The sequence below is a fragment of the Suncus etruscus genome, chromosome 3 (genome assembly GCF_024139225.1).
Source record: "Suncus etruscus isolate mSunEtr1 chromosome 3, mSunEtr1.pri.cur, whole genome shotgun sequence".
Taxonomy (NCBI): Eukaryota; Metazoa; Chordata; class Mammalia; order Eulipotyphla; family Soricidae; genus Suncus; species Suncus etruscus.
In genome coordinates, this window is record NC_064850.1 from 148,175,967 (window position 1) to 148,320,145 (window position 144,179).

General features: G+C 44.6%; 1 protein-coding gene across 1 annotated transcript; it reads left to right on the forward strand.

Moving 5' to 3' along the window:
- The first annotated feature begins 3,092 nt into the window (after positions 1-3,092).
- On the forward strand, positions 3,093-107,882 carry ROR2 (receptor tyrosine kinase like orphan receptor 2). Its single transcript, XM_049770912.1, has 10 exons — positions 3,093-3,156; positions 3,546-3,617; positions 62,767-62,850; positions 81,613-81,900; positions 82,601-82,631; positions 94,369-94,496; positions 98,318-98,632; positions 99,681-99,926; positions 104,874-105,076; positions 106,150-107,882. The coding sequence occupies exons 1-10, from the start codon at positions 3,093-3,095 to the stop codon at positions 107,593-107,595; spliced, it is 2,877 nt and encodes a 958-aa protein (XP_049626869.1). The 3' UTR covers positions 107,596-107,882.
- Positions 107,883-144,179: the final 36,297 nt, after the last annotated feature.

Below are 144,179 nucleotides of genomic sequence, written 5' to 3' on the forward strand. Positions count from 1 at the left end.
AAATGGGAAATGAATTATTTATGAGGGACTGTGAGAGGAGCTGGCAGTCCTTTCTTTACATGATTGGCCATTCTGACAACTGTTTCATAGTTTAAACTCCAGATGTGAGGGCCAGAGAGATGGATCAATGAGTTGTGTCTCTGTTAGTCCATCCTTTGGGTGCTTCATGACTGCAGGGGTGGAGATGCTGTAATTCAATTTTTTTCTCCTTGCAAGCTGCTTGCTATGTCTCAGTTTATTATAATTGGTGACTTTTAATCTCCAATTTTTTGACTTCTTAAGTCATATTACATAACACTTGCTATGTTTTGTTTTAAACATTCCTTCACGGGGCCGGAGAGATAGCATGGAGGTAAGGCGTTTACCTTTCATGCAGAAGGTCATCAGTTCGAATCCCGGCATCCCATATGGTCCCCCGTGCATGCCAGGAGCAATTTCTGAGCACGGAGCCAGGAAAAACCCCTGAGCACTGCCGGGTGTGACCCAAAAACCAAAAAAAAAAAAAAAAAAAATGAAAAAAAAAAACAAACAAAAACATTCCTTCACAATAATTCTTTAGTTTGCTTTTTTATTTTTGGTTTTGGGATCATATACAGTGGTACTCGGGGCTTACTCCTAACTTTCAATTCAGTGATTACTCCTGGCTACCATGTATGGTACTGAGGATTGGACCTAGACCAACAACTTGCAAGGCAAACACCCTATGACTGTATTATATCTCAAGCTCTGTAAAGCTCAAATTTCCATAAAACAGTTCTTCAAAGATTTAATAACACAGTTACACAATTTTTAACTGAAGTGACATTTTAAAATTGTTTTTGTGGCTTTGCACAGTTTTTGGAGGAAAGGAATAATACAATTTTTTTCTCATGGCTCTCAAATCCAGTAATCTCAGAATGATTCCAGTGTTTCTCCTGGAATTATGTTCTATGCCAGAGATTTTCAGCCACTCAACATTGTAAAGTGGAAGCACACTGCAGGCCAGCAGTTGGATCTACTGCTTGAGCAGTAAACAGAAATCACGCAATATAGAGTTGGTGCTGTGCACAAGAACTGCCACAACAAGAAAGGAGGGGCTTAGTGGCTGGCCTTACCTTCGACCTGGATGGGTCCATGCCTACTGTCCTCTTTCCCTAAGCACTAAGACGGGGATGTGTGTGTGTGTGTGTGTGTGTGTGTGTGTGTGTGTGTGTGTGTGTGTCGGTTAGAGCTTCACCCTGCATGGTGCTCACATAGCTATCTAGATATCCCTTTGAACCATCCTAATAAATACTTAATCCTGTCCTAAATGTAGGGTGTGCCTTGGGAATATATATTTTTGAAGAATGTTCTTCAAAGTAGTAAAGAGATAGTATCACAGGAGTTAAGGTGCTTGCCTTGCATGCAGCCAACACCACTTTGAATTGTAGCACAACATAGAGTCCCCTGAGTTCTGCCAAAAGTGACCCTTGAGCAAAGAAACAGCCAGGAAAGCTCCTGAGAACTGCCAATGTTGCCCACAAGCCCAGACCAAGACAGAGTAGCAGTTCTCAAGGATGCCCACTCCTACTAACACATCAGATAGACTCCGCTGTAGGAGGAAGGAATCCAGCTTCAGGGCATATGTTTGCCTTCCTTAGTCAACACCAGACACCAGTCCACTCCTGTGCCCTTTTTAGAAGGTCTTGTGTGTGTGTGTGTGTGTGTGTGCGCGCGCGCGCGTGTGTACTCATTCAATGAATGTGTGTATCTGTGTGTGTGTGTGTGTGTGTGTGTGTCAGTGTGTGTATGTGTATACTCATTCAATGGATCTCAATGGATCTCCAGGTCTCCCTGGCACTTTATGTTTCTAATCTGGTGCCAGCCTTTGTCCTCTCTGCCAGGACTCTCTTGGAAGAACGTTGGAGAAGTTACTGCATTCCTGGGCTGGCCTGGAAAAGCTCTGCATCTTGGACTGAGGGCTGGAGCTGGCCATAAAGTGGCCTCCCTCCAGCAGAGTTCGAGCTCTCAAGTTTTATTGGAGCCATGTTTGCCATGAGCCCCGTGGGATTTGGGGCTGTGTCCCAAATGGAACATTTTGATAAAATTTTCGGCTGGTCTGCTGCACCCCAACGTTGTTCTCCACTATAAAATGGCAAGAGCTCTTATGTTCTTGGAAATAGTTTTAAAACTTGACCTCTTCAGCAATGTTTCTTTAGGGACTTTTAAACATTTTGTGAGAAGGGTCCGTTGCCCATAGTCCTATTTTTCTTTGGGCTGTAAGGTAACCTGGCATTTGCTTGCTGTGGCTCTAAATGGGCAACCTGGCTGTGTTGTAGGGACATTGGGGCCCATTACTCCATGAGTGACTTGTAGAGAGCAGGTCCTCTGCATCTGCTTGAGTTATATATGACAAACTCTCAGACAAAGCTAATGCCTGTTGAGTTCTCTGCATGCATTTGCTGTCTGGGTGCACTCAGGTATGCAGCAAACACTTCAGCAGGTCTTGGCTTTGATAGCCATGGAACTGAAATGGGGAAGGGGTCCTGGAGTAGATGAAGGCAGGGGATGTGGGGGTGCACAGGCACTGAAAGTAACCTCAGGACGTTCTGGAATGTTCCAGAAATAGCAGCGACTGTGACCATCCTTTCTGGGGAGCAGGACGAACCAGGTCCATCACGCTCATTTTGCAGCCAGGGAGAATCTGCACTTCCTACTTCCTCAGAGGAATCCACAGCACCGGCCAGAGCCCCATCCCCCTTTGCTGACCCTCCTCACCTTAGCAAGGCTTCGGCTTGGATCCTGCAGCGGTGCTTTTGGGCCATATCTGGCTATGCTCAGGGATCATTTATGGAAGACTAGGGAAACTGTATGTGATGCTGGAGATCAAACTGAGATCAGCCATGTTTCAGGCAAGCACCTTGCCTGCTGTACTATGGCTCTGGCCCACAATATAGCCTCTAAGGACATTGGTGGAGGAAAGCAGGCACCAGTGATGGGTTGGAATGTTGTATATTTGAAACCAAATTTTGAATAACTCTGTAATTCACAAGTCACCCACAGAAAGAACCAGTGGCAACCAGCAGCCCAGTGAGGCGCTGGCCTCAGAGAAGAAGGTGCTCTTGGCTGTCGTCATGTCGCCTGATTGCATCTCAGGCGATGGTCCCATGTTTTTCTTGGTGATGCAGACTGGTGTAGGTGCCTGGCACTGAGAGATGATGTCCATTCAGAGTGTGGGTGTTGCCCTCAGCGGGGTCTGTGGATTCTCATCTGGGCAGCACTGGGGGCTCCTTTTGGCCTCTGTGAGGGCCAGGAGAGGCAGCTGTGCATGTGGGGCCTCATAATCGACATCCCAGAGCCTCTGCACCCAATCCTGGGCCTTACTCTTCACTAGAGCAGGTGCAGGGCTACGTGTCTCCCCATGATGGAGTTTCCATGGCCATTCTATGGTGTGAGGGTGGGATCTAGGGTGTCTGTTGAACACCAGACAGAGCCCAGGGAGTGCCTTTCCTCAGGGAGGTGTTGTGGAGCTGCTGGAAGAATGGACATCACCTGGGAGGCTCTACCACAAGTCCCTGCTCCTATAGCTAGTGTGAGGCACCCGTTCCACCCACAAGGACCCCCAACTGCCACAGCAGTCACACAGGCCTTCATTGATGGTGAATAGCTCTGTGGTGCAACCTGTGGTGATCCTGGAACAATCGTTATGGCCACACCCAATATTGAATTGAGGATGAGCAGTTGTTCCTGTGGTACTGGGGGGTCGAAGCCAAGATTTTTCTTGTGAAAGGCAAGTGCTGAAGCGTGGAGCCACACTCTAACCCCATTTCTGGCTTCTTGGTGCTGCATCCAGCATTGCAATTGCTTCTTTGTTCTGTGGCTCATAACTATTTAAGGTTTTAAGTAAAAAAGTGAGCCTGTGCTATCCTAAGAAAGAGACCTGCTGGCCCCAGAGTCACAGAGACTCTCACTCATGGTATTCAGGGACCCATTTTGCAGGATCAGCCAGGAGTTGATGGTTTGATCTAAGCATGACAGAACACTGTGCCAGGCCAGACATGGTGTCTGTCTGGAGGCTGGTTTGGATGCCCCTTCTGGATCCAGTGTACTGTGCATTTGCCTTGATCTCCCAGAATATTTGCCATGAAGCCTGCTCTGGGTTTTGTGTGAAGACTCTTAAGTAAACACATCTCCTGAACAAAAACTAAGCAGGAAATGGGTGATGTATTATCTGTGACTTACGAAGAAATGAAAGGAAATGGAGAGGAGTAGATATTTGCTCAAAGTTAGGGCTTGGACTCTGTGGCAGCAGATTAATTAGCAAGGGCTCCCTGTGTGCTTTCGGGCCAAATATTTGCCTATTTGGGACGATGTGATTTTTCTAATCACCTCCCTACTTATGTGATGGACTTTCACTTATCAGCCATCCATAGAGCTGGGGCTTTGGTTTGAAGGTGAAGTTGTACTGTGGAAACTGTACAGTGCCTCTTGTCATCACTTCCTGCTCGAAATCTCCCTTTCTGAGGCTGACCAATTACTCCCCAGCTTTGTGTGTATGTGTGTGTGTGTGTGTGTGTGTGTGTGTGTGTGTGTGTGTGTGTCTGTGTGGTAGCCTCAGATTTGGGTGGACACCGACAAGGCTGATTCTTTCCCTGAATCCTGAATGCATTTTAGGGAAGTCACTACATGACCAAATGAATTTACTTAGAAGTGGGATGGACAGTGTGTCAGTGGCTAGCTGGTCGATATATGCTGCACCTTGAGAACATTGTCAGCTGGTGTCTGTGATGTCTATGGTCATTTAGTCACACATTAGCAATTGATATGCAAAAGGATTTTGAAGAGCATTGCTCATATATTTCCAATAGAAAAAAATAGGAAGCTAGAGACAGGACATTTCTTATATCAAGTTAATTAATAATTGTGCCAAATGAAAACAATAGTTTTGTAAACTAGACATTCTCATTAATAAACATGTAAAAATAAAATTAATAAATAATAAATAATAAAAATCAATAAATTAATAAAAGGTAAAAAAGCCATGTGGGATATTGTTTTTCCACTATTGCTGATAAGGCACAAATCAGAAACAAGGAAAGATTTCATAGATTTCATAACAAGTAGATGTTGTTTTTATGAGCTTATGAGTTCTAAGACCCTAAATGTAAATAGAATATTTTAATTAACTCAGTATGTTTGAGAAAAACTTCATATTATCAATCAGAAACTTGTATGGATGAACAAAGCAAATATGGGTATGTCATTGAAAAATGAGTTGTCCCTAGTGAAGTAATTGGAAAGTTTTACCAAAGGAAATGATAGTATTTTGGAATAGTGACATAATAAAAAAAAGATAGTAATTTATTTATGCTTTGTAGTGCCAAACTTCTTATATATGTTAGTTTTTCTCAGGGAAGCAATCTTTACAATTATGTCCATCCATATCCTAGCGGGATTCTGGGAGACACTTTTGGTGATGAGCACAATGTAATCTTAAAACAGGTAACCTAACTATGTGTTGAGTTGTCAGGACAAATCTATATCTGAAATGAGATATGTATTGAGTTGGAGAGACAAAACCCAGATTTTTAAAGAACAACTAATGATACAGCACACTCTTTGTATACATTGTATGTAATCATATGGGAATAACCATATAATTTAATAGATTATTTTTAATTTTTTTGCATGTACCAGGCAATGTGCCAGTGTGCCAAATGCCTGGCCTCTGTCTGAACTCCAGAAAAGGGACATTTTCCTCTTTATGGGCACATATGGTCCAGAAAGGACAAAAATATGGTATTGTTCATGACAGTGTAAATAAAAACTTAATCTCCAAACAACACTAATCTTGAGGTGAGAAGAAACATTTGTGTTTGTTTAGGGTGTCTGAAAGGATGCGACCAAAATGCAATCCTGGTCTTGTCTGACTCAGCATAGGGCAGAGGGCGAATGATTTTCCATCATAATGCTTTCTGCTCACTTCCCAGTTTCTACAAAAGTGGGCTTATAATTTGCTAATTAAAACAGTTAAAGAAGTACTTGGGTAGCATTTTCTCTGAATATTATATACTTAGTAATTGTTATTTTTTTTGTGAACACTCACATTATACTACTGTCTGGCACAATTGCAGAACTTTAATTTTAAAGACACTGGTTATGGGTCTGGAGAGATAGTATAGCAGGTAGGACACTTGTCTTGCATACAGCTGGCCAGAGTTTGATCCCTAGCACTCCCATGGTCGCCTGAGCTCCACCAGGACCAAGCCAGGTATGATCCTCAAAACAAAACAAACATAAAAATTAAAAGATGCTGATTATATATGAATACAGAAAATGGGAGTATGTCAGAATTTAGTCTGTGTGGGACAGACAGGCATCAAAACTGTGCATAGCCCACTTGGGCTATAATCTGCCCAGCCCTTCACTTAGGTCCCTTTCACCGACCTATTCAGAGCTGATTGAAAAGTGCAGGAAGTCACACAGAGGTAATATGTGATGGCATGGGACCCATGTTGGGGCTGGTATGTTTCTCCACCCACAAGTTTATGCTTCCCCACACACAGGCCCAGATGAATCTGTGTCAGGGAGTGACAGTGGCAGCCTCACCAGGCCAGTCCAGCATAGGGGCTCCAGATGGTTCCCTGCATCCCTGCTCATCCCACATCATGAGGCCAGTGCACGGGGAGCAGTAAAAGGCGAAGTCTGCATATGGGAGGTTCAGGGAGGGATCAGCCTGGACCTTCCTGTCCCCTGTCCTGATGTCTGGATGCTGTCATGTCTGGAAGTCCAGTCAACCCAGCCTGGTACTCTGATTTCCTGCCTCTTCCAGCTTCTCTGTGTGGGGCTCAGGGGTGTTAAGGCCAGGACTTGTGTGCTGCAGACTTGTTCACTGCAGTGAAAGCAGATGTGTATTTTTCTTTCTGCCCCTACATTACAAGGCACATGTCATTTGTCACAACTTCCAAAGGACACATGTTGGGTGATGACTTTGTGTGCAGCAGTGAAATCTTGTACCCTCTGTCTGTCTCATGGATGACACCCTGTGTCACAGTGCATCCTAATCACAAACTTGGGGCTCCTTCTGGGTACAGAGCACTAGGAGTGTCCTCATACCCAGAGCCCTGTGTCTCTGCTCTGGTGATCTTTCCTTTAAGAAATGGAGTAAAGAGGGCTGGGCTCAGAACACTCCGCATGCCAGGACTTCTGGGTATCTTCGACTGGTATGTTGGGGGCTCTGGGCAGGACAGCTAGCCACAGGTCCCCTGGGCTGACCACTTAGTCCAGGGGACCGAGATCCCCCCACACCAGGCGGGTCTTCAGGGTCACGCCTGGTTAATCGGGCCCTGGGGGAGGGCGGTGAGAAATTCCTCCCTAGGCATCCAAAAACTACAGAACCGCGCGGGGGCACGAGCCCCCATGCACATTTTATGTATTAAGAGTGTTCCTTATCCTTATGTTATGTTTTGTGTATCCAGAATGTTCATTTTGTATTCTGCCCTTTCCCACAACCCTACAAAGCTCTTTTTTACTCCTTAACTCTCTAACCCCCCCAAACGTCACTAACCTACATTACTCTTTTTATCTTCAGTACTGTACAATCCTAATCACAGAACAAAGCCGTGCATTGTGTGCAACAACCCCAAACTGTTTCAAGATACATATAATGGACATGTATTTCTTTAGAATATTTTGTGTTTTTTCTCTGACAGCTATAATTCTTACTAAATGTTGTCTTATACAGTGACGATTCTAACCACTTTTTATCTTCTCTTTATGAGCTGTTTAACAAGGAATTTTGGTGAAAGAGTCCCACATTTTAATGGTTATGATTGAACCATGTCATGGGAATCGTTGGATTTGTTCTTATGGCCCCCATATGTGCCAATAACTTCACGTGGCATTGCTCCTTTTTTGCATAGGCACATTAAAATGGGAAAATACTATACATACAAATAAGATCCTATCTTATAGAGATTGGAACACACAAATCTTGTAGTGCAAAGGGACCTTACACCCTGAACATTGACATAACGACCTGGCACAGACCTCAGAAGAAAGGACATTTTCCATTCACCCCTGAACCAGGGAAGCCATCCACGAAACGTCCAGGCTTATCTATAACATCACCTGGAAGCAATCCTCTACCTCGGAAGACCCTACACTGCTCAGACATCAACTTGCTCAAAAGAGACTTCCCTTCACAATGAGAAGACTTAAGAATAACAACGACCTGCTTACAGGACAGGGCTCCCTGCATTGCCCTTTGACTGTGAGGTGAAACGAGAGGATGCTCCACATCCTGACTTCAATGTAGGATATGCAGATTCCAGGATCTTTAATACAGAAACATGATACCAACAACAGAGACTAAGTGAAAAATAGAGGTGTGTTGGCACTACAGACAATGTCTTGCCTGGAGCCTAGAGTTGGTCTTGTGCCAGGAAACTTCAGGGGTCGGGTCTCTTTGTATTTAGGCCAAGGTTATTCCTTTCCATGTCCCTCATATTTTGGTGGGCCTATGCAAACAACAATTACCACTCTAACACCATTTTTACTGTGCTCCTTTGACTCTAATCCTTAAAAAGAACCCACTTAAAATTTGAGTTAACTTAAGCTAATATGCATGTACATGGAAATGTAAAAAAATACTATGCCTGTAATGTTTAAGGAGTTACGTAAGTTTTATGGCTTTAGATTGCCTTGTGTGCTGTTAAGAAATATAATAATGTGTTACAATCTGGGGACTCGAGGGACAAAGTAATTGTACATGGATTCTGTCTTATTTATCTTAATGTTCTTTGACTGAAATTTCAAAGTTAAGATATCAGCAAGGGGACTTCTGAGAATTATGTTATGGGTGATTGTACTTCCACTGTAACTTTACCTTGTTCTCTTTCTTTGCATCTTTGTTCTCATAATTAAAAATTAAAAATTAAAAAAATAAGCTGAAAAAAAAAAGAAATGGAGTAAAATATATCAGAGACAGCACAGCTGCCCCAGCTCAGACATTTGCACCTTTGTGCACACCAAATGTGCTTGCCTCACATATTTGGATCAAGTTGGTGAAAGTGGAGTTGGTTACATTTCAGATGTCCTAGGTCGTCTTCTTTCACTGTTTTCTCTCTTCTCTCAGGACTTACTCTTGGTTTTGCACTCAGGATTTACTTCTGGTAGTCTTGGGAAATCATATGGGTTGCTGGGAATTGAAGCCAAGTTAGCCAAGGCAAGGCAAGAGCCCTCCCTGCTGTACTATCCATCCTATCCCTGCCTTTTCTTTTGCTATCAACAGCTGACTGCCCCACTTTGTCCTGTTCAGCTGCCCCCCTCCCCATCTCATCTGGGCCCTCTAGACTCCCAGTTTTGAGGTTCCCCAATCATCCCATACTGACCTTCCCTTGGAGCTTTCTTCAGAAGGCCTCCTTGACCTTGGACTGTGTTGAGTTCAGGGCCTGCCCCTGCAGGCCTGAGCTGGGCATGGCTACTCTGGAGGCCCCTCCAGTGACCAGCAAGAATAGAACCTCCCCGTCACCTCTCGCCAGAGTGGCTTCTCCCTGAAGTCACTCACTTGGTGGACACAGTGGCATTGTGGCTTTGAGGATCAGTATGTCCAAGCAGTTAAGTTTGCAAGGTGTTTGCTTTGACGTGAGTTTGGGGAGAGGTGTGGCAGGAGGCTATTGTGTCCGACCCTGCAGATTAGTTCCCACTGCTTGGGATAATCCTGAAGAGTCTGGGGCCTAACTCAGGCCTGCTGCCCACGCAAATGAGGAAAGGTACCTGGGACAAAGCCTGCAGTTGCCTCGATATGCCACACGTGTGTGTGTGTGTGTGTGTGTGTGTGTGTATCTGTGTGTCTGTGTCTGTGTGTGCGTGTCTGTATCTGTGTCTGAACTTGGGCTATTCCCCTTCTTGGGTAGAAATGAGATCACAGGACTGGGGTCCCAACTGTGGATCCCAAAGCAGCTGTTTCTATGGGATGGCTTGTGTGCGTGCAAGTTAATGTGAGTATGCATGTCTCTATGTGGGTTATGTCTGTGTAGGTATTGTATATATATATATGTGGGTCTCTGTGCACATATGTATATGTCTGTATACATGTAAATCTTGTGTATGTGTCTACATGTCCATTTGTATATGGGGGTGTTTCTGTATATAAATCTTGGTGTTTTTCTGTGTATGGACATGCTATTGGCTTATCTCTGTAAGTCTTGTGTATGTATATGTATATTTCTGTTTATGTGTGTTTGTTATGTATGCCTGTGTGTAAATCTTATGGATGTGTTTCTGTATGTTTAGATATGTGTTACCAGTCTTGTGTATGCATGTGTGTATATGTACTTGTGTGCCTATATGTCCAACTTGCATGTGTGTGTGTGCTTTTGTATTTAAGTATTGAGATGCATGTGGAATATGTTTGGGGAGCTCCTTTTTTTTTTTTTATTTTGGCTCACCCCCGGTGATGCTTAGGGTTTACTCCTGGCTATGTGCACAGAAATCACTCCTGGCTTGGGGGACCATATGGGATGCCGGGGGATTAAACCACGGTTAGACACCCTACCTCTTGTGCCACCGCTCCGGCCCCTGGGGATTTCCTTCTGCAGCCTGAGGGCAGCCAGCAATGCTGCTTCACATCATCCCGATGCCACACTATGGGCTGTGTCTGGTGGGAGCAGTTCTATGAGGAAAGAGTGATGGACAGATTTGGGAAGGGTCTCGTGCTAGTAAGTTGCTACTATTCTTGGGGCAGAGGTATCCTGGTATCTGAGGGAATGTTGATGTCCCCACTCCTACACCCAGTGATGTTCACGAGTTGTCAGGCCCATAGCACGCATACCAGCTAGTTGGCAACCCTGTGCAAACTCATGGTTGTGATTTACAGTAAATGTGTCTGTATTGGAAACTCCAATGAGCCCCTGTTAGTAATGCAGGGCCTGGACCAGGGCATGGTGATAGTGATCATTTGCCTGTCTACTTATTCTGAAATTACTTCCTCTAGATAAAAAATGTCTCTAAAGTAGTATGTTTAGAGAGGACAGAGAAAAACACCAATATCCTCAAAGGAAAGAAGTATGGGGGCTGATCTTAGAAAGGGAGAGGACCTGGAAAACCTTCAGAACTTGAAACTAGAACTTGAGTCTGAAAGACCCAGGTGGGTAAAGTGACAGAACAGCAGAGAGAGCCCTGGCTTTGCACTTGGGTGACCAGGGTTCTATCCTAGGAATCCCTTAGCATCTCTAAGTACCGGCAGGAGTAATCCCTGAACACAGAGCCAGGAATAAGCCCTGAACACCATTGAGTCAGACCCCCCAAAAAGAAGAAAGAATTGAAATCTGTTTTCCCAAAGTTTTGTCAGATGGTTGGTGACTACGGGAGCCTGTCTCTACCCTTTCCCAGCTTCTTAGCATTTGTACCACACACCTGTTGCTGGGCCAGCTCACAGGAGGTGCTGAGTGATGATGCCCAGTGTGTTGGCTGGCAGATAGCGTGGCCTCTGAGTCCTTGCTCCAAGGTCAGCACTTGAAGGATCTAGCTAGCTTGATCATGGAGCTAGCTTACATGAGGAAGTGTGTTGGGGGGAGTTGGTGGTGAGAAACTGCTCTGTCTACAGTGCTGAGTAGACCTGTTGCATGCTCACATTGGTCATTTATTTGGGCAGTGGTTGAGTTTCCTCCATGGTTTCTGAGTTGTTTTCCCTCTGAGCACACAGAGAAGTAGATGTGCCCCCGGACACAAGCACACATGAACCATATGTGCACACATAGACATATTTTGTAGGCACATTTAGAAGTAGATACACATACAAGGAACGCACATGAGCCATATGTGTACATGTGTACTCATACACAAACATAGACACATGTGAGTATACACCCCTTGTGTGTGTCTGTGTCTGCTTCGAGACAGGTGGGGCTGAGACTGAGAAACTTGGGGCTCCTGTGTGGGGAGCTCTCTGTGAGGGCTGTTGGGTGGAGGAGGTAATATGGGCAGAGGGCTGTGAACAGTTGTTTTATGACCCTCACAACACTGGCTGAGAAGGAAGCCCTGAGCAGTGCAAGGACCTTCCCACCCTTTGCCGTGGATGGCATCTGTCCATGCTCTGTGATCAGAGATGGTAGACATGAAGGCTGGAAGTCTCAGTGCTGGGGACAGATTTGAGCAGCTCTTTGCCAGTGGAGTAAGGGGTTGGGGGGCTGCACCATCTCCTGTGCACCCCACTTGCTTATAACCTCAGCACCCCAGGCCCTGACACCTTCTATTGGTGTTTGGCTTCCACATTGAGTGTGGAGGGTCTCACTCTCAGATGCTGCTCAGTGCCCGATTCGTCTGAGTTCTGATTTCCCTACAGACCATGCATCTCAGAGATGTGCCAGCACCTTCTGCAGAGCCATGGGCATGTCCTTTCTGCCACTGACCACCCAGCCCCAAGGATGTTGGTGTCCTGCACAGTCCATGGTATCTAGACTCTGTAGGGGGTCTTGTGGAGAATTGGAGGTCGGTCACCTGAGGGCTTTGTGGCTGTGGTGTGTCTCCCAGAAGGCAATCTTGAGGACCTGTTGTTATTTGTTCTGGTCAAAGCTCTGAAAGGAGGGGGAGCCAGAGTCATAGCACAGTGGTTAGGGCACTTGCCTTGCACTCAACTGGCTTCAATCCCCAATATCCCGTATATCCAAACCCCCACCCCCAGCCCACCAGGAGTGATTCCTGAGCACAGAGCCAGAAGTAAGCCCTGAGAACTGCTGGGTGTGAAACAAAAAAGAAGGAAAAAAGACAAACAAATAACAGTTTATTAAGGATTCCCAGTGCTGGGTCGTTCTGTGGAGCCCAACTGTATGCTCTTCCTGGATTGGAATGGAAGGTGTTTAGCCAGGAGAGAAATCTGTCATCTCTGAGGTCACAGCATTTGCGTCATTAGCGGATCTATCAGCAGCATGGGAGACCCTCAAAAATGCTGGTCAGTGTTCTTGGAAAGAAGTCAAAGTGTGGGCCGTGTGAGAGCCTTGGAGCCTTTCAAGACCGCCAAACTGAATTAATTTAGTTTGGCAGAAACTACCAAAACAAACATAGAGTTTAGAAAAGCAAAGTTTCATATGATCCCCGCTCTGGCCTCTGAGGAAAGGAAACGCTTTATAAACAGCTCCCTCCCCCACTGATGATTTTAGGATTGTGTGGAACAGCTATAAACAAACCCCCAGACCCCAGACCAGCCCTTGGGGGCCTCCTATGAACTGACAGCTGGGGCAGTGGTTTCTTTAGGCCTTTGCTCCTCAAGTAAAACTGCATCCTGGTCCTTAAAGCCTGCACCCTCCCTCTGTTTCCCATGTTTCATGGTCCTGGGATACAGAGAACTAGAATGAGGCCTGCCCAGCTGTTTCTCCTTTCTCTGGCTTCTTGACGTACCCATCCATGGTCTCCAAGTCCCTGGCACAGCTATGGCCAGGGTGACACTGGTCCTGACTTGCCTTTGTCCTCCCAGGTGCTGGGCATTGCACATACTGCTGTCACCCTGTGAGTCTGCACACATCAGAGATGGGTCATCAGTCTGCCTGCCCCCACACTGAGTGGGCACCTTCCATTCCCATTGTCACCTCTAATGTGGAGTTGGCTAGGATGAACACAAGGAGTTTTCTGACATACTATGCCTGGGGGTCTGAGGCCAGCTGGGAGGCACCCTTAGAAGGCAGGCAGAGTAGTTACGGGGTCCTGACCCATCTTTAAGAAAAGCAGTTGGGTCTTGTGCGATAGCGCAGAGGTAGGGCGTTTGCCTGTCACATGGCTGATCCAGGAGGGACCTCGGTTCAGTCCCCGGTGTCCCATATGGTCCCCCAAGCCAGGAGCGATTTCTGAGCGCATAGCCAGGAGTACCCCTGAGTGTCACCAGGTGTGGCCCAAACATCCCCCCACCCGCCCCAAATAAAGAAAGAAAGGAAAAATAAAACATTTGGTTAAAACATGCAGTCAAGGGGTCTAGAATAATAGTATAGCAGGCAGGGTGCTTGCTTGCCTGTAACTGTCCCAGATTTAACCCTTAGCATTCCATATGGTTTCTTGAGACCTGCTAGGAGTGAACACTGAGTACTGAGCCAGGGATAACCACTGAGCATCATGGGATGTGACCCAAACACCAGGGGGGAAAAAACCAACAGTCACACTTTAGTTATTCTGATAATGTTGTCTTAAAATGGTGCCATTTGCTATGGTGAATGGGTAGATGTGTTTCCCAGAGCCTCCTTAAAAGCGTCTGCTGGTTTCCTGACTGAGAACAAACATGAGAGTCCTTTTGTCAGTCTGTGCCATTTGCTTCTAGATCCTGGGGGACTTAGGATCATATAGAATGCCAGGGATATTACCTGAATCAGCTGTGTGCAAGCCAAGTGCCCAATTTTCTGACCTATCTATTCCTCTTAAAGGCCACCACAGCTGCCAACTCTGGAAGAGAGAGGAACAGTATATTGTAAAATGGGCTGAGGGTTATTACATACTGGGAATGACTGTGAGGTCAGTATTGGGGAGAGGGCATGTCTTTGTGGGAGAAGGATTTGGTGGACTAAAACCAGGCTTCCACACTTTGTCATAAAAAGAGCCTTGGGGGTGCCCAAGACACTGAGTGATGTGGGTGGCAAGTCTTTGCAGGTATGTGAGGCACAGAAAAATGTGGAAGCACTTTATTTATTTATTTATTTATTTATTTATTTATTTATTGCCAAACAGCTGGGGTGTAGTGGTGAAATGTGGAAATGTGGGTGGAAATGACTTTGGTGGGCCAGCACTGGGCCGTGGCACCTGTAGCAGGGTGCAGGCAGGGACGAAAGAGAACTGCATTGGGAGTAGAAGCAACTTCTTACTAACAGCCCTGGAGGAAGTAGGGAGAACTGAGCAGAATGACGGTTGGAGTTGGACTTGTCTTGAGCAGGAGCAATGACACGCTACCCACCTGTGTTCAATCCGCAGTAGCCCATATGGTCCCTAAACACTGCCAGGAATAATTTCTGAGTACAAAGCCCAGGGTAATTCCCAAGTATCATTGGTATGGTTCCAAAACAAAACACCACCGTCCATCATTCCCTGTTTATTTGTTGAGAAACAATTTCAAAGGCAGGGGCTTCTAGAAGCTGCTGAACATTACTTGGGCCTTTGCAGGTCCACAGGGCCATGTGGGGCTGGGCTTGTTGCATGCTGGGGAGTGATTTAAGAGCTCCTCCCCTCTTTATTTTATTTTTCTTTTTATAATTTTGAGCACCACTGGCTGTGTTCAGGGATTACTCCTGACTCTATGCTTAGGGATCTCTCTTTAGTGCACTTGGGGAACCATATGGGATGCCTGAGATTGAACCTAAGTTGACTGTGTGCAAGGTAACTGCCCTAAACAGTGTACTATCTCACTAGCCCCTGCTTCCCTTCCTGATGGTTTTTACATTTTTGTGTTTGGAAAACATTTCCACATTCCCTTACTGCTGCCCATTGATGATGGTTTCATCAGTTTTCCTCAATTTTTATCATTATTTTCTTGATCAATGGAAAAGGTCCCCTGAGTTTCTTGGCTTGGCTACTGGCCCTCTGGGACCGCACTGGCATCTTTTCATTGTAGCATTTGGTTTTGCAGGAAATTTACACAAAGACCATCATCTTTCAAAGGTTGTCACTTTTTCATCAAGAATACCCCTCTATTGCCAGCGGGCAGTTTCTTAGCAAAGAACAGTATTTAGCCTGTTTATTTGAGGATTAGTGAAAATCCTGTAATTCTCTATAAGCCTGTCAAAAGCAAGAGGCGCTTGATTTAATGCCTCAGTCATGAGTAAAACACACTCATTTTACCTGTAAATATTTAATGTTCTCTTTCAAGCACCTTTTTTGACCCTTGTATTCTAATTGCCTGATGTTTATTTTTCAGACCATGTGATCGTTTTTATGATGAATGAAAAATGCGTGTGGTTTCTTGCTTCTGAGAAGCACCCAGAGTATTTTGCTCATCAGAGAAAAGGCCTTGGTGTTATGAGGCTGTCTGTAACACAGCATTGCTGGGAGTGACAGTGCTTCTGAAAACATAATGTACAGTGTTTTTTAATAGAAGAGGGTCATTGACATTATTGGATTTCCTTCTTGAAATGTAATCTGCATAGCCATGAACTTCTAAGTCCCTTACAGTAGACCTTTAGAATTCCCTAGATGACTTACATTGCTAGAATTCCCTGATCCCTAACTTAGACTCGTTACTGTTTTTTCTCTGCCCTGTATTTTGAGCTGCTGGTGACAGGGCATTTTGCTCGGTGGCAAGCCCTTGACAAGGTTCTTGGCAGAAAAATGCATTTCTCGCCTCTGCCTGTGCCTAAGGGAAGAGGATTGTCAGTGACTGTGTCAGTCCCTCAAACAGAATTTAACTAAGCCAGTGTAGGATCTAAACATAGTTTTCTTTGTTCACTCTTTCTTTGTTCACTCATGTTATTAATTAACATGTTTGTTTGAGGTCACGCCCCATGGCCTTTCTCAGGGACTATTTCTGGATCCATACTAGAGAGTCACTCCAGCAATGTTTAGGATACCGTACGGGGTGCCATGGATAGAGCCCAGGCCACCAGCTTGCAAACACATTTAAGCATCTCCTAGTCCATCACTCCACCTGTTTTTGGTTACATCCAGAGATGATCAGGGCTTTCTTCAGATTCTGCATTCAGAGACCACTCCTGGTGGGCTCAAGGAAACTTGCTAGGATCTAATCTTATCTATTGCACTATCCCTCCAGTTCCTTTCTGGCTCTTTGTTTTGCCTTTTTTGGGGGGATGGTGGCAAAAATCGGTGGTTCTCTGGGCTAACTCCTGGTGCTGAGGGATGAATGGGATGCTTGGATTGAACACAGGTAGGCCACCTTACTTTTTGTAGTATCACTCTAGCCTTGTTTTACTTTATTAAACTGCAGATAGCACAATCTTATTAAATAATCAGGCTGTGAGCATGAACCTCTGAGAAATACCTCTTCATCTCTTCTTTCCCGTCATCTCCCAGATCCTTCAGTGGCACTTTTGTCTTTTAGAGGTGGGACTAAGGAAATGTAGCCATAATAGTTTGAATTGTGCTTGGTTGTCCAGTACCTCAGTGTAGGTCTTGGTGTGGTTGACTCACAAAAACATACCAGCCCATTCATGGTCCAGAGCATGGGCAGAGCTGCTTGTGGCCAGGTTCCACTTGAGTTTCATAAAAGTCAATCTGTACGGGTGGGCCCTGCTCCCCAAGAAGGACCCTAGACAGTGACTAGACTCTAGAATGATGCTTGTTTTAGGACCCTCAGACTGTACATGTTTGTTATCCAGGGGACGTGGTGTCACCCACTCCATTGTATCAAGGCCAGCCCTAAAGATAAGGAGTATACATGAACACACACACCTAACAGACATGCATGCCTCAGAAACATACATGCACCTCTTATGCATACCTCAGTCACATGCATATCTCTGACATACAGGCACACTTCAAACACAGATACATGCACGCACAACTCAGAGATAACTCTATACATATGCACAACTCAGGCACACTAACTCAGGCACATGAACACTCCCTAACACTTATGTGCACAAATACACGTATAGACACACTCAGGCACATTTACAAAAGCGCACACTTCCCCCAGAATATCTTCGTTTCGTTTTGTTTTGTTTGTATTTGACATTCCCCTCCCCGACTATCTTTGTATTTATTTATTTTTTGACTTTTGGGTCACACTCGGCAGCGCTCAGGGGCTACTCCTGGCTCTATGCTCAGAAATCACTCCTGGCAGGCTCGGGGGAACATATGGGATGCTGGGATTCGATCCACCATCCTTCTGCATGAAAGGCAAACGCCTTACCTCCATGCTATCTCTTCGGCCCCTGTATTTATTTTTGGACCCGGCGTATTAGTATGTTATCCCTTTCCCTTTGGAGGAAGAATGTCCTGTAAATAAAGATACTCACCAAGTGTCCGGGTACTTCTTGTTCTGCCAGCTCATACTGTGGACAGTGGGGATCCCTTCTTGATAGTCGAAATTTTCTCCCGCCAAGACAGCTCCCTCAACTCTTCTAGAATGGCACAATTCTGACAACACCTTGGGGACCAGGGATGGGCTGGAGTGGAGATGGAGAGCCCCTAAATGATTGGGAGAGATGCGGGTAGTGTCAGGAGGGCCGAACCAGGCCTATGTGCTCGGATGTCCCTGACTTCTGTGGGCACGATGCTCAGGAGCCCGGGAGTAGCCCACAATGCAGGCCTATTTGCCTCTTACAAAAGGCTCTTTCTCACTGCCGCATTTCCCTGCTGCCGTTTACTTGGCTCTATTCACATGTGGCTTTTCAGTGGTGTTCCACAGACAGCAAACCCTCCTGAACCAGACACGCCGGCCCCAAACAATCTGGTTACTGTTTAAATAACCAGTGTAAATAATGAGCCCCTCCATGGTTCAGAGTATAAATACGCGGGGACAAGTAAGAGTTCTGTCGGCTGAGAGTTTGGTTCTGCGAAAACATGAGCAGCTGTAATTTGTAGGCTGATGTGGGGGTGAGTGAGGTGAGCTGCGGAAAGCTGAAGTGCCCTTGGTATGAGTTTTGTCCTTGTGTCTGGGGGCTGACTTGGGGATTAGTGGGTTTGCAGCACCTGCCAGAATTTATTTCGAAGCCTGTACTTTCACATCAGGCTGTGTTATGAGTTCCCTGGCATGGCTGGTCGGGCACCACCACTGATGTTGTGCAGGGGTGGCCAGGTTATTCTGCTTCTCTCCTGGACCTGATAGGCAGCTCCAGGCACCCAATGAAGCAGGTGGTGGAGGTGGAGTCACAGCACGGGACAGGGAGCTTGCCAGAAGGAGCCACCAATCTTGGCTGTTGGCTAGAGCGTGCCCAAGCTCAGTAATGTGGGCTCTAGAAGTCAGCATGTCTCTGGTCAAGTCTGTTGGACACACAAGTATTTGATTTCAAGGCACAGAAGGAGGTGGCTGGGCCATGTGGCTGTTGGTGGAAGTGAAGGTCCCAGTAAATGGAGCCAGGGCATGCCAGAGTCATGTCAGTGCTGGTGATTTGTAAGGGGCTACCCTGGCTGCTGTGCCTTCTGCTTGCCAGCTTGATTGCGGGCTTGAGGGCCATTCCTAGCATTACTTGGGGCCATACCTAGTAGTACTCTGGGACTTGCTCAGGGCTTGAGAGGTGCTCGAAAGGTTCTCCCCACCTTGCTTAGGGACTACAGAGTGCTGGGATCAAACCCAGGTTCCTGCTGCAAAGCTGTGCTCTGGGCCTTTGAGTGTTCTTCCCCAACAGGCCCAAGCTTGAAATGTGCTTACATTTCTTTGGATCAAACACACAGAACTGACACAAGACATTTTCATCTTCAAAGGTGCTTGTGGCAGGAACCATGCTCTGCAGGGTTGCTCAGGGAAGCCCAGGGCTGGGCAGAAGGGACAGTGCACAGGAATCTTCCTGGATTTTTTTTTTCCAGGAAGAAAGGAGAATTCAAGCAGATCAGGAATGTGTTGCTGTGTGGCAACAAGTGGGGCTTAGGGAGTGGGGATAGGGTGGGGATTGAGGGTGCTTCTGCAGGTGAGCAAGGCTCTAAACCAGCAAAGCAGATCCAAAACAGGGCTTGGGGCAAGGCAGTGGGCAGGACAGGGACAGAGAGGCTGAAAGCAGAGCTTGGGAGGGAGCCCTGTCATATTTTTTTGAGGGGGGGCACACCTGATGGTGCTCAGGGGTTACCCCTGGCTTTGCCCTCAGGAATTACTGAATTACTTCTGTGGTGCTCGGGGGACTGTATGGATGCCTGGGATCAAACCCAGGTTGACTGTGTGCAAGGCAAGTACCCTACCCGATGTGCTATTGCTCCAGCCCCAGGTGTCCCTGTCTTTAAGGACTGGACACAGGCCCTATCCACATAGGAGAAGGCCAGGCAACCTACCTGCCCCAGGCCCTGGGTTATGAGCTAAAATGCTGTACCCTATATATGGGTTCCTGTGGATGGAGGTGGGAAGTCAGAGAGCTCCTCCAGTGTCAATGCTAATTCCACCATACAAAGCTGCTGCTTGCCCCAGCTTCGAATGGGGAAATTCATTGTCCCTTGGGCCTCAATGGGGAACAGGGCCACTCCTCTTTGTACTAGAATGGGGAACTTTCCCCTTCTATTGCTTACCCACTGGAGCTCGGTGAGCGCAGGGCTCCAGGGACTGTGTGATGGATCCTGTATGTACCAGTATGTGCCCTGGTACTTGCTCTTGTGCTGCTGCTTTGGAGAAGAGCTGGGAGGACATTTACCTGCAGTGGTTACCAGATTTGCTCAACATGAACAGTGGTGAGAGAAGGTGGGGCTGTGCCAGGAGGGCGAGTCTCTGAGGACTTCTGTGTGTGTATATATGTGAGAGAGTATATGTATGTGTATGTAAATGTGTGTGCATAGACATATGCACACACTAGAAAATGTTCTGTACATTTCTGGGCCTTATTTATCTATGTACTTTTAATTTGGGGGCCACATCCAACAGTGCTTAGGGCTGACTCATGGTTCTGTACTCAGGGATCATTCCTGGTGGGCTCAGGGAACCACTTAAAGTGCCAGGGATGGAACTTGCATTAGTCACATGTAGGACAAGTGGTGCTTTTTCCACCATCTTGTCACTATAGCCCCCACTGGCTCTTTTTACAGTGATACTGTAATCAGGTCCAGAAATGAATCATGAGCTGAGTGTTAGCATTCACCTATAAATGCTTCATTACTAACATGATTAAGAAAACAACTAGAACTGGGCAGAGGACCATGCAAAGCAACCCCCCCTCCCCATGCTTAGTGATCACAGTTGCTGGGCTATCAGTGGGGCTCTCCTGTGCCCCTTTCTCAGAGAATGACATGACACTGGTTGCCTTGAATGCTATGCTGGCAGGGTTACCCCATAATCTCTCTTGCATGTGGTTTCCGGACTCAAGCTCCCCTTTTTCTTCACTAAGGTGCATCAATGCACATCTAGCCCCAGGCATAGCCAGCATGACCTGCCATGGAAGTCCCTTTGGGAGCAGCCACTGAACTGTGGGCACTGTCCACTTTTTTTCTGGCACCTGATAGAGAGCAGAAGTGGCACTGCACTTGTGCCCACTCAAAGCTGAATCCACCCAGCCCACAAGGGCAGCAAAATATCATATACCATATCTTCCAGGAAGCTGCCAGAAAGGTGTTGGCTTGCAGGGACACAGAGGAGGGATGGCCTGGGGGCCTTCGGGGTTCTCACCCACTTTTCTCCCTATAAGAGCTTGTAAGCAGGTGAATAATCCCTATGGAAACATCTGCAGAAGCACAGAGCAAAGCCACGCCTGTCCATCTGGCGGGCCCTGGGGCTGACCACACTCCATGAAGGCCTCCTTGTGAAAATGGAACTGGGTGTTCCCTGGAAAGTGAACTGTACAGCCCAGAAGGCTTTCCCAGAGGAGGAGGTGTGAATCTGATAGAAGACAAAGAAAGGGTGGATAAGAAGGTGCGCCTTGGGGCCTGCCACCCACCACAACCTCACTTGAGCCTACAAATCGACACAGGGGAGGGACTTGACTGAGGTGGTCAGCTTAGTACTTGGGGGCAGTGGCTGACCACCAGGGCCTGAGGTGGAGGTGTGGGGTGGAATTTAGCTGTGTAGTGGCCATACCTGATAACAGGAGTAGCAGTGTGGCAGCATGTGCCATAGCAGTCAAGAGATACAGCAGAGGGATCTGTGAAGCAATTCTGGAGGAGGCCCAGGACTTTTGAACACCAGGAGCCATTTAATCGTGGCAGGCATGAAATAAACAGAATTCAAGTATTAAAGTGAAGTGCTTTGGACAAGCAAGTGTTCTTTTGTGAGATGGTGGATTAAGGGGGCACAGAAGTTATCCCTGCAGAGCTCCTTGCTCTAAGCTTTTAACTCATAAAGAAAGAAAAAAGGAATTTTCCTGGGGCGGGATTTGGGGGGCGGGTTTGGGTACCAACAGAGAGGGCAGCCTAATGGAATGAAAAGTTTCTGGTGGTCCCTTTCATTAGAGTTACACAGCTTTTCACTCCATCCTTTAGCTGAGTTGAATAGCCCCATCTTAACTTCACAGTCTCCAGCATGTGCTTCCTGAACTCTCTCAGCCCACCTGTTGTTCCTACCCTGAAGATCTACGCTGGGGATAGGGGTGGGGGCCCAAGGTAGGGCCAACATCTCTCCTCACAGTGGCCTCTGAAGGAGAAACTATCTGCTTATACCTGGATGGCTGCCAGGGTGGAGTCTTTCAGTTGTGTTGCTGCATCCCAGTGGGAACACCTAGTCCAGCTGCTGAGGGCCAGAGGATGACAGCCAGATTATCCTAAACCTGGAATGAGGAAGGGAAATATTATTCATTATTCATTTTATTCATGTGTTCCCCAAGCACTTCTAGGAGTAATTATTGAGTGCAGATTAATTATTGAGCCAGAAAATAAGCCTTGTACATCTCTGGATGAGGCCTCAAACAAAAAATAATCAATTTAGGGCTCAGAGAGAGGGGATAGTGAGGAAGGTCTTGCATACAGTCAACCCGGATGTAATCCACAATATCTATATGGTCCCTGGAACCAGACGTGGTCTCTGAACACAGAGCCAGAAGTAACCCCTGAGTTTGGCTACTGAGACATAAAACACACACACACACACACACACACACACACACACACACACACACACACACACACACACACACACACAGATGATTCTGGAAAGAAAGTGAAATCCTGGCCTACCAACAGTGAGACAAGTGCACCCTAAATGCAGGTTTAATGCAGATCTTGCCTGCAGGACAGTTCTGGACAGGACAGAAGCCCCAGCATGCCGCAGATTCTGGCTGTCCCCATTTTTTCCCATGTAGCTGGGTCCTTCTCACAGAGCTTGTCTGCCACTTCTGTTCAGAGACCTCCCAACTTCAACCCACTGTGTCTTTCTATTGTTTGCATGGTTTTTTAAAAAGCATGACTAAGTAAAAAGAGAGAGAAGAAAATTGCCATAGAGGCAGATGAGGGTTTGTTTGTGGAGACTGGGGACATTGGTTTTGGGAAATGCACACTGGTGAAAGGAAGTGTTGGAACATTGTAAACCTGAAATACAATTATCAACGTTTTAATTTTACGATGATCAAAAATAATTTTAATGTCATGAGTAAGAAAATTCCCAATAATTTAAATTTTGTTGTCTGTGATATTTCTGAGCATATGGATTAGTTCTTTTATTGTGCAATTGATCTACAAAACTTTTACCAGACACATGCTTAGTAGCTTTTGAACAAATAGTTCCCTATTTTTAACCCATCCCCATCTTGCTCCTGGGAACCATCTTTATACTTGAGGCTTATGGGAATTTGACTATACAAGATCTTTTTTGGGGGTTGAGGTTACACTTGATGATGCTCAGGCATTACTTCTGGTTGTGCACTTAGGAACAACTTCTAGCAGAGCTTAGGGGACCATATTGGTGCCGGGGATCAAACTTGGTTCAGCCATGTGCAAGGCAAACTATGCTGTCACCCGATGTCTATGAAAGATATTGCATGTATATGTAAGTTTGTAAGTGGAATTATAAGCTTTGTGTGTATTTTTCTTTGTTTTGTTTTACTTGTCTTTTTGTGACTGGCTTATCCCACTTTGTTTGCCGTATCAAACAAATTTATCTCATGCTGTAAAGTGTCAGAATTTGTTTTTTGTCTGCTTTGCAGCCACATTTAGCATATGTAGACCATATTTAGGTCTTTTTCCTGACTTTGTGCTCAGGAGTCACTCCTAGAGGTGCTTGGGGAATCAAGGAACAGAGCTCAGTTGACCACATACAAAGCAAGCACCCTACACACTGTGCTATCTTTGGGCCCCAGAATTTACTTTTAAAGCTAAATATTACCTTGTTGTGCACCTACATTATGCTTTGTTCATCCATTCATTTTTTATCCCCTTTGGCTTATGTGTAATGTGATTATAAACAAGGACAGGCAGATATCATCATTTCAAGATCGTGTTTTCAGGGGCCGGAGTGATAGCCTGGAGGTAGGGTGTTTGCCTTGCATGCAGAAGGATGGTGGTTCAAATGCCAGCATCCCAATGGTCCCCTGAGCCTGTCAGGAGCAATTTCTGAGCATAAAGACCGGAATAACCCCTGAGCGCTGCTGGGTGTGAACCAAAAAAAAAAAAAAAAAAGATCCTGCTTTCTTTTTTTTTTTTTTTTTTTTTTTTCTGTTTTAGTGGGTTTTTATTTTTTATTTTTTATCTTTATTTAAACACCGTGATTACAAACATGATTATAGTTGTATGATTACAGTCATGTAAAGAGCACCCCCCCTTCACCGGTGTAACATTCCCACCACCAATTTCCCAGATCTCCCTCCTCCCCACCCCCCTACACCTGTACTCGAGACAGGCTTTCTACTTCCCTCATTCATTCACATTTTATGATAGTTTTCAGTGTAGTCATCTCTGCAACTGCACTCATCACTCTATGTGATGAGCTGCATGTCCTGAGCTGCACCTACCAGCCCTCATCTCTCTTGTCTCTGAGATATTGTTAAAAATGTCCTTCATTTTTCTTAAAGCCCATAGATGAGTGAAACCATTCTGCGTCTTTCTCTCTCCCTCTGACTTACTTCACTCAGCATAATAGATTCCATGTACATCCATGTATTGGAAAATTTCATGACTTCATCTCTCCTGATGGCTGCATAGTATTCCATTGTGTATATGTACCACAGTTTCTTCAGCCACTCATCTGTTGAAGGGCATCTTGGTTGTTTCCAGAGTCTGGCTATTGTAAATAGCGCTGCAATGAATATAGGAGTAAGGAAGGGTTTTTTGTATTGTATTTTTGTGTTTCTTGGGTATATTCCTAGGAGTGGTATAGCTGGATCGTATGGAAGCTCAATTTCCAGTTTGTGAAGGAATCTCCATATCGCTTTCCATAAAGGTTGTACTAGACGGCATTCCCACCAGCAGTGAAAAAGAGTTCCTTTCTCTCCACATCCCCGCCAGCACTGCTTGTTTTCCTTTCTTGTGATGTGTGCCAATCTCAGTGGCGTGAGGTGGTACCTCATAGTAGTTTTGATTTGCATCTCCCTGACGATTAGTGATGTTGAACATCTTTTCATGTGCCTTTTGGCCATTTGCCTTTCTTCTTTTTCAAAGTGTCTGTTCATTTCTTCTCCCCATTTTTTGATGGGGTTAGTTGTTTTTTTCTTGTATAGTTCTGTCAGTACCTTGTAAATTTTGGATATTAGCCCTTTATCTGATGTGTATTGGGTGAATAATTTCTCCCACTCAGTGGGTGGCCTTTGTATTCTGGGCGCTATTTCCTTTGAGATGCAGAAGCTTTTCAGCTTAATATAGTCCCATCTGTTTATCTCTGCTTCCACTTGCTTGGAAAGTGCTGTCTCCTCCTTAAAGATGCCTTTAGTCTCAATGTCCTGGAGTGTTTCACCTACATGTTGTTCTATATACCTTATAGTTTCAGTTCTGATATCAAGGTCTTTAATCCATTTGGATTTTACCTTTGTATATGGTGTTAGCTGGGGGTCTGAGTTCGCTTTTTTGCAAGTGGTTAACCAGTTGTGCCAACACCACTTGTTGAATAGGCTTTCCCTGCTCCATTTAGGATTTTTTGCTCCTTTATCAAAAACAAGGTGGTTATATGTCTGAGGAACCTTCTCTGAGTACTCAAGCCTATTCCACTGATCTGAGGGTCTGTTTTTATTCCAATACCATGCTGTTTTTATAACTGTTGCTTTGTAATACAACTTAAAATTGGGGAAAGTAATGCCTCCCATATTCCTTTTCCCAAGGAGTGCTTTAGCTATTCGAGGTTGTTTGTTGTTCCAGATGAATTTCAGAAGTATTTGATCCACTTCTTTGAAAAATGTCATGGGTATCTTTAGAGGAATCGCGTTAAATCTGTACAATGCTTTTGGAAGTATTGCCATTTTAATGATGTTGATCCTGCCAATCCATGAGCATGGTATGTGTTTCCATTTCCGCGTGTCCTCTCTTATTTCTTGGAGCAGTGTTTTGTAGTTTTCTTTGTATAGATCCTTCACATCTTTAGTCAGGTTGACTCCAAGATATTTGAGTTTGTGTGGAACTAATGTGAATGGGATTGTTCTCTTAATGTCCATTTCTTCCCTATCATTATTCGTGTATAAAAAGGCCATTGATTTTTGTGTGTTAATTTTGTATCCTGCCACTTTGCTATACAAATCTATTATTTCTAGAAGCTTTTTGGTAGAGTCTTTAGGGTTTTCTAAGTAGAGTATCATGTCATCTGCAAACAGTGAGAGCTTGACTTCTTCCTTTCCTATCTGAATTCCCTTGATATCTTTTTCTTGCCTAATCGCTATAGCAAGTACTTCCAGTGCTATGTTGAATAGGAGTGGTGAGAGAGGACAGCCTTGTCTTGTACCAGAATTTAGAGGAAAGGATTTTAGTTTTTCTCCATTGAGGATAATATTTGCCACTGGCTTCTGGTAGATGGCTTTGACTATATTGAGAAAGGTTCCTTTTATTCCTATCTTGCTGAGAGTTTTAATCAAGAATGGGTGTTGAACCTTATCAAATGCTTTTTCTGCATCTATTGATATGACCATGTGATTTTTATTTTTGTTGTTGTTTATGTTGTGTATTATATTAATAGATTTACGGATGTTAAACCATCCTTGCATTCCTGGGATGAAACCTACTTGATCAAAGTGAATGATCTTCTTGATGAGGCACTGGATCCTGTTCGCCAGGATTTTGTTGAGGATCTTTGCATCTGTGTTCATCAGGGATATTGGTCTGTAATTTTCTTTTTTGGCAGCATCTCTATCAGGTTTTGGTATTAAGGTGATGTTGGCTTCATAAAAGCTATTTGGAAGTATTCCTGTTTTTTCGATTTCATAAAAGAGCCTGGCCAGAATTGGTAGTAGTTCCTCTTGAAAGGTTTGAAAGAATTCATTCGTGAATCCATCAGGGCCTGGGCTTTTGTTTTTGGGTAAATTTTTGATTACAGTTTTAATTTCCTCAATAGTGATGGGGGTGTTTAGATATGCTACCTCTTCTTTATTCAACCGTGGAAGGTTATATGAGTTCAGAAATTTATCCATTTCTTCCAGGTTCTCATATTTAGTGGCATAGAGTTTCTCAAAGTATTCTCTGAATACCCTTTGAATCTCTGCAGTATCTGTAGTGATCTCCCCCTTCTCATTTCTAATACGCGTTATCAAGTTTCTCTCTTTCTTTTGCTTTGTGAGTTTTGCCAATGGTCTATCAATCTTGTTTATTTTTTCAAAGAACCAACTTCTGCTTTCGTTGATCTTTCGGATTGTTTTTTGGGTTTCCACTTCGTTGATTTCTGCTCTCAGCTTTGTTATTTCCTTCTGTCTCCCTATTTTTGGGTCCTTTTGTTGAGCACTTTCTAGTTCTATTAGCTGTGTCATTAAGCTACTCAGGTAAGCTCCTTCTTCCTTCCTGATGTGTGCTTGCAAAGCTATAAATTTTCCTCTCAGTACTGCTTTTGCTGTGTCCCATAAGTTCTGATAGTTTGTGTCTTTATTGTCATTTGTTTCCAGGAACCTTTTGATTTCCTCCTTGATTTCATCTCGGACCCACTGGTTATTGAGTATGAGGCTGTTTAACTTCCAGGTGTTAAATTTTTTCTTCTGTGTCCCTTTGCAGTTCACATCTAACTTCAGAGCCTTGTGGTCAGCAAAGGCAGCCTGCAAAATGTCTATCTTTTTTATTTTATGGAGGTATGTTTTATGTGCCAGCACATGATCTATCCTGGAGAATGATCCATGTACATTGGAAAAGAATGTGTATCCAGGTTTCTGAGGATAGAGTGCCCTATATATATCTACTAGGCCTCTTTCATCCATTTCTTTTTGCAGGTCTAGTATATTTTTGTTGGGTTTCCATTTGGTTGACCTATCAAGTGTTGACAAGCCTGTGTTGAGGTCTCCCACAATTATTGTGTTATTATTGATATCCTTCTTCAGATTTGTCAACAATTGTATTAAATACTTTGCTGGACCCTCATTCGGTGCGTATATGTTTAGGAGAGTGATTTCTTCTTGCTGTACAAATCCCTTGATTAGTACATAATATCCATCTTTGTCCCTTACAATTTTTCTGAGTATAAAGTTTGTGTCATCTGATATTAGTATGGCCACCCCCGCTTTTTTAAGGGTGTTGTTTGCTTGAATGATTTTCCTCCAGCCTTTGATTTTGAGTCTATGTTTATTCTGACTATTCAGGTGTGTTTCTTGTAGACAGCAGAAGGTTGGCTTCAGTTTTTTGATCCATTTCGCCACTCTGTGCCTCTTAACTGGTGCATTTAGTCCATTGACATTGAGAGAAATAATTGTCATGGGATTTATTGCCATCTTTGTGTAGAAGTTTGGTGTGTTTTTTGTTCTGTCTTGTTTTTAGAGTAGATCTTTCAGTTTTTCTTTTAAGGCTGGTTTTGAGTCTGCAAAGATTTTGAGCTGTTGTTTATCTGTGAAGCCGTGTATACATCCGTCAAACCTGAAACTTAGTTTTGCTGGGTGCAATATTCTTGGCGAAGCATTTATTTCATTGAGTTTTGCCACTACGTCCCACCACTGCCTTCTGGCCTTGAGTGTTTCTGGTGACAGGTCTGCTGTAAATTTCAAGGATGCTCCGTGGAATGTAATTTCCCTTTTCGATCTTGCTGCTTGCAGTATTCTATCTCTATCGGTGGGTTTCATCATGGTGACTAGGATGTGTCTTGGGGTGTTTCTACTGGGGTCTTTTTTAGCTGGTACTCTTCGGGCATGCAGGATTTGGTCACATGTTTTCTTTAGCTCTGGTAGTTTCTCAGTGATGATGTTCTTAACCATTGATTCTTCCTGAAGATTTTCTTCTTGGGTCTCTGGAACTCCAATGATTCTGAAGTTGTTTCTGTTGAGCTTATCAAAGACTTCTATTTTCATCTTCTCATATTCTTTGAGTAAATTTTCCATTGTCTGATCATTTGATTTGAGGTTTTTTTCTAATCTCTTCTGCTGTGTAAAGTTGTTATGCATCTCATCTTCTAAAGCACTAATTCTATCCTCAGCTGCTGTTAACCTGTTGGAAAACTCATCCATTATGTTCTTCAATTCGTCTATTGAGTTTTTCAGACCTGTTATCTGATCTGATATTTCAGTTTGGAGTTTTCTGATTTCTGTCTTCATATTCTCTTGATTTTTATTAGTGCTCTGATTTATACTTTCTTTGATATCTGATAGCAACCTCCATATTTCGTCTCTAAACTCCATTTCTGAAAGACTGCTTAGGTAGTTGGTCGTTGTTGGGTCATCAGAGTTTCCATCTTCATTCTCTATGGTTGAAGTTGGTCTGCGTAGTCTCCCCATTGTCTCGCTTACGCTGTGGGTTTTTCTACGTGTTGTGGTGGTACTCATTGGCGAGGTGGAGTGCGCGGCCGCGAAGCGCAGCGGAGCGGCCGCGCTCCGGCCCCCAAACACTCACCTCAGCCGAGGCAAGCCGTCAGGGGATGCCTGGGGAGGCCCCCAAGTGTCTGCCAAGCAAAGAAACCAGCCCAATCCACAACTCCAACAGAAAACTCACAGCCCCAGCGAGACACGCCTTGAAGAGATTAATGCTGAATCAGGTCAAAGTTCCCAGGTTGATGCAGGCTGGGGGAGGTCCCAAAATGTCTGCCGGGCCTAGGGGTCCAGCAGTCAGCCTGATCTGCAACTCCGGCCCCCAAACACTCACCTCAGCCGAGGCAAGCCGTCAGGGGATGCCTGGGGAGGCCCCCAAGTGTCTGCCAAGCAAAGAAACCAGCCCAATCCACAACTCCAACAGAAAACTCACAGCCCCAGCGAGACACGCCTTGAAGAGATTAATGCTGAATCAGGTCAAAGTTCCCAGGTTGATGCAGGCTGGGGGAGGTCCCAAAATGTCTGCCGGGCCTAGGGGTCCAGCAGTCAGCCTGATCTGCAACTCCGGCCCCCAAACACTCACCTCAGCCGAGGCAAGCCGTCAGGGGATGCCTGGGGAGGCCCCCAAGTGTCTGCCAAGCAAAGAAACCAGCCCAATCCACAACTCCAACAGAAAACTCACAGCCCCAGCGAGACACGCCTTGAAGAGATTAATGCTGAATCAGGTCAAAGTTCCCAGGTTGATGCAGGCTGGGGGAGGTCCCAAAATGTCTGCCGGGCCTAGGGGTCCAGCAGTCAGCCTGATCTGCAACTCCGGCCCCCAAACACTCACCTCAGCCGAGGCAAGCCGTCAGGGGATGCCTGGGGAGGCCCCCAAGTGTCTGCCAAGCAAAGAAACCAGCCCAATCCACAACTCCAACAGAAAACTCACAGCCCCAGCGAGACACGCCTTGAAGAGATTAATGCTGAATCAGGTCAAAGTTCCCAGGTTGATGCAGGCTGGGGGAGGTCCCAAAATGTCTGCCGGGCCTAGGGGTCCAGCAGTCAGCCTGATCTGCAACTCCGGCCCCCAAACACTCACCTCAGCCGAGGCAAGCCGTCAGGGGATGCCTGGGGAGGCCCCCAAGTGTCTGCCAAGCAAAGAAACCAGCCCAATCCACAACTCCAACAGAAAACTCACAGCCCCAGCGAGACACGCCTTGAAGAGATTAATGCTGAATCAGGTCAAAGTTCCCAGGTTGATGCAGGCTGGGGGAGGTCCCAAAATGTCTGCCGGGCCTAGGGGTCCAGCAGTCAGCCTGATCTGCAACTCCGGCCCCCAAACACTCACCTCAGCCGAGGCAAGCCGTCAGGGGATGCCTGGGGAGGCCCCCAAGTGTCTGCCAAGCAAAGAAACCAGCCCAATCCACAACTCCAACAGAAAACTCACAGCCCCAGCGAGACACGCCTTGAAGAGATTAATGCTGAATCAGGTCAAAGTTCCCAGGTTGATGCAGGCTGGGGGAGGTCCCAAAATGTCTGCCGGGCCTAGGGGTCCAGCAGTCAGCCTGATCTGCAACTCCGGCCCCCAAACACTCACCTCAGCCGAGGCAAGCCGTCAGGGGATGCCTGGGGAGGCCCCCAAGTGTCTGCCAAGCAAAGAAACCAGCACAATCCACAACTCCAACAGAAAACTCACAGCCCCAGCGAGACACGCCTTGAAGAGATTAATGCTGAATCAGGTCAAAGTTCCCAGGTTGATGCAGGCTGGGGGAGGTCCCAAAATGTCTGCCGGGCCTAGGGGTCCAGCAGTCAGCCTGATCTGCAACTCCGGCCCCCAAACACTCACCTCAGCCGAGGCAAGCCGTCAGGGGATGCCTGGGGAGGCCCCCAAGTGTCTGCCAAGCAAAGAAACCAGCCCAATCCACAACTCCAACAGAAAACTCACAGCCCCAGCGAGACACGCCTTGAAGAGATTAATGCTGAATCAGGTCAAAGTTCCCAGGTTGATGCAGGCTGGGGGAGGTCCCAAAATGTCTGCCGGGCCTAGGGGTCCAGCAGTCAGCCTGATCTGCAACTCCGGCCCCCAAACACTCACCTCAGCCGAGGCAAGCCGTCAGGGGATGCCTGGGGAGGCCCCCAAGTGTCTGCCAAGCAAAGAAACCAGCACAATCCACAACTCCAACAGAAAACTCACAGCCCCAGCGAGACACGCCTTGAAGAGATTAATGCTGAATCAGGTCAAAGTTCCCAGGTTGATGCAGGCTGGGGGAGGTCCCAAAATGTCTGCCGGGCCTAGGGGTCCAGCAGTCAGCCTGATCTGCAACTCCGGCCCCCAAACACTCACCTCAGCCGAGGCAAGCCGTCAGGGGATGCCTGGGGAGGCCCCCAAGTGTCTGCCAAGCAAAGAAACCACCCCAATCCACAACTCCAACAGAAAACTCACAGCCCCAGCGAGACACGCCTTGAAGAGATTAATGCTGAATCAGGTCAAAGTTCCCAGGTTGATGCAGGCTGGGGGAGGTCCCAAAATGTCTGCCGGGCCTAGGGGTCCAGCAGTCAGCCTGATCTGCAACTCCGGCCCCCAAACACTCACCTCAGCCGAGGCAAGCCGTCAGGGGATGCCTGGGGAGGCCCCCAAGGGGCTGCCAAGCAAAGAAACCAGCCCAATCCACAACTCCAACAGAAAACTCACAGCCCCAGCGAGACACGCCTTGAAGAGATTAATGCTGAATCAGGTCAAAGTTCCCAGGTTGATGCAGGCTGGGGGAGGTCCCAAAATGTCTGCCGGGCCTAGGGGTCCAGCAGTCAGCCTGATCTGCAACTCCGGCCCCCAAACACTCACCTCAGCCGAGGCAAGCCGTCAGGGGATGCCTGGGGAGGCCCCCAAGTGTCTGCCAAGCAAAGAAACCAGCACAATCCACAACTCCAACAGAAAACTCACAGCCCCAGCGAGACACGCCTCAGCCGAGGCAAGCCGTCAGGGGATGCCTGGGGAGGCCCCCAAGTGTCTGCCAAGCAAAGAAACCAGCACAATCCACAACTCCAACAGAAAACTCACAGCCCCAGCGAGACACGCCTCAGCCGAGGCAAGCCGTCAGGGGATGCCTGGGGAGGCCCCCAAGTGTCTGCCAAGCAAAGAAACCAGCACAATCCACAACTCCAACAGAAAACTCACAGCCCCAGCGAGACACGCCTCAGCCGAGGCAAGCCGTCAGGGGATGCCTGGGGAGGCCCCCAAGTGTCTGCCAAGCAAAGAAACCAGCACAATCCACAACTCCAACAGAAAACTCACAGCCCCAGCGAGACACGCCTCAGCCGAGGCAAGCCGTCAGGGGATGCCTGGGGAGGCCCCCAAGTGTCTGCCAAGCAAAGAAACCAGCACAATCCACAACTCCAACAGAAAACTCACAGCCCCAGCGAGACACGCCTCAGCCGAGGCAAGCCGTCAGGGGATGCCTGGGGAGGCCCCCAAGTGTCTGCCAAGCAAAGAAACCAGCCCAATCCACAACTCCAACAGAAAACTCACAGCCCCAGCGAGACACGCCTTGAAGAGATTAATGCTGAATCAGGTCAAAGTTCCCAGGTTGATGCAGGCTGGGGGAGGTCCCAAAATGTCTGCCGGGCCTAGGGGTCCAGCAGTCAGCCTGATCTGCAACTCCGGCCCCCAAACACTCACCTCAGCCGAGGCAAGCCGTCAGGGGATGCCTGGGGAGGCCCCCAAGTGTCTGCCAAGCAAAGAAACCAGCCCAATCCACAACTCCAACAGAAAACTCACAGCCCCAGCGAGACACGCCTTGAAGAGATTAATGCTGAATCAGGTCAAAGTTCCCAGGTTGATGCAGGCTGGGGGAGGTCCCAAAATGTCTGCCGGGCCTAGGGGTCCAGCAGTCAGCCTGATCTGCAACTCCGGCCCCCAAACACTCACCTCAGCCGAGGCAAGCCGTCAGGGGATGCCTGGGGAGGCCCCCAAGTGTCTGCCAAGCAAAGAAACCAGCACAATCCACAACTCCAACAGAAAACTCACAGCCCCAGCGAGACACGCCTTGAAGAGATTAATGCTGAATCAGGTCAAAGTTCCCAGGTTGATGCAGGCTGGGGGAGGTCCCAAAATGTCTGCCGGGCCTAGGGGTCCAGCAGTCAGCCTGATCTGCAACTCCGGCCCCCAAACACTCACCTCAGCCGAGGCAAGCCGTCAGGGGATGCCTGGGGAGGCCCCCAAGTGTCTGCCAAGCAAAGAAACCAGCACAATCCACAACTCCAACAGAAAACTCACAGCCCCAGCGAGACACGCCTTGAAGAGATTAATGCTGAATCAGGTCAAAGTTCCCAGGTTGATGCAGGCTGGGGGAGGTCCCAAAATGTCTGCCGGGCCTAGGGGTCCAGCAGTCAGCCTGATCTGCAACTCCGGCCCCCAAACACTCACCTCAGCCGAGGCAAGCCGTCAGGGGATGCCTGGGGAGGCCCCCAAGTGTCTGCCAAGCAAAGAAACCAGCCCAATCCACAACTCCAACAGAAAACTCACAGCCCCAGCGAGACACGCCTTGAAGAGATTAATGCTGAATCAGGTCAAAGTTCCCAGGTTGATGCAGGCTGGGGGAGGTCCCAAAATGTCTGCCGGGCCTAGGGGTCCAGCAGTCAGCCTGATCTGCAACTCCGGCCCCCAAACACTCACCTCAGCCGAGGCAAGCCGTCAGGGGATGCCTGGGGAGGCCCCCAAGTGTCTGCCAAGCAAAGAAACCAGCACAATCCACAACTCCAACAGAAAACTCACAGCCCCAGCGAGACACGCCTTGAAGAGATTAATGCTGAATCAGGTCAAAGTTCCCAGGTTGATGCAGGCTGGGGGAGGTCCCAAAATGTCTGCCGGGCCTAGGGGTCCAGCAGTCAGCCTGATCTGCAACTCCGGCCCCCAAACACTCACCTCAGCCGAGGCAAGCCGTCAGGGGATGCCTGGGGAGGCCCCCAAGTGTCTGCCAAGCAAAGAAACCAGCACAATCCACAACTCCAACAGAAAACTCACAGCCCCAGCGAGACACGCCTTGAAGAGATTAATGCTGAATCAGGTCAAAGTTCCCAGGTTGATGCAGGCTGGGGGAGGTCCCAAAATGTCTGCCGGGCCTAGGGGTCCAGCAGTCAGCCTGATCTGCAACTCCGGCCCCCAAACACTCACCTCAGCCGAGGCAAGCCGTCAGGGGATGCCTGGGGAGGCCCCCAAGTGTCTGCCAAGCAAAGAAACCAGCACAATCCACAACTCCAACAGAAAACTCACAGCCCCAGCGAGACACGCCTTGAAGAGATTAATGCTGAATCAGGTCAAAGTTCCCAGGTTGATGCAGGCTGGGGGAGGTCCCAAAATGTCTGCCGGGCCTAGGGGTCCAGCAGTCAGCCTGATCTGCAACTCCGGCCCCCAAACACTCACCTCAGCCGAGGCAAGCCGTCAGGGGATGCCTGGGGAGGCCCCCAAGTGTCTGCCAAGCAAAGAAACCAGCCCAATCCACAACTCCAACAGAAAACTCACAGCCCCAGCGAGACACGCCTTGAAGAGATTAATGCTGAATCAGGTCAAAGTTCCCAGGTTGATGCAGGCTGGGGGAGGTCCCAAAATGTCTGCCGGGCCTAGGGGTCCAGCAGTCAGCCTGATCTGCAACTCCGGCCCCCAAACACTCACCTCAGCCGAGGCAAGCCGTCAGGGGATGCCTGGGGAGGCCCCCAAGTGTCTGCCAAGCAAAGAAACCAGCCCAATCCACAACTCCAACAGAAAACTCACAGCCCCAGCGAGACACGCCTTGAAGAGATTAATGCTGAATCAGGTCAAAGTTCCCAGGTTGATGCAGGCTGGGGGAGGTCCCAAAATGTCTGCCGGGCCTAGGGGTCCAGCAGTCAGCCTGATCTGCAACTCCGGCCCCCAAACACTCACCTCAGCCGAGGCAAGCCGTCAGGGGATGCCTGGGGAGGCCCCCAAGTGTCTGCCAAGCAAAGAAACCAGCCCAATCCACAACTCCAACAGAAAACTCACAGCCCCAGCGAGACACGCCTTGAAGAGATTAATGCTGAATCAGGTCAAAGTTCCCAGGTTGATGCAGGCTGGGGGAGGTCCCAAAATGTCTGCCGGGCCTAGGGGTCCAGCAGTCAGCCTGATCTGCAACTCCGGCCCCCAAACACTCACCTCAGCCGAGGCAAGCCGTCAGGGGATGCCTGGGGAGGCCCCCAAGTGTCTGCCAAGCAAAGAAACCAGCCCAATCCACAACTCCAACAGAAAACTCACAGCCCCAGCGAGACACGCCTTGAAGAGATTAATGCTGAATCAGGTCAAAGTTCCCAGGTTGATGCAGGCTGGGGGAGGTCCCAAAATGTCTGCCGGGCCTAGGGGTCCAGCAGTCAGCCTGATCTGCAACTCCGGCCCCCAAACACTCACCTCAGCCGAGGCAAGCCGTCAGGGGATGCCTGGGGAGGCCCCCAAGTGTCTGCCAAGCAAAGAAACCAGCACAATCCACAACTCCAACAGAAAACTCACAGCCCCAGCGAGACACGCCTTGAAGAGATTAATGCTGAATCAGGTCAAAGTTCCCAGGTTGATGCAGGCTGGGGGAGGTCCCAAAATGTCTGCCGGGCCTAGGGGTCCAGCAGTCAGCCTGATCTGCAACTCCGGCCCCCAAACACTCACCTCAGCCGAGGCAAGCCGTCAGGGGATGCCTGGGGAGGCCCCCAAGTGTCTGCCAAGCAAAGAAACCAGCCCAATCCACAACTCCAACAGAAAACTCACAGCCCCAGCGAGACACGCCTTGAAGAGATTAATGCTGAATCAGGTCAAAGTTCCCAGGTTGATGCAGGCTGGGGGAGGTCCCAAAATGTCTGCCGGGCCTAGGGGTCCAGCAGTCAGCCTGATCTGCAACTCCGGCCCCCAAACACTCACCTCAGCCGAGGCAAGCCGTCAGGGGATGCCTGGGGAGGCCCCCAAGTGTCTGCCAAGCAAAGAAACCAGCACAATCCACAACTCCAACAGAAAACTCACAGCCCCAGCGAGACACGCCTTGAAGAGATTAATGCTGAATCAGGTCAAAGTTCCCTGGTTGATGCAGGCTGGGGGAGGTCCCAAAATGTCTGCCGGGCCTAGGGGTCCAGCAGTCAGCCTGATCTGCAACTCCGGCCCCCAAACACTCACCTCAGCCGAGGCAAGCCGTCAGGGGATGCCTGGGGAGGCCCCCAAGTGTCTGCCAAGCAAAGAAACCAGCCCAATCCACAACTCCAACAGAAAACTCACAGCCCCAGCGAGACACGCCTTGAAGAGATTAATGCTGAATCAGGTCAAAGTTCCCAGGTTGATGCAGGCTGGGGGAGGTCCCAAAATGTCTGCCGGGCCTAGGGGTCCAGCAGTCAGCCTGATCTGCAACTCCGGCCCCCAAACACTCACCTCAGCCGAGGCAAGCCGTCAGGGGATGCCTGGGGAGGCCCCCAAGTGTCTGCCAAGCAAAGAAACCAGCCCAATCCACAACTCCAACAGAAAACTCACAGCCCCAGCGAGACACGCCTTGAAGAGATTAATGCTGAATCAGGTCAAAGTTCCCAGGTTGATGCAGGCTGGGGGAGGTCCCAAAATGTCTGCCGGGCCTAGGGGTCCAGCAGTCAGCCTGATCTGCAACTCCGGCCCCCAAACACTCACCTCAGCCGAGGCAAGCCGTCAGGGGATGCCTGGGGAGGCCCCCAAGTGTCTGCCAAGCAAAGAAACCAGCACAATCCACAACTCCAACAGAAAACTCACAGCCCCAGCGAGACACGCCTCAGCCGAGGCAAGCCGTCAGGGGATGCCTGGGGAGGCCCCCAAGTGTCTGCCAAGCAAAGAAACCAGCACAATCCACAACTCCAACAGAAAACTCACAGCCCCAGCGAGACACGCCTCAGCCGAGGCAAGCCGTCAGGGGATGCCTGGGGAGGCCCCCAAGTGTCTGCCAAGCAAAGAAACCAGCACAATCCACAACTCCAACAGAAAACTCACAGCCCCAGCGAGACACGCCTCAGCCGAGGCAAGCCGTCAGGGGATGCCTGGGGAGGCCCCCAAGTGTCTGCCAAGCAAAGAAACCAGCACAATCCACAACTCCAACAGAAAACTCACAGCCCCAGCGAGACACGCCTCAGCCGAGGCAAGCCGTCAGGGGATGCCTGGGGAGGCCCCCAAGTGTCTGCCAAGCAAAGAAACCAGCACAATCCACAACTCCAACAGAAAACTCACAGCCCCAGCGAGACACGCCTCAGCCGAGGCAAGCCGTCAGGGGATGCCTGGGGAGGCCCCCAAGTGTCTGCCAAGCAAAGAAACCAGCCCAATCCACAACTCCAACAGAAAACTCACAGCCCCAGCGAGACACGCCTTGAAGAGATTAATGCTGAATCAGGTCAAAGTTCCCAGGTTGATGCAGGCTGGGGGAGGTCCCAAAATGTCTGCCGGGCCTAGGGGTCCAGCAGTCAGCCTGATCTGCAACTCCGGCCCCCAAACACTCACCTCAGCCGAGGCAAGCCGTCAGGGGATGCCTGGGGAGGCCCCCAAGTGTCTGCCAAGCAAAGAAACCAGCCCAATCCACAACTCCAACAGAAAACTCACAGCCCCAGCGAGACACGCCTTGAAGAGATTAATGCTGAATCAGGTCAAAGTTCCCAGGTTGATGCAGGCTGGGGGAGGTCCCAAAATGTCTGCCGGGCCTAGGGGTCCAGCAGTCAGCCTGATCTGCAACTCCGGCCCCCAAACACTCACCTCAGCCGAGGCAAGCCGTCAGGGGATGCCTGGGGAGGCCCCCAAGTGTCTGCCAAGCAAAGAAACCAGCACAATCCACAACTCCAACAGAAAACTCACAGCCCCAGCGAGACACGCCTTGAAGAGATTAATGCTGAATCAGGTCAAAGTTCCCAGGTTGATGCAGGCTGGGGGAGGTCCCAAAATGTCTGCCGGGCCTAGGGGTCCAGCAGTCAGCCTGATCTGCAACTCCGGCCCCCAAACACTCACCTCAGCCGAGGCAAGCCGTCAGGGGATGCCTGGGGAGGCCCCCAAGTGTCTGCCAAGCAAAGAAACCAGCACAATCCACAACTCCAACAGAAAACTCACAGCCCCAGCGAGACACGCCTTGAAGAGATTAATGCTGAATCAGGTCAAAGTTCCCAGGTTGATGCAGGCTGGGGGAGGTCCCAAAATGTCTGCCGGGCCTAGGGGTCCAGCAGTCAGCCTGATCTGCAACTCCGGCCCCCAAACACTCACCTCAGCCGAGGCAAGCCGTCAGGGGATGCCTGGGGAGGCCCCCAAGTGTCTGCCAAGCAAAGAAACCAGCCCAATCCACAACTCCAACAGAAAACTCACAGCCCCAGCGAGACACGCCTTGAAGAGATTAATGCTGAATCAGGTCAAAGTTCCCAGGTTGATGCAGGCTGGGGGAGGTCCCAAAATGTCTGCCGGGCCTAGGGGTCCAGCAGTCAGCCTGATCTGCAACTCCGGCCCCCAAACACTCACCTCAGCCGAGGCAAGCCGTCAGGGGATGCCTGGGGAGGCCCCCAAGTGTCTGCCAAGCAAAGAAACCAGCACAATCCACAACTCCAACAGAAAACTCACAGCCCCAGCGAGACACGCCTTGAAGAGATTAATGCTGAATCAGGTCAAAGTTCCCAGGTTGATGCAGGCTGGGGGAGGTCCCAAAATGTCTGCCGGGCCTAGGGGTCCAGCAGTCAGCCTGATCTGCAACTCCGGCCCCCAAACACTCACCTCAGCCGAGGCAAGCCGTCAGGGGATGCCTGGGGAGGCCCCCAAGTGTCTGCCAAGCAAAGAAACCAGCACAATCCACAACTCCAACAGAAAACTCACAGCCCCAGCGAGACACGCCTTGAAGAGATTAATGCTGAATCAGGTCAAAGTTCCCAGGTTGATGCAGGCTGGGGGAGGTCCCAAAATGTCTGCCGGGCCTAGGGGTCCAGCAGTCAGCCTGATCTGCAACTCCGGCCCCCAAACACTCACCTCAGCCGAGGCAAGCCGTCAGGGGATGCCTGGGGAGGCCCCCAAGTGTCTGCCAAGCAAAGAAACCAGCACAATCCACAACTCCAACAGAAAACTCACAGCCCCAGCGAGACACGCCTTGAAGAGATTAATGCTGAATCAGGTCAAAGTTCCCAGGTTGATGCAGGCTGGGGGAGGTCCCAAAATGTCTGCCGGGCCTAGGGGTCCAGCAGTCAGCCTGATCTGCAACTCCGGCCCCCAAACACTCACCTCAGCCGAGGCAAGCCGTCAGGGGATGCCTGGGGAGGCCCCCAAGTGTCTGCCAAGCAAAGAAACCAGCCCAATCCACAACTCCAACAGAAAACTCACAGCCCCAGCGAGACACGCCTTGAAGAGATTAATGCTGAATCAGGTCAAAGTTCCCAGGTTGATGCAGGCTGGGGGAGGTCCCAAAATGTCTGCCGGGCCTAGGGGTCCAGCAGTCAGCCTGATCTGCAACTCCGGCCCCCAAACACTCACCTCAGCCGAGGCAAGCCGTCAGGGGATGCCTGGGGAGGCCCCCAAGTGTCTGCCAAGCAAAGAAACCAGCACAATCCACAACTCCAACAGAAAACTCACAGCCCCAGCGAGACACGCCTCAGCCGAGGCAAGCCGTCAGGGGATGCCTGGGGAGGCCCCCAAGTGTCTGCCAAGCAAAGAAACCAGCACAATCCACAACTCCAACAGAAAACTCACAGCCCCAGCGAGACACGCCTCAGCCGAGGCAAGCCGTCAGGGGATGCCTGGGGAGGCCCCCAAGTGTCTGCCAAGCAAAGAAACCAGCACAATCCACAACTCCAACAGAAAACTCACAGCCCCAGCGAGACACGCCTCAGCCGAGGCAAGCCGTCAGGGGATGCCTGGGGAGGCCCCCAAGTGTCTGCCAAGCAAAGAAACCAGCACAATCCACAACTCCAACAGAAAACTCACAGCCCCAGCGAGACACGCCTCAGCCGAGGCAAGCCGTCAGGGGATGCCTGGGGAGGCCCCCAAGTGTCTGCCAAGCAAAGAAACCAGCACAATCCACAACTCCAACAGAAAACTCACAGCCCCAGCGAGACACGCCTCAGCCGAGGCAAGCCGTCAGGGGATGCCTGGGGAGGCCCCCAAGTGTCTGCCAAGCAAAGAAACCAGCCCAATCCACAACTCCAACAGAAAACTCACAGCCCCAGCGAGACACGCCTTGAAGAGATTAATGCTGAATCAGGTCAAAGTTCCCAGGTTGATGCAGGCTGGGGGAGGTCCCAAAATGTCTGCCGGGCCTAGGGGTCCAGCAGTCAGCCTGATCTGCAACTCCGGCCCCCAAACACTCACCTCAGCCGAGGCAAGCCGTCAGGGGATGCCTGGGGAGGCCCCCAAGTGTCTGCCAAGCAAAGAAACCAGCACAATCCACAACTCCAACAGAAAACTCACAGCCCCAGCGAGACACGCCTCAGCCGAGGCAAGCCGTCAGGGGATGCCTGGGGAGGCCCCCAAGTGTCTGCCAAGCAAAGAAACCAGCACAATCCACAACTCCAACAGAAAACTCACAGCCCCGATCCTGCTTTCAATTTTTCTGGTAGGTTCCCAGAAGAGGAATTGTTAGATTATATAAAGTTGTGGGTTATGCCTTTTCTAATGGTGCGGCTTTGCTCTGAGAAAGGGGTTGTTAGTGATTTGGTAATTGTGCAGATGTTACAGCATGTCATCCCATTATCTTGCATGGTTTAACCTACTACACACCAAGTCCTTTTAGGACCATCATTATACTTGTAGGTCCTTACTGATCACTGCATCTTTTTATTGGTTTCTGGACCACATGTGGTGATACTCAAAGGTTACTTCTGGTGGTTCTTGGAGACTGTATGAGGTGCTGGGGATTGAACAGTGGTCAGCAGCATGCCAGTCAAATGCTCTACCCACTGTACTATCTCTTCAGCCCTGCTGTATCTTTACTTGCAAGAGCCCATATAGTGCCTTTTCAGCAGTTGAACTATTCTGCTTCACCTGTGCAATCACAGGGATCCCCTTTCACACATTCTTGCCAGCACTTACTCTTTTTTGCTAGTGGGCTGCAGTAGAAGTGTGGGAGCATTAGTACTGTAGGTAGGATGCTTGCCTTGTACATATCTAACGAGGGTACTATATCGATCATTCCGTATGCTTTCTGGAGCACTGTCAGGAGTGATTCCTGAGTGTAGAGCCAGAAGTAATCCCTGAGCCTCCTGAATGTGACCACCCCCAATATAATAATGAGCTGCATTAGGATTTTATTTCTGTTCTATGTCTTTTGAGTAAGTTTCTCCTATGCTTATTGACTCCTTAAATCTTCTCTGCAGAGGAATGTTTGTCTTTGCCTTTCGCCCATCACTTTGCCAGTTCTCTCAACTCTCTTAGGAGGTGGCATCCCTGTGTGGTCTTGGAACAGTTCATCATGCCCAGAGCAATGACTTGCAGCTTCCTTTGCAGCCCCAGTGGCCAGGAAACAGCAAACCTCACATTCTTTCCACCTCTACTTTCTTGGCTCCAGTTACTTGCTCTGGGCTGCCCTGGCTTCATGCTCCCCGGGCAGAAGGGAGGCCCTTTTGGCACAAGGGGAGGTGATCCTCCTTGCCTTATTCTCTTCAGGATCTGATGTTGAAGCTGGTGTTTCTTTGGAGACCCTTGTGTACAGAGAGAGTGATCTCTGGGCTGTGGACAGTGGCACTTTCTGCAGAGGGTTCTATCTGTCCACTGGCGGGACTTGGTGAGGGCATGATCGCCAAGTGTCTAGTGCCTAGTGTCTGGTCACTAACCCCGGTGAATGGACTCAGCAGATGAAGTTTCTCCACCCACCCCTTCAGTTCACTACCTCACTGAGTCTAATGATGACTGCTGGCCTTAACTATGGAGGGTATGGCCTGTCTGCCCAAAGTCCCACTTTGTTTCACACTTCAGACTCTTCTGTGATAAAGTCAGGATCTTATGTGAAAAGCTTTTGGGGGTCTAGGAGAGAGAACGGGACATGGGCACTTAACTTGCACATGCCCTGCTGATTCTATACCTTGCAACCCTCTGCCCTCAAGGTCTGATGGGTTTGATCCTCAGGGTTTCTGACATTGTGGGATTCAAGCAGTGCCCTATCCTCAAGCCTCAACAAATTGATCCCATTAGCTATGCAACACCAGCAGAGACCCCCAGCTCTTCCATAGCTACATCCAGGATACCCACAAATTCAGTAGTGTTTCAGTCCATCAGTCAAGTTCTTTAGTGGCTTGTGTGTGTTGTGAGAAGGCTGGTCCCAAGTGACCCTCTGACTACATGCTCCTAACCCTGGCTTCTTTTCAGAGAAGGGAAATTTGTCCACGTGGGCCCTGCCAATTTTCCAAACAGACAAGTCCTTTAGTGATTGAGTGTGTGGACTCACTGTGGCCAGCCATAGCAGGCAGGGAATGTCACATGTAGCTGAATGAGCATCTCTAGAAGTGATCTCTGAGTGCAAAACAGGAGTAAGTCCTGAGCATCACCTAGTGTGGCTCCCCCCAAAAAAGTTTGGAGGCCTGGAGAGATAGCACAGCGGCGTTTGCCTTGCAAGCAGCCGATCCAGGAGCAAAGGTGGTTGGTTCGAGTCCTGGTGTCCCATATGGTCCCCCGTGCCTGCCAGGAGCTATTTCTGAGCAGACAGCCAGGAGTAACCCCGGAGCACTGCCGGGTTGGCCCAAAAACCAAAAAAAAAAAAAAATAAATAAATAAAAGTTTGGAAAGAAATTGAAAGGGATACATGAGAAGAGACTGTAGGGATGATTTGGGTTCTCACAGTCCATTTTGTGCTCAGCTTCTAGAACACTGGAGACTCTATCTTTCCTGACTCATTTTTCCTTCTCTATCTTTTCCACCAGCCAGCTCAGATTCCTGTGTGCAGCAGGCAAGCTGTGTGAAGCGTCTGATGTCAGGTCACATTTACCTCTTGAGTTCAACGGTTTAGGATAGCTAAGGACAGAAACTCAGGGTGCTGAGTCATGGGACTTTGTCTTTCTCTGTGTGTGTGCATATGCTGTGCATATGCACATGTTTCCTAGACCTCCTGTGCGTGCATGCATGATGACTGAGAGAGAGATTTCCAAGAGCCATTTGGCAGTCAAGGCAAAAGTGCTTTCAACTATCCAGCTGAGTGAACACCTGCAGCCTTCAGAGACAAAAAAGGCAAGTCTGCACCGAGGTAATTACCCATGACGTGGTTCCTTGATTGATCAGTTTAGGGCTTCTGGCTGTGAAAATAAGAAAGCCTCAAAGGAAAGCCTAAAACAACCATGATTTATGAGTTTAAGAGTCTCAATTAGGTAAAATAGTGTATTGAAAATGTCTGTTTTTATAGTGGCATGAGAAATCAGTGGTGTCTGGTGATAAGATTGTCTCCTTAAACCTTTCAGTGAATTCTTTAAAAGAAGCTTAAAAAGAGACAAAAACCATGAACCGGTAGGAAAAATTACAGTTGGTAATCATATGTGGTTTTAGGATAGAAGCTTATGGCAGTGGACATTACTTTATTAGGGACAATAACAATGCTATCATATTGTAACTAAAATCCAAAAGTTTTGTTGACATTGCAAAATCTTTGAGGGTTTTTTTTTTGTGTGTGTTTGTTGAAGAAACCACACATCTTTCATTCAAGTCTACTGTATAAAAATGGAAGGTGGACACTCTGAAATGCAATATAAATGAAATGAAATTTAGCTCTCCAAGTTTAAAACTCCAGGAGAGAGATACAGGGGGAAACAAAATGCAGCTACTCCTCAGCTGTAACATTAAAACTAGAAAAATCTCATTAATCGCAGAATTCTATGGAGAAAATTAACATCACTCCACCTCCTTTTATTCTAGCTTCTAGCTAAAGTTTGTCAATTTTGTTGATCTTTTGAAAACACTCAATTGAGTTTCAGATATTAAATACACATAGTATTTTTCCCCACTGCCTCCACACATAGTATTTTTTTTTTTTTTTTTTTTTTTTGGTTTTTGGGCCACACCCTGTGACGCTCAGGGGTTACTCCTGGCTATGTGCTCAGAAGTTGCTCCTGGCTTCTTGGGGGACCATATGGGACGCCGGGGGGTCCTAGGCTAGCGCAGGCAAGGCAGGCACCTTACCTCCAGCGCCACCGCCCGGCCCCTCACACATAGTATTTTATGTCTTTCCAGTCTACCATTTTTCATTCTTTATTCTGCTAGTTATAACTTTAGTCTTTTTCTAACATCTTCAGATGTAAAATTAAATCATTGTTTTGAAATTTTCTTTTTTAATGCAGACACTGAACTTTCCTGTAAGCAATGATTTAGCTGTGTGCCACAAGTTTTGTGGCATGCTCTGTAATCTAAAATATTTTTTAAATTTCCTTGATGGTTTCTTCTGTGACTCATTTAGTTTCCATATATTTGTGAAATATATGAAATTTCCATATGTTGTTGATTTCTAAAGTCATTCCATATTTTTGAATACTCTTATAAGTTTAAATGTATGGAACTTTATTTTATGTCTTAGCCCACCATCCATACTAGGATTCTTCTGAGATGTTTGAGAAGATCATATATTCTACTTTTGTCATAGAAAGTTTATTTATTTATTTATTTATTTATTTACTTTTTTGGTTTTTGGTCACTCCTGGCTCTATGCTCAGAAATTGCTCCAGGCAGGCTCAGGGGACCATATGGGATGCCAGGATTCGAACCACTGACCTTCTGCATACAAGGCAAATGCCTTATCTCTGACCCCACAGAAAGTTTATTAATGTCAGTTATAGTTGGTTTGCTTAGACATTTGATTTTCTTGCTGCTCTTACTCTTTTTTATTTTTATTTTTATTTTTTTTGGTTTTTTTGTTTTTGGGCCACACCCGGCAGTGCTCAGGGGTTACTCCTGGCTGTCTGCTCAGAAATAGCTCCTGGCAGGCATGGGAGACCATATGGGACACCGGGATTTGAACCAACCATCTTTGGTCCTGGATCGGCTGCTTGTAAGGCAAACTCTGTGCTATCTCTCTGGGCCCGCTGCTCTTACTCTTATATCCATTTTGAAAATAGGATATTTAAGTCCCAGTCACTGTGAAATTACCTAGTTTCTTCTTCATTTCTGCATGATTATGTTGTTTTAATATATATTAAAGAGTCCTAGTGTTGGTAGGGGGATGGTGAGGCCTTTCTCAGCTAGGACCCTCTCCTGCAGTCCCTACGGTCTGGCATGTCTGAATGTTGTGGGGTGACAGAGGAGAAATTCACAAAGCAGTCAGATGAAGTTCCAGGAGTCAACCAGCTTTATTTCATGGTCCTAACTGCCATGTTCATTTCCTCATATGGCTTCTAAGCTAAGCCTTTTCTTAGCAGCTACTTCTTTTCTGGCTCTCTCTGCCTCTGTCTCCCTTTCAGCTGCTCTTCAGGCTTCGTTGCTGACTGAATCCCCTTTGCTGGCTCTCCTTGTTGATTCTTTCTGTTGGTTCTCCTTGTTGATTTTCTATGCTGGTTCTCCTTGCTCTCTCTAACTCTCCTTCTTATCCCCTCTCTTCCTCTAAGCAGACTCCTCTTCCCACCATTCCAGGTGTGGCCGTTTCTGATCTTTCAGGTGGGATAAATACGAAGTTGGGGGAGGGGATACCCACATCTGTGCTTTGCTGTTAAGTGTATGTTCATTTATTGGTTGACAGGCAGACATTCATCTTTATGTAATACCCTTTGTTGTGTGGAGCACATGCAGGCATTAAGTCCATGCTCAGGCACTGTGTGCCTTTACCTGCCTGGTCTGATCCTGGATGCTCTGGGTGCTTTGAAGTGTGCCCCAGTTCCTTCGAACTGCTGGGCCACATAGCATCAGGTCAATAGGCAGAGCATGCAGTTGTCATGCTTGCTGGGTCAGCTAATGCCTGGAGGTGCCCAAGTATCTCAGCATTGCTGGGCAGCCAGTCCCCTAAAATAAAATAATAAAATCAAACCTCTTGTTCGTTTGGAATAATTTCTGTTTTGTACTTTATTTTGTAGATACTTCAATCTACTTATGATTCCAGACGGCATGATGTGTTTTGGGGTTATTTTTGTTTGTTTTGGGGTCACACATGTAAGGGATTACTCCTGGCTCTGCACTCAGGGATCACTCCTAGCAGATCAATATGGGATGCCGGGGATTGAACCTGGGTCAGCCATGTGTAAGGCATGTGCCTTACTTGCTGTACTATCTCTCCAGCCCAACACAGTATGTTTTGCAACTTAACTTGTACTTCTGAATATGCAACTTTCTCTGGTCAATAATTCATTTTGCTAATTTCTGTTTTCAGGGTTTTTTTGTTTGTTTGTTTGTTTGTTTTTCTACCATACCTGGCGATGCTCAGGGGTTACTCCTGGCTATGCACTCAGAAATTGCTCATATGGGGCACCATATGGAATGCGGGGATCGAACCACGGTCCGTCTTAGGCTAGCAAGAGCAAGGCAGACACCTTATCGCTTGTGCCACTAGTGGCTCCAGCCCCTATTTTCAGTTTTTCTTTTAACCTTTCTACACAAGTCAATGAAAATTAGTTTTAATTACTTATAAGGTGGATTTACCTCTGTCATTTACATGTATGTTCTGTGCTATGTCTTTTGTTTGTTTTAGAACCACACCCAACAGTGTTTAGAGCTTACTCCTGGCTCTGTGCTCAGGGATCACTCCTAGTGGGTTTGTGTGTGGGGGGGTACCATGTGGGATTGTAGGGATTGAACATAGGTCAGTTTTAAACAAGTCAAGTGCTTTACCTGTTGTACTGTCTCTTAGCCCCCAATGCCTGTCTTTAGTAATTCCTTGGTCAGTGTTTTGTGTTACATAAATAGTTTCTAATGTTATTTAAAGTTTCCTTTATTCTCAGTCTACTCTGCTGACCCAAAGATTATTAGATCCAGAAATCTGTTATATTAAGACAAACAATAATAAGGTAAACAAAATGTTCACTATATGTAGTGAATATTTTGCTCTATTATTTTTTCTCCTCCTCCTTTTCCTCCTCCTCTTCCTCTTCTTCCTCCTCCCCCTCCCCCCCACATATGTTAATTCACAGACCATTCACAGAACATTTACTTAACATGATAGTTTATATTCACCAATACAGTTTTTTTCATCAATACAGTTTTATAATTAATTTTAGACAATAATCCTTTAAAGCAGGAAAGGAATGACAAAAGCAAACATGTCTATATGATCTATCTTTATCAACATTGTGTTTATGTACTTGTTTGTGACCCCCGATGGGGGACCCCCGACCCGCGGGGGTGTGAGAATGAGGATCACGAAGTAATTCGTGGGTCACGAGCAGGATCCGACCTGAAATGGAGGAAAGAGGCTGAGAAAGAAATGAGCTCAAGTCAAGCTGGCTGATCAAGAGCTGAGGTTTATTGGAAGGGGGCTAGTTTTTATAGATAAGCAAAATACGGAAGTAACAGTCAGTACTTTTTCATGGCGTCTATAGAAAAGTAGGGGGGTCGTACAGGACGGACTTTTCAGTTTTACAGCATACCCTTAGATCATACAGACATTCTTTCACAATGGTAGCTTAACAGGATGTGATCTATGTCTTATCTACTTAGGAGGTTTATTGGAGCATCTTCTGACTATTGCTAACTGAACTATGTGGCTGTTCTTTCCTTTAGGCCCATGGGGGAAATGCCACAGTACAGCCTGTCAGGTATGCAGGCCTTTGGTTTCTCAGGCATCAGAGACTCCATTTTGCTCTCTAAGTCTTATGGCTTCCAACACTTGTTGGGGCTGTCAGTTCCTCCTGTGAATCAGAAATCCATTACCATATCCTACATTTCATCTTCCAGGACTTTCTTTACTATTTCTGAGACAGTTGGCTGGTGAATTTTCTAGTTGTTTATCTGGAAGTGACCTAATTGCTCCTTCATTTTTTTCAGAAACATTAAAGCATAATGGGGTAACTGGTTGACACTGTTTCTAACAATGGTATTGATCTATTGTTTTTAATATGTCATTGCACTGCTTGGCTGTGTGAAGTAGTTCTAATCTTACTGAGGATTCCTTTCATGTAGTAAATTATTTTTCTTGTTGTCAAAATTCTGTCTTTGTTTTCCAGTCTGTTTATATGTCTGGTTTTCTTTTTTTGGGGGGGGGGTTCACACCCGGCAGTGCTCAGGGGTCACTCCTGGCTCTATGCTCACAAATTGCTCCTGGCAGGCTCGGGGACCATATGGAATGCCGGGATTCGAGCCATCATTCTTCTGCATGCAAGGCAAATGCCCCACCTTCATGCTATCTCTCCAGCCCTGATATGTCTGTTTTTTGACATTCTCAGTGCCCTTATTCTTAGATATATTACTTTGAGCTTTTGATTTTCTTAAGTGTATTAAAACAGTACTTTGATAAGCTTTTCAAATATTTTTCCCTGCTTCTCCTGATACTCTGGATCATGTCTCATTGGTCTCAGATTATTATTGTTGTTGTTATTAATTTTTTTTGTCTTTTTAGATTACACCATCTCTCTGACCCGTTACTGAAGTTTTCTTCTGCTAGCCCTAATTTGTTGCTGAAGCCATTGATAAATATTCATTATTTTAGTAGAAATCCTGAATTACTTTTTTAATTTCTGACTACTGATACTTTGCATGCTATAATAGTGTAATATCCTTTAATTCTTTAGGGAGACCTTTCTTAAGCTCACTAACCATATTTATAATAATCTTGTCACCCTTCAGGGATTTATTTGGTTAGGGTTTTCCCTTCCTGTGTGTATGTCATTGTTCTCCTTTCCCTTGCAGCTCTTTGTAATAAAGTCACCTTAAAATAACATTTTAAAACTCAAGGGTGGCAATTCCACAGTTTGTAGGTGCTGTGTGTGTGTGTGTGTGTGTGTGTGTGTGTGTGTGTGTGTGTTTTACTTTGTGATTTCTGATGCTTTTCTGGTTACTGTTTGCCTACTATTTCTGTAGGTTCTGTATTTTCTGAAATGTGTGGCTGCTAAGTTAGTGTGTCTGTTTTAGAAGTTCTTTTAAATGTATTTTTAAGACCACTTTGATACTCAAAAAACTTTAAGCAGATAAAAAAGCCTTACTATTTCATATGTATAACTTCATGAGTTGAGAGTTAAGTGTTCATTGTGAAATTATCAGCAGAATTCACAATGCACACATACCTCTCACCTCTAAACCCATGACACATCACCTCCACACCTAAGGCACATATATTCATCATCTCTCATCTACCACACAAACATATCCATCAATTCCACATTCATTTTATATGTCCATCACCTCCAAGCCCATCACATATGCATGACAATGACCATCATCTCCACATCTTTGACACACATTCTCAGCACTTAATATCCATCACACATATACATCTATCACCTCTTATTCATGGCACATGCATGTCCATCACCTCCACATCTATCACACACATGTCCATCACCTTTACATCTCTGACACATACATGCTCATCATCTCCACAAGTTTCTTTTCATCCTTTCTAGGATAGTTGTTTGTATGACTAGTAAGACCACTTAGTCAAAGACTTTTGTGTTCTTTTATTTTGGAGAGGAGCATCATAAGCAATTCTTAGGGTTCCCAGAGCTCTTCCTCACTAAACTTTAGCTTTGAGTGCCCACAAGGCTGGGCAGTTTCATGCTTAGGCCCAGTAGCTGGGTGCTGGTTTGGTCCTAGGGTGTTGTGTCATGAAGCAGTACTCAGGGGAACCATACAATGGCAGGAATCAAACTTGGGTATGACCTCCATATGTAAGGCATGTGCTCCAGTCCTTCAAGCCATCTCCTCTGGTTTTCTTTCTGTTTTTAAGGCCTCATTTGGAGGCCAGTGTTAGCCGCTGTGCTGTGGTTGGGTAGACAATCACTAGTCAGATTTTCTTAGCTTCCATGCTGCCTTTCTGGCACCTTTTGCAAAGGCCTTTTTGGAATTCAGAGCCTCATACCTTTTTCTTGTCTGGTCTTTCTCAGTCTGTGCAGTTTTTTCTAGTATACACTCTTTGATCCTGGAAGCAGGTAGGTGCTCCTATAGTTCCCTGTGATCCTTTAGCCCTCTAGATTTCCTTTTAAATTCCAGCCTGGGTTTATATTCACTGCAATCACAGGAGCAGCATTAGGCAGCTAAGGTGTGGCAGCAGCTTATAGTTTTGGTGATACCCCAGGGCAGTCCCACCTCCCACCTTCCCATGGCTCCACCTCCAGCCAGCGCTGAGTCAAATCTGAGATTCCCAGGATGCTGCAAGCCCAAACAAAACACAGACTGTGTGAGGGCATATTTAATAGGACTACAAGAGTCAGAATGGTGAATTGTCTGCAGTACTGCTGGGGGAGGGGCACAGCCTCGAAGCAGCACAGACCTGCTGCCCACTGACATAACCTGTCCCCCAGGATAGGAAAGTGTTTGCTTGTATCTGTGCCTCTGGTTAGCTTACATGAGATGGTAAATGGCCTGCTTATTTCTGTGGCTCTGTTAGTCCTTCTCATTCTGAAATGGTTGATATTGGTGGTTTTGCCCATATCTGGGGATTTTTAGAGGGAAAGAAATTCATCATTTTGTAAGTTGGTACCTGGCACTTGGCTTCCTGAGTTGACATAGCAGAAGCAGAATCCATCCATTGCTACCTTCAGTGGAGGGGTGTGTCACACCAAGTTTTGTTATAGTTTCAGGTTGGGTATTCCTGCTTGGTGAGAGTTTTGCTGGGCAGCCACAGAAGCTGCTGAACATCCTGTGTCTCTGGCCTGTGGGCTGCATGTTGTTCTCTCTTGGCTGGACAGGTCCTTCGGGTGCAGAGTTGTGATGTGCTTGGATGAGGAAGGAGCAAGAAAGTATTGGCTGGTGCAGGCTCACCACACTCTGGGAAAACAGTGAGGTCACACTCAGGATTCTTCTATAGCACAGAAGTAGCTTTCCAGCACTCTCAGTGTCGTCTAGACCTGGGTGTGGGATACCTTGTGCACCCTGGGATTCAGAGTTCCTGGCATGCCTATTTTCTTAAAGCCTGCCCCCATGCAGATCAGAGATGTCATGTACTTGGGAGTGAAGTCTGACTTGGAGACTGAGAAGTGTGATGTGGAGCTGGCATGGCAGGGCCCTATGGGAATGAGGGCTGGGCTTCAGTGGAATATGGGTGTCCTTTTCAGGGGCCTATAGGGTGTTTCAGGATCCTAGAGGAAGATTATCCAGTTTAGAAGGTGACCCAGACTGGACAGTGAGTCTGCTTGGGGTGGGATAGGGAGTCTGCAACTGGCTGGGGTTCCAGTGCTTGAAGAAAACAGACCCACATCACACTCTGTCCCTGTGTTGAACCTTTCCATAAATAGGTAATGTCTTTTTCCCTGGTGCTGTGGGGCCTGGGACTACAAGTTGTCTCAGCCTGCAGATGGTTCCTTCTCAGGTGTGTCGAGTCCCCCCCCCCCCCCCCCCCCCCACCTCCCCAAAACTCTGCTGCGAAGGACTTCTACCACAGGACCCATCATTTCATGGAAGAATCTAATATGATTGTTCTGGAGCTGGAGCGATAGTACAGTGGATAGGGTGTTTTCCTTGTATGCATCCAACCCCAGTTTGATCTCTGGCAACCCATATGATCCCCTGAGCATCACACGAGTGATTCCTGAGTGCAGAACCAGGAGTAACCCCTGAGTGCTGCCAGGTATTTCCCCCCCTCCTCCAAAAACAAACAACCCACCCCCCCCTCCAAACATAATTCTTTTTCTTTGCTTGTGATTATTTTGCATTAGGGGCCACACCCAGCCAGTGCTCAGGGCTTACTCTGGCTCTGCTCAGGTCTTGGAGGACTCTTTAGGGTCTGTGACGGAATTGGGGTTAACTGCATAAAACGTAAGTGCTTTAACCTCTGTGTAATCTCTCTGGTGTGTTTGTGTGTGTGTGTGTGTGTGTGTGTGTGTGTGTGTAACTGCATAAATTGTAAGTGCTTTAACCAATGTATAATCTCTCTGGGGTGTGTATGTTTAAAGAAATCAACTCTCAGAATTCAAGGTGAAATGGATCCTTTCCCCCAGTGTGATACTTGAGTTCAGATCTTTGTGAACAGGTGGGACAGAGGCAGTTAGCTCAGACTTTACCCAGTATTCCTTGCTCTCTGCCTATTTTGCTATAAACCCTGGCTTTTTGTATGTATGTGCTTGTGGCTGGGTGTCTCCATTCAACCCTGTGTGCTTGGCTTCGTGTGGGTTAGTTGGCCTGTCACGAGCTTCTAGGGCTTGGCAGGATAGGAGAGAGATGTCGGATGAAAGATCCCAATTCAACCTCCTGAGCGGTCTCTCCCCATCAGTTTCAACAGTGGGGCCTATGTTGGGGGCCCAGGGTGTCTGTGGTAGGAGGGAAAAATTCGTCATGAAGAGGCTGCATTGGAAGGATCCTGTTCCCCAGGCACATTCCAGCATTTCAGGCAGGAATCTCAGCCAGGGACCTGTCCTGCTTGTCACATTTCACTTTGGGTCTCCTTAAGAAAGTGAGGGAGACCCACAGAACAAAGCTGAGTGCACTCAAAGTAAAGAAAATGAAAGTACAAAGTGAACAGACTGTTAAGACTCCTATCCAAAGGGCCCCTGGCAGCTCCCCTGAACTCTGTGGTTCTCTAGCTGACAATTAAGATGTGGGGTGATATGTTTTAATAAGCGTGCTCCCAGGAACATCCTAGACTCTCTGTTTTGTGACATACTTTCCCTGGCCCACGTCCCAGGCACATCTACCCGCTTTAAAGATCTCAGCTCTTTGCTGTCCCCATTTTCCACATCTCCCCTAACGTGCATTTCCAGCATAAGGTTTTGGGTTTGTTTTGATGTGCCGCTGAGCCAAGGGGTTGTTTTGAAAGCTCTGACTCAGATTTCTGCTTGGATAGCCAGGCTTCTTTGTAAAAACTCTTGTTGTTTTTCCAGAAGCTTCTGCCCCCCCCCCCCCCATACACACAGCCTCTGCTCTTCCCATGCTCTTTCTCATATTTTGGACGTTCTTTTCCTAAGCATGACCAGATCTAAGAAGGCCGAGTTTGGGTGATGCATATATTAATTTTTGCTAATTGAAAGGAGATGGGATGGTTTTGAAGTTGTCCAGGTTGACCTCAAACTACCTCTAATTAAATCATAAGTTAACTTATGCAGATCAGCAGGTAGAAAGAAAGAATAAACCAGAAGCAAAATAATGCCACAGACACTGTCCAGGTGTAGAAATCCAAGGCCTCACCCAGAAAAGGGTGGGCCCTTTAGAAAAAAGAATCTATGGGATTGTGGAGACTTATCAACTGTGTAAGGACACTGTTATGAGAACATCAACAATGCAAGACTGCTGTGACAACACCCAGTTTAACTTTTATGTATGCAAAACTCCAGAAAACTCATTCGGACAATTGTATAAAAACTTCTGCTGAAAGCCATTCAATCTGGGTTCTCCACTAAACCTGAGTTTCACTTACTTGTTTCTGTTTCTTGACTTGACTATTTCTACTCTGGAGACCTTGTTCTCTCTTGAACACGTTCCCCCTTTTATCTCCTCTCACATATTTTTCTAAGCAAGTTTCATCACTAAAAATAAATAACGCCATGAATTCAAAGTCTCAAGGTGTGGATTGAACTTTTATTAGTGAATCCTTGTTTAATAATGTCCCCAGGGTTAATGTGACAGCTAATATTTTAATTCTGGAGAGAGTCCAGAAATCAGGACAGACCCTTTCACTGCTTAGATGGCATATGCTTCACTGAACTTTCTGATTCTCTTAGAGTGAATGTGGATCTTCCTGCACTGTTTGGTCTTGAGAACAAATGAAAGAATCACATACAAAACTCGCCAGGTTAAAAGTTAAACTTTATTGTGCGATTAAAGTAGGTGAGCCTGGGGGCCAGAGAGATAGCATGGAGTTAAGGTGTTTGCCTTGCATGCAGCTGGACGGTGGTTCGAATCCCGGCTTCCCATATGGTCCCCCGAGCCTGCCAGGAGCGATTTCTGAGTGTAGAGCCAGGAGTAATTCCTGAGCACTGCCGGGACCCAAAAAACCCAAAAATCTCCGCCCCCCCCCAAAAAAAAAAAGTAGGTGAGCCTGGTCCCTACCCAGAAACAGGCCTCTCCTTTCCCATGTAGGATATCACTCATTCTGTTTGAAATGCCCTGTGCAGTGTATGATTTCCAAAATCTGTGGCTGGGCCTCTCTTGAACTGTATCCCAATGGTTCCCTGACATTTTAGCTTTCCTAGTCTCTGGCCATGGTCATGTGCTGTGGAGAGATCCTTAGGCTCTGTGCCTGTCCCTGGACCTCTTCCATCAGTACCTCAGCAATTCCTATTGTCCAACTTTTCTATTAGGAAAAGTAAATGCTGTGGCCACAGTGTTCATGGGTGAGACTCCTATACTCAGCACCATGCCCCTATCTGGGCATCAAGCCCTGCGTTAATTGGAACTTGCTAGCTATCTGAGCCCTGACTGAATTGGAACTTTCTGGGTCTGAGATTTGACTGGCATAAGCGTGCAAGTCCTACCCAATCTGGGCATAGTGAAGAGTGCAGAGACCATGAGTCTGGCTGGGGGCTTCTTTTGATCTGTTCTTATCTTTCACTCCCAGCTGTCCCTTATCTATTTTGATTGGAGGCCTTTTCAAAGGGTAAGATTTAAAAAATGATTTTTTATTTTTAAATCACAGTAATACACAGTTACAAGGTTGATCATAATTGAGTTTCAGTTGTACAATGAATGTTCAAGCATTTTCCCCTTCGCCAGTGTCAAGTTTTCTTTATCAATGTCCCCAGTATCCCTCCTGGCCTCCCACCCTTCCCAGCCTGCCTCAATGGCACTTTTCTTTTTCATTTTTTTAGGTACTATGGTTTGCAATATTGTTACTGAGAAACTATGGTGCATATTACTTTACCTTCTTTCAGCACCCAGTTCATGTCGTGAGTGATCATTTCTGTCCTAACCATACTCCCCCTCACCCCCACACTGTTTGCTACTAGGGACTAGTCCTCCTGGTAGGATTCATTTTAATGTCCACCATTCTCCAAAGTTACTTACTGTGCTGAGAACCCATCACCTGTGGTTGAATCATCAAACTGTGTACATTATAGCCAGTGAATTCGTGTCCACTTTGTATGTATGCTTAGTTAGTATCCATGCCCTGCTTTGATGTCTATCCAGTGACTGAGTCATTAGACTATAGGTGTTTAGAGAGACTTTTATTTTTTTTATTTATTTTTTTGGGGGGTCACACCCACTGTCACTCAGGGTTTATTCCTGGCTATGCGCTCAGAAATTGCTTCTGGCTCAGGGACCATATGGGAAACAGGGGATCGAACCATGGTCAGTCCTAGGTCAGCCATGTGAAGGCAAATACCCTACTGCTGCACCACCATTCCGGCCCCTAGAAAGACTTCATTACTTTTAAACTGTGGGGTAGAGCTTAAACAATGGGATGTAATATGTGATTTTTTCCCCAGTAAACTTCTTAATTTAGTTTAGAAATATCTAGGATTTATACATGAGTTGTGATGATACTTGAGAATTCTAAAATGCCTCACTATTTCCCTTAGTGTCAACACCATAGGTTTGTATGGGACACTTGTCACTGGATGGATCAATATCAGTTCTTAACTAAAACCTGCACTCTTTAGACTTTACCATATATATATATTTTTTTTTTTCCTATTCCAGCCGCCCAAGTTACATTACATTTAGCGTCTGTTTGGTGCTTCAGGGTATAATACTGACACAAATCAAACAATATTATTGTAACCAGCCACACTTAAATTATGTTTCCTTTAATAGGTTCTCTTTTTTTTTTTTATTCCTTTTCTTTTTTTTTTTTATTGTGGCCAAAGTGAATTACAAATCTTACACAGTGATATTTAAGGTACACAGTGACAATAAATGAGGGCCTTTCCACCACCAGTGTTGTCCTCCCTTCATCCCTGTTCCCAAGCATATATCCCTTATCTCCCTCCTTTATCCCTCAGAATGCTAGTGTAACTAAGAGCATAACACTAATGCAAACCTTTTTTTTTTTTTTTTGCAGTTCCAGATATTTTTACTAGTGGTTTCTTGAAGGTTTAGAGTCAAAGGAGCACTGCAAAAACAATGTCAGAGTGGCAATTATCGTTTGCATGGGCCCACCAAAGTATGGGGGTCCTGGAAAGGAAAAACGTTGGCCTAAGTACAAGGAGACCCTACCCCTGAAGTTTCCTGACATAAGACCATTTTTATTGAGTATTCAAGCCTATTCCACTGATCTGAGGGCCTGTCCTTATTCCAATACCATGCTGTTTTGATAACTATTGCTTTGTAGTACAGTTTAAAGTTGGGGAAAGTAATTCCTCCCATATTCTTTTTCCCAATGATTGCTTTAGCTTTAGGGTGTTTATTGTTCCAAATGAATTTCAAAAATGCCTGATCCACTTCTTTGAAGAATGTCATGGGTATCTTTAGAGGAATATCATTAAATCAGAAAATGTTCCCCAGACATACAATCACCTAATTTTTGATAAAGGAGCAGGAAACCCTAAATGGAGTAGGGAAAGCCTCTTCAACAAGTGGTGTTGGCACAATTGGATAGCCGCTTGCAAAAAATTGAACTTAGACCCCCAGCTAACATCATGTATGAAGGTAAAATCCAAATGGATTAAAGACCTCGATATCAGCCCCAAAACCATAAGATATATAGAACAGCACATAGGCAAGACACTCCAGGACATTACAGGCATCTTCAAGGAGGAAACTGCACTCTCCAAGCAAGTGAAAGCAGAGATTAACAGATGGGAATATATTAAGCTGAGAAGCTTCTGCACCTCAAAGGAAATAGTGCCCAGGATACAAGAGCCACCCACTGAGTGGAAGAAACTATTCACCCAATACCCATCAGATAAGGGGCTAATCTCCAAAATATACAAAGCACTGACAAAACTTTACAAGAAAAAAACATCTAATCCCATCAAAAAATGGGGAGAAGAAATGAACAGACACTTTGACAAAGAAGAAATACAAATGGCCAAAAGACACATGAAAAAGTGCTCCACATCACTAATCATCAGGGAGATGCAAATCAAAACAACAATGAGATACCACCTCACACCACAGAGAATGGCACACATCACAAAGAATGAGAATAAACAGTGTTGGCGGGGATGTGGAGAGAAAGGAACTCTTATTCACTGCTGGTGGGAATGCCGTCTAGTTCAATCTTTATGGAAAGCAATATGGAGATTCCTCCAAAAACTGGAAATCGAGCTACCATATGATCCAGCTATACCACTCCTAGGAATATACCCTAGGAACACAAAAATACAATACAAAAACCCCTTCCTTACACCTATATTCATTGCAGCACTATTTACCATAGCAAGACTCTGGAAACAACCAAGATGCCCTTCAACAGACGAATGGCTAAAGAAACTGTGGTACATATACACAATGGAATATTATGCAGCTGTCAGGAGAGATGAAGTCATGAAATTTTCCTATACATGGATGTACACGGAATCTATTATGCTGAATGAAATAAGTCAGAGAGAGAAAACCACAGAATGGTCTCACTCATCTATGGGTTTTAAGAAAAATGAAAGACATTCTTGCAATAATAATTTTCAGACACAAAAGAGAAAAGAGCTGGAAGTTCCAGCTCACCACAGGAAGCTCACCACAAAGAGTGATGAGTTTAGTTAGAGAAATAACTACATTTTGAACTTTCCTAATAATGAGAATGTACGAAATGGAGAGCCTGTTTAGAGTACAGGCGGGGGTCTGGTGGGGAGGAGGGAGACTTGGGACATTGGTGATGGGAATGTTGCACTGGTGATGGGTGGTGTTCTTTACATGACTGAAACCCAAACACAATCATGTATGTAATCAAGGTGTTTAAATAAAATAAATAAATAAATAAAAAGACCATTTTTAGGCTCCAGGCAAACTAGCTTGTCCAATCCAGGTCATTGTCTGTAGTGCCCACACAGTTATATTTTTCACAGTTTCTGTTGTTGGTATCATGTTTCTGTATTGAAGATCCTGGAATCTGTATATCCTTACATTGAAGTCAGGATGGTGCAGAGTGGCATCTAATTTCAACTCACAATTAAAGGGCAATGCAGAAAGCCCTGTCCAGTATGCAGGTCATCGTTGTTGTTGTTTAAATCTTCTCAGTGTTAAGGGAAGACTCTTTTGAGTAAATCGATGTCAGAGCAACAGTAGGGTCTTCCCTGGTAGAGAATTGCTTCCAGGTGATGTCATAGAGAACTTTGGATGTTTCATAGATGGCTTCCCTGATTCAGGGGTGACTGGAAAATGCCCAAACCTCTGAGGCCTGTGCCAGGTCATCATGTCAATGTTCAGGGTGTAAGGTTCCATTGCACCACAGGATTTGTGTGTTCCTATCTCTATTAGATAAGAGCTTATTTGTATGTATAGTATTTTCCATTTTAATGTGCCCATGCAAACAAGGAATAATGCCACCTGGCATTATCAGAGCATAAGGGGGCCGAAAGAAAGAACAAGTCCAACAATCCCCCCCCCCCCCCCGTGACCTTGTTCAAACATAAGCATTAAACTGAGGGACTCTTTCACCAAAATTCCTTATTGAACAGTTCACAAAGAGAAAAAAAGATAAAAAGAGAAAAAAAGATAAAAAGTGGGGAAAATAAATTTAACTTAAGACAGTGGACACAATTGTCACCGTTTAAGAAAATTTGTGTGTTCCTATCTCTATCAGATAAGAACGTGTTTGTATATAATTTCCCATTTTAATGTGCCTATGCAAAGGAAAAACAGTATTACATGGTGAGATTGGTGCTTATGGGAATGCTAGAACAAGTTCAACAATCCAGTTGACTTGGCTCTTATATAAACATTAAATGGAGAGACACTTCTACTGGAGAGTCCAGTTCGGGTGGGGGTACCATATATTTTCAAAATAAAAATGAGAGAATGGACTCTCAGGCTGGGAAGAGGCCAGTACTCTTTACCTACTTATTAATCTCAGTGGCCTCTGAGCCTCTTCCTTCTTTCATTGTGTAACTGTGGTTGCTACCATACTAGGTTTCTGATTAGTTCCCATAAACGGTGACAATTGAGTCCACTGTCTTAAGTTAGATGGTTTATTGTCCCCACTTTTTATCTTTTCTCCTCTTTGTGAACTGTTCAATAAGGTATTTTGGTGAAAGAGTCCCTCTCCATCTTTCCTTCCCTTTGTTATTTGTTAAATAAGGAATTTTGTAGAAGTGTCCCTCCATTTAATAGATTCTCTTTTTATAGGTTTGTTTTGTGTGTGTGTGTGTGTGTGGGGGGGGGTCACAGCGGCAGTGCTCAGGAATTACTCCTGGCTCTATACTCAGAAATCACTCCTGGTAGGCTTGGGGGACCACATGGGATGCCAGGATTCGAACCACCGTCATTCTGCATGCAAGGAAAACACTCTACCTCCATGCTATCTCTCCAAACCCAGGTTCTCTCTTTTTAGATATTAAAAAAAAGATATGACTCTAGTCAGTCACTACCTAGTTGATATTTGCTTCCATGTTGCTTTATCTTCCTTCTGAGTGTTCACCAAGTCTGTGAATACCATTGAGGGTGTTGGATACTCAACTGTCCCCATAAAGCATTAATCACACACCTGACAGTGTTTGCCTACACTGTGGAGCAGAGTATTTCCTTTCTTTACATCTCCTGCTTTTGTCCATTAGTAAAAAGAACCCCTTGTCAGCAGGGGGCTGGACAAAACTGGACTCAGTCCCGGTGAGGCCCAGATGGCTGTGTAGGAGACATTACAGACTCATACCACCAGAGACCAGCCTCATCTCTGACTATTGATGGTCACAGAGGAGATTGGGTACAGAGGGGCCAGAGGTAGTTTGGCTAGTACTGGTTCATACAGAACAGTCAAGTGTGGGAGAAAGCTTGGCTGAGGCCTGTGCCCATGTTTATGCCTACTCTGCTCACTCTGGTAGATTCCTGGCCTAACTCCACATGTCTCTCTCTGGGCACCATCTGTGTGGGAATGTGGATCTGTTTGGAGGTTTTCAGATCTGCTGTCCCAGGATTGAGATTTCAGCAATTGTGTCTTTCCATGCTTTAGTCCCTGAGTCTTGCCTTGGTCTCCACTGTTTCTTTGGGTTATGTTGTTGAATGTCTTAGGATCAGAAGGAACCTCACTGGAGTTGAGGGACACAAGAGAACATTCTCATTCCTTTTTGTGGTATCACATTGTTTTAGGACACACACTCACTTTCTTTATTGAGGACAACTATTAAGTGCAGTAGCTTTATGTATTTAAAGAATGACACACTTAAATTTGAAAATGGAAGTAGTGTCTTTATTTCTCAGTTAAAGCAGTGCTCTGCAACAACCAGACACAGTCATGGATTGACACACAGGACAGGGGCTGGCCATGAGTATGGAAAGGCCCTTATTACACATTTGTCCATATGGACATGTAGAGGAAGTACATACAGCCTGGACATGAGAATTCTACTTCCTCCAACCTGGAGGGTTCCTCCAGACCTGGGGATCTTGGAATATCAGCTGAATGGGCTTCTTGAAACTCACTTCCTTTTCTCAGTACATAAATAGCCATGTTTTTGCCCAAATCCCCAACTAAAATTTTCCTAGGGGATTGAAAGAAACCCAAACTCAACTTCTAACAATTGTACCAAAGATTATACAGCCGGTTCCTTTTCTCAGTACATAAATAGCCATGTTTTTGCCCAAATCCCCAACTAAAATTTTCCTAGGGGATTGAAAGAAACCCAAACTCAACTTCTAACAATTGTACCAAAGATTATACAGCCGGTTCCCAGAAAAATCTCAGCATTGTTAGCATCAACAGACTTTGCTTGTCCTTGTGGAGAGGCTACTTCCTTCCGAGTGAGCAGGCACATTCAGATCAGCCCCGACTCTTTTGCCAGGAGCGTGCCAGTGTCTGCACCCCAGCTCTGATACCTGTGAGAAGAACTGGCAAACTCACACAGTGGAAATGGATGATCGGTGCTTATTTTTCTTTAGGGTGTGTGTTTATTTGACTGTTTCACACCATTTGTCAATTGCTCAACAGTTAATAATTTTCCTGCCCCTTTCAGATGTATGTATATATTGCAAGTGTGTTTGATTTCCTGTGGTCCCCTACATTTAAACAGTGCTGAGTGATGCTATGTGGAACATGCCAGTGTTAGAATTTCAACCCAAATTGAAGTCTGAGTCTTGAACAAAAACAGCCCACTCATGCCTCCTGCTTTGGCTCTGCTCTGTTCTGCAGCAGTCTGGGACTTGTCTCTGTCTTAGTACTGGGACTGTGAACTCTTCCAAGAACTGTTTGATTCTGGGATAGTTTACATCCAAGGGAAAGGTTAGATACAGGCAACTATGATCTGGCTGCATTGGATTCTCCAGCTAAGGGCAGTGGTTCTGTGTTCCAAGGGAGTGTTTCTGTTATCGTAGGGCACCTGTCGATGCCTTTACTTTCTTAGCTGCATCAGTGTTTCTGTTGTCTCTATTGCTCTCCTTGATCAACTTTGATGCCATACACCAGAGATCCCAACCACCTCATGGCTTCTAAACTCCCACCAGTGCTCAGTCCAAAGTCCTATCTGGAAATTGGTGGACAAAAACCAAAGGAAAGGAATGAAGGGTCTGTGCCAAGGGTATGAGGTAGTCTGTGCAGCCCCCCTTCCCTGTAGTTCAGAGCCAAGCTCCATCTATGGTGCTGTGTTCACCCCGTGGGTCTCCCCGTGGGTTCTGAGGTAGGGTGAAATAGTCTGCTTTTTACTCCATTCAGAATTACCTGGGCAACACAGGCAAACAGAAGTGTGTGTGTGTGTGTGTGTGTGTGTGTGTGTGTTTTGGTTTTTGGTCACACCTAGCAGTGTGCTCAGGGGTTACTCCTGGCTCTATGCTCAAAAATTGCTCCTGGCAGACTCAAGGACCATATGGGATGCCGGGACTCGAACCAACAACCTTCTGCATACCTCCATGATATCTCTCCAGCCTCAGAAGTGTTGTTTTTTGCCAGATTTTTCATGTCTCCTGCTTATTTAGTTTTGATTTGGGGGCCACACCCAGCAGTGCTCAGGGCTTACTCTTGGCTCTACATTCAGGAATCACACCTGGTGAGCTAGAGAGATCCTATGGAGTCCTTGGATAGAACCAGGGTTGGCTGTGTGCCAGGCAAGTGCCTTCCTCCCTGTATTGTCTCTCGGCCACTGTCTTGCACTTCCAAATGGAATCCAAGGCTTCTTTATGCATCATTTGCTTTATCTGTCTGCCTTGCTACAATTTACTGCTCTTGGATTAAATAAGGAATGACTGTTGCTCTAGGCTGAGTGAAGTTGATGCTACATCCCAGAAGACCCCCCCCCACCCAAGTCATCCAGGTTTTCTATAACTAATGTAGAATTTTACTGCAATAGTTTTGTTTGAATGGGAAGCAAATTGCATGCAGTGCATGCCTCACATCTCACCTGTGCCATTCTCTTCTCCCAGGTGACGTGGAGGTTCCTGACCCAAATGACTCTTTGGGACAACCGGAGGGACAGGACAACGATAGCCCCCTTCCAACTCTGAAAGGTGAGCTGAGCAGAGCTCTGTAGAGAGTCGGGGTGGTGGACCCGATGGAGAAGCTCAGAATGGTTTTGTTGTTGTCATAAAAATCTGGGTCCTTTGGCATTAATGTCTGAGGTTCAGTTGCCCACACTGCCCAGCCACCATTGCTGTCACTGGTGTCCCCGTAGGACATGGAGGCTTGTTTATGGCAGGCAGCAGATAAGCTGTAGAGCAAGAAGGGGTTCTGAGCAGATCCTTGAGGTAATCTCCTGACTTGGTGCCTTTGCCCTCTGAGGACTAACACCCTAGCTTCTGGGCTTCTTTCTCAGAGTTGGGGTGTCCCAATGGGCAGTTGGTCCTGCTCTGAAAGCACTGGAGTATGGATTCTTTTGAAGCTTCCTGCCCGTGGGCTTCACTAAGGGGCTTCCTCAAGGAAGTGGCTTTCTGAAGGCTGCTGTGATGGGCAGTGCAGAACATGAACCTCTTGTGGTCCCCCTGAATTCCCTCGCTAGACTAGGCAGGTGTGGGGACTCTTCCTGTCGGAGAGGCTGACCTGTTCCCTCTGGATGCTGTGGAAGAGATGAACCTTGGACTCTGGGGCTGGCATGGGAAATGGGGCTCATCTTTCTCCAGAGATCACTTGGGATGTGGATTCTGGGAGGCTGGAATGCCAGAGAGCATCATAGCAACCACTATGGCCCTAGCTTTGGAAACTGAGTTTAGCAGATGCAGTTGTAGGATCCGCTGTCCATTTAGGTGGAAGATGCATTTGCTAATTGAGATGCAGAAATGACCACAGACTGGATACTTTTGACCTGTAACTCCTTCCAGCCCTGAGTTCCCAATGTGCCAATAAGTGCCTTGCTGGGACTCTGCACTCAGCTTGTGGTCTTTGAGCAACTTTTCAGCAGATCATTTTTAGTATCCTTTGCTTAGGTGAGATTCTGTTGCTACCTGATTTTTTTTTTAAAGTTTATTTTATTAAAACCACTGTGATCTACAAAGTCCTATATAGTTGAATTTTAGATATCCAGGCAATCAGGGTCATGCCCACCATCACTGTGGAGCTCCCTCCACCAATGATTCTACAGTACATCCTATGTCACTACTCTTTGCCCTCTGGTCTGCCAGTATAACAAGTTTAGATTGTTAAAGTGTAGGCCTTTGATTCTCTTGTTGTTTACTTTGGCTTGGATATTTAGTTTGGTCCTTTTTTTCTCCACCAATGCACCTAAGACCACTTGGCCTCTGGCCCCTATCCTTTCTTTATTCCTTCTTAAATTTATAGAAAAATGCAGAAATATGAGGTAAAACAAAGTAATCCATGTGCCCAAAGTTCTGTGAAAAAGATGGGATAAAGATAAAGATAAAAAAGAAGGAAAAAATAAAAGAAGAAGAAGAAATGGTGTGTGGTGGGCAGTGGTTTTTTGTTTTTTGTTTTGCCTTTTTTTTTTTTTGCATAGGTGCAGCAAAAGTTGGGGAAAATAGAATGGAAAACTTTTTGGTCTAAAAACAGGGAGACCCTACCCATGAAGCATCCTGCCATACAACCAACTATAGGCTCTGAGAATACTAAGTTGTCTAATCCCAGAGTCTTTCTTTATGGTCCCAATAAAAAGTTCTTCTCAATCACAGTTATCACAGTCAGGTTTCTGTACTTAGAGATCCTGGTTTTTACATAGACCCTGTGTGGAGCGTCTTCTGGTTTCATCTCACTGTTAGGTGGTGATGCAGAGAATCCTGCCCTGAAAGCAAGTCCTTGCTGTGTTTCCAAGTTGCCGGGATGTCATAGGAACCCCTCCTGGAGCAAGTCAGTGCCAGGGCAGCATTAAGGCCTTCTCTGGTAGAAAAATTTGATTCCTGGTGCTGGTGCAGAAAGCTGTGCTGATTCCATAGATGGGATCCAAGGTTCAGGGGTGAATGACTGATGTCTGATCGAAGCTTAAGTTAAGTCACTATAACAAATGTTCAGGGTGAAAGGCCTCACTGTAACATAAAATTTATGAGTTCCTATTCGTATTAGATAAAAACTTGTTTTCATATGTAAGATTCCCCCATTTTATTGTGCTTATGCATAAAGGAAAAATGCCATATGATACTATTGGTGCATATGAGGGTAAAAATAACAAGCTAACCAATCCCAATAACCTGATTCTAACATGAACTCAGAATTCAAGAGAAACCAACCTACTAGAATTTCCAACTAAACAAATTCCCCAAAAGGGATGGGGAAAATGACATTTACATAAGGAAATAGACACTAAGAATTATACCTATTAAGAAAATACATCTAAAGAAATATATGAAGGAAATATACATATCTCCTTTAAGTCTTTTGAAAGTCTGGGGGGAGGGTGGGGAATAGAATCCAGAGCACAACTTCAGCCTGCAACATGATTTTGATCCTGATAAACGGCTCCTAGAAGTCACAGATCAAGAAATATCCTCGAGCTGGGGGTTTCTCAAAAATTGAATCTGGTAGTGAGCATATCCATAGTGAAGGGAGGTGGAAGAAAAGGGGCACTGAGAGCAAAACAGCAGCAGTGGTGGCAGCTGCTTCCAGTTTGGGGCAAGGTAGATTGGGAAACACTTTTCTCTTTGGGAGATGGTTGGCAGCTGGTTGGGGTGTGGTGGGGGAACATTCTGTTTTCTGATGAATTAAGAACTGAGGGTAAAAAGGGTTAAATATGGAGAAATAGCAGATCAGGGGTGAGAAAGTGAAAGGATAGAAAATGATTTGTGAAGTGGCTACCTGATTTTTTTATGTGTTTCCACACTTTGGTTTTGATCTGTGCTTCGCCAGAGTTAGGGTTGAGAAGACACTGTGAGTGTTTCAGACACACTGATTTACAAGTTAAACAATCAAGTTGGTGTGTATTTGTGTGTTCATAGGACCATTGTAGTACTTTTGTATTCACATATGCATGTGGTCTGGTGCATCTGTGTAGATCTGTGTTTATATGTACATACATGGCTGTGTGTCTAGCCATGTGTCTGTGGGTTTTTGCCTATGTATGTGGTTCTGTATATGTGCACATGCTTCTCTTCATTCATGTAGAAGGAAGCAAAGAGTGCCTGCAGACTCTCCTGGCCCTCAGTGATGATACCTGGGGACAGTCAGTATACTGTGATGAGCAAGGTCCACTGTACATGGCCCAATTGAGCAAAAGCCAGTGCTGTGAACATGTCGCTGCCCACACCTAGCTCAGCCCAGCCGCCAGGTGGGACTTGTCTTAGCACACTGCAGTCACAGAGAAATCAGTGGAGACACTAATGCCACTTGCTGCTGTCATAGTCAGGTTCCCTTTGTGTCCTGCCACAGAGACCTTAGTAGCCTCCATTATGTCCTGTTTCAGTATCACTCAGAGATCTGTGCCCCAATCTTTTCCCTTTACCCCAATTTTCTGCTCTGTAGTATGATGTCATAGCCTGTTGGCATCTAGCTGTGGACAAAAGGTGTGTTGGGGGGCTGGAGACATAGCACAGTGGTAAGGCATTTGCCTTAGGTGCAGAAGAATGGTGGTTCAAATCCCGGCATCCCATATGGTCCCCCGAGCCTACCAGGAGTGATTTCTGAGCACAGAGCCAGGAGTAACCCCTGAGCACTGCCAGTGTGACCCAAAAACCAGAAAAAAAGGGGGTGTTGGGGGTCACCTCTCCCCTCCTCCCTGTCTCCTACAGTGAGAGCAGAGAGTGTTGGCAGTGTAGACTGTTCCTCTTTTCACTTGTTTGTTTAAAAAGTGCCAGAGTTTCATTGCTTAGCCACACCTGGCTAAAATTATGATCCCTGGCATTCTATATGGTCCCCTGAGTCCATCAGGAAAGATTCCTGAGTGCAGAACCAAATGTGTGGCCCCCAAACAAACAAGCAAACAAACAAACAAACAAACAAACAAAAAATGCAGTCTGAGAAGGAATCCTCAGATTCCTCACTGCGTTTTAAATCCATTCACTATCTGGGATGCCCCTGCATCTATTAAACTTGCGGCCCGCGGGCCATTTGCGGCCCTCCGTACAACATTTTGTGGCTCGCAGCTGGCCTTCAAATATTGCAGTATTCGCGATTATTCGCTTATCGAATAATTGCAATAAAAATAGCATTAGTAAAAAAAATCACATTAAACATTCGCATACCCTGAGCAGTTCCGTTTGGGGTATGCAAATGTTTAATGTGATTTTTTTGCGATTTTTTTCTTACTAATGCGATTTTTTTTATTGCAAATACTTTGTGCCTAGCACAGACCTCATTTCCGCTGCTCCTGCCTGTTGTCCCTTGTATTATTGGAGGCCTAAGGGAGAGAAGTTTATTACAGAATTAGATTTTGTTATACCTTCTTCATGACTTCATCAAAGCCTGCATGAAGAGAAAGATTGATGACGAGCACAGACAATTTCAGGAAAAGTGGGAGACACAATATTTCTTTGTTGAGCATGGGGCATCCCCACATGTCTTACTTGCTCAGAGAAAGTTGCAGTGCATAAGGAATACAACTTGAAACACCATTATTCAACTAAACATGCTAGGAATGTGCAAAATATCAAGGAAATGAGAGAGCCAAGCGGGTTGTCAGTCTTAAAGCATGTCTAATGAGGCAACAGGATTTCTTCAAGAAAGCAACCAAAGAGAATGTTGCATCAGTCAAAGCTAGTTACATGGTTAGTGAGCTGATTGCTAAGGCAGGGAAACCATTCACAGAAGGAGAGTTTGTTAAAAAATGCATGTTACAGGCTGCAAGTATTATCTGTCTGGAAAAGAAAGGTCAGTTTAGCAAAATCAGCCTTTCTGCCAACACCGTGGCAGAGCGCATTTCTGACATGTCAAGTGACATTTATCATCAACTGTGTGAGAAAGCCAAATGTTTTGATGCATACTCAGTTGCTCTTGATGAGGGCACAGATAAAACAGACACTTCGCAGCTCACAATTTATGTCCGCGGTGTTGATTGCAATTTTGAATTGACCGAGGAGCTGCTCACAATAATTCCAATGCATGGCCAGACCACCGCTAATGAGATATTTCGGCATCTGTGTGATGCCATTGAGAATGCAGGTTTGCCATGGAAGAGATTTGTTGGAATAATAACCAATGGAGTACCGTCGATGACAGGGAGGAAAAATGGACTAGTGGCACTTGTTCAAAAAAAAACTTGAAGAGAAGGGTGTAGAGAAGGCCATTGCTCTTCACTACATTATCCATTAGCAGGCCCTTACTAATGCCTGCCATGTGACAATGTGATGTCTGTTGTTGTGAAATGCATCAACCAAATCAGATCCAGGGGCTCAAAGCACAGGAGGTTCCGTGCTTTTTTAGAGAAAATGGAGTCAGAATATGGAGATGTGCTCTATTTCATCGAGCTACGTTGGCTCAGCAGGGGAAATGTCCTGAAAAGATTTTTTGAGTTGAGAGAAGAAGTGAAAGCCTTCGTGGAGAAGAATGGGAATGCTGTTTCTGAGTTGAGTGATCACAAATGGCTCATGGACTTACCTTTTCTTATTGACATCACACATAAGCTGAATGTACTAAACAAGATGTTACAAGGCCCAGGGCAGCTTATCAGTGCTGCCTATGATAACATGAGAGCATTCTCCACAAAACTTGTGTTATGGAAATTCCGGCTCTCTCAGACAAACCTTTGCCATTTCCCAGCATGCAGGGAACTTGTGGATGCAGGCATACCATTCAGTGGTGAGAAATATGTTGATGCTATTTTTAAGCTAGAGAAGGAATTTGATCATAGATTTGCAGACTTCAAAAAGCACAGAGCCACTTTCCAAATTTTTGTGGACCCCTTTTCCTTTGATGTGCAAGATGCCCCTCCTGTGCTTCAAATGGAGCTCTGATCTCAAAGCCAAGTTCAGGGAGATTAGTGGAAAAGCAAACATGCATGGGCAATTTTTGAGAGAATTGCTTCCCAGCTTCCCTGAGCTTTCCCGAATGTTCAAGCACACCATGCGCCTTTTTGGGAGCACATATTTGTGTGAAAAGTTATTCTCCACATTGAACTTCAATAAGTCAAAGTACAGGTGTAGACTTAATGATGATTATCTTCAAGCCATACTGAGGGTCTCAACTGCTTCCTCTCTAAAGCCAAATGTGGTTCAGATTTGTGAGAAGAAGTGCTGTCAAGTCTTCGGCAGCAAGGAATAGGCAAAAGATGCCATGTTCAGAAGAACTGTTCATGATCTTCACTCAATGTTTTATTCATGTTCAGAAGAAATAATTAAAACTGTTAATAGTGACGTTTGAGGACTTTTTTTGTGTGTGTGTGAAATCCCTTATGCAGCCCTGCCTCACCTCGACTTTGCCTCCTGTGGCCCCCAGGTAAATTGAGTTTGAGACCCCTGATCTATACAGTCATGACCGTGAAGGGGCCAGGCAGGTCCCCAGTGATCTACCCATGGGCTTTCACCTGGGCTCAGGCACAGTAGGAACTGAGAACTAGCTTTGAACCATGCAGGCAAAGGATTTGTGTTCAGCTGCTCCAACTCAGTTTGTACACTTAAGATGTAGTTGGTGGCTGATGTTGAGAAACAAAGAGACCAGAGCAGGATGTCTTTACAGGGGAGAAAAAGGGGCAAAGGACTGATCAACAGCTGAGAAATGCATCCTTAATATCCATCTTCAAAGTGCTATTTTGCTAGGACTGAAATGGCTGTGGGGTTGAGCCATGGTGCTGGGTGACCCCGGGAGAGTTCATGATTGTTTCCTATTTCTGGTAACTGTGGACAGGCCTGTCATTATCTTAGTATCCTTTGTTCATCATATTATTACAAAGGCTTACATTTGCCCCAGAAACTATTCATTTATTTCTCCCACTCTCCAAGGTGGCATTTTACATGTATATGTGATGAGTTTTGTCAAAAGAGGCTCTTGGAAGATTGGTGGGGAGTGGTAACTTCTTAGCTTATCTTATCCCTTCTGCAGTTATCAGAGGACCTCTGAGCTGTGTCCCTGCCACCCCGTCCCCATTGCAGAGTAAGTGGCAGCTGTGGGTGACCCTGAGCATAGGTTCCCATCTTGGACCGCATCCCTGTCATGCTCCCACATTGTCTATGCTCTCTGATAGCCAGAAGCTTTCTTGGGGCTGAGAAAAGAGAGAGCAAGCCAGTACTCAGGTCGCCCAGGAAGCTGGGTATGTTCTCTGCACTTGATTTCTGCAAGGCACATGAATAGATAATATGAGTGTGACGACAATTAGTGGTTGGGTCTAGTTTATTCTGAAACTGTGTGTGTGCATGTGTTTCTGTGTGTGGGTCTGTCTATCTTATTCCTGGAGCTATTGGAGTGAGGGTCTCATGCTGGTGGGTAAAGCTGCACACTGATGCACTGAGCACGCAAGAATATTCTGTACTTGTACTTTCATGACCTGTACTCTGGGGTTGGCAGCAGGGACTCCTGGGCTGTGAGCGGAAATTCTGGCATGTGTCCTGCTTCCTTTGGCAGAATTGATACTGGCTCTCTATCTGTGCCTCACCATCTCTTGAGGGCAAGGGGGGCACCAGTGGCCAATCTGAGCAGGTAATGGCTCTGTGTGAGCTGGGTCTTCATGCCTTCACCTGTTTCACATGAACTTCTTCCCCTTCTGTGTGTGTTTGGGGATAGTCTGTGTGTCTGTCCCTCTATGAGATCTGGGTGTCAGTCCCTGTGTCTCCTACCTTCAAGCTCCTGTTTCTGTCCATGTGCTCTTTCAAAGATCATGGTAATAAAGCCACAGAATGCAGCCACCTGGAGTCAGGAACCCAAGCTCAAGGTGTTGGCGGGGACAGTTTTCTCTGTAATCTGGGGGACCCACTCCTGCTTCTGATCTTTGTGTGTTGCTGACAGGGTATGCAACTTCTGATTTTTTTCTGCCACCAAATCTGCAGTCTCGGTCTCCCTGGCATTGCTGGTGCTTGCAACTAGCACCATCCATCCCCATTGTTTCCAAATCAGAGTTCAGCATGAACCCATGGCCATACCATCCAGTTTTCCAGATATTCTAACTCTTGGCACATCAATTCCGCCCTGGTGCTTGCATTTTTCTCCCTGGTGCTCTCATTTCTCTGATGTTCCTCCCAGACCACCTCACTTCATCTCCTCCCTGGACGCACCGCATATGCTCAGTCCCCTTTTCCAGATCCCCAAACAATGCAGAGGACTGTCTGAGTTCACCATTGTCAATGCTGATTTATTGATCATAAAGACACACCACATAAACCCACACTGTCCCTGACAAGCCACCTTTATGTCTCCACCCTGAAGTACTCGGGGTCTCCTGCTCAACTGCACTTCTAGGCACATGCCTGCTCTTTCCCATCAGAGCCTGAGTTATGACCAGGCTCACTTGCCTGCCTCCCTCCCTCCCTCCCTCCCTCCCTCCCTCCCTCCCTCCCTCCCTCCCTCCCTCCCTCCCTCCCTCCCTCCCTCTCTTTCTCTTTCCTTTCTCCCTCCCTTTGTCCCTTCCTCCCATTGTTTTATTTTTTATTTTTATATTTGAACACCATGGTTACAAGGTTGTTCATACTAAATTTTTTTCACAGATAAAGTTGTTCGTGATTGAGTTACAGTTATACAATGTGTAACAACCTTTATCAGTGATCACTTCCAACCACCAATATCAAGTTTCCTTCTTACCCTCATGATGCCCTGTTCTCTCCCACCCACCTTCCACCACCTGCCTCTGGGACAGGCATTTTACTTCTCTCTCTCTCTCTCTCTCTCTCTCTCTCTCTCTCTCTCTCTCTCTCTCTCTGTGTGTGTGTGTGTGTGTGATTTGGGCTATACCCACTGGTGCTCAGGGGTTACTCCTGTTCTGCACTTAAGAATTACTCCTAGCAGTGCTCGGGGAACTATATGGGGTGCCAGGGATTAAATCTAGGTTGGTCACATGCAAGGCAAATACTCCATCTGCTGTCCTATCTTCCCCATCCTCATCCTGTGTTTTATATGCAGTGGGACGAGGCATAGAGAAGCTAGACCTGGCCCGTGATGAAGCTCAGGTGGTCTTGCATCTCCAGTATTCTGCTTGCTCAAGCTCATAAAGACCCTCAGAGACTTAGTGGTGGTGAACATGGTGGAAACAGTAAACTTGGCATCCTTCCAACTCAAGTGCTTGCAAGAGCTCAGTAAAATAATAGTAACAGGGAAGTATGCCGAGATTGACTTGCAGGAGTAGTGGAGAAAAATTGGAAAAAGGCTAGAAGCAGGATTGGTCCTGGTTTCTGGTGGAGATAGGCTTAAATCCTTTTGCATTCTTGGGGAACAATCAGTTTTCCTGGGTGTCCTAGATGGTTTATTTAAGACAGTGCTAGGTCCCTCTGGTGTCCTACAGGACTGCCCCTGGTCCTCAGCCATGAAAGGGATTGTCACCACATGGCTATGCAGTCTGTGTACACTTCTTTAACTCCAGCAGTGAGATGTGGTCACAGTGCCAAAAGCAAGGGCTGCTGAAGGAAGCATCAGGTCCTCCAGCCTTTGAAGCTGGAGTCCCCTCAGAACCCAGATGGTGCAGTGGAAGGATCTCTGGGCAACAGTGATTGAAATCATATGAAAAAAGCACCTCTGTAGTTTTGCTTTCTCTTGGAATTGGATGCTCTGTGCTCCCTTTAATCAGGAGAAGTGAGGGCTTGGACTGCAAACCAAGTGTGGTGGTGTAAAAATAAAGGGATTTGTGTGTCTTATGTCTTGATCCAAGGTCTAGAAAGCTTCCTCTCTGCTGCAAAAGCTGTTTCACTTTACTCCATGTAGCTCAGTGCCTCTGGCCTTGCTGTGGAGCCAGGAGACTTCAGGGAACTGCTTGATGTGTTGGCATGAGTATTACATATATCTGACGATGATGAAAGGACAAAGTTTCCAAAATAGGTAAAGTATTCCAAGGAATCACCTAGGAAAGTTCAGCATATACCCAAGAGAATAGAAGGGAGAGAGAGGGTGGTGTCAGGTGATATTGTGTAAAAGAATTTTCAATTTAACCTAATTGCTATAAAAAGGTCTTCACTGATGGGCCCTTATCATAGCACAGTGCGTAAAGCATGCAGCCGACCTGTGTTTGATCCCTGGCATGCTATGTGGTCCCCCAAGCCTGCCAGGATTAACCCCAGAGTGTGGCTGGTGTGGTACAAAAACAAAAACAGGCCTTCAGTGAGGCGGAATAATATCTTTGTAAGCAAATGCAGAATATTGACAGGAATTGACTATCCTTTAGGCTCTTAAGCAAAATTCTGTGGTATCAAAGAACCATCTCTTGGACAGTTGTGCAGCTAGAACACACTTTGAAGAACTCCATAGCTAAAAGGAAAAATTATGAAGCACATTGAAAGCTTGGGTCTTGCCAACTATATGAGATCAAATAAAATGTCTTACATGGGCAAGGAAGTTGCAAGGAAATATTAGGTTATGCCTGGGCAAGCCAACAAGGTGGGTTCCTGGGAGGAGCTTATGGGGTACCCTAGGCTTTCCCCACTCCCAAGCCGGCTCCAGAGGGAGGCTTAGGGTGCGGGCTTTGAACTTTCGGCCTTCCGGCTTGGGAAGGATCTCCTTTCTTCCTGGGAGCCGGGAGTCTCAGCCAGCATGAGTTTTGGCAGACCTCCATTGTGCCAAAGGCCTTTTTTACACTTGGAGGAGCTTAACTGGGGGTGGCAGATAGTTGCTCGGCTGTATCGAGGCAGTCGCTGGTAATTTCATACCAGTCTACATGTTCCAAACCACACGGGGGCTAGTGCACAATATATATTAATAGTACTCCATATCATTAAGATATGTTCTTATGTATGCAGAATGTCCATTTTGTATTCTACTCTTTATCACACCCCTACAAAACTCATTTTTACTGTTTAACTCTCTCATCCCGAACCATCATCACCCCACATTTACCCTTTTTTAACTTTAGTACTGCACCATCCAAAATCACAGACCAACGTGGTGCACTGGATTTAACACCCACCCAACTATTTCAAAAGCATAGAAAAGACAAGTATGCCCTTTGAATTGTTTATAACTATTTTCTTTGACAGCTATATCTCTTACTTAATATTCTCTTATATAGTGACGATTTCCCCTACTTTTTATCTTTTCTTCTCTTTGTGAACTGATCAATAAGGAATTTGGTGAAAGATTCCCTCAGTTTATCGCTTATGTATGAACCAAGTCACAGGGATTGTTGGACTTGTTCTCGCAGCCCCCATATGTACCAATAATGTCACGTGGCATTATTCCTTGTTTGCATAAGCTCATTAAAATGGTGAAATTCGGGCCTGGAGAGATAGCACAGCAGTGTTTGTCTTGCAAGCAGCCGATCCAGGACCTAAGGTGGTTGGTTCGAATCCCGGTATCTCATATGGTTTCCCATGCCTGCCAGGAGCTATTTCTGAGCAGGCAACCAGAGTAACCCCTGAGCATCACTGGGTGTGGCCCCCCAAAAAAAGTGAAATTCTATACATACGAATAAGTTCTTATCTAATAGAGATGGGAACAAAACGAAACTTGTAGTGCAATTGGATCTTACACCTTGAACATTGACATAATGACCTAGCGCAGGCCTCAAAAGAATGGGCATTCTTCATTCACCCCTGAATTAGGGAAGCCACCTATGAAACATCCAACATTGTCTATAACATCACCTGGAAGCAATCCTCTACCAGGGAAGACCCTACTGCTGCTATGACATCGACCTACTCAAAAAAGACTTCCCTTAACACTGAGAAGACTTAACAACAATAATGTCCTGCTTACTGGACAGGGCTCTCTGCATTGCCCTTTAATTGTGAGATGAAACTAGAGGACGCTTGACACCAGCCTGACTTCAATGTAGGATATGCAGATTCCAGGATCTTTTGCCAACAACAGAGACTGTTTGAAAAATAAAACTGTATTGGCACTACAGACAAGGACTTGGATTAGACAAACTATTCTGCCGGAACCGAGAACTGGTCTTATGCCAGGAAACTTCAGGGGTAGGATCTCCTTGTATTTATGCCAAGGCTTTTCCTTTCCATGAAACCCATATTTTGGTGGGCCTATGCAAACAATAATTGCCACTCTAACACTGTTTTTACTTTGCTCCTTGGACTCTAAACCTTAAATAAATAAATAAAAACCTACTTAAACTGTTGAGGTTAACATAAACTAATATGCATATGCATGGAAATGTAAAAATGTTTAAGGAGTTACACAAGTATCATGGCTTTAAATTGCTTTGTGTACCACTAACAAATATTATAATATCTGGAGACTTGAGGGACAAAGTAGTTATACATGGGTTCTGTTTAATTTCTTCTTAATGTTCCTTGACTGTATGTTCAAAATTAAGGTGTCAGCAATGTGATTTCTTCTGAGAACTCTATGTATTGGTGATTGTCCTTCCACGGTAACTTTTCCTTGTCCTCTTTCTTTGCATCATTGTTCTCATAATAAAAATAAAAAAATAAATAATTAAAAAATAGAATGTAAAAAAAGAGGAAAAGGAAAAAGCAAATCCTGGGGCTTCAGAAGTTAGAAAAGAGCAACAGAATAAAGTTACAGTGTGTGTGTGGTGAACTTTGATCTGAAAAACTCTCACAAAGATGCTCTGGCTCTGGAAGGATCTTAGAAAGAGACCAAAGCAGCAGCAATATTTGTGTCCAGCACATTGGCAAACATGAAAAGGCCCCACACAATCAAAAGTTGGCAAAGCTGTGGTGGAAACACCTCATTGTAGGTATTGTGAGTGGATTGAAAACCGTTTTCTAGCTCTTAGAAGATCTACATCGGGAGGGATTTCAAGGCCCAAGCTCTTAGCATCAAGGTAGATGGTAGGCCCTGGCTATGTGGGCAGGCTGAGACTCACACAAACAGTGGTCCTCAAAACAGTGCACCAGCAAATGTTTGGAAACAAGTTACCCATCTGGGAAACTAGTAAACAAATTGTGGCTTGGATTGTGCATTATACATAAATTAAAATAAATGAATTATAAAACCATAGATAAATCTCAAGCTGACTTGGGGGGTTTGCAATTTACAAAAATAATCTTTCTGGCCTGAAGAGATTGTACACTTTGCTTGCATGAATCTGGCCTGGATTCGATCCTTGGCATTCCAGAAGGTCCCCTGTGTACTGCCAGGAGTAATTCCTGAGTGCAGAGTCAGGAGTAATTTTAAGCATTATTGGGAATGACTCCAAAACTAAAAAATAAACCAAAACCAAAAAAACCCCACAAGGATGATCTTTCAGGGAAAGATTGTGCAGACTGATTTTCTGGAGAAGGAAGGAAAAATGAGGGAAGCATGGTCTTTAATTGCAATCTAGAATGAATTTTCTTTTTAGTGTTTTAAGTGTATGTAGTAAAATGTTAGTGTAAAATCTTTCTGTTGCTTGATTGTATGGTATTATGATCTGGTTTTGTTGCATTATTGTATTATATCTGTATTTCTGCAACATCTCTGTGTTAAAATGGTTCGATCCAAAAGAAATAATATTGATAGAAAACAGGTGGAGGCAAGCTAATCACAATGAACTGTGAATCAATCAAGGGCTATTATTATTTGAAGAGAAGGATATCTAAAACAGTTAGAAACCATTATAAACAAGGTAGTTTATTAAGTAGCAAAACAAGAGAGAAATATTCTGGGTGAACAAAGAATGGCCCCCAGAGATGCCTTTACTTTACTCCTAGGATTGTTTAGAAGGATCCAAGGCATCAGCAGACAGAACAGGAAGGCCATGTACTGCTCAGAGCTGTAATGATGGAGACAAGTGGTTGCAGATATGCAGTAAAGGAGCCATATATTACACACAAATAGATAAGGAGTTCTTTCCTTTGTCTGAAACCATGTAGAAACCACAGGAATAAAACTAATTCACATAGTCATGAAGAGTAGAAGACCTCATAGGAATCTCTCCGCACAAATGAGAATTTCAGCTGATAGTTTTTTTTTTTTTCTGAGTGAATTATAAATCATGGCTTTTCAATATTGTTAAGAGGAATTACACATCATCCATACATGTAGTTCTTCCCATCAATACCCCACTTTTTTTTTGTTTTGGGGCCACTTGGTAGTGCTCAGGGGTTACTTCTGCTCTGCACTCAGGAATCACTCCAGGTAGGCTTGGAGAACCATATGGGATGTCAGGAAGCAAATCCTGGTGAGCTGCATTGCAAGTTGTAAGTGCTTCCCCACTATATTTATCTCTTTGGCCCCAACACCCACTTTTAAAATGACACTTAACAAGATGATTCTAAACAATGTGAAAGAAAAATAGCGCAAAATTGAGAACCAGTCCTCCCCTAGGATCCCCAAATCAAGCTCTTTTACTTCAGATACAATGTCCTTTGACCATCACAATGTGACAAATGTGACATTGCTATAGCAAGAGGCCAATACAAGTGGTATTGTGGATTAAAGTGACAAGTGAATAGAGCTTTGCTTGAGAACAGCTGGGGACATCCCATAGAGGTTATTTTTTTTCACAGATTTTCCCCACGAGAAATAGAGTCTGAGAACCATCTGGGTTCTGAATGAGAAACCACTAAAGATCCCTTGCTCTGCCTGGTGAGAGATTTCCTTCTGATAAGAAAGAGTGTGTGAGGAGAGAGAAACCCCAGAAGTGTAGCTACCTGAATTTTAGTGAACTTTTCCCTCTTCCTTATGCCTTCCAGAGAAGTTCAGTCAGGCTCAGCTTTTTGTTGCTATGAATTTAGAGTGCCAGATAGTCATTCCTTTTTGGTTTTGGTCTCATGAGCTCCCAGGAGAGAGTTGAAGGAGGCTAAATCAGGAATGACCCCTGGATGTCATTTGTATTGATTCTGCCCTGATCTTTCCTGATCATTGATATATGTACTGCTACTGGGGTACCAGCAGTGCTTCTCATCATGGTGTCAGCTCTTAGTTCACTGAACCACCATCTTTTTTCCCCCTTGGCCCTTTATAGCAGAGAGGTTCATGGATATGCTTAGAATTCTAAGCTGTGCTGGAAATTCTTGGCTTGGCCTTCATTGCTATGGCAGGGACCTGAGTCTTCTATATTGTAAACTTTAGAAGACTCAAAGGACAAGACAGAGTTGGCAGCCTCTGGTGAAGGGTGGGATAAAGAGTTGGTACAAACTCAGTACATAGACTGATCACCTCTCCAGATTTTTCTTTTCTTTTTTTTGGTCAACTGAAGGAGATGTGAATTCAGGAATAAACAGTTGCCAGGAAATGAAGGGGAACTGTCTAAACTGGGGTGCTTTGAGGTTGGAGGAACTCAGTGAAGTCTTGACTGCAGTTTGGAATAGAGCTGGGAACCTTGACTGTCATCTGCCAAGGATGTTTTAGCAGAGCTGACTCCCCTCCACATCTCTACAGTTATTCCTGCCTCATCCACCTTCTTCAACTTTTTTTTTTGTGTGGTTTTTGGGTCACACCGGCAGTGCTAGGGGGTTAATCTTGGCTCCATGCTCAAAAATTGCTCCTGGCAGGCACGGGGGACCATATGGGATGCTGGGATTTGAACCAATGACCTCCTGCATGAAAGGCAAATGCCTTACCTCCATGCTATCTCTCCAGCCCCATTCTTCAACCTTCTTAAGGGCTATTTTCTTAGCCTGGCCTGTATTTGGGGCCTCAGCTCCATTCCTGCCTTCTGTGTTTGTTCCCATTTCCCTCCAACATCTTAGTGATTGGTTGTTGTGGAATCCATCCAGTCTATTAAAACACCAAGCATATTTACAGCGCTGTCAATCATCACCACTCTCTCCACTTTTCATCACTCAGGAAGAACCACTCCCTAATCCCCTTCCCCTTGGCCTCTGACAGCCACTAATCTGTTTACTGTCTCTGAGGATTTATTTCTTTGGGGTATTTTGTGAACAGATATGGAATTGCACGCTTCAACTCTGAGGTGCTTGTTTCCAGCACTTGGGGATTCCTCTCATCTTCAGCCCCCAGGACAATCTATACCATGTAAATAATCAGTGAGTGGGGGAGGAATGAGTGATGGTACTGGGTCAGGAGCAGGAGAATGAAGGGGGTGAAGTGTAGGCCATGCAGTCAGAATGCTCCAGATCAAAGCCTGGGTCACCCCTTTTCAGTGGGGGGGGGGGGAATCGAGATCAAGATCTAGATTGTGGGTCTGATATATGATCAGTCACTGTTGCTGTTATTAGGAAGCATCTATTTATGATGATGGGACAGTCCAAATCTAGGCATCTTCGAGTTTTCCTGTGTTAGGGAAGAAAATTTTCAATAGATGTCATCATCGGAGGGAGATGTCCCAAAGTGATGCATGCAAATGCTTCTTTAAAAGTGGAGGAGGCAAAAACCCTTCAAGTATTCTTGGTGACTCAGCTCACCTTGTCCCAGCCCTGACACCTCTCGCTCATCCCTGACACCTCTTGCTCTTCTTGTATTTTCACTGGTTAGGGCAGAGACAAAGAATGTCACATAATCCCTTCTTGCATGTGTCTGCTGGGAAAACATGGCTTGTCATCAGAGTTGCAATGGATCTGTGCCAAGAGATTATTGTGTCTTAAAATGTGACAATAACTCTTACAAACAGCAACTTATCGCTATTATGTGCCCTGCTCTGCTGTATTATTTTGTGTTCTGAAGATGTTAAAAAAAAGTGCTTGAATTTTAGGCATCTTGCAGGTGTGAAATACTCTCGTTAAGAAAGGCTCCAGCCCAGACACAACAGACGGGATGTTCACGGTACTTTAAGCAGCTGAGAGCTTTACAGATACACGCTTCACCATTTCATACTCCAGCTCAGACTTGAACTGATGCAGCAGCAGTGCAGGGCCCTCTCAGGAGCACAGAAACCCTAACTGAGCTTTAAGTCAGATTCGAGAAGAGGGTATGCAGCTATCTCACCCTGCTCCACGAGCTCAGCTTTTCGAGGGCTTTCCTCAACACTCAGTACTCCCCGAATGTGCCTTCTTTAGGCTGTCCTGTCTGAAACGGAATACAGTACATTGCAAAAGGACTCCCTAGGAAAAAAAAACTAAGGCAGAACCTGATTGCATGGTTAATACTCCTCTTAAATAACAAACAGTGTTAATTAGAGCACCTCTCCAGACAGTGTGACTCCAGACTCTCTCCTGTGAATGAAACGGTTTCTTTATGTTGAAATCCAGCTGCTATGGCAGAGATGTGACCTTAAGATGCATTTCATTCATGTGTGAAGTTTGCTTTAGAGGGAGGAAGGGAAGGGAAAGGAAGGGGAGAGTGAGGGGAAGGGGAAGGGGAAGGGAGTGAAGAAGGAAGGGTGGAGGGAGAGATGGATGGAAGGAAGGAAGGAAGGAAGGAAGGAAGGAAGGAAGGAAGGAAGGAAGGAAGGAAGGAAGGAAGGAAGAAGGAAGGAAGGAAGGAATGAGGAAGGAAGGAGGAAGGAAGGAGGGGGAAAGGCAGGAAAGAAAGAAGGAAGAAAGAAAGGAGGGAGAAAAAGGAGGAAGGAAAGAAGGGAAGGAGGGGAAAAGAAGGAAGGAAAGAAGGAAAAAAGGAGGGAGGAAAAGAAGGAAGAAAGGTAAAAAAAGAAGAAAAACTGCTGTCATCCTCAGCTATTTGCCACCATTGCAGGGAATATTACCCATCCTATAAAGCTTTATTGAGGGTATGCTGTAAATTCTTATTATTAAATAAATAATAAAAAATTCAGAACATGAATATATTTTAGTCATTCTTATCTACCTCTTTTCTTAGTTTTGTCTAATACTTTAGTTCATCTTCTGATAGTTGATAATTTTCTGTCTAAGCTTAGTTTTCCTTCTGCTAATATGCATGTTTAACTTGAGACACACCAATTCTGACTCGCATTCTCACTCAGATACACACATGCATGCATAGCTAATACATACACAGCAATACATATTACCCACAAGTGAAAGTGCACATGCTAGGATATGCATAACATACATGCCACAGTACACACTAATATAGGAAAACATAACACATAAATACTATCCATGTACACTAACATGCACATAAAACACACTTGCTCAGGGGCCACCAGAGATGGGGGATCTCCAAGGAACGTACAATGCCAGAGATCCAATCCACAGCCTTCCATATTCTAGACAGTTTCTCTGTCATGCAAGGCTTCTCCACAGCCCCAACATGCCTTCCTTTTCTGTGGTCATTCCTGTGGCTACGCAGCTGAGGGGAAAGACTTTGGCCTTCCCAAGGTATAAGTGAGCAGATCTGATGCCTGCAAGGGGAGTTAGAGTATTTGAGATTCCACATTTGTACACTTCTCTATTGGCTAAGATGTGTTATAAATGCTAAAATCAATCCTTGGGGTATATTTCTTGACCTTCCAAGAGCACTGAGCATTTCCAGTTGCCCAGTTTACACATCCATAGGTGAGGGAACACCCTACTATCCAATTTCAACCTAGACAGTACAAGTTTTTTCAAATATGACTTGGGATTCAGATGTCTGTACTCTGGTGGTGATGTCAGTGTTTGTATACAGCCTGTACATGTTGCCTGGTGTTTCTCTGCACAGATATGTATACTCTGTCCCAGATGCATGAAGTGTGATGAGCCTTGTAGGGTAAGTGTGTGGTCATGTGAGCTTGATGCATTCATGGCTGGCTTGAGCATTGTTGTATGAGTGGGCTGAGTTCAGAAGGTCAGGAAGGAGAGTTCACAGAGACTTTGAACACTCTGGTGATGAGAAGACCATCACCAGAGCTCTCTAGCCTCACTCTGGCTTTCCTTGTTGGTGATCAGCTGGCATTGTTTCTTTCCAGTAACAGGAAGAAACTGTCAGTTGCTGAGAACACCCCCATTGCCTGGATCACCCTGCCCTTTTCTTCCCACTCAGTTGAAGTTGCCTCTCTTCCTTTGCAGGCTACTTTCTGAATTTCCTGGAGCCAGTGAACAACATCACCATCGTCCAGGGCCAGACAGCCATTCTGCATTGCAAGGTGGCTGGGAATCCACCACCCAGCGTGCGGTGGCTGAAGAATGATGCACCGGTGGTGCAGGAGCCAAAGCGCATCATCATCCGCAAGACCGATTATGGCTCCCGGTTGCGCATCCAGGACCTGGACACCACGGATACCGGCTACTACCAGTGTGTGGCATCCAATGGGGTCAAAACAATCACAGCTACTGGTGTCCTGTTTGTGCGGCTCGGTGAGTCAGGGCTCCCAGCAGAGGTCGTGACCATCAAATGGAAAATTCATTTGATACTGAATAACACGCAGAGACAGAGAGGAAATCAGTGAGTCCCCAGCCCCTTGCATACGAGATCCCCGTTGAAACTGTGATCCATTTACTAGTAATAGATGGAAAGAGACAGTTCAGGGCCATAGTGAGCATGACAGTGAGCAAAAAGCCTCTTCCAGAAATTACTCGCATAGGCAGGACAGCAAAAGACTAAGAGTGGCACCAGAATCCTGCTAGCTCTACGGAAACCTGGGCTGTGACTGAGCTGTGCTGTCGGGGGGTGCTGATGGAATTCTGTGGCAAAAGGAAGCGTGTTCCCTCGTGGTTGTGAGCTGTCCCCACCAAGCTATGTCTCACTTACCCTGACATTTCTCACCATTGAGCAAATCAGTCTTGTGTCTCAGGCTTAAGGAGAGATAAAAGAGCAGAGACTCCAAAATTAGCTCCAAGACTATGCAGAAACAGTTTTTTTTTCTTTCAAGCCTGCAGCAGTTTTCATCCTCCTGGGCATATAATTGTGGGCAGGGGCAGAGCTGGGTCCAAGGACAACTTGCCACAAATGGGCACCCCGGACTGTGGTCACCTTTCCTGTGGGCTTGGTTGGAGCAAAGTTGGTGCCAAATTATGAAGTATTAATAACTTGTCTTTTTTGTTTTTATCTCTTCAGGTCCCACACATAGCCCAAATCATAACTTTCAGTAAGTATCTGTTCTCCCCAATCCATTCTCTCATTCGTTGAGGTTTCCGTTATGTAAGAATCAGGGCATTCAAGCCAGCAAACGTTGGTTTGCAGAATTTGCTAGATGTTGGTGGGGCTTCACATAAGGATGGTGGTCTGCTGGGTTTGGGCTGGAAAGCAACAACATTTTCCATGTTTATGAGGCGGAAGAAAGTCATTAAACAAGCACGGTTTGCTCCTGGAAGGTCCAGTCACCTGGAAGGAGTGCAAATGGCTAGCTTGTGTCCTCTCTGGACTCTGGTATTCAAGGCCATATGGCTTTACCCCCAAAATCTCAGTCCTGCTGATGCTGGACTACAAACTATAAACTGCCCTATGCAGCCTTGGGCCATCCCACAGGGTCACCAAGCAGGTTCAAGCCTAGCTTGCTGCTTCCCTGGAGCTATCAGTGGCCGCTTGTTCCCCTAACACAGGTTACTCTCCCGCCCCCAGTCTGCTTGTCACAGAAGGTTCTTTGAGCTTCATTATGTCATGACATCGTTCTCCCAGTGTCTGAGTTCCAGGATGTTGTGGAATTCCCTCATTCCCATGCACACAGAGTAGAGCAGTTTGTCTTGGTTTCACCTCCCAGTGTTCTGCACAGCAATGCAGGCGCCCAATGGTATTCAGTCCTGTGTCACAAAGCAGACTGTTTCTCACAGGCAGACTTTGCAGCAGGTTCTGTGCTCAGCAGTTTTACAGGTGTCTCCTTTGTCATCATTTGTGCTGAGTTTAATGAAAGAAAACTACATCAAGGACACTTGTGAGACTTTAGGAAAAGTATTAGTCATTGCAAAAGCTACATTCTCACTGTTTGCTTTTCTTTCATAATTTGTCATATACATTAGTAGAACTTACAGTTTATACAAATATTGTTAGATTATAGTGCCAGATGTAAATAATAAAATTAATTGAACTGGGGCCAGAGAAATAGTATAGCAGGTAGGGTATTTGCCTGACTTGTGGCTGACCTGATTTCAATTCCTGGCACCCCCTAAGGTCTTCCTGAGCCTGTCAGAAAAGATCCCTGAGTGCATGGACTGGAGTAAGCCTTGAGTACTGTTGAGTGTGGCTCAAAAACAAAAGTAGGTAGTAAATAAATAAAATGGACTATTTGCTAATTGGATTTGAATATCTACTCTTCTACAAAATGATGATTTATGAGATTGTTCTCTGTTATAATTCTGGGATGAGTTTATAACTTCCATGGTTCTGTTGAAGAGAAAGTTGCCTTCTCCATCCTTTGCATCTGGCCTGTGCCCCAAGATCATCTGCACTTTCTCAGCATTTAAAGCATGTCTGAGTTAGACAGTCTTCATCCTTCTTCCTTTTTTTTTTCCCCATTAGTATCTCAGTACTGATATGGTTAATATTGTACCTTACAGCTTTTCTGCAACAGGCTTTGAGTTACTTGTAGTATATCTCGCTGTCCAGGTAATGCCTCATGATTCCCAAAATGATATGGCTTCCCATTGTTTCTCACATCTTCAGTGTCACCCTGGCCTATGTCCTGACATCTGAGGACAATTTCTCTAAGGATTATCTCCAGAGTGGGTGGTGCAGAATACCATGTATACCCTTTGTTTGTTTGTTTTGAGGCCATACTCAGTGGACATTGTGGGACTTACTCCTGACTCTGTGCTTAGGGATTACTCCTGGCAGTATACGGGGATCATATGGAGTTCTGGGTACTGAACCTGAGTTGGCCTTGTTCTAGGCAAGTGTCCTCATCACTGTGCTATCACGCCAGCCCCATGTTTCTTTATTTTCTGTTAATACTTATTTAAAATATAAACTGAAATACACAAATCTGTTTGTTTTGGGACCATGCCTAGTAGTACTCAGGGATTACTCCTAGTGGTGCTCAGGGAACCAGCCCAACCAAATCTGGTTGGCTTCCTGCAACACAAACATGCTGCTCACTGCACTGTCTCTCTGGACCACTGAAAGGCACAACTATTAAATTTACTTTTTAAAAAAGGCTCAACAAATAAAAAATACTACACTGTAATCCAAACTACAAGCCAGGCATAGAACATTCCTATTAGATCAAGACTTTGCATCCTACAACTTCAGTAGCACTCCTTTTTAGGCAACCACTTTTCTGATTTTATCTGCAAGAAACTAGTTTTACTTGTTCTAGGACTTCACAGAAGGAAATCCCTACTGCATTTAAGCCACTTAATCTTAACTTCTTACATTTGGCATCCTGTTTTAAGATTCATCTTTGTGGTGCATGCGTTCGTAAGTTGTAAGTCGCTGCTGAATAACATTCCATTGTATGACTGTTCAGGTTGACTTATCTACTTTCCTACTTGGGCAGTATCCAACATGTTACTCATCTGTGCACTGCCAGAGATGTTCTCGTACAGTTCTTTTTGGTGGATAGACTGCCACACATCACTTAATGACATTTTGGTTAACAACAGATAACACACATGCCTTTACAGTAACATCTTCAAGTAGTATTATCCAGATAGACTAGAGGTGTAGTAGATAATGCCTTTGAAGTTTGTGTACACAGTGGCCAAATGAAGGAACTTTCTACCTCAGGCATGCTATAAACAAATGTCCTTTTCAGGATCTATTTAAGGCTGTGTGTATGCCACATACACTTTTTGTAGTTTTGTTGTTATTTTGGGTTTTCTTGCCTTTTTATAACTTTTAAAAATCACTTAAACACCATGGTTTTCAAGATGGTTTTTAGTACAATTTTTTTTACAGTTATAAAGTTATCATGATTGAGTTTCAGTCATATAGTATACGGCACCCTTTACCAGTGCACTTTGCACATCACCAGTTTCCTTCACACACTCCCCCACTCTCTTCCCTGCCTGCCTCTGTGGCAGACATTTCTTTTCTTTCTCTTTCTCTTTCTCTTTGTCTTTCTCTTCTTCTTCTTCTTCTTCTTCTTCTTCTTCTTCTTCTTCTTCTTCTTCTTCTTCTTCTTCTTCTTCTTCTTCTTCTTCTTCTTCTTCTTCTTCTTCTTCTTCTTCTTCTTCTTCTTCTTCTTCTTCTTCTTCTTCTTCTTCTTCTTCCTTTTTTTTTTGGGTTTTGGGCCACACCCGGCTGTCACAGGGGACCATATGGGACACCGGGATTCGAACCAACCACCTTTGGTCCTGGATAGGCTGCTTGCAAGGCAAAGTTTCACTGTGCTATCTCTCCGGGCCCTTTTTTTTTTTTTTTTGCTTCTTCTTCTTTTACTTTGTAGACACTGTGGTTTGCATTAAGTGTTACTGAAGGGGTATCATGCATAACATTTTATTTCCTTTCAGCACTGAGTTCTTCTCCAGAATGATCATTTGCAACTGTCTTAGTGGTTCCTTCTCTGCCCTAACTGCATTCCTCCACTCTTGTGGCATTCTTACCATGCACTGGTCCCCCAGCCCTTGTCTCTGTTGTCTCTGGATATTATTACCTTACTATTTTTTTTTTTTTGGTTTTTGGGTCACACCCAGCAATGCTCAGGGGTTATTCCTGGCTCTACGCTCAGAAATCACCCCCGGCAGGCTCGGGGGACCATATGGGATGCCGGGATTTGAACCAGCAACCTTCCGCATGTAAGGCAACCGCCTTACCGCTGTGCTATCTCTCCGGCCCCACCTTACTATTTTTTTATATTCTACATATGAATGCAATCATTCTATGTCTATTCCTCTTCCTCTGATTTCATTTTGCTCTGCATGATGCTCTTCCAATCCATTCGTGTAGAACAGCTGCATAGTATTCCATTGTGTAGATGTACCTCTGTTTCTTTATCCATTCATCTTTTCTTTCGCACTTGGGTTGTTTCCAGATTCTGGCTACTGTGAATAGTGTTACGATGAACATAGGAATGCAGAGGCCTTTCTGCATTATGTTTTTGGCTCCTAGGGTGTATTCATAGGACTATTATTCCTAGGTTATATGGAAAATTATTATCTAGTGTTTGTTTAGTTGGTTTTTTTTTTTGAGGACTATCCATATTGTTTTTCTAAAAGACTGGACTGACAAGTCAACATTCCCACAAGCGATTAATGAAAGTCCCTTTCTCCCTTAATCCACATCAGCACAGGTTTTTAATGTGTGCCAGCTTCTGTAGTTTGAGATGATATCTTATTGATGTTTTGATTTGCATCTTCCAGATGATTAATGATGGAACACATACTTTATGTTGAGAAAGGATTTCACTATTTGGAGGTACCCAGGAAAAGTATTGAATGTCCTATTTATGTGAAAGCTGGAATGGCCCTTTGGGAGAAATTGCATGCTAGAGAAGCATTTTCCAAGCATTTAATAAAGAGTTGCAGTTTATTGAACGTGTCACATTCAGGATGTAAAGTGACTTTAATCAGAGACACACATAGGACCAGATAATGTTTTGAATAATTTGTGAAAATGTCAACTGGTCCCACTGGCCTGCATCTCCCATCAGAGAAATGGTCACTATTCAGCAGTTTAGTGTTTGCAACCACTCGAAGAAAATAGCAATCACAAATCATAGATCGACCTTTTTACATTTTTTTCCTGTTAGAACATTTTTCTTTTTTTTTTTTTTGACACTTTATTTTTTTATTGTAAGAATTTATTCAGGAGACAAAATTGATGAACATATTGAGGTAAACTGACATAACATAATATAGTAAAATAACATAACATATAATTAATATAATATAATAATGCATGTAAGTGAAAGAACTTTTCTAAATAAAATAATTTTTTTGGTTATTGACTTTGCTAGAATTTTTAAATACATTAAAAACTGTTTTTTGGGGAATAGCCTCCAAGTGATGTTCAGGAGGTCCAGGGACCTCACCAGTGATGCTCAGGTAACCTGACCAGAGGATTTGGTGCTGCATGGGCCCTGTGGTACTAGGTATTTATGGACCAGCATGGTGGTGATTGGGGGCTTCCAGGGTTTCAATTGGTGATGCTCCAGGAACCACATGGTGCTGATAATAGAACCCAGGATGGACATATACCTTCAAGCATTCTTAACACTCACTATACTATCTCTGGCCCCTTAAAAATATTTTATATGTGGTCTTTATCTAGTTTTAACTATAAGGAGTGAATTTTTATGCTGGTTTTTAGCTAGGGTTGTACTCTAAGACTTTTTTTTTTAAAGCCGTGATTCTTTTTCTGTAATCATGACATTTTCTTTCACTTGTCATAGGTCAACCTACTTCTAACAGCTATATTTCATTTTTGTAGCTTCTGTCTATGAAATATTATCCTGAGGTTTAATCTTGTTACATACAGAGACATAGTCACATTTGCTGCTGAGGATTAAGTAATGTATCCTAAATTCTTATAGTGGAGTCTTAACCATCACTGTATTTCAAGATGGAGCCTTGAAGAAAGTGACAGCAAAGTCAAGGACAGGCCCTGGTCTTGTAGGTCAAGTATCTAAGGAAAAAGAGAGTTCTCTGTTTCTCCCTTTACCAAGAGGAGCAAAACGCCTTGCTGCAGACTGAGAACAGAGCTGGCTGGCCTATTGACACTGAACTTGTGAAACTCATGCCTGTTGTTTCCGGCATCCATTCTCCTGTGTTTCTTATATAGCAAGAATGGATTCATCCTCCTGACTATAAAAGCTTGATCAGTGCTTTTACTCCTGCAGACCAGCATCATTCCATAGTTCCACAGTTATAATCAAGATGTTAGATCAGTGGTTTTCAACCTTCCTACACCAGCTCACTGTTATGCAGCCACTGGTTATCTTGAGCCATAGTTGTTTTGCTTTTTCCAGGTGAGTTTAAAAATAAAATGAATTGGAGGGTTGTTTTTGTTTTGGGTGATACCCGGTGATGTCCCCGGATTATTCCTGGCTGTTTGTTCAAGAATTAGTCCTGGCAAGTTCAGAGGACCTAAGATACCAGGGATAAAGCCTGAATTGCCAGTGTACAAGGCAAGAGCCCTACCAGCTGTACTATATTTCTAGACCCCTGTATGAGTTTTATCATTTGTTTTGTTTTTATTAATGTGAAGAGAGGGTGGGTTTTTGCAGCCACCACTTTAGATACAATGATGACTGTGTATTTCTCCCCTTTTAACAATTCAATGCTGTGGGGCTTCCTGTTAGGAATCACTGTAAAGCTCTGGACTGAATTTCAGGCTGGATGGATGATTTTCTTTTACTGTATGCTGAACCCATCTGCTCTCTTGCTGTTATCTTGTGGCCTGTCTTGTCTTTTTGGGTCTGTGTGGTAGTTCCTGGCAGTTTGTGCAGTTCTGTGGCTTTTCTACCCATTTTGAGTGAAGGTGGGTGTGTGCAGAGGCAAACAAAGGGGTGTCAGTGGCAAAAAAAAAAAAAAAAAAAAAAGACCAGGCTATGCCTCTACAGATGTAGGTTCACTGATGGGATTAGAAAGCTGATTTAGGGTGCACTTGGTAATGCTGGAGAACTGAGGACATGGGGCTCAGCAGCTCCCATTTCTAAGGAGTTACCTTTTTTCCTGCTCTTTTAAAAACCACTGTTTCAGGGTAGGAGAGATAACACAGCAGTAGGGCGTTTGCCTTGTACACAGCCAACCCAGGACAGACTGTGTTTCTTTTTTTTGTTGTTGTTGTTGTTTGTTTGTTTTTTGGGTCATACCCAGCAGCACTCAGGAGTTACTCCTAGGTCAATGCTCAGAAATCACTCCTGGCAGGCTCAGGGGACCATATGGGATGTCGGGATTCAAACCACTGTCCTTCTGCATGTAAGGCAAACGCCTTACCTCCATGCTATCTCTCTGGCCCCAGACTGTGTTTCAATTCCCTGATTCCCATATGATTCTCTGAGCCTGCCAGGAGCAATTTCTGAGTGCAGAGTCAGCAGTAATCCCTGAGCGCTGCCGGGAGTGACCCAATCCCCCCGCCCCAATAAAAAACACTGTTTTACTTTTCACAACTTGCACTGTGCAAGATCATACACTTGTACAGTGTGCTGAGTAGAAAGAGGTGATGGTGTTGGGTAGCCTGGCATGGTGGCAGGCTAGGGGAGTGTATGGTGTGGGTTAAGGGGTTACCAAGAGTGTTGGATGAGGGTTCCATTTGCTGAGCCCATGAATGTGCCATACAGACACGCTTCAACAACCTCCATACTTGAAAGAATGCTGCATGGAGAGCTTTTGGAAAATGGATAGTCTTGCTAATAGTTGGCCCCCAAGAAATCACTTTCCTGAGCCCCTTTGTCTTTCTTCACAGACCTCAGGTAATTCTGAGTCTTCATTTTTCACTGTGTGTTCATCATCCTGGAATTTCCATCTCCAGCCTGACTTCTCTCATCCCCAAGCCCCCCACAGCCACAGGATGTCTGCAGGCGACAAATCAAAAGCCCCTTACACTTGCATATTTCAGCTTAGCTGTTGTCTCTCTCCTTCCATTCCTATTTGTAGGGAATTGTCATAGGTCTCATTCAAACTTCAACCTAATTACAGAAAATCTCACTATTTTAAAAAGCCTAGGATGTCCAACTAACAAGCCAGTAATTAAAGAGGATGGCAAGAAAAAGAAAGTCTATTTTGTTCTGCTGTGAATGAACTGATGCAGGCAGCAGACTTGATGTTAGTACCTTAAACCAACTGGATAAAACTGAGCAGGACTGAGGAAGTCCCAGCTTGATGGTTTTTGCCACCACTTTTTCTTTTGTAGTGTTCTTTTTTTTTCCCCAGAAACTAAATCTTTCTAAAGCACAGAGCTTGAATAAAGCCTAGAAAGTGACATTATGTGACATGATACATCGATGACTAACCATCAGTAAATTAGAATTTATGTACACATCCTTCATTTGGGCCATACAGGGAAGCAGCATGAACTACAGGAAAACTGTCTGCACAGCAGCGATATTCGTGCTCAACCTGTAGTAACTCGTTTAATATTTCCACCAAATCCTTTTGTTTTTACTTAAGCCTACATATTATTTCTTATCCACTATTACGCAGGGAAGAGTTTTTACACACCTAATTTCAGAACTGCCTCAGGAAACATGGATGCTTCAAAGGGGAGTTGTTTGTTGGGCCTGGGAAGGAGGAACCCCAGAATACTGTCCGAGAGAATATCAGCCAGTTCCCAGGGACTACTACCACATTCCAGTGAAATTTAGCCACTTGCTAGAGGTATCAGAGGAGTTGGCTTGTGCCTCCTGGCCTTAGAGCTAGTTTTGTAATACTCAGCTATGTGTGGCCAGCACCATAGCACAGCAAGGTGGGGTGTTTGCTTGCACACAGCTGACCCAGGTTTGATCTTTGGCATTCCATATGGTCCTTGGAGCCTGACAGGAGTAATTTCTGAGCACAGAGCCAGGAGTAAACCTTGAACACTACTGGGTGTGGCCCCCAAAGTCTCTCTCCCACAAAATACCCCCCAGAAAACAAAAATAAAAACAACCAACTATTTGATGAGGGTTTGCTGAGGTTTCTGTGGCATGAACCTTGGTATTGGAGACTTGGTCAGGGGTTCTCCCAGAGAGTACTTGCAGCCATGATCAGGACTCATATGGTGCTGGGGATCAAAATCCTACAAGTCATGTCATGTTCTCTACCACTGAACCACAACTCAGCCACAGAGTGACCAATTTGATGGTCTTCTTGTTTGTTTTTGGACCATACCTAGCATCGCTCAGGGATTACTCCTGGGTCTGTGCTCAGAGATCACTCCTGATGGTCTCGGAAAACCATATGGTTTTCCAGGAAACAAAACCATCCACAGGTGAGCAGAGATAAGTGGTGTTGTTCCTTTATCCAATAGAGTATCGGTATCAAAAAAATTTACAAAAATAAGAAGAATCTCCCAAGAGAAAACAGGCATGAGTGAGTATTTTTAGCTTTTATCTTCTTCATATATTGTTGTCTCCCTGACATTGAACAGGGCCAGAAGTGTAGTTGGCTCTCAGCTGGTTTAGTTTAACAAAATTAGGCACTATGCTTTCTTAATTTCAACATGAAATACTTCTATATTCTATCATACTGATATTAATTTAGATTGTGTCAAAACGTGCAGTATGATATAGGGCAAAATGCTAGCATTGCACATAGCTAACCCAGCTGGATCTCTGGAACTGCGTAGGGTTCCCTGAGTACTTCCAGGAGTAATCCCTGAGCACAGTTTATTTTGGACCCCTGTTATTTGCTTCCCAGCAAGTGACACCTAACATCTTCTGTGGCCTCTTCTCTAAGCATCTTGGTTCTTACAGTAATGGATCTCACTAGTTGAAAGCACGAGTAAACAGCTCTACCAAAAAGAATGTAGCAAGACCAAGAGAGCTTAAGGCAGGCTGCAACTTGTCCTGGATGGCTATGCTTGTGTGGGACCCACTCTTACTCTTGTGCTACTCTGGTAATGGAGCACTGGTTCTAGAGTTTAGGAAACTCACATCACACCTTAAGAGACTCTTTAAGAACCCTGCATTGCTTTTCTCTCTCTCAAGGATTCTCCTTCAGTCTGAATTTACTCCTAATCTCATAATCTTGCTGGCAGAACAAGGTTTGGTAACCAGAATATTCTAATGTTTCTGGTGAAGTAAGGATAAAATTAAATATGCTTGATGTTAAGATTCTATGTATTTCTCATTGTCTTTTGAGGATTGAGTTCAGGAATGAATACACACATAAACATATAGATACATAGAACTTTGGTGGGTGCCAAAATGCCCAAAATGCTTTATATAAGTGCCTTATATAAAGTGGCATGATTTGCACATAGAACCTATGCAATCCTCCTATATATTTTCATCTATAGATAACTATTCATATAAATAGTTGTTTGGGTGCTGTGTGACTTAGGGAATGACACCCCCCAAAAAATGGTTTACACATGTATACTACAGGTTTACCAAGTTAAGAGTGCATATTTTTGGTTTTATTTTGGATTGAACACAGGGACTTAATCACGCAGAGCCTATTTTCTACACTGAGCTCCATCCCTGACTTACTTGGAGATACCTTAGATGCAGACCCTATGGATTTAGAGGTGGCTGTACATTTAAACATGCTGCCACTTATTTATAATCATCTTTTGCACTCACCTAACACTGATATAACATAACTCCACTGCTTAAAGATAAGATTAAAAATTGCTTTAAGTTTGTAAGCTTTACTGTTAGGCTAATTTGATGACAGAAAAACTTTTTTTAAAATTTATTTAAACACCTTAATTACATACATGATTGTGTTTGGGTTTCAGTCATGTAAAGAACACCACCCATCACCAGTGCAACATTCCCATCACCAATGTCCCAAGGATGACAGAAAAACTTAATGAATGGAAAGTATGAAGTTCTTATCTCGATCCAGCCCCCTCCTTACACATGCATCATCTCCTCAGCAACTCCCTGTCTCAGAATGGATATGAGTTCAAATCGATGAGCTAGTCTTTGTAGATTGTTATTAACCAATGTCTATATTATGCAGTTGAGTTCACTTGGCGTTGAATGTTCTTTGGTTTTTGGACAAATGCCTTTTGAGATGGATCTACCACTATATTATCATGCAGCATGGTTTCCCTGCACTACAAACTTCCTATCCATCATCCAGGCATGCCTTCTCTCCCCCAGCCTTTGCCAATCATAGATCTTTGTTACTGTCTCTGGCATTTTTAGGATGCCAGAGAGTAGAACTTTTACAATATATTGGGTGCATTTTCAGTTTAGTTTTTTCCATTTAGTAATATGCATTTCAGTTTCTATTAGTCTTTTGTCTATTCATCTTTTATGCTGAAGAGAATTATACTCTGCATGTATCACCACTTAGTTTCTCCTACTAAAGGACCATCTCAGTCATTTTCCAGTTCTGGCAATTTTGAATTTTGAATGTGCTACGAACATCTAAAATGTGCAGGCTGAATACATCGATAACTCTTTAAAAAAATTTTTTTACTAGAGAGATAGACAGGAAGTAACATCAATAACGAGGGTTCAATTCCTGTCATTATGTGTCCCAAGCTTAGCCAGAAGTGATCCCTGAATGCAGAGCCAGGAATAAATCCTGAGCACTATTGGGTTTAGCCCAAGTAACTACAATGATACTATTTAATCTTTTCATCTCTATCTTCAACCCATGACTTACCATTGCCATTTTGTTCTCTGTGTTAATGAGGTTGGATTTTTATCAGCTTCCATAGAAGGAACCTGGGGATTCTGGTGGAAGGGCCCTGATACTACTGGTGGAAGGTTCAAAGGTTCAAAGTTAGAACTTGTGTGTCTGAAATGCCTTTTTTTTGGGGGGGCTTGGTTTTGGGGGTCACCCTAGTGGTGCTTACAGGTTACTCCTGGCTCTGTGCTCAGAAATAACTTCTGGCAGGCCCGGGAATACTATCTGGGATGCCAGGAATTGAAGCTGAGTTGGATGCATGCACGGCAAATGTCCTACTCACTGTGCTATCTCTCTAACTGCTATTGACAACTTTCTACACATCATGGTGCATGCAGTTAAAAATTGTGCAATATTTGTCTTTGCCTTTTTTTACTTTTCATAATGCTGTTATAGTCCAATAATGTCACAAGTGGAAAGATTTTGTTCCTTTTGGTGAATAAGATTCCATTGTTTATATATGTTTGTGTGTGCATATGTAATCACTCACACAGTAAATCCATCCATCCATGGACACTCAGGTTGTTAATAATGTGTGAATAAATGTTTTTGTTTGGTTGGATACCTGCCAAGTGAAACTATTGCTGAGCCAGAAGGTTGGGCTTTAAAAAGATAGGACCACCATGGTGCATTGGCCATTCACTGTCACTCTGTTGTCCCCAGAGATGACTACCATGAGGATGGCTTCTGCCAGCCGTACCGGGGCATCGCCTGTGCGCGCTTCATTGGGAACAGAACCATCTATGTGGACTCTCTGCAGATGCAGGGGGAGATTGAGAACCGGATTACAGGTAGGAACCCCAGCCCGGCAAGGCACAAAGCCTGCGAGTGACCACAGGCACTTGTCATATGGGTCCTTGCCTGCCGATATCACAGATGGTAAATTTCTTCTTGCTCAGAAAAGACTGCTTGGCACTTCTGACCCTCAGAACTGGGTTCATGGGGTGAAGCCAAAACCATGATAATTCATTAATTTAGAATTAATTAATTAGATATGTCTGGACACACAGCCCAGCCCTGCGTCTGGAGTGAGCATGCTCTTTACTTCTCTCTCTGTTTCTCCTCACTTGTGTCCCTCTTGAAGCTGAGCCTTTTGTTGCTCTCAGAGAGAATAGGGAATATTGTGCAGCTGTGACTGGAGAGGTGTGGCAGTGAGCTCAGACCTGAACCAGTCTCAGTTGAGGGACATCCTGGCCTCTGCTTCCTGCTTGAGAAATGCAGGTCACTCTCAAGAGAAGCTTCTGTGGAGGGGCTGCATCGTTGCTCTGAGCCTTAGTGCTTGACTTTTTGTTTTTTTGTTTTTGTGGCTTTTGGGTCACACCCGGCAGTGCTCAGGGGTTACTCCTGGCTCCATGCTCAGAAATTGCTCCTGGCAGGCACGGGGGACCATATGGGATGCCAGGATTTAAACCGACGACCTTCTGCATGAAAGGCAAACGCCTTACCTCCATGCTATCTCTCCGGCCCCAGTGCTTGACTTTTTATAGGGTATTTATGGGGAAATCCCTGGAGAAGAGAGAAAATGAATGAGACCAAATCCTGCAAAATATTTCTCCTGCAGTTTTGCACACAGGCAAGCACCCCCCCCACAGCATATCTGCAATACATACACTATACACATAGCCACACCCCCACCTCACTACACACACCTACACCATACATGCCATATACCAAACCATCTCCCACATTGCACACACATTTATACTACACACACCATAAGTTATACTGCCCTAGACACAAACATCACATTTATTCAACATACTATATACCACAGCCCCACACCTAAAATACACACATACCATAGACCATACAGCACAACACACCTCCTCTACACACACCATATACACTATGCATACTGTACACATACCATATGCCTCACCCCACACATATGCTACATTCCCACACCCACATTACACATACAGGAGACATGCATATACCATACACACATACTATCACCACACATAGTACTGCACACATATACCATATTCACATCCCATACACATCATGTATACACCATCCATATACATTGACATACTCACTTTTCCCTCCTGACTCTGAGTAAGAAAGACAGTATTCGTGAGAGGTCTGGGACACCTCAATGTAACTGGGTCTTATTCATTGAAGGTATGGACTTCAGAAAACCTCTGATGTCAGCTTCTTCCTTTATTTTCTCAGGAACTGTTTAAAAGATTTAGCAAGACATATATCTAAGGAGAATAGATTTATAGGAGTTTTTAGGTTAAGCTTTAGAATGAGGACTCATGGCTTTTTTTTTATTAAAGTTAAATTTAAAGTTTTTCTAGCTCAATGTGTATGTGTGTGTGTATATATATATATATATATATATACACATATATATATTTATTGTTTTGTTTTGTTTTGAGGTAATAACTGGAGGTGCTCAGGGTCTACTCTTGTCAGTGCTTGGGACTCAAATTGGTTTTGTTTTGTTTTGGGCTACACCCAGTGGAGCTCGGGTTATTTTTGGCTTTGCTCTCAGAAGCTATTCCTAGCAGACTCGAGGGACCATATAGGATGCCAGGGATTGAATCTGAATTGGCTGTGTACAAGGCAAACACCTTGCCTGCTATGCTATCGCTCCAGACCTGGGACTTAACTTTTGACAGTGCTCAGAAGGGCCATGGGGTACCAGAGTTCAAACCCAGATCTCCCACATACACAGCAAACTCCAGTGTTTTGAGCCCTCTTCGTAGTCCCTGTGTTAGATCCTTAGGTCATAGGCAGAGGGGCCTTCAGAATATGAACAAGAGCTAGCACCTGAGTGCCAAGGAGGGAAATGGACCAGTAGAGGCCATTGATGTTCACATGAGTTCCTGGATTTGATCTCCAGCACCACATGATCCCGGAATACCTCTGGTTGTTGTTTTGGTGTCTTCGAAGCATCACTGAGATAGAGCAGTGCTGCCCACAGGAGTGACCCCACCAAAAAAAAAGAAGGAAGGGGGAGGGAAGGAGGAAAGAAGGGAGGAAAGAGGGAGGTAGGAAGGAAGAAAGGAATGGAAGAAGAAAAAAGAAAGGAAGTGAAGGAAGGAAGGAGAAAGGAAGAGGAGACATATAGGAGGGAGGAATGAGTCCGAATATGGGTTGTTGGGCCTTTTTGGTACCAGAACCCTTAAGCAATGCACTTGGGGAATGAGAAGAATTTCTCAGTCACAGCCACCCTGTCTGTGGAGCAGGAATAGTCTCCAAGTTGGGGCAGGGGACATGACCATGACCCTCAACAGCCCTCTTCACAGTAGCCATCCTACTATGAGATTGAGTGAAAGCTTCCCTGAGAATAGCCTTTCTGTCTGTTTCTCCACTTGGTGCACATCACCAGCACCTAAGAACCGGGACAATGAGGGCCATGCGGGGCAGAAGGCTGCGGGGACACTGCCTGCTGCACCTGGACCCCCCAGTATGTGCCAGCCTTTATCTGTGCTTTATCCTGAAGAATAGGATGATGCCCCCAAAGCAGTGCAGCTGGGCAGCACCACATTTGTCCCTCTACTAGCACAGCCTGGTGCTTTCAGCGCCACCTGCTGGCCATACCTCGCATGTACCCAGAGTCCGGGAGGAGCCCGCCAGGCCTAGGACTAAATTCCAGGTCTCCAGGACTCAGAGGACACAGACGTATCTGGATGTGTCCACCAAAGTCCCCTTGTTTTCTTGCTGTCCACGATCATATCTTTGTCCGCGGGACTTTCACAGGTACAAGTGAGATGAGCTCAGAGCTGGCTGCCGCTGAAGCATCACACAATCCTTGTCCCTGCAACTCCAAGACTGCTCACCCTCAGGCATGGGGCTCCCCACACCGCCCACTCCCTTTAGGCCACTTCACCAGCCTCTTCCCTGCACCAGAATAGCCAACCAGGAGCCAGTAGCTTTACATTCTTATGAATTCTGCTTTTGGGGACAGAGGTCATCAATTTCTTCTTAGAACTGTCTTCCTTATCCTGAGCCTTCTGAACTGTTTATTGTTCTTCCTGCCCTGGCCACTGCACTTTCCTCTCCTTCTCTGCCATCTGAGGGGCAGGGGCTTTATTCTCCTGAAACTCTCTTCATCCTGCCCATGCAAGGGATGTCTCTCTGCAGAGCAGGGATGTGAGGGAGATCAGGGCTTGCTTGTCCGCTCTGGAAGGCGCCTGTCCACCTATGGTTCTGCCCTACCCTGAGTCCCTGTGATCCTGGCTGTCAGCTGTCCCTGATGCCCCTGATGATGTTAGCAGGATAAAACCCCATCCTTGTTGTCTTTCTCATTCTGCCTGGGTTTGCAAGGGAAGTCCGAGGAACTTTCTGGTCTGAAAAATCCCAATAGCTCAGTGGCCTCAGGGCCAGAGGACACAGGAGGCAGGTTGAATGATGCAAGGGGCACTGGGGTGACTGTAATGAGGGTCCAAGAGTGGTTATGGGATGGTGATGGAGTTGGGGCTAGGTCCTTGAGCAGATTTAGAAGTGGAGGCTGGTATAACCCTGGGGCTGGGATTGGGGCAGAATTGGGCTCTGAAACCCGGGAATTGGGGTCAGGATAGAAACCAGCGTTTCAGCACGGGCCCCTCGTGGGCAGGCCTTCGGATTCCACTGCTCTGCTCAGCCCCGGCTGTCCCCACAGCTGCCTTCACCATGATCGGGACCTCCACGCACCTGTCAGACCAGTGCTCGCAGTTCGCCATCCCGTCCTTCTGCCACTTCGTGTTCCCATTGTGCGACGCGCGCTCGCGGGCGCCCAAGCCTCGGGAGCTGTGCAGGGATGAGTGCGAGGTGCTGGAACGCGAGCTGTGCCGCCAGGAGTACTCCATCGCGCGCTCCGACCCGCTGCTTCTCATGCGCCTGCAGCTACCCAAGTGCGAGGCGCTGCCTCTGCCCGAGAGCCCGGACGCCGCCAGCTGCATGCGCATCGGCATCCCGGCGGAGAGGCTGGGCCGCTGTGAGTCCCCGTGTCCCTGGGCCCGTGCCAGCTGATCCCAAGCAGATTCCCTGGGCCATACCCCACGCCCCAGGCCTTTTCTACAGAGCCCTCCCCTTTCATCCGAAAACCCACCCCAGCAGACTCCTTTATGAATAAGGCAGCAGGAGAGGCCTTTCTCCCCAGTCCTCCTTTAAACTCTCCCCCAGAAGCCTGCAGGTGTTGGTTACAGGCCTCCCCGGCATGGTGTATCTCTGGGCTTACCAACCACATCTGCAGTATCTCTCCAGCCCATGCCCACCACCGTTCAGGGTGGAAACCAACAGCACAAGCTTCTCGGTGACTGCAGAGTGCCCTTATTTACCCAGTCCTGTGCAATGTAAGGACAGGAACCCCAGAGTCACTGGGCCATTTCTTTGCTAAGCAGATGTCATCATGCATCACTCCCCACCCCCACCCCCAAACCTGCCATCCCCAGGCCTGTCTCTGCGCCCTTAGTGACCGGGTCTGGTCTCTGATGACAGCCTGACTCAAGCTGCAGGGCTGTGGGGAGCTCAGCACCTAGCTGGCCTGTGACTAGCAGGTCTGATTTAGAAAGTTCTTTAGCACAGAGCACCTCATGACACCTACACCCTGGTAGCACTCCTGGTTCTGGCTGTGGGGTGGGAGCTCAAGTGGAAGGGGGTCACCTCACCAAGACTCTGAGCACACCACCTGCTGTAGTCAAGCTGTGACTTTACCTCACCTGTTGGCTTCTGGTACAAGGAAGTGTGAGGTATGAGAGGACCCTCTCTTTCTGGGGGTGCCCAGGGTCCTGGAGGTTATCTCAGGGTCACGGAATCATTCCTGACATGGTTCCTTCCTTCCTACGTCCTCAGCTTAGCATGAGAGCTGTGAACTTGACCCAGGTGTGACCTACCACATTAAGAAAGATGAGGCTTTATGACTTCTGTGTCCCATGCTTTAGTCCACGAAAGCCTTGCAAGGGTGCCAGCAGACCCTGTGGTTCTGTGGAGGGAACATCGGGGTAGGGAACACCAGAAGGGGCCTCTGACTGCTTGTCTTGCAGACCACCAGTGCTACAACGGCTCGGGTATGGACTACCGGGGCACTGCCAGTACCACCAAGTCGGGGCATCAGTGCCAGCCATGGGCCCTGCAGCACCCCCACAGCCACCACTTGAGCAGTGAGGACTTCCCCGAGCTGGGCGGGGGCCATGCATACTGCCGGAATCCTGGGGGACAAATGGAGGGACCATGGTGCTTCACGCAGAACAAGAACGTGCGCATGGAACTGTGTGACCTTCCCTCCTGCGGTATGTTCTCTCTCTCTCTTCTCTTTCTCTTTCCTTCTCTCCCTCCCTTTCTCTCTTTATTCTCTCCTTTAAACTCTGGTTTAAGAAATATCATACACATCATTTTACTTCCTCTCTCACTGTTGACTGTTGGGCTCTCACTGTTGTGATCTGAGATAAGGAGCCTGGGCTGGTCTCCTCCTTCCCCGTTACATATTCAGGATCACTTTCTTTGAGGATTGAGGAGTTCCAGCCACACTTGGTGGTACTCAGGACTCACTCCTGGCTCTGCACTAAGGAATCACGCCTGGTGGGAATTTGGAGAGCCATAAAAAGTGCTGGTTTAGCCCAGCCGAACGAGCACTTTACCCACTGTACTATCTCTTATGGATTACTTCTTGATTTTACCTTATCATATTTAGTTTACCTTTGGGGGTCACACCTGGCAGTTCTCAGGACTTAGTGATAGCTCTGATCAAAGCTTGCTTTGTCCCTGTGCTCAGGAATTATTCCTGGTGGGACTCAGAGGACAATATAGTGTTGGAGATTGAGCTGGGATCAGCAGCATGCAAGTCAAGTGCCTCCCCTGCTGTTCTGTTTCTCAGGCCCAGAATTATTTGTGTAAAACCACGCTGTTATATTCATATTGGCATATGAATAATTAAATCTTAAGCTGGAGGAAAGTTCAAAGAATAAGTACCAGCTACCTGTTTCAACACTGGAGAGAGTATTCACATCTTGGAACTCTGTTGCCTGCCCTATAGTTCAAGAATGTTCCGTAGGCTATCTTGTTTCTCTAGGAATCTTATCACAAGTATTTTCCTGATGCTTCTTTCTGTTTAGATTGAACCATCTCAGGACAACTCCCTTCCTTGCCTCCCACTCTACTCACCTGGCCTACATGGACTGCAGAGGGAGGAGAAATAGGATTTTATTTCCCCTGTAATGTCTCTGTTCAATTTATAAGCAGGAAAGCCAGAAAGACAGTATAGTAGGTAGGGAACTTGTCTTGCATACAGCAGATTCTGGTTCATTCCCCAGCATACCCTAGGGTGCCCTGAATACCACTAGGAGTATGGCCATGAGCGGCCTCCAAACAAACAAAATCCATAAACAGAATTACTGGCAGGAATGGCTTTAGTCCTGCTTGACCTTACAGACAGTCCATCTCTGTACCCATTATCTCATTAGCTCCAGCCTACTTGGGTATCTGAGCTTCAACTATTTCTCTGCCTTCCTTTCTTGAGCCTGGAAGCAGAGGGTTGGTGGAGAATTCTATTGTGAGGACCGATAAAGAGAATTAATAGGCAGAGGAAACCAGGGATTGCCTTTAGCTGGGAACGTTCAAATGTGGGCTTTCCTTTTAATTCCACAGTGCACACAGGTACCACTAAGAATGTGTGTGTGTGTGTGTGTGTGTGTGTGTGTGTGTGTGTGTGTGTGTGTGTGTGTGTGTAAAAGCATTCGATCAAGGTTGTAGAGGTTCTTTTACTTTGCTATGGAGAAAAGTGTAGTTGTTCAAAATAAGCAAATTTCATAAAAGCAGCAAAATGTGGGGTTGGAGTCGTTGTTTTGTAGGTGGCCAATCTGGGTTCAATCTATAGGACCCTAGAGGGTGTCCTGAATCCTGCCAGGAGTTATCTCTAAGACAGAAGTCAGTCCTGAGTATCTCTTGAGTATGATCCAAATAGACACAAACAAGCAAATTGTAAGATAGTCGCTATGTTCTGTGGTGTGTGTGTGTGTGTGTGTGTGTGTGTGTGTGTGTGCGTGCATCCATCTAGAGAAGAACCTGTACTTAATGTATTTAATGAAAGAAGTTTTGGAAAAATGCAAACTTTAAAAATATAATTTTTTTGGTTTTGGGCCATATACTCGGTGATATTTATGAGTTACTCCTGGCTCTGTACTCTGGAATTACTCCTGGTGGTAGTCAGGAAACCATATGAGATTAAACTCAGATATGCTGTGTACACTCGGCCTGCGGTGTATCTTTCCCAGTGCCAGATGCAAACCAGAATTTTTGTTTGTTTGTTTTGGGGCCATACCCAGTGGTGCTCCGGGTTACTCCTGGCTTTGCACTCAGAAATCGCTCCTAGCAGGCTCTGGGGTCGGCCACTGCAAAGCAAACACCATACTCGGTGTGCTATTGCTCCGACACCCTCAAACCAAAATTTTTAAAGTAATTTTCATGACCCCCAGTTGGTTCAAGTAGACCTTTTTGCAACGAGGGGTTCCAACTTGCATGAATAAATCAAAATGTAAAGAAAGATTTTTTTCAAGGGGTTCTCCCTAGAAGTGGTGCCAGAACCACTCTTAGTAATCTTTAGCTAAAGGGCCTGTGGTTTTGTGTGCAGGTCCCGGGGCACTAAGCTACTTGGGTTCCTATGCTGCTGGTGCCTCCTGCATCACCCTGACAATTCTCAGGGGCCACGTGGTATTGGGTGCATGCCAGGCATGTGCTCAAAATCCTGTACCATCTCTCTGGCCTTGAACAATGTGTCTTTAAAGTTTGGCAGTTCTAGAAATCATATTACATTATGATTGATGGTTGCATAAAGGACTAGTTTCATTTCTAGGATAGACTACAAGGGTATCGATTGCAGAATCACTTCTAACGTAAATAAGAAACAGGCTCATGATTTTCTCAGTAGAGTTGGATGCTTGATTTTGTTTCACAGAATGACGGGGAATAGTTTACGGGTGGGCTGAATACTCTATGTTTAATACCACTCAAGATACATTATTCTTATTCAGAACCAGGCAGAGGGAGTTATGGACAGGATGCTACTAAAATAAATTCTGTTTCTTCAGCTTTTTAAAATTTAATTTCTTTATTTAAATACCATGGTTTTCAAGCTTGCTTATATTACAGTTATTTCTGGCATTTAGTGTTCCAACATCAGTCCTACCACCAGTATAACATTCTCTTTACTGTTATCCCCAGCTTCCCACCCTCCCCCAAACCTGCCTCTTTTCAGGTACTTAATATTGCTTGTTACAATGACATTATAATGGAATTAATTGAAGAAACTTCAGTAATGTTGCACTGGTGACTAAACCCAACTACAAACATGCTTGTAATCATGGTGCTTAAATAAAGCTTTATTAAGGAACAAAAAGAAAAGAAAGAAAAGTTGTAAAAATTTTCATCTCTCACAATGGCATCATTATGTCATTGTCTGACAGTTGCTAGGTAAGCATTTGGTTATTTGTTTTGTTTGTTGACCTTAGGTAGTTTTTATGATAATTTCACACTAATTTGGTTTGTTCCTACTGGGAAGTCAGTACTGAAAAATATGGAGGTGTTGCCTGACACACTCCAGGAGTGCAAGGATCTGTGGAGCTGGGCCGATGAGCTGGCCTGGGGCGGATGTGGGCTGTGGAAGTGGCTGCTGGGGCTTCCAGAAGTACAGAGAGGTGAGATGAGGCTGCCCACCCGGACTCCAAAACTATCCCCGAGATCTCAACCCCCAAACCAACATCCCTAGAATTTTTAATCTGCAGAGATCAGTGGTAAAGTGGTTACGTTGGGCCAGATGTGGGGTGGGTGTGTGCAGCTGCCGAGACTTCAGCAGGTCAAAGGATTTGCCCCATGGAAATAAATTCTATTTGAAAAATCTATCTTCATTTATTACATAGTCAGGTGACCCACCACGATGTTAGCAGTGACAGAGCCTTTGGTGAAAAGGGTCATCACAAATAGCCACTATTTGTAAAGCTGCAGTATAATGATGATGTACTCTCCTGGTCATTACACAAGGAGAATGAAAAGCTAAAGCAGGTTCAGGGGATTATACGAGGTGCCCAGGATTGATTCCTGGTGTTTCCTGCAAGGCAAACTCTCTACCCACTGTACTATCTCTGCAGCCTGAACCTCTCATCTCTCTGAGTTTCTCACTCTACCCTCACCAATAAAAGTGATCCGAAGAGCCAAGAAAAGAATTTTTGCTCTGGTGTAGAACCAGTTGTGTGGTGTAGGCATCATGTTAGGGCCTGGAGGGCTAACAAGCTTGGGGCACTGCCTTGCCACTAGGTAACAAGGGATAATGGTACTCTTCTTAGAACAGCTCAGAAACCCGAGTGGACACAGATCCCTTGCTGGCTTCAGAGGCTGAACTCACTATGCAGACCCACATATTTTGGGTGGGAAGGTGCCTTTTGGAAGGTCATTACCCAATCACCCTGTGCACATCCCTATAAGTACTGTAGGGGAGAGAGAAAGTCCTCCAGTAGGCTCAGGCACTCACTGTCTCTCTCCAGTTCTTCTCTAGAACTTGTTCTCTAGAACATGTTCCTTCATGCTGCATTTGAGGAAGGTGTATCCAATACCTGTGTGCTTGTTTCTGTCACTGGCATTCTAATGCAGATGTGTGGAACAACAGAAATGTTGAAGAAAGGAATCATCTCTTGTGCCCACACCCAGGACCTGGGTGGCCAGGGTTCATCAAACTGAATAGAGATGGGATTCAGGACACAGGACTTCTTCCTTTATTCTGAGCATGGGGGAGAATGTGGGGTTAGAGGCAGCGACTTTTTGACACCCATTGGTGTTTGTGGTATGCACTGGGGCATGTATTTCAGGGTCCTTTCTTTGTCAGGGTTAGGGAGTGGTTTAGTATGGCAAAGCCTACTAGACACTGATACCTCGACATTTGGATAGGGGAGGGAGAAAGGCAGGGAATGTGGCTTTGGGCAGTGTGAAGGCTGTTGGGGAATGTGGCGTTGATGGACCTATATAGTAGGTAGTATCCTGGACCTACACAGTGAATAGGGCACTTGCCTTGCACACAGTCGACCTGAGTTCAATCAATCCCTGGCATTCCATAAGGTCCCCCGAGCCTGCCAAGAATAGCTCTTGAGTGCAGAGCCAGGAGTTACTTTAAACACTACCAGGTGTGACCCAAAAATCAGAGCTGAAAACACAAACAAACAAAACAGAAGCCTCATGAGCCCATGTGTTCCCAGGCTCCCAGGACAGCAGCAAGATGGGAATTCTGTACATCTTGGTCCCCAGCATTGCCATCCCCCTGGTCATCGCCTGCCTCTTCTTCCTGGTCTGCATGTGCCGGAATAAGCAGAAGGCCTCGGCCTCCACACCCCAGCGCCGGCAGCTGATGGCCTCGCCCAGCCAGGATGTAGAGATGCCACTCATCAGCCAGCACAAGCAGGTCTGTGCTCCCGAGTCTGCCAGGATAGGGTCACATACGTGTTGACAGTTCCTCCCAGGCTTCCTGGGGATTATTGTGTCTTTGGAGACAAACGGCCAGTATGTTTTCTGCTTACTAGCTCATGGGGGGCTAGGCTTCCTCCAGCCACCTCCATGCGCTGTTGGCCTAATCTTGGAACATATCAGCTGTCTACCCTTACAGGCCAACTTGGACTGGAGATCTCATAATGCCTGGGTTAGGAGAAGATTCAGAATCCGGAGTCTGTTTTGGTCCCTTCATAGTTGGGTTGGTTTTACTGTTTTTCTTTTAGGGCAGGAGGTAGCCATGGTCTGGCCAATCCAACATGGCTGACTTCCCTGAGATATTCAGGTGGGCAAACACTCATGAATGTAGTGCAGGTGCTAGGCCACCCTGTCTTGCTACAGTCATAGGTCCATCATTTTCAATCATGATCTTTGGGCCTTGTCAAGCTCTTCCTGGTGGTCATAGGACAGGGACTCACTAACCTTGTGACTAGGGAAATTGACAATTCTCTACAACCCTAGAAGAACAGGGCTAGGAGGGCTTCCCTCCTGGGAAGGAAAATTGACAGTTCACTACAACCCTAGAAGAACAGGGCTAGGAGGGCTTCCCTCCTGGGAAGGGAAAGTGTGACAGCAAGAGCTGGGCTTCATGCCAAGGGAGAACCAGCTGGATGCAGCCATGGTGCCCACCCCAGGAGTCCTCTGACATGAGCAGAGGCCTGCCCTGCCTCTGAGACTGCAGATGGGGATATAGCTGAGCATGTGCGGGGGTATTTGGGGACAGGGCCGGGGAGTGTAGAAGTGTGTGTCTGTCTTCTCATTCCCTCTCCTGTCTTCTGAGTTTGCGGGGAGAGAGAGTTCATGGGCAGTTTGTAGTAGCCCTGTGGCCTCTTGAGAGTTTAGATTCCAGGGCACCAGCCCTGAGGTTAGTTGGGCCAGTGGCACCTTCCTTTTAGGACTATCCCTATGAAGCGCCACGCCCGCCCTTGCAGCTGTCCTGTACTCCTTTCCTGGCCTAGCTGGGATCTCACCATCTTATCTCCCCTACAGGGCAAACTCAAGGAGATCAGCCTGTCTACAGTGCGGTTCATGGAGGAGCTGGGCGAAGATCGTTTTGGCAAAGTCTATAAGGGTCACCTGTTCGGCCCTGCACCAGGAGAGCAGACACAGGCTGTGGCCATCAAGACACTGAAGGACAAAGCGGAGGGGCCGCTGCGAGAGGAGTTCCGGCACGAGGCCATGCTGCGTGCTCGTCTGCAGCACCCCAACATCGTGTGCCTGCTAGGTGTGGTCACCAAGGACCAGCCGCTCAGCATGGTCTTCAGCTACTGCTCACACGGGGACCTGCATGAGTTCCTGGTCATGCGCTCGCCACACTCGGACGTGGGCAGCGCCGACGATGACCGCACGGTGAAGTCTGCTCTGGAGCCCCCCGACTTCGTGCATGTGGCGGCTCAGATCGCAGCGGGCATGGAGTACCTGTCCAGCCACCACGTGGTGCACAAGGACCTGGCCACACGCAACGTCCTGGTGTTTGACAAGCTGAATGTGAAGATCTCCGACCTGGGGCTCTTCCGCGAGGTCTACTCGGCTGACTACTACAAGTTGGTAGGCAGCGCCCTGCTGCCCATCCGCTGGATGTCCCCCGAGGCCATCATGTACGGCAAGTTCTCGGTGGACTCGGACATCTGGTCATACGGTGTGGTGCTGTGGGAGGTGTTCAGCTATGGACTGCAGCCCTACTGTGGCCACTCGAACCAGGACGTGGTGGAGATGGTACGTGGCCGCCAAATGCTGCCCTGCCCCGACGACTGCCCGGCCTGGGTGTATGCGTTGATGATTGAGTGCTGGAATGAGTTCCCCGGCCTGCGGCCCCGCTTCAAGGACATCCACAGTCGCCTCCGTGCCTGGGGCAACCTGGCCCCTTACAGCAGCTCAGCGCAGACCTCGGGTGCCAGCAATGCCACGCAGACCAGCTCGCTGAGCACCAGCCCGGTGAGCAATGTCAGCAACGCTCGCTATGGGGGGCCCAAGCAGAAGGCACAGCCTTTCCCGCAGCCCCAGTTCATCCCTATGAAGGGCCAGATCAGGCCCTTAGTGCCTCCACCCCAGCTCTATATCCCCGTCAATGGGTACCAGCCAGTGCCAGCCTACGGTGCTTACCTGCCCAACTTCTACCCGGTGCAGATTCCCCTCCCTATGGCCCCACAGCAGGCGCCAGCCCAGCTGGTGCCCAAGCCCAGCTCCCACCACAGCGGCAGTGGTTCCACCAGCACTGGCTATGTCACCACGGCCCCCTCCAACACGTCGGTGGCAGACCGAGCTGCCCTGCTATCAGAGGGCACTGAGGATGTGCAGCATGTCCCAGACGAGGTGGCACAGAGCCCTGTGCAGGAGGCAGAGGAGGAAGAGGAGGGCTCAGTGCCTGAGACAGAACTACTGGGGGACAATGACACACTGCAGATGGACGAGGCTGAGACCCAAGTGGATGCCTGAATAGGGCAGGGCCATGGTGCTGGGAGGCCACCATGCACTTATGGAAAATGAGTGCCAGGTGCCAGTGGCCTTTCTCTGACATGAGTATGCTCTGCTGATGCAGCCGCTGTGAGAGCGGGGATCTTTCAGCCTTGGGGTCCCAACAACAGGGCCGCCTGGAAGCAGGACACTCACAGCCGTCTGAGATCCCCACTGTTGGATAGGAAGGGAGTTGTGTCTGCAGTGGAGGGAAATTGATGGCTCTTTTCCTTCATTCTGCAAATGTGTCTCATTGTGCAAGACTGAGAAACAGGCGGTTACTGGGTGTTTTGGAGTGGAGATGCCTGGCACATGGCATGCTGGCTGGGGTGGAGGCTGGCGCTTGTCTCCTGGACCCCATGCCAAACACCGTGGTGACCCCTGGTGCTACAGAGATGAGAGGGCAGAGCTTGGATCTCCTGCCAGACCTCCTTCCATGAGGGCAATTCCCATGTGTGAAAATGTGCCTTATGAGACTGACACTGTGTTTGCATTGGCGAAATGATCCTACTTACCCTACAGGTGTTTTTGGCCCACTTTTCTGCAATTCAAGGGAGAGTGTTGCTGGGCTACAGAATGTAGGAAGCATTATTGTACAGAGCACAGTATTGTTGGTATTTTTCTCCCCCTATGATCATGTACAGACCTTAAGTGTAATTTATATAATTTTCGGATGCCATTTTCAGTGAAGTTTTTTAACCTTAAAATAATGACTTAGTAATTTAAGTGTTTACGTTCCCCACTTGGGATGTCACCTGATTGTATTTTCCTTGGCTTGTAAGCGAGGTCCTTTCATTTCACAGTTCTCGCGGCCACACTGCCTGCGCCCCCTGCCGGCCTCACGTGTCACTACCCCGGCCTCACCTATCACTCCCAGCCTGGCATTAGCAATAAAGGAAATGGAATATTTCTATACACTCTGCCGCTTGTGAGGACGTGAATTACCTGCAGTTGATGTGGAAATGGCTTGGGGCTTGTTTTGTTGTTTTAGGGACACACAATGATGCTCAGGGGTTGCCTATGGGTCTCAAATCAGGAATTACTCTTGGTAGTGCTTGGGGGACCATATGGAATGCAGGAGGTTGAACCATGATCAGCCATGTGCAAAGCTAGTGCTCTACCCTCTGTACTATTGTTACAGCCCCATGTTTCACTTATCATTATTATTATTAATACTTTATTTGAACACCATGGTTTACAAATTGCTCATAATACAGTTGTTTCTGGAATTCAAGGTTTCACCACCAATTCCCCACCAGTTTAACATTCCCTCCACCCTTGTCATCAGTTTTCCTCCCACACCCAAGCCTGCCCTCTTGGCAAGCACAAAATAATTTACATTATATTGCTTGTTAAAACAATTTAAATAATGGAATTATTGGGAAAAAATCCTTCAGTAAAAAAAAATTGTGAAAATTATTACATCTTACGATGGGACTATTACATTACTCCATTTTCTGAAGGCTTACTAAGCTGTTTGTTGCTAGCTGACCATTTGGTATTACCGGTTTTGTTTGTTAAACTTTGTTAGTTTGCTATTTGGTTGCATTTCTACTGGGTGTCAATATTAAAAATCCAGTTACACAGTCCAAGAACTTTAAACTATGGAACTAGACTGATGAGCCGACATGGTGCTGCTATGGGACATGTTTGGCTACTGGGGCCTCTAGAAAGACAGACAGATGGCTGGTTTTGGTTTTAAACTTGTCTTCTTCAGAGATCCTGTGCTCATGACATTTCAGGCTGGAGCTTTGTGCTCAGGAATCACTCTTGGTGTTCAGGAAACTATCTGTGGCACCAGGGATTGACTTGGTTTGGTTGAATGTAAGGCAAGTGCCCCCCTTGCTGTCTTGGTTTCTCCAAACCCACTCCTTTTCAACTTGGAATCTGGTGCTTTCCAGGATGCTGGCGAGGTGGGGTGTCAGATAAGCTGGGGTCTCCTTCTCCACCTGGACCAGGTTCACTGCAGGATTTATCTCGGGGCTCAGGCTTCTGGGCTAGCCACTTTGGAGAGAGACATGGACAATAGCTGGCTGAGGCCTCAGCAATTTGGGCCTGGCCTTTTTTGCTGCCCCTCCCATAACACCTGCCCCACTCCTCCAGCACATTTAGTGACCTGAAGGTTACCATATTTACACAAGGGGTCACAAACCTGGAGCTCTGGGGCTCAGCTGGGAAATTCAGTTTCTTGAGATTATACTCAGATTTGTTATGAAGTTTATGGTGCCATGTAGCCTACAGTAGGCCCTGTCACTGTTGGTTGACTTCCCTTTATTTTGGTTTTTGGGTCACACCTGACAGTGCTCAGGTGTTACTCCTGGCTCTACCCCTCAGAAATCGCTCCTGGCAGGCTTGGGGGACCATATGGAATGCCGAGATTCAAACCACTGTCCTTCTGCATGCAAGGCAAATGCCCTATCTCCATGCTATCTTTGGCCCCTTGACTTCCTTTTCTTGCTTTTCTTTCTTACTTTCTTTTTTCCTATCCCTCCCTCCCTCCCTTCATCCCTCCCTTCATCCCTCCCTCCTTTCCTTCCTTCCTTCCTTCCTTCCTTCCTTCCTTCCTTCCTTCCTTCCTTCCTTCCTTCCTTCCTTCCTTCCTTCCTTCCTCCTTCCTTCCTTCCTTCCTTCCTTCCTTCCTTCCTTCCTATTTCTGAGGCCAGACTCACCAGCGCTCAGGGCTTACTCCCAGCTCTGCACTCAGGAATTACTGCTGGCAGTTTTCAAGGGAGCATATGGGATGCTGGGGATCCAATCCAAGTTGGCCACATGCAAGGCAAGCACCCTATCCACTGTACTATTGCTCCAACCCTTCTGACATCCTTTTTAATTAGAGTGGTGATGACCTTTTTTCTGGCATGGAGAGCTCACCATGAAAGTGAGTTCTTGAATTTTATGACATTTATCCTGTCTGTCCAAAGGTGTGTGTGCTGCCCCTTGTCCCCAGCTGTGCCATGCAGCCATCTCTCAAATCCTGGATCTTGTTGGCTGCATGATTGACACAGAAACTGAGAAGGCGGGGCCCGGAGAGATAGCACAGCGGCGTTTGCCTTGCAAGCAGCCGATCGAGGACCAAAGGTGGTTGGTTCGAATCCCGGTGTCCCATATGGTCCCCCGTGCCTGCCAGGAGCTATTTCTGAGCAGACAGCCAGGAGTAACCCCTGAGCACTGCTGGGTGTGACCCAAAAACCAAAAAAAAAAAAAAAAAAAGAAAAGAAAAAAGAAAAGAAAAGAAAAGAAAAGAAACTGAGAAGGCAGCGGTGGGAATGGGCTGGAGTATTCGGGATAGCAAAGGAGCTTAGTGGCAGGCACATGGCAGCTACTGGTCATATGGCATGTTCACGTGGTTCACTGGGGGCAGCTACTGGTCATATGGCATGTTCACGTGGTTCACTGGGGGCAGAATGAGAGATGTCAGCACTAAGTGCCCAGTGAAGAAGAATTTTCATTTTACAGAAACCCAACAACAAAAGGGAAAGAGTAAGCAAAGAACTGCATCTCAGGGTGGAAAGGGTTGTGCATAGATGTGTGTGTGTGGTGAGTGGATAGTATATGAGGTAGCAAGGGATGTGTGTGGAATCTGGCATGTGTGTGGTATACATATGCTGTGTGTGAAGTGGTGAGGGGTGAATATGTTGCCTGTGGTATGTATTTGATTATTGAGATACATATGGTGTCTGGTGGTTTATGGTGTGTTGTATGTGATATGGTAACATGGTGAAGGAGGTATCTGGTGAGTGTATGTATGCATGTATATGGGGTGACAGGGTATGTGTGGTGTCTGGCATGTTTATGTGTTATCTGATATATGTGTAGTGAAGTTCTGGGGATACACATGCCTATGGGATTGTGTAGAGTGATATGAGTGTATGTGTGTGGTTACTGCTGTGTGGTATGTTAGGTAGTGAAGAGTTTTCTGTGGAATGTTTGGTATATGAGGTGGTGAGGGTAGGTATATGTTGCATCTGTTTTGTGGTATTGTGAAATGGTGATGTGCTGTCCCATTTGTTGGGTCCCATTTACTCCTTTGTTGGTTGGTTGTGTATCTGCAAAGAGCTCCCAGAATGAGAAATTGATTCCCATCCTCTTGACCCCTTTTGGGGGGGAGATCTTGGTAATATTTATCCACAGCAAATAATCCACACAGACAGGAGGGTTAAGGGTAAAAGGTTGGGCAAAGAGAGTCCTTTGTCAGCCTGCTGCTAGCTCCAAAACACACCTAGAGCCAGCCAGCCAACTCTGGCAAAAGACCCCCAACATCTTGCTCCCAAACTATTTGACTCTCAACAGCACCCCCACCTGGAAGGTCAAGGTGGGACAACAGGCAAAGAATAATCTTATGGAAATATTCTCATATAAAACAGTGATGTTTTGTGTATGTGTGATGTCTAGTATGTGCGGTATTGTGAGATAGTGAGGAGTGTGTTTTCTGTGGGGCGTGTGTCAGATGATGAGATGTGTGATACTTTGAAGTAGAGCATTGTGTGCTGTTTGGGATATATGTGAAGTAGAGGAGCATGTGTGTGTTGTCTTTGGAGTATGTATGGTAGATGAGGCAGTGAGGAAGAGTAGGTCTGTTGTATGTGTGGTATTGTGAGATGGTGAGTTTGCTTTATATCTGGTTGTGTATGGTATTGTGGGGCCGTGTAGTTTATATTTGTTGGAGTGTTTTTTTGTGGTGTGTATGGTATGTGAGGTGGCAAAGGTGTATATGTGCGACGTTTAGTATGGCTATGCATGGTATGTGAAGTGGTGTGTTGACAGAAGAGATGGTAGTAGGTAGCTATCAGGTCTTCAGCGGTCTTAAAGGACCAGGTAAATAGGTGTCAGGCTGGAAAGGAGAGAGGAGACAGCAGAGGTCAGCTGAACATTTGAGAAAGTAAAGGTCCTGTTGTTTTCCTGAATCCCACCTGGTCCTTTTACTGATTCTCCCCCCACATTGCTGGAGCACATCCTTAGGTGACATTTCAGTAAAAGGCAGATGTAAGATCTGCCCTTTCTGCAGACCCCCAATTGTGCAGGGCGGGCAGACAGTCCCTTGTGGTGTGGGAAGCATAGAGGACATGATGGCACTGTGGCCCCTCTGGAAATTTCTGTGTGATATCAGAGTGCAGACAGATGCTTCTCTGTCCCAGACTTTATTCCAGGCACCTTCAGTGACTCCTGTGCCCAGAGCTGCTTAAACTTTTCTCATTGGTCTTGTTTACCCAAGAAATGCAACACAGACCATTGCTGACAGACACCTGATTCGTTCATGTTTGATCATTGTGTTTAGAAAACCTTTACTATTGTCAATTTTTGACACTCACTTTAAGTCATGTGATTGCATATGGGGTCACATCCACTGTTTAAGAAGCCAGGGTTAAAAAAACCCACCTCTTTTTTTGAGGGGCCATACCCAGAGGTGCTCAGATTCAGAGGTGCTCTGGTGATGCTGAGAATCTAATACAGGTTAGTTACGTTCAAGGCAGACACCTTTGCGCCCCCCCTCCATCCCCACATGAGTTGGGTTCTGACAAAGGCCTCAGCACCAGCTCACACCACCTTAGAAAGACTTTGGATGATTAAGGTGACTCCTGACATTACAGGTACAGCCAATTCTGCCAAGTAAAAACTACATGTAGGGGTCAGAGTGATAGCACAGCGGGTATAGTGTTTGCCTTGCTTGCAGTTGCCAGGGTTTGATCCCCAACATCCCATATGGCCCTCCGAGCTTGTCAGGAATAATTTCTGAGTGCAGAGCCAGGAGTAGCCCCCCGAATGCCACCAACTATGCCCCACTCAAATAGTCTCTATGTGTAGAACTTTGGGTTTCCTCAAACTTTACTACTATTCTGCTGTGGGCCTGTCAATTAAAACACATGTAGACTATCTGTATACCAATCTGGATTTATACAGTAAATAAAGCTTGAGAAAATAAAATGTGATGAAAAGATGCAAAGAGAACAAATGACTTAGGCACTGTGCTATACAGAAATGAATATTCCACCTCATCAGTTTACAAGACAACTGTCAGCACCAACAACAGTATTACTTTATAGAATACAAAACACAGACTTGCATGATATAAATTTCATCAGCAATTATGAAATGGTGGGGAAATGATTTTATTTACAAATATGATGTTTCATAACTGTAACAAGGTCATAGTTTAAATCTGAGTTTTAAAATTTTACTGAAGAATATCTCCTTGTCAGTGGACCAACACATTTCCTACCTGCTGTTCAAAGCTTTGCAGTGTTTCCCAAAACTTCCTCCTGAGCAGGTAATGTGCTCCCTCTTTTGTTCACCATTGAGTGTAGCCAAGAGCACTTGTTCCAGAGACATCTACCACAGGGCTGTACAAACAAAGGGATTTGGTGAGAATAAGGAGTTTAGTAAAAAGATTTATGGCACTTATTCAAATTTGAAGATAACTGAGCAGCACGAGACTATGAGTGGCCTAAATGTCTATCTTCTGAGAGTCTTGGGCCATGATAACTATTATTCGCATTTATTTTTCATAGTATTCCCATTTTTGTTCACGTGGCCATCAAAGAGAACTTATTAGGTAAAAGTGGACTGCTGATGAATCTTGCCTTATAATAATGATGGAAACCTCAGATAATAGTTTTTAAGAAAGGCCCAATGCATTTATGGAAAACTTGACCTAGTTGAAATCTAGCAAGAAATATACTGAACATTTCAAAATCAGTCTGTTGGGGAAAAATTAATTTGCTGTATAAATATACAAAAAATATAGAAATCATATAAAGGGAAAACTGCTGTAAAGATTTTTTAAAATAATTTTTATTGAGACCAATGTGAATTACAAGTCTTGCACAGTTATATTTAAGGTACATAGTGACAGTGACAGGGCAATTCTCTCCACCATTATTGACCTCCCTCCACCACTGTTCCCAGCATGCATCCCATACCTCCACCCTTAGCCCCCTGGACTGCTAGTGTAACAGGTCCCTTTTTTATTTTTTGTGTAAAAAGAAGTGTAATTGGCTCTCAGAAGCCACCTTTCTGCTGGGAACTCTGCAGAGCCAGTGATCAGAGGGGATGAAAGTGCTTGCAGGTGTGGTTTGTGTTTGCTTGGGAGGTAACTTCTGCTGGGAGGCACTAACAATTCCTCCCATAACACAACACAACATCCCTTTTATAGCTGCTGTCTCAGGTGTGTGGTAGAACATTGCAACAATTACAGGCTAAGAACTGGGGAGGCTTAGGTACCCAAACAAAACTCTCAGGTGGTAACTCTGCATGATGTGATCATACCACTCCTGAAGCTTGCCAGAGGTAAAAAAAAAAAAAAAAAAAAAGATTAAAAGCACAAAGCAGAGGCCCTATAGTCCAGTGCTTGTTTTATTTGCTGTAAACCCATTTTATTCTGGCACCACATGGTCCCCTCAACCCTTTCTGGAGACCCGGAGCTCCTGCAGATTGACTCAGGATCACTAACACCACAAGTTGCCCCCTTCACTGAACCCCCAAACCCAGTTCTTAAACACCCTAGTTTAAGCTTTTGAGGGTGTGAGGTGGTGAGGGTTCTGGGGTGAAGAAGAGATTTCTGTGAAGTACAAAAACTAAAGGAGCCAGGGAAGACATATGTACAGGCACCAGACATGACATGAAAATCCTAGTGTTGGGTTCTTGGGAGTAACAGACTCAGTGAGAGTATGAAAGTGAGGACAGCCCCACCTTCTGACACCAACTGTTCTTAGGACTTTTCCTCTATAGCTTACCCAGGAGAGAGAAGAGGCTTAATAAGGCCTGGGATCCCTCTGCGTTCAGGCATTTGATGAGGGGGATGAGGTTGCACAGGGGACTGTGTGGTGCCAGAAACCCTGTAGCTATTGACCCCTTCTGAATTTTTCTAAGACTCTAAGCATCCAAAAGGCTGGGACCTGCAATCTTAGTTCTTTTTTTTTTTTTTCCCCCGGACACATCTAACTGTGCTCAGGGTTTACTGGCTCTGCACTCAGAAATCACACTTGGCAGTGCTTGGAGACCATATGGGGTGCCAGATAGCAAACCTGGGTTAGCTGTGTGGATGGCAAATGTGCTACCCCCTGCATTGGCCCCCAATAATCCTGGTCCTTGTTTCCACTCAGCACAGCACTATTTGATTCTCGGAAAGCTCTTAGCTTCTCTCTTCTTCGCACAAGCGATCCTGAAATATCAGGATCCTGAGCACCCCAGGACTGCTTGCACCGCCCCACTACCTTCCTATCTTACTGCTGCACACCAAGATGTTCCTGAAAGGCTGTGAACAAGATGGTTCGGGTCCAGCAGCGCCGGCTGGCGGACATCTGTGTCATCTACGGATTTCCTGTAGCTCCAGTTTATGAGCACGCTTTGTTCCAAAGGCGTGTTTTAAGCCCACGGTGCAAAGCCACTTGGATAATTTTGCTCACGAGCATTAATGCTTGTTTGATTTCCCTTAAAGAGAACCTAAGATTAGATTAACCTTGAACCACCAATGCTTCTTACGAATGAATTTTAAATTAATTAAATTCTGACGGATTAAGCAACCAGATGTTGCTTCCTTTCTGATTTTTTCTTTCCTGTACCCCAAACCCGAATCTGGTCTGGTCCGGGATCCAAGGCTTCATAAACGGGTGAGATGTGGGTGGGACAGAAACAGGCTAGGGACATAGCCTCTCAGTTTCCTACACCCTAGGAAGCAGCTCCTGCTGTGCAATAGGGGAAACTGAGGCCCTTTGACTCAGCAGCCCTGTAGAGGCTCCTTGCAAAGCGGCTCTGAGCCGGGCGAGTAACAGGAATGTGTGCAGCCGCCTGCAGCGCGTTCACCCCGGTGAATGGGTGCCGGAACTCCCCGGGGGGTCGGGACTGCAGATCCTCCCTGCCAGTCTCGTGGTCCCGCCCTGTCCCGCCAGTCCCCGCAGGGGTGGCGTGGGCTGGAGGAGGCGGCGGGAAGGGGCTGGCCCCATCGGGGGCGGAGCACAGTGCAGCAGGGTCGGGCTTGGAGTGTGCAGTTGTTGGGGCGCAGGGAAGTTCTTCCCGAGGTGGCCACCAAGACTCCCCTGAAGCGGGCGCAGAGTTTTGAGGATGGGGTGGAGAGAGCAAGGGGCACTCCTGGGAGAGGGCGCAGGAGGGCATCCTGGGATCCTGCGAAGCGAAGCAACCGGCTGGAGCAGAAGGGACGGGGCCCAGATTGCGCGTGAAGGCGGGGAGAGACTGCGATCTGAGTTTGCAATTGGTCAGAGGTGGCATGTAATAAGAAGGGACGGGGTCCCTAAGAATGATTGGTTGGGGACGGCTCTTGGAGGCGGGTTTTGAGCTTCCGATTGGTCGTGGACAGCACTAACTCTCCTACACGCAGGATTATACGCTTGAAATAGATGCAGAACATATACATTCAATCTAAGAAACATACTGGTTGGTATGTTAAGAAACATACTGGCTGGTAGTGTTACAGTGCTGGGAGGACAAACACTCTTAGAATGACTAGTTGGTACATAGCTGCAGCGCTGTTCTGGTGCTGTAGCCCAGTACTTCTGGGCAGGGCAATGTTTTGCACCCCTAAAAGTAGAATAACCCCTTTTCAGGACTTTATCTTAGTCTGAATGCATCCCATCGTTTAGTAAAAGACCTTGCCATAAGGACATTCCTTTCCTTTTTAGAAGAAAAGAAATGTATGTACATATAATCTGACTGATTGGGGTAGAGAAAGCTTCCAGGCTGCTGACCCAGGGCCAAACTCCGGCAACACAAATGGTCCCTAGAGCCCTACTCAGAGTGATCCCTGGGCACAGCGTTATGAGGAAACCCTGAGTACAGCTGTGTGTCACCCCCAAACCAAAAACAAACAAACAAAACAATCACTATTCCTTTCTATGTTCTTAAAAATGGATACTTATACATGCCCATCATGAAATTTCAGAACTACAGTATATTTACATTCAGATGTCATTTTATTTTTTAATGACTTTTTCAAGCTTGGACGGGGAATGTGGATTGGGTCCTGAAGGGGCAGTCCAAAGCAACACATGCAAGGAAAACCCTACTTGACGGCTTGTGAGCTCACCCCCTCCTGAGTATGGCACCCTTTTACCTCCTACAGAGTCGAATTAGGTGGTCCTGGCTCTCACTGAAAAGTTTCTGTGCTGAGGGGAAGGTAAAGTCTCAGAGACCCACAAACATATGGACCACATATTTGGCACATTCCTGTGACTGCTTGTGGATGGAGTCCTAGCTCAGCAAGACCCTGCTTCATGCTGATCTCATTCCCTCCCTCTGCAACCACACTTGCATGTATCCCCAGGAGCTCCATGTAGAGAGGCAACTATCACTTAATCAGTCAGTAATGCTGACTGCTGTCAGATGTCAACACCTGAAATTCAGGGTAGAAGGTGGGGTCAGAAATACGTACCTAGGGGGCAGAGTGATAGCACAGTGGGTAGTGGTTTGCCTTGCACATGGTCCACCCAGGTTCTATTCTCAGCATCCCATATGGTACCTTAAGTTGTGGAAATTAAATCTAGGTTGGCCACATGCAATGAAAGCACTTCACCTGCTATAATTTCTCTCCTCACATGAGACATTTGGGCATGGGGTAGAGGGTTCAAGAGAAAATTGGAAGAGAATGGAATGGGTGTACAATCTTTGCAACTTTTTTTCTGTTCAGGAAGACAAGTATGTACTTGATTCTCTTTTGCCTTAACTTGTTTTCCTGTCCCCAAGCTTCACTCCATATTCTTCTAATTCACTGCTGTTAGTCTCCTATGGTCTCCTGCTGTCAGGACTGCTCGGTCAAAGTGCCACTCACTGGGCCAAAATAAGAACGAGCTGTCTCCCAGCTTGAAGGTTAAAAGTTCAAGTTCAAGAGGACACACTGTTGGTTTCTTCCAAGGTCTGTGAAAAAAAAGTTGAGGCTTAAAGAGAGGCAGCACTCTTGAGAGAGAGTCTATAGCTTTCCTCTCAGTGATGCAGTGATTTGACTGGACAATCTAGGTCTAAAGACAGTCTTCAATAGCCTTTGCCCACATAGAGATCTCACTATCACCAGCACCATGAACCAATCATCAATCTGCATCTGGGTCCTACTTGTTCTGCCCAGCATGGGAAATGAACCCTGTACCTGATTTCCCTGGGAGCCCTGGAATCCAGGCTGAAAATAGGAATTGCTCTTTGCAGGAAAGTCAGCCAGTCAGAAATCTACCCTGTAATTCTAGATCTGTATCTTTGTTTTACAGAAAAAAAAATTCAAGAGAGATGCATAGGAAAGTAAAGCAGTTTTATACAGAGATTATTAAAAAGAAAGAGAATAATATGTTGTAGAGGGGACATGGGCTTCTTCAGAGGGGAAATAACTGAGTGTACACATCTCAGGTGGAAACATGGGCCATCTCCAGAATGGGAAGCACCATCTTGCTTTGCAGAATTGGTTTTATAATTCTCTCAAATGCCCCATGGTGGTAGTTATGGCTTTCTATGTAAATAGTGTCCCTTGCTAAGATATTGTCAAGTGGAAGATCTTGGAATCCTTAGTGGTTCATCTTCATGCTCTAATCATGACCTTTTGTTCCTGCCGGAGCTTTTCTTTGACAGTGAGGGTGAGGATTTAGCCTTCTCTGGCTCTGTACTGGTGCCAGTTAGTCTTACCATATCTAAATTCCTGAGTCCACAAAATTGGTTCAGTCAATGCTTCTTGGCTATTTTAGGGCAAGTGATATAGTAACTTCTTTAAATTCTATCTTGGTTTTTATTACTCATTGGCAGGGTGCCCTATCTACTTGCCTGCTTCAGCAGGCTCTATTTATCTTTCTGGCTATATCCTCACATTATCCATTCTCTACTTGTGTCTATCTTGATGTCCAAATTCTTTTCTCTGTGCAGACACCAATCTTAATAAATCAGGGCCCAAACTCATTCCCTATAACCTCAACTTAATAAGTCACTTCTTTTTTTTCTTTCTTCTTAAATTCTTTTAACACCACCCATCACCAGTGCAACATTCCCATCACCAATGTCCCAAGTCTCCCTCCTCCCCACCCGACCCCCGCCTGTACTCTAAACAGGTTCTCAATTTCCCTCATACATTCTCATTATTAGGACAGTTCAAAATGTAGTTATTTATCCAACTAAACTCATCACTCTTTGTGATGAGCTTCCTGAGGTGAGCTGGAACTTCCAGCTCTTTTCTCTTTTGTGTCTGAAAGTTATTATTGCAAGAATGTCTTTCATTTTTCTTAAAACCCATAAATGTGTGAGACCATTCTGCGTTTTTCTCTCTCTCTCTGACTTATTTCACTCAGCATAATAGATTCCGTGTACATCCATGTATAGGAAAATTTCATGACTTCATCTCTCCTGACAGCTGCATAATATTCCATTGTGTATATGTACCACAGTTTCTTTAGCCATTCGTCTGTTGAAGGGCATCTTGGTTGTTTCCAAGATAAAACATCTTGGTTTTTTCCAAGATAAAACTATAAAACTCTGCTCCAAGAAATAAGAGAGGACACGCGGAAATGGAAGCATATACCCTGCTCATGGATTGGCAGGATTAACATAATTAAAATGGCAATACTCCCCAAAGCACTGTACAGATTTAATGCGATCCCCCTAAAGATACCCATGACATTCTTCAAAGAAGTGGACCAGGCACTTTTGAAATTTATTTGGAACAATAAATACCCTCGAATAGCTAAAGCAATCATTGGGAAAAAGAATATGGGAGGAATTACTTTCCCCAACTTTAAACTTTACTACAAAGCAATAGTTATCAAAACAGCATGGTATTGGAATAAAGACAGGCCCTCAGATCAGTGGAATAAGCTTGAATACTCAGAGAATGTTCCCCAGACATACAATCATCTAATTTTTGATAAAGGAGCAAAAAATCCTAAATGGAACAAAGAAAGCCTCTTCAACAAGTGGTGTTGGCAAAACTGGGTAGCCACTTGCAAAAAATTGAACTTAGACCCCCAGCTAACATCATGTACGAAGGTAAAATCCAAATGGATTAAAGACCTCGATATCAGCCCCAAAACCATAAGATATATAGAATAATAAGTCACTTCTATGCATTACTTTTATTTTCAAATAAAGTCACATTCCAAATTCTGGGAATTGGAATTTATCAATTCAAAAAGGACACAGATCAAGCCCTAACTATCTGGTTTCACAGGTTTCCTTCTGGATTCCCCTGAGATTGGATGAGCAAACAGATTGCCAACAGACAGGTCAGAAAAAAAAAAAGAGAAAATGTCATCATGTATGTGTGGAGCATCTGGTTGACTGAATATTAGAGGGAACACAGGGCAGACTGGGGTTTATGTCCTGGGCTAAGGATAGGGTTAGGGTACAGTGTATTGAGAGAGATTGAGGGGTTCTAAAGCAGAGACTTCATAAATCCAAGTCTTAGCTCTATATGCTTGCTTCCCTGCATAAGGCAGATTTCTCAGGAGCAGAACCTACAACTAGGTAATCTGCACACTATAGTTATGGTAATAGCTTCTTTTAGACACTCCGAACATCTGTTGTCCTTGATTAATGTAATAAGATGATGGTATTGAAAAAACTTGCTCCGGACATTTTGGAAAAAGAGAGTCTAAACATTTAGGGGATGCAGGAGAGATTAAAAAACACGAACAGGATATCCTGGGCTTTCGTGTTGAGGGGTGCAATATCTCTCTCCCAATAGGGGTAACACCAGTGAAGATGCAGCCTCCCACTGGGCTCCAAACACTCAGCAACTGCAGAGACATTGCCCCACTCTTGGTGCTTGGTGAGGTCGGATGGCCCAACTTTCAGAGGTCTGTGGACTCTGGTTCCATGGTTCAGATCTCAAGGCAAAGCAAGATCCTCTGTCTGTGGATTCCTTGACTTTGTTCTTCTCTGAAGATTGCTCTCATTCTGGGGCCATAGATACTGCCAGTTCCTGTCTTACTCCAGAGAAGTATAAGAAGGTAGTCAGAGATAGGCACTTTCAGTCAGCTTCCACTTTAGATGAAACAATTATTAATTGTACCCCTGCCTCCCTTCCCCTTTTCTGCTTCCTAGTATACTAAGGTCTAATATGGAAGTGGTGCCAGCTTTGGGTATCCTGGGTATGTAATTATTGTGTAGTCCATTGGCAATGGGCACACATCCTAAACCAAACCAGAGAGCTTAAGTCTACCAGGAGTTTTGAGATAAGATCCTCTCTCTCTCATGCTTCACCCTGAAGTGACCAATGGGATGTGGAGTCCTAATAGCTGGCCAGAATTTTGAAATCAAATATAGGAGCTATTTCTGCAAAATGGAAGAGAGGTCCTGGTAACTTCCTTAGACTTTCATCTTTTTTCACAGTCTGAAATATCCCTATACCCTCTGGTTCTTTGCACCAGTTAATGACCCGTTGGTCTGTCAAACTCATAAATATTTCATAGAAATATAAATGTATAAATATAAATATTTTGGTTGATTTTTTGGGGGGGAGCCATACCTCGTGGTGCTCAGGGTCTACTCCTGGTTGGGAGCAGGATTCCACATAAGTACTAGGATGAAACTCAGGCCAGTTTCAAGCAATGCAAGCACCTGCCTTCTGTACTTTCTCTCAAGCCCCAACACAAGAGCCTTAACCTCTGAACTACCTCTCTGGCATTACCCTAACTTATTCTCTTCTTATTTTAGTTCCTGATCCTTCTTTAGCTAATGTGAGCTAATGTGAGCTCTTCTGCTTCAAGATCTTCATGACTTGCCCTTGTAAGTAGAGTGGAACTCCTCAGTCTGTTTCATATCAAAAGCTCTATCCAATGGGATGTGATTTACTCATTTGGTACATAGTGAGCTTATTGAAGAATGATCACTTTCCTCTCGGGAGCCAGGTAGAGTCTAGTAAACTGGGTGACATGGAGGACCCCAAGGCAGTCTTTTATGTGTTATGGACTCAACATCTCCAGATAAAATTTTGCTTGCTCAGGTTTTCTCAGGGAGCAGAGTTCCTTCCTGTGTGGTCAGAGAATCTGGGCTCATGCCACTCTATGGGGGCAGTGAGTATGTGGCAGGCCATCTCATCTACTCATCTCATCTCACCCCTGACCTGTATGTCCCTACCTCATAACCCATAATTGAAAGATATATGCCACAATATTTCAGTTCCAAGGACTTAAACCACATCACACACCTAGTACCATTTTGCTGTGTTAGAACTGGCTTTTTATATTGGCTTTTAAGTTACTTTCTCTGTAATGTTTAACACTTGTTATTTCATTTTTTTTAATGATTTGAATCTTCTTATTTTCTCTCATTTCTGCTGCATGATTTATGATACTTTTTGTTGTTCTATAAGAGCATTTTATATATTTGGATAGCTCAGATGTATCTTTCCTAATATGATACTTGGGTTGCTTAGATTGTTTTAGATTTTGCATATATTATTTATATTAAAATCCCTTTATATACAAGTTACTCAACTTTTGCATTTTGCTTTGTATCTTTTCCAACCATTCTCTACCCTAACCTGATGTTCTATAAGTGATTGTTTATATTTTCTTCCAAAATTTTACTCGTTGTTTTTCACATTTATGTATATCGTCCCTTAGTAAACATTTATGTGGGGATAAATTAGGACAGCTAATTGCCTGCTTTCTATAGGTTAATCAATTGTCTAGCATTAGAGATAAGGGTTCTCCACTGATAAAATGTTACTATTCTAAGATAGCATGTATGAACAATATACCAGCAAGTATTTTTTCAACTGTTTGCTATGTCTACCCACATTTAAAATCAAGCACTTCTCTAAAACCAACAATGTTCTATCTTTAAAATTAAAATTTCATGTTTATACTACCTATGTGTATAAATACTATATATCAGGGTATTAGGATAGGAAGGTATATTTTAGTATATTCTTATATCATAGTTATAATTTCTTCTTTTTATATTTTTGGGTGTACAGTTGAAGGCAGAGAAATATACTCTCTGCTGGCCTCTTGTGCCACTGTCTCTATTTTCTGAGAGTTATCTCAAAAAGTACTATAGTCAATCAGCAAACACCTACTGCTTGCTGGTCAGTTTGTTCTTATTTGTAAGATGAGCTATTTTATGAATATGCAAGACATAGTAATGCAAGTCAAGGACCTCTACTTTACTCATTTTATTTTCTTATAGAGTTCTGCATTTCTTTTTGTTTGTTTGTTTGTTTGGGCTACATCTGGCAGCGCACAGGAATTACTCCTGGCTTTGAACTCAGAAATTGCTCCTGGCAGGCCTGGGGAACCATATGGGATGCTGGGGATCAAACCTGGGTCCTTTTCCAGGTCTGTCACATGCAAGCCAAACACTCTACTACTGTGCTATTGCTCCAGCTCCCTGCATTTTTTTTTTGGTGTTTGGTTTTGGGGTCACACCTGGCAGCACTCAGGGGTTACTCCTGGCTCTACACTCAGAAATCGCTTCTGGCAGGCTCTGGGGACCATATGGGATGCCGGTATTCGAGCCACCTTCCTTCTGCATGCAAGGCAAATGCCTTACCTTCATGCTATCTCTCTGGCCCAGCCATTTATTAATTAATGCTATTTATCCATTCAGACTCTGCCTTTTTGTGCCATGCACCTCACCTCACCTCAGCACTCACATGCAGAATCACTGTGGTGAGATAACGAAATTTAGTGCTCATGTTCATTTTATCTTCAGGAATAAGGCACTCTCAAGAAATCACAGTTGTTTTGCTGCTTGTACTTTATCTACTTGGGAAATTGAATGTGTGGTCAGACCCCTATGTGTTTTCTCCCAAGTTCCTATGTTCCTGATGACGACTCCAGTCTCTTTCCCTTGTCTGTTTGGTGAGGCAACTTACCAAGAGGGCTATAGCTTCAAGAGAAATGCTCTATGTCATCCAGAAGGAGCACCACAGTGCAATTGAGAACCCAGCCTGATGAGGAATCCTAACCATTGACTCAGGTAAAGGTCTAGACTAGAGAAACCAGTGAAATAAAGCAGTACCCCAAGCCACTCTGTGTAGTGATGAGGTGGTTGTTAAGCAGCAATAACAAACAAATATGTTCATTTTCTGATCACTTCTGACATCTTGCTTCTAGGCCCTGCATTTGTTTAGAATGTTTCAACGCATCTCCCCCTGTTTGTATTTATCCTGATAAGATGTATGAGAATGTTTATGTTTGCTCTCTCCCAGAGCCTATCCATGAACTTGGGCAGAAAACTTCAAAGTGCTTTAAAACAATCAAAATTGACTACTTTCCCTGTCCACACTTTTGCTCTCAGTGAGACCCGATACACTGACCAGTCGGAAAGAAAAGGACTGGGTCAGCCCTCCACTGCTCTCCCCTGTTCTCTATTAGGGGCTGGCACACACATTTGTTGAATAAACAGACAAATGATCCCAGAGTTGCCATCATGCTTACTGTTACTGTGATTCTCTGTCTCCAGCTCATAGACGTCATCTCACTAAATTATTAAAATAGCTTTGCTCAGTCAAGATTTAGTTTCACCATCCATGTTCTGTAAGCTTTCTGATTGCTCAAGTCTAAACCATTTCAATGGCAGTGCTGGACTGGGATTTTCCTATTGAAGATTTTTTAAAGCATGCACATAAATAGATTTCTATCTACTCATATAAGTTTCGATAAGAGTTGATCATTTACTTCCAAAGGGATTTAAGTTTGGAAAGCAGTTGTGTGTGCTTGTGCTCAGCTGTGAAGACGCTTGTGGGCTGTAGATGGCGCTGGAGGACAGTGTCCAGGTCTGTATTCCTTAGAAATGTCTGCATTCTCTCCTGACATTCTTGGCTGCTTGGAGAGTTTGTTTTGTCACACAATACAGATGGATCATTCCATTGTGATTGATCCTTCATCTAAAAATTATTTAGGATGAATAGAAGTGATTTCACAGACTTAGTTTCCAGTTGTGATTGAAAAACTTTTCTGCTTACCACTGGCAGGGAAAGAGGAAAAGCTGAAACTTGTTAGTAATCTGTTATTACTTGTTAGTAATCTTGTTAGTAATCAGAGATCTGGAAATATGCATTTACAGACTGCTTACTGAGAGGTTTGAAGTGACTTACTTTGCCTTAATCTCACAACATCCTTCTAAAGGAGGCAGCTTTTAAATAGCTCTTACAAAGGGGAGGAAACAGATCCAGAAAGTAAAATTATTCCACAGGGAGGATCGAGGGTTGATCTTGGTTTAAAGTTGAACTCAGGGCCATAATGTAGTTCAGAGGGTTCAGCACTTGCCTTGCATGCAGTCAACCTGGGTTCCATTTCTAGCATCACATTTGATTCTCCTGAGCACTGCCAGGTATGGGCTAGAAAAAGTTGATCCCAGCGGCCACTTTCACCAGATATTATACTGACCTCACCCTGTACCCCCTCAAGTCAGGTATTGAAAAATAGAAAAGGATATCCATGGAAAATTCTTTTTTGCTCTATTAACAACATAAAGAAATCATGAAATGAGTGATCATACAGAGGGAGGGCACTTTGTAAATGACCTGAGTTCAATCCTTGGCATCCCAGATGGTCCCCGGAGCACCACCAAAAGAAGTTCCGGAGTCCCAAAACAATAACAAACAAAAAAAGAAATCAAAAGATGCTGAAGATGAGTTCAAGTCTTATTTTTGATCCAATAACTGAAGGAGCGTGTGGACAAATGCTCCCATGGCACAACTGTCCATACCTAATAAAAACAGAAGACTCAGTTTCCCTCTTGACAGTTGCTGTGAGCAGTACCATTTTTGATTACTAACACCCTACATTTTTAAACATTCTTGTAATTCCACAAGATCATAGTATTCTGCTTCTGGGTTTAGTTCACTAAAATAATAGGCAATACCTAAAGCAAATGGCCCAACACCAAAGACTCAAACCAGCCAGACAACTCTGTAGGATCTTTGTACTCTAACATTCTTAACACTTGGCAAGGACTGCAAAGAGTCTTTTAAAGCCTATACAAAGACTCAATTTTCCTATAAATCCCCAACAAAAATTAGCTATACTTAATTTAGTCCAATGTTATGTTCCTTCTCCTTTCTCCTCTACATTCCAATAAAATTTTTTACCTTCTAACTCCGAGCATCTTTATTACTCAGTATTTTTATTCCTGAAAATATTGAGGAACATGGGAATCATGGGCCAATATAGAGGCTTGCCATCACAGCTCCTGCATCACTGTGGGTCATGCTGCTTTGTGGTGAAGAATGTAGGTAGGAGCTCACGGCTGTAAATGGGGACTGGTATTTTGGGGGATTGAGCAAAGAATTATGTGGGTGTGAGGGGAAGGGAGGAGGAAAACAAAAGTGTTCCTACCATTCTGTTCTTAAAACTGTCTTTGTAAGGAAGTGACCTAGAAAAAAGGCCAACTCTTAGACCTAAACTAAACGGGTTGGTGCTTTGAGATGTGAAATTGACTCTAGTTTCTATCAAGACTGGCAGAAACAGCTCTGAATTCTGGAGTCAGCCAGATTCCAAGGAAAGATAGAAAAAAGTTAAGCTAGACTCTTCCTTTAAAGTTGAGAGAAGTGTGACACATATCTTACTTCATCCAATTCAGTCAGACCAGGAATATGAACAGATGGCATTCTGGACATCATGTAACTATAGTTAGTCAGTTCTTGAAAATTTAGAAATTTTTCACCTGGAGATGGGGGTCTAATTTTTCATCAGATTCATATGTTTGCCAGAGATTGAAGTTGTTGAAAATAAGATAAGACAAATGGAATTGAAATACACTCATTTTAGTTGTAATAATTGCCATGTGGAGGATGAGGGGATACATCTGAGCAGAATTTTGTGGCGAACCTGGATGCAGAGTGAATGGCCTCTGATTGATTACACACAATGAGAGGGAGTGGAATTATACTCAGATTTTTAAATCATTCTTACAAGAAGCCAGGGATGACTTGACACTTGGTTCTAAAGGGTTTAAGTGATGTTATTGAGTTGTAAAGACTTTCTTAGCTTAATAATTTACCTAGAAGATTTTTGAATTTCCTACATTCTACACTTTCCTTCCCAGCATTGGTGCCTTGATATAACTTTCTCATCGACTGTATCCAGATATTTTTGCCTCTGTTACACTGAAAACAATGTCTCCTTTATTACAGAGTGTTGGAGGAGAAGGTTACGTTCTGCTTGGTCAGTTCATATTTAAAAAGCAATCATTTGAAGTAGATGGGTTAAATTTTAGATAAATTTAATAATGGAGCCCAGAGGATTGGAGATCTTATTTCTCTAGTCCTGTGCCTCAAGATATTGTTCCTAACTGTCTAAGAGGAAATGAGTTAGAAAGACTGAGGTGAGAAAAATGGCCCAGTTTCTCTACTTAGCGCCAAAAGAATATGATGTCTGCCAATTCATCCAGGTCGGTCTGATTCAGGCTGAAAACTCTTTGACCTTCTCAGAGTGGGTGGGGACAGATTCTCATTTCTGCCTGAAGTCACAGAAGTCACAGCCACACCCAACACCCTCTGACAAAAACAGCCCACTTCACCAACTTAACCTTATCAAACTGCCAAGCCACAAAATTTGTTCCAGATCTATAGATCTTGATCCATTTGTGGCTGTGCAATCCTCAATATTTTATAATAGTGTCAGTCCACTAGGATCACAACAAACCTGATGGGAAATTTTCATAAAAGACCACCATGCTGGGGCCAGAGCAGTGACACAGAGCGGCAAGGCATTGCTGGCACTAGCCTAGGACGGACCTCGTTAGATCTCCCGGCGTCCCATAAACCTCAGTCAGTGACTTTAGTTGTAGATGAAGCAGGTGATGTCTGATCCAAGGCGAGTTCAGGACCATGCAGCTTAGTGTGGGGAGGGACATCAGAGGACAAGTGTATGGATTCATACCATTCAGGAGCAACTTGAGGGGTATTACTCAGTTTATTTCTGGTGATAGTGGGATACATTAAATGTGCTTTAGCCAATCAGGTTAGGGGCAATTGGGGTGTAAGTCCTGTGTGTTTAAGGGAAAGAAGGGTGTGTGCTCTCTGTGCTTAGCTACATTTAGCAACACCATTGAAAGACAGCAATTATTACACATTGGCCCCTTTTGACCCGTGTTTTGATCATTCCATTGCCTTTGTGTAGTAAGAAACAATGTAAATTTGTTTGTGCCTGCAAGGGGTTAGCTAAAGTAGGAAACTGGGACTCTGGTGGTAGGATTGGTAATTGCACATTTAATGCCAGAAGCAACAGTATCATGAACAATTCGGTCAATAATGGAGTTATTAACAATAATTAAAAATGACTCAAGAATAATACAGTGCACATATGGCCAAATCACTTCGATTCTTTGTTCTGTGTTTCTTTTTATTTTTAAAAAGAATACAAAGACTCAAACTTTGGCATTTTCTTTTGATCTCCCAAAAGGTCCTTGGGAGGTTGGAACACCTTCCCAGCAGTTCTTAACCAAGTAGAAGTATTGTTCAATGTGAGATCCTGAGGATGCAGTGCAGCTCACATGTGGAGTGCTGCTCGGCTATGGCAGTGCTAGGGATTACAGGGTTACCCTGGAGATTCTAGGGTGGGAAGTGGGTGAGAAAGGCCACATGCAGCAGACCTTCAGAAGTTGTATTAGATGGATCCCAGTAAAACCAGGGTGGTAGCCTACACACGATTACCTAGCTCCTGTATTATCTTTCTAATACTCAGAAACTATTATTTAAATTACTTCTCATATAATAATATGCTAGGGGACTTTGAAAGATGCTGAGAACATAACATTTGTATTTGCTAGAGATTTTAGTTTTGAGGAGAACATTAATTTGAAGGATAAGGGGAGGTTGGAGTTAAAAATGGAGGAAGCTTTTGAAGTCTGGGGGTCCAATAATCTAGAGTTAGAACTGAGCTCCCTAAAAGGAACAAAGAGTGACAAAGCCAATTTAGGTTCTGGATTAACCCAGGCAGAGTGGGGCCTAGTCTAAGCAGGTTCAAGGGAGAAGACATCTGAGGGTCTGAAAGAAGAGATTTAAGCCTGAGATGGTGCCCCAGGAAGAAAATCAGAATAGGCTGTGAGTCCATGACCTGGAAAGTGGGGTTTAGAATTAGAGAACTGACAGGGACTGTGTTCATCATGGGAAGCTCCAGGAACAGACAGACGTCTCTTCTTAGGTTTCTCCTATACCTGGCCACAAATGACTTAGTTGCTTCTTCCTTATTCTTATCTATAATCTAAATGCAAAAATTAACCTCTTGCAATCTAATCTCTAAGGCAGTGCCATTCTGTTGCCCTAACAATGTGCTATAAACACATTATAAAACAACAAAATATCTGGACTCTCAATAATATTCCATTGGTCTAAGAGTCTGCCTTTATTTCAATACTACACATATTCAATACTCCACAAAAATACTATAGTTTTATGGTATAATTTAAAGTTATGGAGATACATGACTACCATTTTTTTACCCTTAAGATTGCTTTGACTATTAAAGAGTTTTTTTTATTACTGTGGGTAAATTTGGAGTGAGGATTTTGGGTCACAGCCAATTATTCTCAGGGCTTTCTCCTGGCTCTGGGATCACTCTGAGAGTGTTCAGGAGACCATATGCTGGTTCTGAGAATCAAGCTGGTGTTGGTTATATTTAAGGCAAGTGCCTAAGCCTCTGTACTATCTTTTTTTGGCCTGACTCCATATAAATTTTAATTGTATTTAGGCCCTGTCCTTTAACGATGGGAACTTTTAATCCATGGAAAAATACTAAGGGTGGGGGGACATATGTGGTGATGCTCAGGGATGACTCCTGCTTCTGCACTCGATAATCACTCTTAATGGGGCTCAGAGAACCATATAGGATGCTGGGGATTGAACCTGGGTCAGTCTTGTGTAAGGCATAAGCCCTATGTTCTGTACTACCTCCCATTGAAGTTCTTATGGGGACAGCAATGAATTTATAAGGTGCTTTGGGTAGGATGGTCAGTATATGGGATTTACACCTCATGGAATTTTCTAAGAAATTTGATCTCCTTTATCTGGAAGTCATAAACCTCTATTTTCCCTCTCAACTAAAGTCATGTCTCCCTTCTACAGTCTCCCCACTTTCTCTCTTCCTGACTCTTCCCTCACCTTGGCCAATACTCTCTCACCCTATCCCAGTTCAGATGGGTTTACAAGGAGAGAGGATGGCTCGATCTCCCTAGGAGGTCATGAATATTGAGACTAGAGCCACAAGAATGCATGTTTTCTTCCTCATTTGACCTGGCCAATATTGAGGACAAATTAAAAATTCTTCAGAATATTTCTCTGACTTTACTTGCATCTCATAGGCATAAATTGTAGCCTTTAATATTACATGGTAAGACATTCAGATTACCTCTACCATTTTTAGTCTGGAGAAGAATTTGTTTGAGTTTTTGCTCTAGTTGCTCTAATAAATTAAATCTGGACAACCTAGGTCATCTCATGTAGGAGCAGCTGTAATTCTCAAGAATAATCCCAACTGGATCTCTCAGGTCAGGTCCCTTGGCTAAAGAAAAATGGGACCAGTGGCTACTTACCTCACATGGTTACTTATCTTATAGAGGAATCAAAAGAGTGATCAATAAACCTGTCATTTATAAAAAGTTTTGAAGAGATCATCCTGAACAGCAACCCCAATCAACCCTCTTTCAACCTAGATTAGTCAAAACTATTAATACACCAAGCTAGACCTAGGAAAATCATTGAAGATTTTTACTCTGCCCTTCTATTCTTTCCTGATTCACTGATGGAGATAAATAATTTTCCCATGAGGGAAAAAAGAAAACCCAAATCTTAGCCCTGATCCCTCTACCTCTCTTGCAACCCTAATAAACTTACTACTTTACATTCCTTCTTCAGAACTTATGCCCAAGTTTCACTATTAAATAGAAAGCTAATGTCAAAACTTAAATCCAAGCTTTAGTAGTTCCTTCTGTGCCAACCCCTATGATGACACACCATTGCTGGAAGAACCCCTAAATATTGTTCCCCATCATGTCCTACAGAAAAGAGAAGACCAAATAAATGCCATGGTCTCAGACATAAATTTGCCAGACCTCATTGGAATATCTAAGTGATTCCCAATTCAGGCATCACTTAAAACCATAAACAATATGCCTGTAAAACTTGATATCTTATCAAGCTTGAGTTCCTTGTAAAATTGCAACCCAACATTCAAAAATTTCTCTCACACAGCCTTCAGATACACTATTATTTCCCATAAAATATTTCTTTTCTACCAGGTAAAAAACCAGGAAGACAACAGTGCATAGTTGAGGTAGTCTAATAATCATTAGTTATCCTTCAGTTACAAATCCCTATACCCTGCTCAGAATAGTGCATCCCTTTACCAAGTGTTTTTTTTTAAATAAATATTTATTTAAGCACCGTGATTACAAGCATGTTTGTAGTTGGGTTTGTCATGAACAGAACAAACCCCTTCACCAGTGTAACATTCCCACCACCAATGCCTCCCTTCTTCCCCCACCCCTGCCTGTATTTGTGACAGGCATTCTACTTCTCTCATTCTTTATCATTGTCATGGTAGTTGTTAGTGTAGTTATTTCCCTAACAGCATTCACCACTCTTTGTGGTGAGCTTCAAATTGTTAGCCAGTCCTTTTGACCCCTCCAGTCCTTAACTCTGGGCCTTATTACAATAATGTCTTTTATTTTTTCCTAAAACCCATAGATAAGTGAGACTATTCTGTGTCTCTCTCTACCTCTGACTTATTTCATTCAGCATAATAGTTTCCATGTCCATCCATGTATAGGAAAATTTCATGACTTCATCTCTCCTGACAGCTGAATAATATTCCATTGTGTATATATACCACAGTTTCTTTAGCATTCATCTGTTGAAGGGCATATTGGTTGTTTCCAGAGTCTGGCTATTGTAAATAGTGCTGCAATGAATAGGGGTGTGAGGAAGGGATTTTTGAATTGTATTTTTGTGTTCCAATTGAGCTCCCACATAATCCAGCTATCTCCAGTGTTTTTCAGTTCTAGACTTACTACATGCTTTTGTATCCCTTGCAATCAGATGACATAAAGGAATTATCTCTAGGGGAACAGCTGATGATACTTCCTATTTCATTAGACCCTGGCCACCCAATCAGATCATCTTTAAGAGTTTCTGAAATAATTGTTTCATATATACTTCCTGATTATCTTAGATAGATCCTGAGTGCAAACATTCTATAACCCAAGAATGCAGAACCATCTCTTCCTTAAAATGTTATACCCAAGAAAAAGACATAGATACAACTCTGCATGATATTTACTCTTAAAGAAAGTACTCGTAGAAGGATTGGTGTAACCCTGTAACTATAATATAATAAAATAAATGTTTATTTTGTTCAATACTCTTGTAAGCCATGATTCTGCAATAAAAATAAAAAATGTTGGCATGTCAATATAAAAAGTATCTTTAATGACTCAGTGCCATTGGCCAAATAGAAGCAAAAAGAAACAAATGAGCTTATATAAAATGAAGCTTCTACATGCAATAGTAAAATTGGTGGAATAAAATGACATCTTGTTCACTAAGAGAAAATATTTGCTCATCACACAGCTGACAAATGACTAATATCCAAGCTACTTAAAGCATTGGAAAAACTTAACAACAACATAAATACACACAACCCCACCAAAAAACTTGAAGAAGAAAACAAAAGTTTCCTCAAATAGACATATAGAAGGTCAACAGATATATGAAAAAGTGTTCTCCATTACTTATGATCAGAGAAATTTAAATTAGAGTAAAAATTATAAATCACCTCACATAAGTTTAGCAACGGAATATCATAACTCTGTGGAAAAAGAAGAGATTTAAATCATACAACTAACATGCTATATGGATGGAACAAGAGGTTATCACGTTAAGTGAAATTGGCAGGAAAAAATATTTAAGTGCATCTGCTCTCTGCTAGGCCCAGGGACCTTTTTTTGGACCTGTCCACACCCATGTGTATGCCCTAATACATGTCTAATATATTGTCTCTAACTGTGGAAAATTCTTTTCCAAATGTGACTATGGCCCCAGGAACATTGGATGCAATAGGACTAGGACTTTAGGTTATGAATTTGTGGAGACACAATTTAAAGGCACTGAAATAAAATGTTTTCCCAAGATGTTTCTGTGAAGGAATTTCAAAGCAAAAGAACCAACACATTTTTTTTTTGGGAACTTGGGAACTCAACCAGTCAAACTTCATTAAATTCATTTACCAGTAAGTAAGTGCCTTGTACACAGTGTACTTCTCTGACAGAAAGTCTGTTTTCATCAACCAATGTAATTCGCTGATGCCTTTCTCCTCCTCCACAATCCCCCTCACACAGTGGCCCTTTCCCTCCTCTAACAAGTCCTTTTATCCCCTTCCAGTAAGTAAAAAAGAACTCTCCAGGCATGTTTACATTTTATCTTTAAACAAAAAGAAGATGGAAATAGACATTGTTAAGCCAAGCGTGTCGAACTCTCCAGCATACAGGGCCCAGAATTCCTAGTTACCTGAGATTGATGCTGTCAAAGTGACAAATGATACATCAGGGGACTATGATGTCATCTCTTTGTGACAATATAGTTTTTTTTATTTGTGACAGTGAGGAAGTAGTGACTTAAAATGGATTCAATACTTTTTTGAATTTATAATATCCCACTTTGCCTTAAATACTTCTTTTTCCATCTTTTTTCTTTCTTTCTTTTTTTTTTTTTGTCACACCTGGCAGTGCTCAGGGGTTTACTCCTGGCTCTAAGCTCAGAAATCACTCTTGGCAGGCTCGGGGGACAATTTGGGATGCTGGGATTTGAACCACCATCCTTCTGCATGCAAGGCAAATGCCCTACCTCCATGCTACCTCTCCGGTCCCCATTCTTTTTCCATCTTTATGGTGATTTACATCATACTCTCCCCTCAAAAAATTCTCGGGATCAGAAATTCTTTATTCTGACATGTGTCCGAAAACATTCCTTTTCAACTTGCAGTCATAACTACCTGTTTTACTACTACCATCTCCCTCTTCCTGCTGTCAAAAGCTTGCCTGAGAAGCAAGTGAAAAGAAAACATTCCTCCTGGGAGCCCAGGAAAATGCAGAATTGATTCTCTGTCAAGTGATTTTCTGTATTTGTAAAACCAACAGAAAGCAAACACAAACATGCACAACAACCAGAAAATCTGTTTTTGTTTTGTTGTTTTCTAAAAAGGGCAGCCAGCAAACTCAGAGTTCTCTAACTGAAGTGATATCTCATACAATTCACTGACGTCTCACTTCAGATCAGATGAGAAAGAGTTGAACAGAAGCTTCAGTTATGCAGCAAACAGTCCTTTAAGGAGATGATAGCATTACCAGGAGTAGAAAATTGGGAGCATCTATCAAGTCACTTTATCATGCATGGATAGGTCCTCCGTCAAAATAAAAACATTTAAGGACCTTTAACCGTTAAACAAAAAGAAAGCAGCAGCAGCAACAACAACAAACAACAAAGCAACTCCAGCGGGCTGCAGAAATTGTACAGCGCATAGGGCACTTGCCTTGCATGCAACCTCCAATATCCCATACACTCCCCCAAGCACCACTGGGAGTAATTCCTGAGTGCAAAGGCAGAAGTTGCTTCTGAGCACCACAGGTTGTGGGCTCCAAACAAACAAACAAACAAACAAACCTCTCAAACCCCAAGCAAATGCATAAAACTAAAAAATTAACAAAGCTAATATATATCATAAAACTAACAAAGTCCTCTTAGGGACACATAGAGTCAAACTAATAAAACTTGGGGAAAGAAAATTAGAAAGAAATTAGGGGAGAAAGGTCACACATGACATGCAGTGGAAAAACAATTTAAGAGGTGTTTTTTCTTTCTTTTTCTTTCTTTCTTTCTTTCTTTCTTTCTTTCTTTCTTTCTTTCTTTCTTTCTTTCTTTCTTTCTTTCTTTCTTTCTTTCTTTCTTTCTTTCTTTCTTTCTTTCTTCTTTCTTTCTTTCTTTCTTTCTTTCTTTCTTTCTTTCTTTCTTTCTTTCTTTCTTTCTTTCTTTCTTTCTTTCTTTCTTTCTTTCTTTCTTTCTTTCTTTCTTTCTTTCTTTCCTTTCTTCCTTCCTTCCTTCCTTCCTTCCTTCCTTCCTTCCTTCCTTCTTTCGTTCTTTCCTTCTTTCTTTTCTTTCTTTCTTTCTTTCTTTCTTTCTTTCTTTCTTTCTTTCTTTCTTTCTTTCTTTCTTTCTTTCTTTCTTTCTTTCTTTCTTTCTTTCTTTCTTTCTTTCTTTCTTTCTTTCTTTCTTTCTTTCTTTCTTTCTTTCTTTCTTTCTTTCTTTCTTTCTTTCTTTCTTTCTTTCTTTCTTTCTTTCTTTCTTTCTTTCTTTCTTTCCTTTCTTTCTTTCCCACACCCAGCAGTGCTCAGGAATTACTCCTGGCTCTGTGCTCAGGAATTGTTCTTGGCAGGCTCAGGGGACCATATGGAATGCTGGAATCAAACCCGGGTTCCATCTGGGTCTGCTGCATGCAAGGCAAAGGCATTGCTGCAGATCTATCACTCCAGCCCTAAGAGGTGGATTTCTGAGGCTGGAAAGTCAGTCTAATGGTGCTTACCTTACTCATCATTGACTGAAGTTTGATCATTGACTGAGACTTACCAGGAGTGTTGCACAGCCATAAGTAAGCCCTGAGTACTACTGGGTGTGCTCCACAAACCAAAGACCAAACCAAAAAAATTTTTGAAAGATGGATTTCTTATCAAAAAGCATCAGAATTAGAAAGCCTACCAATTTTCAACGTACTGGAAAAACCTTTTCCACCCAAACATGCTATATCAAGCAAAAGTATCCTTCAGGAACAAAGGTGCGTTTCATCTTAGATGAAAGCAATTTTGTTTCTAGCTACCCACCTAGAAATAATGTCTAAAGAAGTTCTCCAAACATACAGGAAATGAAGAATCTCAGACTATCAGGAAGAGGGAAAATATGTTATGACCAAAATAAAAACCAAAACTTGATAAGTACACCATATCCTGGCCACTGTAAAGTAAACTCAACAAATTCATGACACTTGAAATCACACAGATAATGCTTTCTGATTGCCATGTGATTAAAGTGCAATAAACATCAGAAGATAACCAAAAATTCTTTTCTCTAAATGTTTGCAGAAACACTGGAGGTATACACAGTATATTTCCAAATAGTTCACGGGTCAAAGATGAAGAAGCCTCAGAAGATTTGTTGAGCAATTATGAAAAAGAATATAATAAGAGAGATAGTTCTACTCAATTTCAAGACTTACTATTTGACTATAGTAATTAAGACTAGGAGTAAAGGAAGTAAGAAACAGACCAATGCAAGAAAGCAGAAGATCCTCCACCCCTCTTTTTTGAGTGGGTGGGTATGGGCATTCAGATCTTACTCCTTCTGATACTGCACTCAGAAATTATTCCTGGTGGGGTTTGAGACCGTATGGGGGTGCCAGGTTATGCCGAATACAAGGCCAACACCCTATGTGCTGCACTATCTCTCCTATCCCCAAATGCAATGGACCCTTAACTTGTGCCATAATTTGCCATTCGATTTTTGACAGAATTGCAAAAATAATTGGATAGCAAAGGATAATCTTTTCAACAGAAAGTAGAATACTGGATGTTCACAATAGTCTCAACCTAGATGTTAATCTTCACGAAAAAAATGCATTTTATATATTAAAGAAATGAAGTTTTAAATTAAAATATTAGGTTAAAATACTTTCAGTTTTAAGAACTGATAAGAATATTTAGTCTTGAGGTCAAAAGCATGTTCAAGATTATAAAACTGAGAAGGAGAGGGAAGGGAAAAACTGAAGGTGGAAGTAAGTGGTGGACAGGAGGTAAAAGGACCAGGAAGCTGAGTCCTCAGGCACATTGTGGTATACATCTGAACTACAGAACCAACAACACTGAGATCAGGCAAGCCAAATTAAAACAACCAAATATAAAAATGTGCCTGTTAAGAAGGTAAGCTGGGGGTTAAAGGGAAACTGGGGACATCGGTGGAGGGAAATAAACACTAGGGCTGGGATTGATACTGGAATATGCATACCTGGAACTCAACTATGAATGACTTTATAAATTAGGATGCCTTCATAAAATTTGTTTAAAAAGAAATTAAAAGTAAATTTAAACATAAAAAAGAATAAATTGGAATTTATCAAAAATTTATAACATTTCTTCTTCAAAAGACCCTTCTAAGAGTATGGAAAGATAATGGGATAAATGTTTGAAAATCTCATCTGAGAAAGAACTCAAGAACAAAGAACAAAGTATTCTCAAAGAAAAATGTTTAAAATGTCTGATAAAAAAATGGACAAAGGATATAAAGAGGATATGTGAATGGCAAATATGCACTTGAAAAATTGTGTGATAGATTAATTTTTATTTAGGAAATACAAAATAAACCACCTTCGAGTAGCACTATATATAATATATGTAGCAAATAGAACTACATATTTAACTTTATGAAGTAAAACAAATGTATAAATACTAATATATATGTATATATATAATTCTAAAATAAGGATAACCTCAAAGGAGGTTGAAAGACTGCATATAGCATATGCCAGGGAAAGTAAGTCTACTTTGGCAGTAGTTTTGTAGTTTCTTGAAAAATAAAACATATTATAGAACACAGAATAAATGCCTGCAGAAAAACACCTATAATAATTATTAAGTAGCTGGGCTGGAGTGGTGGTGCAGTGGTAGGGCGTTTCCCTTGCACATGGCTGATCTAGGAAGGACCGCAGTTCGATCCCCCAGCATCCTTTATGATCTTCCAAGCCAGGAGCGATTTTTGAGCATATAGCTGGTAGTAACCCCTGAGTGTCACTGGGTGTTGCCCACAAATAAAAAATAGTAATTGTTAAGTAACTTTATAAGGGGGAAATAACTAGAATGCTCCTCAACTGAGGACTGATTAATGCAACCATACTGGTTGTGCACCATACTAGGATGGATTCTTGATATGACAACTTGAATGGCTACAAGCAAAAGGTCAATATCAAAAGGTCACATTTGGTATGACTACTGAAATAGCATCCTTGAAATAAAATTAACAAAATGAGAAACACATTAGTGGTTGTGAGGATACAGGCAGTCTGGGAGCAGATGGTGAGTATGAATATAAATTGTCACACAAGGGTGATCTCAATAATGGAATACTTTCCTTTAAAAATCTTCAAGTTACATACAATAAAACCACATGAGACTATGCATATAAATTGACCATACAACCCCAATTTTCTTGTTCTAATAGTGTGCTGTAACAATATAAGATGTAAGCAGTAAGGAAAGTATCTGTGTCTTTTTTTCACTGATTTTCAATTTCTTTTTTTTTTTTTTTTTTTTTTTTGGTTTTTGGTTTTTGGTTTTTGGGCCACACCCGTTTGACACTCAGGGGTTACTCCTGGCTATGTGCTCAGAAATCGCCCCTGGCTTGGGGGGACCATATAGGACGCCGGGGGATCGAACCGCGGTCCTTCCTTGGCTAGCGCTTGCAAGGCAGACACCTTACCTCCAGCGCCACCTACCCGGCCCATGATTTTCAATTTCTTATCTATAGTTATAATTTTTAAAAGTTCCAAAACAACATAATTAAATTTCATCAACTAAAGCAATGAGGTAAAGATTAAAGGACCCCCCTCCAAAATAAAAATGAAAACTTCAGAGGATGTAATATATGGAAATTTGTGTGATAATAGTAGTAGGATTGTCAGTATGGGAAAAGTGGATTATTTGAGGAAGTTGGCAATCCAAAATGAAACAAATTATGTCTCTATGTCATTTTATACTTAACTTTCAGAAAGATTTATAAGTTAAAATTATAACTATTGGTGCCAGAAAACAGAAAATTTTATAATATTCAGGTGGAAATAATATTTATTAGTTATATATAGAATTCAGAAACCCAAAGGAAAATAAAAGAGGCAACATTTCAAAAATTTTATTCACCAAGTAATTTATCTATGAATAAAATAACATTGATCGAAGACAAATCTGGAGAGTATATTTGGGATCCAATAATGAATAATACATAAACGTCTCTTATAAATGAGAAAGATATAGAGTTTAAAAATAGACTAAGGAAGCAAAAATTAATGCCCAAGTGCTATCCAGTATCTGAAGGGAATGTCTTAATAAAATGTCAAGAAACATTTCTCACATTTTGTCACACAGGCAATGATTGAAGTAAAGCATTTTTCATCCAAGTAAATCAGTTGAAATCTGAAGATGTGAGGAAATGAACTTGGGTAATTATATGTGTTATGCTCTGTCAATAGAGATAAAAATTGTAAATTTGGTGGACACTGCACCCAATAATTTAAATTGTAGAAATTGATCTCCACATTATCAGGGCAATACGCAATGAGATTTGCAGCATTGTTTGGAAAAGTCCAAAATTAAACACTTCCCTTTCTTTCCTTCCTATATCTGGACTATTGAGCGAATAAAGTCATAAAGCTGAACTGTGTATACTGTAAATAAAATGAATAAAGGCACCAGCAGTAGAGGAAAGCTTGATTTTCAAGAATGAGGAATCATTTAGGCCTCTGCCACAGATATTGGAAATAATAAATGCATATAGTCATCCATATGTTATCATAAAAATATAGACCTGTATATTTACAAAGTATTTATGAAAGAATGCTCAAGAAATGGCCCTCTCTAGACAAGAAGCATTGCAGAAAATTGGTTCTTAGGTGCACAGAGATCACTCTTTGTAGTTCTCAGCAACCTGTTTGAGGGTTCAGTGCTCTGGCCTAGGGATGCATTCATTGTTGATCATCCCCTGCTATGCTGAAGACTACCAGGTCTGGGGGAGCTGGTTGGGGGCTACCAGGGCCACACATGGCAATGCTCTGAGGCTAGTCAGAAGGCTACATGGCATGGGAAATCAAAATAGGTGGATTGCATGTAAGGCAAGTATGCTAATCCTATATTTCCTCGCCAACCCCATGCTAACTTTTTCTATAGGGAGCAATGAAATGGAAACTTTGGGATTATTCCTTCTTTCTTTTCCCCCTAATGGTGTTCAGGAGCTTTGGGGCCATTCTTACTAATACCAGGCCCAGTAACATGGGTCTGATAATTTGATGCATAGGTCTGGTATTGCCAAGGACAGGTGGTGCTGAAATTGAATTTGAACCCTCATTTACACAAGTCCTGCTCTGGGTTCACTGTTTTGAGTTCTCTCTCTCTCTCTCTCTTTCTTTCTTTCTTTCTTCTTTCTCTCCCTCTCTCTCTTTCTCTCTGTGTGTCTTTTTCTGTTCCTGGGAACATCTATTTTATTTCTTTAATGTACTTTTGCTATTGAGTGATAGAGAAATCTGCACCACAAAATGTCAAACATTTGACATTTGACAAAAAGCCCTAAAGAGGTTGTAAAGAAAAACCACACTCTCTGTGGGTTAAAGATCTCCAGTTACAGATAATGGGAAAAGAAAAGAATACCACCAAAGAAAGAAAATAGATGAGCTAAGAATGAAAAGAGATGCAAAAATGATTTAGAGCAATTCATACACCTGCATTTTGGTACTGATGTAAATCTTCTGTTTTTTTTTTTTTAAACATGCACTGATATTTCCAAGTCAATGGGAAGTCTATTGATGTAAATGATAATAGACCAGAGCATGGGTCTAGGTGCAGACATCTGCTTGGGGTGACAGGGGCCAAAATGGTTTAGATGACAGAATCTTCACCAGAGGGCCCAGTCTCTCAAATGCCTGAGTAAGTGCCGTGACCTAACAGCATGATGGGAAGACAGCAGCATTTGGTTTGGAAGTCACCTCAGCCTTCCCCCAACTCTAAGGGTGCCTAGCTCCTGTAGTTGGTGATTACATCAAGCAGTGAATGGCAGCATGCGCAAAGCAACACAATAGATCCATAAAGGTCCTTAAAGATCTATACTGAATGTACAGAATCTTCCCATAGAAAGCGATATAAAGAACCTTGCAGTATGCTCATTCTCGAAAGATTCAATTTTCCAAATTCTTGAATTTACTTAACTTTCTTTAGTTATGATTAATCTTTTTCAAATGGTTCTAGGGACTGCCACGCACACACTATTTCTTCTCATATTTTATGTCTTTCTGGTACGTTAACAAGCAGCAGTGTTTTCTTTGTGGAATTAAACTCCACCAAAATATCTTTGCAAGCAGATTTGTGTCTTGATAACAATCTGTTGATTAATTTGGCTGCAGAATGCTGATGGGGTGTGTGAATCTCTGGGAAGACTTCCAGCAGACACACATCAGTGTAATTAACTTCTCCCAGCATTTCACAACTGTCAGGGCGATCTTTTACTGCTGTGACACAGAACCTGGCTGCAGTTTGTGCATGGGGCTTTGTATGTGTGTACATGAATATTATGAGCGCATATGTTTATGCACATGTGTGTATGTGTACATACATGTATATGTGTGTACATGTGAATGTGTGTCTTATATAGTGATTCATGTGCTATATTCATACTCTCCTCCACTCCTGTCATTGTAGTGGGATTCCCAGAAGATTCACTTTGGTTTTTTTTTTTTTTTTTTTTGGGTCACACCCGGCGTTGCTCAGGGGTTTTACTCCTGGCTGTCTGCTCAGAAATAAATCCTGGCAGGCACGGGGGACCATATGGGACACCGGGATTCGAACCAACCACCTTTGGTCCTGGATCGGCTGCTTGCAAGGCAAACGCTGCTGTGCTATCTCTCCGGGCCCAGAAGATTCACTTTGGAGGTGGCAGACCTTATTCTTTATTCCTCCTTTCCCTGATGATGTACTTTGTGTTCAAAGTAGATCATAGTGGATACAAATCCCAGTTTAAGATGCCGGAAGGAGCCTAGGTTTGGGTTGAGCAGAGAGCTGCATTCAGAACCTGGCATTGCTATATAGATGTTCTCAGTTTTTTCTCAAGGTGAATGGGATAATCATATTTTTCATATATTTCTTTACCTAAATTATTATTATTTTGGTTTTGGTTTTGGACCACACCTGGTGATGCTCAGGGGTGCTACTCCTGAGTATGCACTCAGAAATCGCTCCTGGCTGGAGGGACCATATAAGATGCCATACAAAATTGCATCTGTCCTGGGTCAGCTGCGTGCAAGGCAAACATGCTACTGCTGTGCTATTGCTCCAGCCCCTACTTAAATTATTTTTAATAATTTATTTATTTAAACATCATTGCTTACAGAGTTGCTCATAATGGTTATATCTGGCATTCAATATTATAACATCAATCCCACCACAAGTGTAACATTTCTTCCACCATTATACCCAGTTTTCCACTCTCCTCCAAGACTGCCCCTTGGCATATATAATTTACTTAATATTGCTTGTTAAAAGAAAATTTGTGATAATTGTCATTTCTCACTATGGAGTCATTATGTCATTGTTTGAAGGTTTACTAAGTTACTTGTTGCTAGTTGAGCATTCTGTTGTTGGTTTTATTTGTTGATTTTAGATGGCTTCTATGATAATTTCACATCTAATTTGGCATAATTTTTTTTTTGTTTTTGGGCCACACCCATTTGCCACTCAGGAGTTACTCCTGGCTATGTGCTCAGAAATCGCCCCTGGCTTGGGGGGACCATATGGGACGCCGGGGGATGGAACCGCTGTCCGTCCTAGGCTGGTACTTGCAAGGCAGACACCTTACCTCAAGCACCACCTTCCCGGCCCCTAATTTGGCATAATTTTACTGGGATGTTACTATTAAAAAATTTGGAGGTGTTATTTGGCCACATAGATGATCTTGTTTTCCAGTACTTCAAGGATCTGTGGAGCTGAGCTGAAGAGCTGACATGGTGGCAACTGTGGATCATGTGCATGGCTGCTGGGGCTTCTGGAAGTATGGAAGCACTGGAGAGTCAGGGAGAGGTGACCTGTTTTGTCCTCCAAAAGGCTTCTGTGATCTTAGCCTCAAGACTGATATCCCTGGAGTTTTGAGCATTTAGGTATCTCTGCAGAGATTAGTGGAAAAGCAGTGAAATTGGGTCATCGGAGGACCCAATATGGAAAAGTTAATGCTTCAGCTCAACAGCCAGCAGGAACAATCCCCTCATCACTGGAGAATGGTCATCATTTTGCTCTGGTCAGGTCTTCAACTGATTTGATGAGGCCCACTTGCACAGGGAAGGGCATTCTGCCTTATTCAGTTGGTCAATTCTAGTTTTGATAACCTTTTCTCTTCTAATTTATTTTTTGATTTAATTTATTTTATATTTATTTAAGCGCCATGATTACAAACATGTTTGCAGTTGGGTTTCAGTTATAAAAATAAACCAGTGCAGCATTCCCACCACCAATATCTGAAAATGTACTTGTAAGAGAGTGGGCACTCAGTGGTCCATTCAGTTTGGCACAAAAGTCATTTGAAAATAGAGATAAGATTTGGTGAGTACTGTGTAGCATGAGAACATGGACAAGTGGAAATTATAGAGATCCTAACAAGGGGCTGCTAAGGTAGAAAAGATGTTTTACATGTTTGAAAACTTGATTCCTCTCACAACCCATGGAGTGGTGATAGAGTGATTTCCTTCTTATTCTAGTGGAGAAAAATCAAGATTTCATCTTGTTCAAACTGGTCCTTGTGCCTTTTCAATGGGCTTTGAGGGTTCTGAGGATATTGTGTTAGTTAGGATGTGAGTGCAAGT

Bases quoted from the DNA above. Each gene is read 5' to 3' on its own strand.
- ROR2 (XM_049770912.1), top strand. From the start codon at position 3,093: ATGTCGCCTGATTGCATCTCAGGCGATGGTCCCATGTTTTTCTTGGTG. The intron at 81,901-82,600 runs GTGAGTCAGGGC...TTATCTCTTCAG, and splicing joins TGTCCTGTTTGTGCGGCTCG to GTCCCACACATAGCCCAAAT. The intron at 82,632-94,368 runs GTAAGTATCTGT...TGTTGTCCCCAG, and splicing joins AGCCCAAATCATAACTTTCA to AGATGACTACCATGAGGATG.